Raw genomic sequence first — 144,179 nt, 5'->3', positions numbered from 1 at the left:
TGACATCATTATCATGTCATAAGTCCATTTTCCTTCATTTACTCTTCATTTCTTGTCTATTTAATTGCAATTAAATTTTTAACAACATTTATTCATATTTTATGTTATATAAATTATTTATTTAACTGCACAAGTTGGCAAAAAATCATTTCTGAAGACAAATTGACCAAAATGCCCTCCATTTGGCTTAACGGGCTAAAATTGTCAGTACCGATTGAAAAATTTTTCTAAGTATTTTCTTGGCATTTTAATGCCATAAGAACCTCAATGACCCTTCTATGGAGTTCCAAAAATTATTTTATAATTTTTCCCCCGGGTCTAGGGCTCCTAGTTGTGAGAACCGCAACTTCTCACTAGGTTACCCATTGTTAGGGCACCGGCTCATTTAACTTGGTTGTATTTTATTTCTAAAATTTTTTCAAAATTTTTCTTATTAATATTTGAGTTAATTTTGCTTCCTCACTTTAGTTTAAATATTTTTCCGGGCGTTCTAGCTGTCCGGACTGACATTGGTCACCAAAACAGTAGATTGTACGGACTAGCTAAAGTGAGGATGTTACAAAATATCAGTGAGAGTGTTGACTAGAATGGTTAAAGGACCAAATTATAGTAATATTGACATATAACGGATTTATTAGGGATGATAAGAGGTGTTAAATTTTGACTCAACAATCGAGTCAAGGAAAAAGATAAGAATGAATAATGAAATAATTAAAGTTAAGTTGTGGAATGGAAAAAGAAGTAAACAAAAAGTGAGTATGAGGATGGAAAAATGAATGATATTAAGGAAATAACATAGAGGAGTGAGTTTCGGAGTAAGTTTACATTGAACAGTGTTAAAAGCCCTGCCATGGAGCTTAAAAGCATAGGAAAAGGGTTAACCCTTGTTATCCCTATTTCATTTTAAAGATGTTAGCACATGAGACAAAACCAGTAAGAAATAAATGAATACCATTGGGTAAAGTATTATGGACCATTATTCAGACTATGAAGTTATATGAAAATATATAAGAAAAAACATGAGAAAACAACATGTATGACTATTTAAGGACGGATAGTGGGCACAATTTTAAGGACGAAATTTCTTTTAAGGAGGGGAGAATTGTAACGCTCTCACATTGGACACTCCTATACAGTCTACTATTTTGGTGCCTGATGTCTGCCCAGACAGTCAAGATGTCTGGAGCTATATCTGTAACATCTATAAAATAAAAAGTCATAAATGAAAATAAATAACAATTATAAGAAGATAAAATATAAATAAGAAAAATAGAGCATAAAAGGTTAAATGAGTTGGGGGTCACAGCGATGGGTGACTGCACCAGGAAGTGACTGTGAGATCAGTCAAAACCCTAATTTCATATGGGGCATTGTGACACCGCAGGTCTAAGAAAAATTGTGAAGCTAGGGGAAATGTGAAAATCACAGAAAAAGGTTGAGAACCAGATCAAATAATTAGGTCAGAGTTTCGGAAGAAATACAATATTATTGATAAATTGGATCAGACCAGCGAGGGACAAATTGGTCAATTCACCCCTAGAGGTGAATCATGACCTAACTGTCCAATAAAATATGAGAAATGAAAATTTTGAAATATAGATTTAAATTAAAGAAGTATGGAAAAAGAAAGGAAAAAGAAAAGAAAACAAAAATAGAATTATGACATCACACAAATGACATAAGCATGACTTAATAAATAAATTACCATTTAATTGTTTATTTGACCAAGTCAAATAAAAGATAAAAATAAAAAAAAATTAAAAGTGAAATTTGGTCGTCTCTCCTTCATTGTTGCCGTAGCCCCTCTCTCTCTTGGTTCTCTCTCAATTTCCACCATGGAAGCTTAAGTTTAAGCTTCCTAACCCCTATTTTCAACCCTGAATCCCCTACTTTCCTTAAAGAAAATTAGTAATTGAGCCTTGGTAAGAAGATTGGAGAAAGAAAAAGTCAAGAAAGAAGTTGAAAAATTGGATAAGGAAGAGATACACAAAGAGGTTAGTAAGAAATTCTCTAATATTCTCTTTATAAGCATGATTAGATAATTTAACTAAGTTAAATATTGTTGATAATTAAAACAAAATGATTGATCATGGGACATAGAGGGATTCGGTCGGCCATGGTTAGGGTAGGGTTTGATGATGTTTATTTTAATTGAACATAAAATTGAGACTATATGGAGTAGTAGACATGATTAATGTTGAGAAATTGCATGAATTGAGGAATTTAGACAACTAGGGTTCTTGACTCGTTTCATGGGAAAAATTTGAGAATTTGGTAAATTGATGTACTTTGACCTAAGTGAGGTTTAAAATGGTTAATTGGTGTAATTTAGAATGTGTTTGAATGGTTAAAATTGAAATGGGATATGTTCAATTATGGATAGCTTGACCCTTACCCATTCAAATAGTTATAACTAGAAATCGGTTGCTCCAATTGCTATGAGGCCAATTGGAGATGAAAATTAAGACATAATGCAACAATTTTAGTGAAGAAACCTTGCCCTAAAGCGGAACACAAAGTGGTGTAAAATTAGGTCAAATCCGGGTAAGACACACTGTCACTGTACAGAGATTGACCAAATGAACAGTGTTTGTTCATTTGGCCATAACTTGGTCTAGGCAGGTCTAAAATATAACACTCTGAATTTCCGGATTATGAATAGTACCATTTTTGGTCCATGACTAATACTATTCAAAGACACCTTGAGGACCAAAAATAAATAGAAAATTAATTGAGATAGACACAATAAAAATTCTAGTGAACAAAAAAAAGCTAAGGACTCATCGGGTATTATAAAAAGAAGGATTATGACCCAATGAGGGGCATTTTGGTCAATTCACCTCAAGAGTTGACTTTTGACCAAAATGTCAATTAAATTAAATGAAATTAATTAATTGAATTATGGGGTAAAAATTGAAGAAAAATTCAAGTAAAAATATGTAAGGGAAATTTTAAGAAATGAAAACTTAAACTTTCATTTCCATTATGACAAAATTAAAATGAAAGACTTATGGGCTTTTGATAGTTAAATTTAATCATTTAATTAAAAGGAAAAAATAAGTGTAAATGTAAAAAAAAAAAAAAGAATAAAAATTTAAGTTTAATTATCCTTATGGCACAATTAAAAATTATAATTTTAATAAGCTAATTTTGTAGATATATATATATATATATATATATATATATATATATATATATATATATATATATAAGAAGACAAATGTCTTCTTCATTTCTTTTTTTTTCATCAGATGCCACCACCCTCTCCTCTCTCTTCCTCTCTCTCTCTTTTTCTCTTCTTCTTCCACTTCTTCCCCTCATTGATTTCCCCTCCCAAGTTTTAATTCCCTTAAATTCCCTTCATAAATTCCATAGCCCACTAAAAGAAAACATCAAAGAGAACTTTGATTGAGAGATTAAAAGCAAGGAGAACAAGTGTAACACCCTCCCGGTAACTACTCCGTACATCCTACTGCTCCGGTGACCGGTGTCGGTCCGGACAGCTAGAATGTCCGAAAAAATATTTAAATTAAAGTCAGAAACCATAATTAACTCAAATATTAATAAGAAAAATTTAGTAAAAATTTTAGGAATAAAATACAACCGAGTAAAACGAGTCGGTGCCCAAGCGATGGGTAACCAGAGGGAAGTTGCGGTTCTCGCAACGAGGAGCCCTAAACCCGGGAGAAAAATTATAAAATAATTTTTGGGACTCCAGAGAAGGGTTATTGAGGTTCCCATGGCATTAGAATGCCAAGAAAATGCCTAGAAAAATTTTTCAATCGGTACAGACAATTTTGACCCGTTAAGCCAAACGGAGGGCATTTTGGTCATTTCGCTTTCCGAGGTGATTTTTGGCCGACTTGTCCAGTTGAGTAAATAATTAATATAACATAAAATATGAAGAAACATTACTAAAAATTTAAATTGAAATTGAGTAGTGAAGGAAGAAAAAGAAAATGAGAAAAATGCTTATTAATGACATCATGAAGATGTCATTTAAAAACTATAACCAATCCTATTTAAACAACTAATTAACCAAAAAATAAAAAGGACTAAATAAAGAACAAATTAACAAAAATGCAGCAGCCATCTCCCTTTCAAGAAAACCAGCCGAAACATACCTAGAACCACCTCCATTGATTTTCAATCCAAACCTTAAATTCCCTCTTCATTTCACCCTAAAACCCTAGAGATCTTTCACTAAAATTTGCCCTAGCACCTTGCTAAACCTTTTGGCAGCCAAGAAGGAGAAAGAAAGTGAAGTTTAGGGGCTTGGGAAATTCTGCCACTCAAGGTTAGTGCTACACTTTCATTTTCACTCTTTTAATCTTGGTTAGAACATCATTTTGAGCTAAGAGATTTTAAGAAATTGAAGTAAATTATATGTGTTAAGGGTACCTTCAATTTTCGGCAGCCCTATGGAAGGATGAGTTTGATTGTTTAATAAACTTAGAGTGGCTAGAAATGATGGTTAAGGTATTAATATGCATGGATATTAAACTAAGTATGTTAATTAAATTTTATGAGCAAATTGATTTGGACATTAGGGTTTGGAAAGGTGAAAATGTGACTTGGCTTAGGAAATTGTTAGAGAACTTTTTAATAGTCAATTAGTGACTATTTTAGGTAAGTTGACCATAGAATGGACTGAAAAATAGGATTGCAAAGTGAAGTTGTAGGCTACCCTAGGACATCAGCAGAGGGACTGAAAATTCAGTCCACTTGCACTGCCATAACTTGGGCTGTGTTGGTCCAATTGGTGTTTGGCCAATTGGAAATGAAACTAGGCTTATAATGGCACATTTTTGCTGAAGAAACCATGCCCAAAAGACCAAAGCAAGAGGACCAAAACTTGGCCCCAATCCGGATACCCTGCCACTGCTTCTGCAGAATTGACCAAATGAACAGTAACTGTTCATTTGGCCATAACTCACTGTAGATATGGTCAATTGACCTGAAATTTTTACAGTTAAGACATAGACAAACAACTTTCTTGAAGGAACCTACCCCAAATTATGGCCAGAACCTAACCTAAATGGCAGTGGAAGTCACTGTTCATGTTACTGTAGATATGGTAATTTCTACAGAATGGGAATCCGGCCAGCTATGGTTTTTGGACCATATCTGGAGCTACAAAACTCCAAATGGAGTGATTCAAAAAAAGAAATTCAACTAGACAAAATAAGGAACAACTTTCATGTTTTACATTTCTTCAAATTCCCACAGCAACAGTGTCCAATGGAACAGTGAAAATGACTCGCCAAAATTGAAAATTCTGCTTGTGTTGGTTTAAACTTGAAATGGTATTAACACTTAATGCCAACAAGTTTTAAACACAAAATGTGGTATGTTGGGAGTGCCAAAGTCAATGTACATATTTTCTATCCAAAAGTCAACATTTTTGTTGACCAATGAGGTGAATAGTAACACCAAAACATGAAATTCACAAATTGAAGAATTTAAAAGTTTCAAATGCCCTAGTATACCTAACAAGATTGGTTTGGATAGTTTGGCATGCCAATAGGGTTCGATTAGCGATCGCACATGGCAATATGCCATTCCGTGATTTCATGGCTTTTAGCCATTCGACTTTGTATTGAGACTTGGCCTTGTGCACGATATTATTCTGACTTGTTAGGCTCATTACATTTACTGCCGGAGATGCATATGTGACCGATGGTGTGGCGGCCCGAGTGCTAGGTACCCGGTGCGGTTACCCGTTATCGATCCGATGCGTCTAGTGTAGGTTACTTGGGGCAACCAAATGAATAAAAGTGAACAACGTTAACGAAATAATGGATATACCAATACCAAACAAAGAAAGCATACACATTCTATACACATTCATTTTCTTGCTATTTTCTTCTATTATATTATTGCACCACTAAGTATTATTGCTTAGCGCATTGCTTTTGCCACGCGTAGGTACTGGAGACCCCGATCGTGAGCCCAGTAGACCACAGACTGGGTGAGTCCATCCGCGATTCTTTCGATTATGTCATGTCACCTCAACCTGCTGTGCATTGGTAGGACACTAGGTGTCATTTTGACATTTTGTAACTTAATTTTGATTTTTCTTCATATGTAATTAAACTTGTGTAATGTATATTGATGTATATGTAAATTATGAAAATTGTATTTGTAAATGGAAAAGTAAATGTTTACTTGTGATTTATATGTGAACATCACATGTGAATGATCAATGAGAATAGAAATTGAAATGTTGAAATCTTGATATTAAGTTTTGTGTTGATATTGGAGTTGAGAATGAATGAATTTGTTTATTGGAAGTGTTTTTAACAGGTTCCGAAGAACTGTTTTCTCCATTTTTAGTCGGTATTCTGTCGGATTTTCTATAAAATTTTCGGAACCTCAAATAAATTATGAATTCAATAAATGACTTAAATGAGTTATATTTTACAAGTTATATTCAAAATTATGATGAAAATTAAATTAAGGTATATTAGAGTGTGCCGGTACACCGTGTGGCATTACTTACTCGGGTATACAGTACACGGGTAAGGGGTGTCACATTTAGTGGTATCAGAGCACGGTTTAGGCGTTTTTGGTCCTAGATTGAGTCCATACCATGCATTGCATTTGTAAGAGTCAAGGTGACACTAATGCAGATCTGTTTGTTTTTCTTATTTTGAATAGGATATGGACCCTTCATCTCAGAGGGTAGTTGAGGAGGAAGTGGAGAGTCATGCTCCACCGGTAGCAGCTGAGAATGGGGGTAGGGGAGAACCTACTCCGCCAGCTCAGGCAGAGCCTGCTCAGCCCCCATAGGCCATTTTCCAACAAATGGCCGACTTCTTTAGACAAATGGCCGGAGTAATGCCAGCACCACCACCACCACCAGCTCCACAGCAAAAATCACACATGGAAAGGCTAAGAAAGTTTGGGGCGGTGGATTTCTTCGGCAAGAGGGAAGATGACTCTGTTGCGTAGAAAATTGGTTGAATGAATGGCGAGTCTTAAAACAACTCCACTGCACCCCAGGCGAGAACTTAGAAGTCTTTGTATCCTTGTTACAAGACGATGCCTACGAATGGTGGGACACTGTGTCGATGAAGTGCAGCCGGAAGTCAGAACTTGGGACTTCTTCCTCTCGAATTCAAGAAGAAATATGTAGATACTGTATACGGAAGAGAAGAAGCGTTCATTAATCTGAGGCGAGGCGGTTGTCGATGGCGAGTATGAGAAGGAATTTGTTCGATTGAGCCGCTATAGAAGGGAGATAGTCCCTAATGAAGCTGAAAGGTGCAAGATATTTGAAGAGGGACTAAATGACAATATCAAGATCCAGCTCACTGCCTTGGGAATCACAGAATTTAGCAAGCTAGTGGAAGCTGCAATAAGAGTTGAAAAAGTGAGAATCAGTGAGCAGACCAGAAGGGAGAGACAGTAGAAGAGGACCCGGTCGGTCTAGCTCAGCCCTGCATTTGGAAAGAAGTTCAAGGGTCCACACACGAGTTCAGCTCGGCCACATGGTCGTGGTCGGTCTCGGGGCCTAGGCCACGATTCACCCCTAGGAGAGGTCGGTCCACACCATCGGTGGGCGCTCTCCGAGGATGGGGTTGAGGACCAGCCCCAACATCTTACGCATGTCCACACCGCCTTAAATGGCACAAGGGAGTGTTGGAGAGTATGGCGGTGCTGCTTGAGATGTGGGTCGACAGAGCATGAGCTGAAAAATTGTCCACGCAGAACCACTACAACTGCTCCAACACAAGCAGACAGACCTGCTCCTGCACCACAGAGAGGTAGAAAATCTGGCAAATCTGACGCGGTGGGACCATCACAGAGGCCTGCATCTGAGCGGCGAGAGGCGGATAACGGACCACCCGGAAATTATGCCACGAGCTCGGGAGGAGCAAGATGCCCGGGCGTCATCGAGTGCGTTCTCCCTCTACAATACTCCTGTGCATGCATTGGTGGATCCAGGATCCACTCATTCCTACATTTGCATCAACCTACCCGTAGAAAGGGGGATATTGGTAGGGGAGAGTGACCAAGACATTCTGGTCACTAATCCATTGGGCCACAGTGTGGTAGTGAACAAAGTATACAAGGGTTGCCCGTTGAGGATTCAGGGGTATGAATTTTTGGCAGACCTAATTGAGTTGCCTTTCCATGAGTTTGATGTGATATTGGGAATGGACTGGTTGTCACGTCATCAGGCAATAGTTGATTGCAAATTGAAGAGAATTTCTCTAAAAACTTCAGAGGGTAATGAGATCACAGTTGTGGGGGAAAGGACAGATTTCTTGTCCAATGTCATCTCAGCCACAGTTGCAAGAAGAATGATGAGAAAAGGCTGTGAAGCCTACCTAGCACATGTGGTGGATACTAGGCAGGCTAAGCCAAACCTGAGTGACATACCCACAGTGAGAGACTTCCCAGAGGTATTTCCTGAAGAGTTTCCTGGTTTGCCACCAGAAAGGGAAGTTGAATTTGCTATTGAGACACTGCCGGGTATAGCACCCATTTCCATTGCTCCTTATAGGATGGCACCCACTGAATTGAGGGAGTTGAAAACTCAATTGCAAGACTTCTTTGGATAAAGGGGTTCATACGCCCAGATGTATCACCATGGGGAGCTCGGTCTTGTTTGTGAAAAAGAAGGATGGGACTTTGAGGCTTTGCATTGATTCTGGCGATTGAATAAAGTGGTATGAAGAATAAATATCCGTTGCCTAGAATTGATGATCTGTTTGATCGGTTGAAGGGAAGCGAGTATTTTCTAAGATTGATCTCGGATCGAGTATCATCGATTGAGGGTGAAGGATGTAGATGTGCCCAAGGCGCATTCGGGACCCGATCTGAGCATTATGAGTTTCTGGTGATGCCCTTTGGCCTAACAAATGCACCAGCGGCATTTATGGACCTTATGAACCGTATCTTCCATCCATACCGAGATCGGTTCGTAGTGGTCTTTATTGATGATATTTTGGTGTATTCCAAGACCAATGAAGAACATGATGAGCATTTGAAGATTGTTTTGCAAACCCTGAAGGAAAAGAAGCTGTATGCTAAGTTGTCCAAGTGTGACTTTTGGCTGAATGAGATTGCATTCCTTGGACACATAGTGTCAGCTGATGGGATTAGGGTGGATCCCAAGAAAATAGAAGCAGTGATGGAATGGAAGCCTCCCAGGAATACAACTGAGGTCAGAAGCTTTTTGGGGCTAACTGGGTATTACAGGAGATTTGTGAAGGGATTTTCCCTAATAGCTGCTCCAATGACCAAGTTGTTACACAAGAATGTCAAATTTGACTGGAATGACAAGTGTCAGACCAGTTTTGAGAAGTTGAAGGCTATGTTAACAGAGGCACCCATATTAACACAACCAGTGCCAGGAAAGGACTTCGTGGTCTACAGTGATGCCTCTCATAATGGGTTAGGGTGTGTATTGATGCAAGAGGGGAAGGTGGTCGCCTATGCTTCCAGGCAGTTAAGGCCACATGAACAGAACTACCCTACCCATGATCTACAACTTGCAGCAATTATCTTCGCACTGAAGATATGGAGGCATTACTTGTATGGTGAAAAGTGCTACATTTACACAAACCACAAGAGTCTAAAATATTTGCCAACTCAGAGGGAGCTCAACCTTAGACAGAGGCGATGGATTGAGTTCCTGAAGGATTATGACTGTGTAATTGACTACCATCCTGGGAAGGCAAATGTAGTTGCTGATGCTTTGAGCAGAAAATCCATGACAGCCTTGAGATCATTGAATGCCCGTCTATCTTTGATTCGAGATGGAGCTATTTTGGCTGAGTTGCAAGTGAGGCCAAATGCACTCTGGCCAGATTTTAGATGGGCAAAAGCGGATGAAAACTTAATGGCCATTATGAGCAAGATCTCGGAGGAAAAATGGCGATTATGGGGTGAAAGCGGATGGGTGCTGTACTACAAAGGAAGGCGTGTGTACGGATGATGGGGAATTGAAGACCAGTATTCTAAAGAGGCACACACGGTGTATATGCTATGCACCCGGGAAGTACAAAGATGTATCATGATCTGAAGCTTGATATTGGTGGCACAGTATGAAGAGGATATAGTGACTATGTGACTAAATGCTTGACATGTCGGCCAAGTCAAGGCAGAACATCAAGTTCCATCGGGTTTGCTCTGACCTATCGCATACACGAATGGAAATGGGATCGGGTCACCATGGATTTTGTAAGTGGTCTACCTCTCACCCGGAAGAAACATGATGCAGCATGGGTGATAGTTGATAGATTGATAAAGTCAGCACACTTTCTGCCAGTTAGGACTGACTACTCACTGGAGAAGTTAGCAGAATTGTATATCAGTGAGATAGTTAGACTACATGGAATTCCACTTTCCATCATATCTGATGGAGACCTAAGGTTTACATCGAGATTTTGGAAGAAGTTGCATTAATCCTTGGGTACACAACTCCATTTCAGCACAGCTTTCCATCCTCAGATGGATGGGCAATCCGAAAGAGTAATCCAGATAAACAATTGAACCAATTGAATTAGTACAAATATTGAACTAAAAATGATAACAATAACATGAAATATATGTCAGGTCCTTGAGGATATGCTGAGGAGTTGTGTCATTGAGTTTGAGAGAAGTTGGGATAGATACCTCCCACTGGCAGAATTTGCATACAACAATAGCTACCAAGCTAGTATCCAAATGGCCCCATATGAAGCGCTGTATGGGAGAAAATGTAGAACTCGGTGTCTTTGGACTGAATTGGCGAAGACAAAGCGGTAGGGCCGGACACAGTGAAGCAGTGAGGAGAAGGTAAAATCAATCAAAGCCAACTTAAAGGTTGCCTCGATGACATGTAAATCTTATGCCGACCAAGAGGAAAGAAATAGAGTATGGGGTTGGCGACAAAGTGTTCCTCAAGGTGTCACCATGGAAAAAAGTATTGAGGTTTGGAAGGAAAGGTAAGTTGAGCCCTAGGTTCATTGGCCCATATGAAGTCATTGAACGTGTGGGTCCATGGCCTATAGGCTAGCTTTACCACAGTGGACAAGATCCACAATGTGTTCCACGTGTCTATGCTCGTAAGATACCGCTCGAGATCCTTCACATGTCATCTCCGGAGAAGAAATTGAAATACAGCCGGATTTGACATACGAAGAAGAACCTCTACGGATCTTGGCTCGGGAAGTGAAAGAGTTGAGAAACAAGCAAATTCCATTGGTGAAAGTGCTTTGGAGGCACCACAACACCGAGGAGGCAACTTGGGAAAGTGAAGAGACGATGAGGCAACAGTTCCCTCAGCTGTTTGCATCGGAGTAAATTTCGAGGACGAAATTTAAATTAGAGGAAGAGTTGTAACACCCTCCGGTAACTACTCAGTACATCCTCTTGTTTGGTGGCCAGGTGTCGGTTCGGACAACTAGAATGTCGGAAAAATATTTAAATTAAAGTCAGAACCAAAATTAACTCAAATATTAATAAGAAAAATTTAGTAAAAATTTTAGGAATAAAATACAACCAAAGTTAAGCAGTAGGTGCCCAAGCGATGGGTAACGGAGGGAAGTTGCGGTTCCATAGCGAGGAGCCCTAGACCCTGGAGAAAAATTATAAAATAATTTTTGGGACTCCAGAGAAGGGTTATTGAGGTTCCCATGGCATTAGAATGCCAAGAAAATACCTAGAAAAATTTTTCAATCGGTACAGGCAATTTTGACCCATTAAGCCAAACGGAGGGCATTTTGGTCATTTCGCTTTCCGAGGTGATTTTTGGCCGACTTGTCCAGTTGAGTAAATAATTAATATGACATAAAATATGAAGAAACATTACTAAAAATTTAAATTGAAATTGAGTAGTGAAGGAAGAAAAAGAAAATGAGAAAAATGCTTATTAATGACATCATGAAGATGTCATTTAAAAACTATAACCAATCCTATTTAAACAACTAATTAACCAACAAATAAAAAGGACTAAATAAAGACCATATTAACAAAAATGCAGCAGCCATCTCCCTTTCAAGAAAACCAGCCGAAACATACCTAGAACCACCTCCATTGATTTTCAATCCAAACCTTAAATTCCCTTTTCATTTCACCCTAAAACCCTAGAGATCTTTCACTAAAATTTTCCCTAGCACCTTGCTAAACCTTTTGGCAGCCAAGAAGGAGAAAGAAAGTGAAGTTTAGGGGCTTGGGAAATTCTGCCACTCAAGGTTAGTGCTACACTTTCATTTTCACTCTTTTAATCTTGGTTAGAACATCATTTTGAGCTAAGAGATTTTAAGAAATTGAAGTAAATTGTATGTGTTAAGGGTACCTTCAATTTTCGGCAGCGCTATGGAAGGATGAGTTTGATTGTTTAATAAACTTAGAGTGGCTAGAAATGATGGTTAATGTATTAATATGCATAGATATTGAACTAAGTATGTTAATTAAAGTTTATGAGCAAATTGATTTGGACATTAGGGTTTGGAAAGGTGAAAATGTGACTTGGCTTAGGAAATTGTTAGAGAACTTTTTAATGGTCAATTAGTGACTATTTTAGGTAAGTTGACCATAGAATGGACTGAAAAATAGGATTGCAAAGTGAAGTTGCAGGCTGCCCTAGGACAGCAGCAGAGGGACTATAATTCAGTCCACTTGCACTGCCATAACTTGGGCTGTGTTGGTCCAATTGGTGTTTGGCCAATTGGACATGAAACTAGGCTTATAATGGCACATTTTTGCTGAAGAAACCATGCCCAAAAGACCAAAGCAAGAGGACCAAAACTTGGCCCCAATTCGGATACCCTGCCACTGCTTCTGCAGAATTGACCAAATGAACAGTAACTGTTCATTTGGCCATAACTCACTATAGATATGGTCAATTGACGTGAAATTTTTATAAAAATAAGTTAAGACATAGACAAACAACTTTCATGAAGGAACCTACCCCAAAGTATGGCCAGAACCTAACCTAAATGGCAGTGGAATCACTGTTCATGTTACTGTAGATATGGTAATTTCTGCAGAATGGGAATCCGGCCAGCTGTGGTTTTTGGACCATATCTGGAGCTACAAAACTCCAAATGGAGTGATTCAAAAAAAGAAATTCAATTAGACAAAATAAGGAACAATTTTCATGTTTTACATTTCTTCAAATTCCCACAGCAACAGTGTCCAATGGAACAGTGAAGTTGACTTACCAAAACTAAAAATTCTGCTTGTGTTGGTTTAAACTTGAAATGGTATTAACACTTAATGCCAACAAGTTTTAAACACAAAATGTGGTATGTTGGGAGTGCCAAAGTCAATGTACATATTTTCTATCAAAAAGTCAACATTTTTGTTGACCAATGAGGTGAATAGTAACACCAAAACATGAAATTCACAAATTGAAGAATTTAAAAGTTTCAAATGCCCTAGTATACCTAACAAGATTGGTTTGGATAGTTTGGCATGCCAATAGGGTTCAGTTAGCAGTACTGCACATGCCAATATGCCATTCCGTGATTTCATGGCTTTTAGCCATTCTGACTTTGTATTGAGACTTGGCCTTGTGCCTGATATTATTTATAGCTTGTTAGCTGTTCTGTTGCACACCGGGAGATGCATATGTGACCGATGGTGTGACGACCCGAGGTGCTAGGTACCCAGTGCGATTTACCGTTATCGATCCGATCGTCTAGTGTAGGTTACTTGGGCAACCAAATGAATAAAAGTGAACAACGTTAACGAAATAATGGATATACCAATACCAAACAAAGAAAGCATACACATTCTATACACATTCATTTTCTTGCTATTTTCTTCTATTATATTATTGCACCACTAAGCATTATTGCTTAGCGCGTTGCTTTTACCACGCGTAGGTACTAGAGACCCCGATCGTGGGCCCAGTAGACCACAAACTGGGTGAGTCCATCCGGCAGTTCTGCTCAGTGTCCGTGTCACCTCAACTTCTGCTGTGCATTGGTAGGACACTAGGTGTCATTTTGACATTTTGTAACTTAATTTTGATTTTTCTTCATATGTAATTAAACTTGTGTAATGTATATTGATGTATATGTAAATTATGAAAATTGTATTTGTAAATGGAAAAGTAAATGTTTACTTGTGATTTATATGTGAACATCACATGTGAATGATCAATGAGAATAGAAATTGAAATGTTGAAATCTTGATATTGAGTTTTGTGTTGATATTGGAGTTGAGAATGAATGAATTTGTTTATTGGAAGTGTTTTTAACAGGTTCCGAAGAACTGTTTTCTCCATTTTTAGCCTGATTACGCGATTTTCTATAAAATTTTCGGAACCTCAAATAAATTATGAATTCAATAAATGACTTAAATGAGTTATATTTTACAAGTTATATTCAAAATTATGATGAAAATTAAATTAAGGTATATTAGAGTGTGCTGGTGCACCGTGTGGCATTACTTACTCGGGTATACAGTACACGGGTAAGGGGTGTCACAACAAGAATTGGAAGAAAAGTAAAGTTGGAAAGAAATCAACAAGAGATAAGTTTCTTTTCATGTTAGATTAGTTGTATAAGCTTGGAATGAAGTTAATTTATGATGAAATTTCATAAGAAAATGAAAGAAAACATGTATGGAACCTAAACTAGGGTTTTGGCCAAATGGGAGAAAAATTAGAGTTTGATGTATTTTTAGTTAAATTGATGATAAATCTAAGTTAAAGTGAAGTAGTATGCATGATTGGAAGTAGTAAGATTTCATGGGATTGCATAAATTTAATTATGGGAGATTAGGGTTCATGGGAAAATTGGGTTTTGGTGCTAGAGAGTAAAATTGGTGTGTGTAGTATTAAATTATGATCATTTGAGGTTTATTTAGTTTGAATTGACATTGTGCTGATGAATGGAAGTAACAAAATGGTAGGATTAGGGAAAATTATAAACTTTGGTGTTTGAAAATTGTGGGTTTTGTGCTAGGAAGTGCCATTGATGTGTCAATGCTAAATTATAGTTATTTTGGGTGAATTAAATGTGAATTGAGGTTGGTTAGAGGGAATAATTGAAGAAATGAAAATTTTAAACTTAGGGCAGAATTTCCACACTAAGTTCAGTGTGTTTGACAGCCCATAAATTGAGCTACACAACTCCAATTGGTGTGAAACCAATTGGAAATGAAACTTAAGACATAGGGCTAGAATTTTCATGACGTGACCCACCCCAGAAACTGCCCAGAAATTGCCTAAACCTTAGCTTGAACTTAGAGACACAATTTTAGAACCTGCAGAATTTAACTATAAGAATAGTAAATTTTGCATGGCCATAACTCTCTCTAGAAAACTCTGATTTAGGTGATTCTTAAACTGATGGAAACCTAAGACATATTAGAACATTTCATATGAAGAACTTGAGGCCAAATTATGGACTTAACCCAATCAAATTGCTGAGCAAAATTGAATCATTGAATTTGTAGAACTACAGATTTACCATATGAACAGTAAATTTTGCATAGCCATAACTCTCTCTAGAAAACTCCGATTTAGGCGATTCTTGAACCAATGGAAACCTAAGACATAGTAGAACATTTATTGTGAAGGACATTAGACCAAATTATGGACTTAACTTGATCAAATTGCTGAACAAAGTTGGATTGATAAATCTGCCAGAGCTGATTCTGTAGCATGAACAGTGACATGAACAGTAACCGTATTTTGGTCATAACTTGAGCTACACAGCTCCGAATTAGGCGATTCAAAAAGGAAAATAAATTTAAGACCTAAATGAACAATTTTCATGAAGAACACCTCACTAAATTATGATCGAAACTAGGTAAAAATTGGGTTCAAAGATTGGGGCAGCAAGCTGTCCCAAATTCAAAATATTCTAAAATTTTCAAAGCTAACTTGGGATGCATTAGATATGCATGTAATGAGTTCTTGGCAGGAATTGAGATTGGTATTGAGGTATTCTATTTGTGTATTTTCAATAGAAAAAGAAGTTTGAACGGACAAGGAGAAGTAGGTAACAAAAAAGGAGAGCATTGAAGGTTTGTGCACAATTAACATTTTCTTCGCTTTTAAACTTGTAAATTGCTTGGAATGTGTTAAATTGAATGAGTTTGCTTTGAACAAGTTTACTTTCACTGAAATATGGTTTTTCTCTTGCATTTAAGAAATTTAGGTGTTGCCACCTTTATTTGGATATTATGATGAATTTAAATGTGTTTATTGGTTTATAAATGTGATTGTTGAATTGAAAATTTTTGAAAACTATTTTGAAACCACAGTTAGCATGACAGTCTCTTTCGGAACTCCCCAGTAGTAATGGCTACTTGGGGTTGGTAATTGATATTGATTATGTCTCCCATTAATAACGGTTAGTAGGGTAAGACTAGATGAGTACTCATTAGCTAGCTAGCCCTTCCCTCATTAATAACAGTTAGTGAGGTTGAGATTGCTTTGTCATGGTGTACAACACGGCACTGATCGTGAAATTTTGTGTCATAGCCTGAACTGTGTGTTGATGTTGGCAACACTAATGCTTTGTGAATTGTGATTTATGAAGTATGATTTCTCATTTGAAATATTATTCCAATAAATGGCTCTTATGAACTTAGAACTATTATGAAGTTTTTATGTTTAAGAAAAATGTGATTTATTATGCTTTGACAAATTGTGTTTAACCTTAAGTTTTAAACTTATTAGTTGTGCACCACTGAGTGATATACTCAACGATAGCTTCTTTATGCTGTCGCAGGTAAGGGAAAGGAGAAGGCTGCCGAGTGAGAGACTTGAAAGCAGCATTTTGTTATTGATTGTGGGTATATATCGTAGGTATACCCCTGTAATTTTCTTTTGATGTATTTTGTACCTATATTTATAGATGTACGGACATTGAGCAGTTTGTATTTAAAAGCATTGCATTGCTATCATATTTTGAGTTTGTAACTATTTTATATTTTACTTTGAGACTTATGAAAATGTAACTTTTGTAATATTTAGTCTATCATTTTTTCCAATGAATGTTTACATGGAATTTTAACTATTCTCATGCAGTTTTCTGCAAAAGAATTGATAAGATAAAAAGCTATGGTTGTATTAAAATCCTTTGTAGCATAACTAATGGGTTATTGGTAGGTGGAGTTCGGTAATTCATTAGGTATACTATGGGAACATGTGTGCCTTACAAGGGATAAGGTGTGACATAAAATGACCTAATTTTTAAACCATTAGAAAGTTATGACATAGTACTATAACTTTCATGAAGAATACAAACCCAAATTCTACCCATAACCAAGTCAAATTATCAACCAAAGTTGGTTGCTCAAAACTGTCAGAACCAAATTTAGTACCCATAATCTATGTTTGGACCAATCCGGCCAGCTTTAAAAAAATGGCCATAACTTGAGCTGCAAAACTCCAAATGGAGTGATTCAAAAACGAAATTAAATCTAAGATAATAAGAAACAACTTTGATGGAGGACACTTAGCCTAAAATTCACTGTAGACATACCAATGGAACAGTAGAAACTTGTGACCCAAAACTGAAATTTTGAGATTTTACTTAGGTAGTTTAGAAATTTAATTGGCGATCAATGACAACAAATTTGACACCCAAAATGTGGTATGTGGGTGCAATTAGAGTTAATGAACCTATTTAGAAGGAAAAAGTCAACATTTTAACTTGAATAGTGCCACTATACACAAAAATGCAAAGGACCTGAATTTATAAACCATAATGAGTAGGATAAATTTGTAAAGAAATTATTAGAATTTAATTATTAAAAATGGATACTGAAGCACTTTAAATTTATGTGTTTCAATTGGAAAGGAATCTTCGAAGGAGAAACGAAAATTTGAGTAAATTGAGTCAACAAAAGAGGTTTGTGCACAACTAGTTTTAAATTGTTCATCTTTTACATATTTCATTTGATTAAATGATTTTAGTTTCGTTATGTATTATGTTTACCAATTATTGAATTTATTTCAATGATTATTGAAATGTGTTATGGTATGAATGATTTTAGTTTTGGAAAATGAATTTAATTAAGATTTTATTTTGTTATGAATTGAATGAAACTGGCTTCGGAAAAATTTTAATTGAAATACGCTTACATGTTTTACATGGAAATTTTGATTTGAAAAACGGTTTATACTTAATATGGGAAATGGATTAAATAAGTTTTGAATTATGATGGGCATAAAAAAATATTGGATATTGGAATTGACTTTGAATTGAATTATATTGTGATTTATGCTCACAAAAAGGACAAAGAGATTCATGATGTATTTTATATCTCACTATAGATGCTTGACTAGGTTATTACCCGTCCTCATTTGTTGAGGAGACACTGGAGTTAGCTTTGTTTTAATTACCATGGTACGTGCACATGCTTAGATTCTCCTCTTATTAGAGGTTAGATCTAAGTTTCTCATGGCCCTTTCGGAAGTTACATTGTTGTGGTGTTGTAATGTGTATGATGATTCGATCTCTCCGACCATAGGGAGTTAAAATCACGATTTGACCTTCCCGACCATAGGGAGTTAGAATCGCTTTGAAGATGGCCCTTACAGATTAGTCTGGCATTGTAACACCCCAAAGTTCGGTAGTGCGTTCTGCTGCTCCGGTGACCAGTGTTGTCCGGACAGCTAGGATGCCTAGAACCGTACTTCAATATGAGTGAGGAGACATAAAATAATGAAATACAAGAAAAGAAAATACAAGAAAAACAAAGGAAAAATAATAGCAAAGAAATGTGATCAAGTTAAGCGAGCCGGGAAACCTAGCGATGGGTGACCTTGGGAAGTCACGGCGTGGACCGTTGACTAGCTCGATCTGCGGAAACCACGGAAAATATTTTTAGGACTTAAATAGAACCTTATTGAAGTATAAATCTCATTAGAAAGATTAAAGAAAAATTAAATAATTAGTACAAAGAAAAGTGAGAAATCGAAAAACAGACAAAATACGGTTTTACCGAAAAATCGGGAACGTAACCCGAACAGGGGCATTATGGTCATTTGACATCCCGAAGTGTCTTTTGACCTAAATTTCCATTAAAAATAAATAATATTATACTTAGAAAATAAAATGAAAAATTAATTTGGTGGTACCTAAAGTAAATAGCTAAAATCAAGGGTTTAATGTGGGATTAAATGAAAGTTTAGCTTAAAATATGATTAAAATTGTGAGTGGACCACTAATGCATAAAATAAACATATAATAGGGCAGCTGTAACTCCACTAAATCAGCTGAACTTCATCTTCCTCAAAGTGATCTCAACATTGCCGTGAATGAAGGTGAGAGGAAAAACCATGGCCATTTTTCATGCAAGCTCTCTTAACTCTCCATTTTCAACTCCAATCTCTTAGGTTCCTTCATGAAACTTTGTCTACTCATCACAAGGAAGAGTTTGATACTAAATTTGAGAAGTTTAAGCAAGGTTTAACAAACTCCAAGCATAAGGTAAGTTCATAATTTTGAAGATAGCTTTGTTAAGTTTTGTGTGCATGTTATGGGTGTTGGTTTTGTGAAGGAAAATTTTGAGTTTGAAGGGTTATTGTTGTTTTCATTTTGGACAGCCATGAGTCACGTTTTTGATGAGATATTTGTGCATATAATTGATGAGAAATGGTGTTGATCATGATGAATTAGTAACCTAGTGAATTATTTCATGTTTATATGGTGATTTATGCACTTGGAGGGGAATTGGTAAATTGGATGGCACTTTAATGTTGAAGAATGGTTTGCGGCAGCTTGGGGACACTTGAGTAATGGTATATATTGAAGGAAGTGTGGGCAGAATATTGACCTAGAAGGTTGATGAGATGTATGTAGATTGATATTGTAAAGTGTATGTAAAATTTGTAATGGTTAGGTGTATTTGTAATGGTAATTAGAAATTGTAATTGTGAATGATATTTGGTGTGTTGAGGGTAATGGTAATCTGCCCAAAATAATGTTAATGTAAAGTAGATAATGCTTTTGGTAATGTACCAAAACAGATTGGTAGGGAAGTGAACCAAATTGCAAGGTATATGTGTGTTTGAAGTGGGGTGTGAAATGCATATTGAGGGCAGTGTACATTTTAGCCCATAACCTGAAATGTGTAACCTCAATTGGTATGAGACCAATTTGAGGTGAAACTAGGCACAAAATGTGCCAACTTTCATTGAGAAACCATACCAAAATTCTGCTTGCAAGGTGATGTAAAAAAATGACCAATTCGGATTAGGTACACTTGAGACCTAAAAACTGACCATTTGGGCAGCAGTGAGTATTTAGGCCATAACTCACTCAAACCAGGTCCAATTGACCTGAAATTTTAACCATGAATAGTTAAGACCCATACCTACAAGTCTTATGAAGACACCAAAGCCCAGAAATGACCATAAGCAAGTCAAACAACTTGCACAAGTTCGGGTCCAAAAACTGGCCGAACCAGAGTTGACCAAATTGACCTAAAATTGACCTAAATTGGTACCACTTGACCAGCAATAGTGTAATGACCATAACTTGGTCTACTTAACTCGGATTGACCTGAAATTTTGCACCGCGTGCAATAAGACCTAGATCTACAAGTTTGTAGTTTCGACCGAGACCCGAAAACCGAGGGAACTAGATCCTCCGGTTAGGTCAAACCAGTGTCCCGGAATCCAGCAATTTGCATTAAAGTGCACTAAGCAAGGAAATGACTTTGGTAAAACATACCAAACCTAAAACCCTATCGAATGTGACATATTAACGACACTAAAACCTAATTTACCTAAAACGCAATGAGGGTCGGTATATTAGGTGATTAAGTGAATAATTGAGTTCAGTGCATTATTTACCAAACACCATCGATAGAGACAGTTTAATTTAGTACTGAAACACTTCAAATTGTGTTTCTCAGTTACCAAAGACTCAGGAAAAGGGAAGGAAACACTGAGTCCAGATCAGGGAGACAGTCATCAGAGGTTTGTGCACAACTAGTTTTTAACTGATTTTGTTTTGAATATTTCATATGATTAAATGACATATTTTTCTTATGTATTATGTTTAATAAGCATTGGATTTAATTCAATGATTATTGAAATTTTTATAGTATATATGAATTTAGCTTTGTGAAATGGTATTTCCACAAGTATTAAGCATTGTTATGGATTGAATAAATTATGTTTTGGAAAATTGTGATAGAACATGTTTTGAATTGTGATGGTAATTTTCATGGAAAAATGCAAATTTATGATTTGAATTGTGTTGAGCATAAAAAATTATTGGATATTGGAATTGACTTTGAATTGAATTATATTGTGATTTATGCTCACTAAAAGGATTGTGATATTGTTTTATATCTCACTATAGATGCTTGACTAGGTTATTACCCGTCTCTCTCATTTGTTGAGAAGACAATGGAGTTAGTTGTGTTTTGATTACCATGGTACGTGCACAGGCTTAGATTTTCCTCTGATTTGAGGTTAGATCTAAGTTTATTTTATCGTTATGGCCCTTGCGGAAGATTCGTTATTGTGATGGTACTGTGCACGATGATTCGACCTCCCCGACCATAGGGAGTTAGAATCTGATTCGACCTCCCCGACCATAGGGAGTTAGAATCACATCGAATATGGCCCTTTCGGATTAGTCTTGCATAGTTAGTGAGATAAAGATTGATTTTGAGGTACAACATGGTTTTTGAGATGCATAATGACTTTTGAGATACAGTATGATTTTTGAGATACAAAATGATTTTGAGATACAGAATGGCTTTTGAATGGTAAGGAATGGTGATTTCAATTATGGTTTGTGTGTAATTGATTTTGTTGGAATTACTTAAATGGATAGTCAAGATTTGATAAATTGAATTTTGTGCTCCAAGTTATTTATACAAATGATTTACATTATTGGCAATGAATATTTTGAGTTGTGAAATTTGATCAGTATTCAGATTCTCAAATTATTTACTGTAAAATTTGTCAATGTATATTGTACTATGTTTTAAATTATAGTTGTGCACCACTGAGTTCACCACTCAGCGATAGCTTTGTATGCTGTCGCAGGTAAGAAGAGCATAGAGCAGTGATTAAGTTGCTTTGAGGATACATTCAGATCAGCTCCAGGTATATCATAGATATACCCATGTACATAGGTTTTGATGTAAGCATGTAATAATATGTATGTAAATTATTTGAGCAGTTGTATAGAAACTCTTGTAAAATATTTTGGTATGTAATTAGATGTAAATTATCGTGAATGTAAATCTGAGATTTCATTTACTTAAATAGTTTTGTATTATATTTCTTGTATCTCAGTCTTTGAAAAATCACTATGGATTTGAATTGAGAAATATGTTGTGTTGAGAAATATATTGGAGTTGAGATTTGCAAATACATATTGAAGTGCTTTTTACAGGTTTTCTGAAGAACTGTTTTATCCAAAATACAGATGGCACTCTGCCAAAATTTTTACAGAAACTCCAATTAAGTCAAATGTGTCAGTTTTATCACTTCAGTTCAAAAAGGTTTTTAACACCTGTAAATAGTGCTCACCACTGTAAAAGAAGTAAGAAAACTTTTGAAAATCCCTTGTAGTGTATTTAATGGGTTATCAGTAGACGGAGTTGGTAATTCATTAGGTATACTACGGGATCATGTTATGCCTTACAGAGGGGTAGGGTGTGACATGTTTTAGTGGTATCAGAGCAATGGTTTTAAAGTAAATTTCGAACTGTGAATTTGAAATCTTTTTGTCGGTAACTACAACTGCTCAAATGTTTGATACATATAGTACATTTACATCATAAATATGAACTAATGGAGAGGAATCTCCTTGTGTTGGTTGTACAGGAATAGAAAATTCTGTGAGAAAAATGGAAGAGAAGAATGAGACAATAGAACAGTCTGTGATGGCAGGAGAACAAGTTGAGGCCCCAGCTCCACAAAATGTCGAAGGCTGTACTGGGCTTTTCTGGTACAAATTATCGCACAAATGGCCCAACAAATGGCCACTTTCTTTCAACAAATGGTCGATAACTGTCACCCCAAGCCCAAGTCTGCACTCCAACCCCACAAGGGCAGTGTGAAATGGAAAAGAGGGAGAAACCTATGGGTCAGAGCTCGAACAGTAATTTGAGAAAGAGAAAAGAATTTGAGGAACCCCGAGCTCAGGGATACGATAGAGGTGGATCATTAAGACAGAGACCATCAAGGTCCAGTCGTCGAACAACTAGAAGTTCCTACCCTTCCCGCCAATGTGAAACTTGTAGAAGATATCATGGTGGGATATGCTATAAGGCGTCTGGAGCCTGCTACAATTGTGGAAAACTTGGACACTTTGCTAAAGATTGTACTAAACCACCTCGATCTGCTCTCCGGATTTCACAGCATCACAGTGAGTCAAGATAGAAATAGAGTTGGTACTCCTCACCACTATAACACAGTGAATCAACCTGAATATGGTAGCGCACCAGTCAGAGCGTCCACTATGCGCCAAGGAAAAAGAGCAGAAGCTTCGGATGTAGCTGCTGGTAAGTTTTTAATTTTTGAAAGAAACAATTAGTTATTATTTGATCCCAGCACTACTTAGTTGTGTGTTAGTGTCAGAACTATATGTTCTGTTGTTATTCCTTCACATGGAAATGAATTTTGATGTGTTAGTGACTAGTCTTTTAGGATTAAAACTACAATAACAAGTATGATTGACATTAATTTTGGAAGAATTGTTAGCTAAAAGTATTTTCTAACATACCATAAATTATAAAGCTAATTGGCGAGCCTACTTAATGTAAGGCAAGAGGACCTAAAAGTAAGTACAGTAATAGAATTGCTCTAGATGAGGGCAAAGATATTACTGTTAGTAATTATTAATGGATATTGTAATTAGAATCGGTTTGGGATATTTGTGGATTCGAGTAAGATAAGATGTTAGAAAACCTAGTCCATGAGGTTATAACACAGTGACTATATAATGTTCTCAATGTTTGTATTGTAAGCTACAGATTACAGTACCGATACGGGATTATTGTGTAGAGCTACGTACTTCCTCGTGATACAGTAAATTAAGAATATTTGTAAGTAATCTATAAATTGATACAGTTGCACCCGAATAGAGTACTAGTACTGGAAATAAATATGAAAATTTTAGTCAGAAATTTAAGACTTCAGAACTAGTCTATCAAACGACTACACTTGTAAGGTAGCTAGAGTCAGTGACTCAGTTACATTAATGTGAATTACCTGTACCCCAGTAATTGCTATAAGCTTAGAGATATCAGTACAACGTATCATCTTCAGACAGATGGACAATTGAAACAAGTGATTCAGGTAAATTTTAAAACTCATTGAGTTCCTGTAAATAATGAAATAAAATGATAATAATAACCTGTACTATGTGATAAGCCCTCAAGAATATATTGAGAACTTCTGTCCTTGAATCCGAGGGAGATGGGACAGATACATTCCACTAACATAATTTGTATATAATAATAAGTGTCGAGCTAGCATACAAATAGCACCCTATGAAACATTGTAAGGGAACAGATAACTATAGATTTTGTGATGAGATTTCCGAGGACACAGAATAGTCATGATGCAGTATAGGTTATAGTTGATAGACTAACCAAGTCTGCTCACTTTTTGCCAGTTCGGATGGACTATAGCCTGGAAAGATTGGCCAGATTGTACATATATGAAATTGTAAAATTACATGGAGTGCCAGTATCAATTGTGTCTGACAGAGATCCTAGGTTTACTTCTAGATTCTGGGGTAGTCTTCAGAGAGCCCTAGGAACTAGATTGAACTTCAGCACAGCATTCCATCCACAGACAGATGGCCAACCTCAAAGGGTTATTCAGATATTGGAGGATATGCTACGGGCTTGTGTGATTGAATTTGAAGGTAGTTGGGATACACACTTGCCTTTGATTGAGTTTACTTATAACAACAGCTACCAATCAAGCATTGGGATGCCTCCATATGAAGCTTTGTATGGTAGAAAGTGCAGAACTCCCCTATGTTGGGATGAAGTAGAGGAAAGAAAGGTGATTGGGCCAGAAATTGTTCAGCAGACATAGAAAAAGATCAAATTGATCAGAGATAGACTCAAGGCTGCGTCAGACCGTCAGAAGTCTTATGTTGATCTGAAGAGAAGAGATATTGGATATGCAGTGGGTGATAAAGTATTCCTCAAAGTTTTTCCTTGGAAGAGGAATGTAAGATTTGGCAAAAAGGGGAAACTGAGTCCTCGTTTCATCGGATCATATGAGGTTTTGGAAAGAGTGGGTCCTTTGGCATATCGGTTGGCATTACCTCCAGAGTTAGCAAGGATACACAATGTCTTCCATGTGTCCATGTTAAGGAGGTACAGATCAGACCCATCTCATGTACTATCAGTTGAAGAGATTGAAGTAAATCCAGACCTCTCATATGAGGAAGAACCCATAAAAATTCTGGCTTATGAAGTGAAGCAGCTGAGGAACAAACAGATACCCCTGGTTAAAGTGTTGTGGAACCATCATTCAGGCCAGGAAGCTACTTGGGAACGTGAAGAGGATATGAGGAGACAGCACCCACAGCTGTTCAGAGACTAATGCCAGGTAAAATTTCGAGACGAAATTTATTTAAGGGGGGGAGAATTGTAACACTCCAAAGTTCGGTAGTGCGTTCTGCTGCTCCGGTGACCAGTGTTGTCCGGACAGCTAGGATGCATAGAACCGTACTTCAATATGAGTGAGGAGACATAAAATAATGAAATACAAGAAAAGAAAATACAAGAAAAACAAAGGAAAAATAATAGCAAAGAAATGTGATCAAGTTAAGCGAGCCGGGAAACCTAGCGATGGTGATCAGGAAGTCACGGCGTGGACCGTTGACTAGCCCTGGACTGCGGGGAACCCTGGAAAATATTTTTAGGACTTAAATAGAACCTTATTGAAGTATAAATCTCATTAGAAAGATTAAAGAAAAATTAAATAATTAGTACAAAGAAAAGTGAGAAATCGAAAAACAGACAAAATACGGTTTTACCGAAAAATCGGGAACGTAACCCGAACAGGGGCATTATGGTCATTTGACATCCCGAAGTGTCTTTTGACCTAAATGTCCATTAAAAATAAATAATATTATACTTAGAAAATAAAATGAAAAATTAATTTGGTGGTACCTAAAGTAAATAGCTAAAATCAAGGGTTTAATGTGGGATTAAATGAAAGTTTAGCTTAAAATATGATTAAAATTGTGAGTGGACCACTAATGCATAAAATAAACATATAATAGGGCAGCTGTAACTCCACTAAATCAGCTGAACTTCATCTTCCTCAAAGTGATCTCAACATTGCCGTGAATGAAGGTGAGAGGAAAAACCATGGCCATTTTTCATGCAAGCTCTCTTAACTCTCCATTTTCAACTCCAATCTCTTAGGTTCCTTCATGAAACTTTGTCTACTCATCACAAGGAAGAGTTTGATACTAAATTTGAGAAGTTTAAGCAAGGTTTAACAAACTCCAAGCATAAGGTAAGTTCATAATTTTGAAGATAGCTTTGTTAAGTTTTGTGTGCATGTTATGGGTGTTGGTTTTGTGAAGGAAAATTTTGAGTTTGAAGGGTTATTGTTGTTTTCATTTTGGACAGCCATTAGTCACGTTTTTGATGAGATATTTGTGCATATAATTGATGAGAAATGGTGTTGATCATGATGAATTAGTAACCTAGTGAATTATTTCATGTTTATATGGTGATTTATGCACTTGGAGGGGAATTGGTAAATTGGATGGCACTTTAATGTTGAAGAATGGTTTATGCATCTTGGGGACACTTGAGTAATGGTATATATTGAAGGAAGTGTGGGCAGAATATTGACCTAGAAGGTTGATGAGATGTATGTAGATTGATATTGTAAAGTGTATGTAAAATTTGTAATGGTTAGGTGTATTTGTAATGGTAATTAGAAATTGTAATTGTGAATGATATTTGGTGTGTTGAGGGTAATGGTAATCTGCCCAAAATAATGTTAATGTAAAGTAGATAATGCTTTTGGTAATGTACCAAAACAGATTGGTAGGGAAGTGAACCAAATTGCAAGGTATATGTGTGTTTGAAGTGGGGTGTGAAATGCATATTGAGGGCAGTGTACATTTTAGCCCATAACCTGAAATGTGTAACCTCAATTGGTATGAGACCAATTTGAGGTGAAACTAGGCACAAAATGTGCCAACTTTCATTGAGAAACCATACCAAAATTCTGCTTGCAAGGTGATGTAAAAAAATGACCAATTCGGATTAGGTACACTTGAGACCTAAAAACTGACCATTTGGGCAGCAGTGAGTATTTAGGCCATAACTCACTCAAACCAGGTCCAATTGACCTGAAATTTTAACCATGAATAGTTAAGACCCATACCTACAAGTCTTATGAAGACACCAAAGCCCAGAAATGACCATAAGCAAGTCAAACAACTTGCACAAGTTCGGGTCCAAAAACTGGCCGAACCAGAGTTGACCAAATTGACCTAAAATTGACCTAAATTGGTACCACTTGACCAGCAATAGTGTAATGACCATAACTTGGTCTACTTAACTCGGATTGACCTGAAATTTTGCACCGCGTGCAATAAGACCTAGATCTACAAGTTTGTAGTTTCGACCGAGACCCGAAAACCGAGGGAACTAGATCCTCGGTTAGGTCAAACCAGTGTCCCTAATCCAAAGAATTTGCATTAAAATGCACTAAGCGAGGAAATGACTTTGGTAAAACATACCAAACCTAAAACCCTATCGAATGTGACATATTAACGACACTAAAACCTAATTTACCTAAAACGCAATGAGGGTCGGTTTATTAGGTGATTAAGTGAATAATTGAGTTCAATTGCATTATTTACCAAACACCATCGATAGAGACGATTTAATTTAATCTTGAAACACTTCAAATTGTGTTTCTCGCTACCAAAGACTCAGAAAGGGAAGGAAACACTGAGTCCGGATCGTGAGACAACATCGAGGTTTGTGCACAACTAGTTTTTAATCGATTTTGTTTTGAATATTTCATCTGATTAAATGACATAGTTTTCTTATGTATTATGTGTAATAAGCATTGGATTTAATTCAATGATTATTGAAATTGTTATCGTATATATGAATTTAGCTTTGTGAAATGGTATTTCCACAAGTATTAAGCATTGTTATGGATTGAATAAATTATGTTTTGGAAAATTGTGATAGAACATGTTTGGAATTGTGATGGTAATTTTCATGGAAAAATGCAAATTTATGATTTGAATTGTGTTGAGCATAAAAAATTATTGGATATTGGAATTGACTTTGAATTGAATTATATTGTGATTTATGATCACTAAAAGGATTGTGATATTGTTTTATATCTCACTATAGATGCTTGACTAGGTTATTACCCGTCTCTCATTTGTTGAGAAGACAATGGAGTTAGTTGTGTTTTGATTACCATGGTACGTGCACAGCTTAGATTTTCCTCGATTTGAGGTTAGATCTAAGTTTATTTTATCGTTATGGCCCTTGCGGAAGATTCGTTATTGTGATGGTATGCGTGCACGATGATTCGACCTCCCGACCATAGGGAGTTAGAATCGATTCGACCTCCCGACCAGAGGGAGTGAGAATCACATCGAATATGGCCCTTTCGGATTAGACTTGCATAGTTAGTGAGATAAAGATTGATTTTGAGGTACAACATGGTTTTTGAGATGCATAATGACTTTTGAGATACAGTATGATTTTTGAGATACAAAATGATTTTGAGATACAGAATGGCTTTTGAATGGTAAGGAATGGTGATTTCAATTATGGTTTGTGTGTAATTGATTTTGTTGGAATTACTTAAATGGATAGTCAAGATTTGATAAATTGAATTTTGTGCTCCAAGTTATTTATACAAATGATTTACATTATTGGCAATGAATATTTTGAGTTGTGAAATTTGATCAGTATTCAGATTCTCAAATTATTTACTGTAAAATTTGTTAATGTATATTGTACTATGTTTTAAATTATAGTTGTGCACCACTGAGTTCACCACTCAATGATAGCTTTGTATCTTGTCGCGCAGTAAGAAGAGCATAGAGCGTTGATTAAGTTGCTTTGAGGATACATTCAGATCACTCGGGTATATCATAGATATACCCATGTACATAGGTTTTGATGTAAGCATGTAATAATATGTATGTAAATTATTTGAGCAGTTGTATAGAAACTCTTGTAAAATATTTTGGTATGTAATTAGATGTAAATTATCGTGAATGTAAATCTGAGATTTCATTTACTTAAATAGTTTTGTATTATATTTCTTGTATCTCAGTCTTTGAAAAATCACTATGGATTTGAATTGAGAAATATGTTGTGTTGAGAAATATATTGGAGTTGAGATTTGCAAATACATATTGAAGTGCTTTTTACAGGTTTTCTGAAGAACTGTTTTATCCAAAATACAGATGGCACTCTGCCAAAATTTTTACAGAAACTCCAATTAAGTCAAATGTGTCAGTTTTATCACTTCAGTTCAAAAAGGTTTTTAACACCTGTAAATAGTGCTCACCACTGTAAAAGAAGTAAGAAAAGTTTTGAAAATCCCTTGTAGTGTATTTAATGGGTTATCAGTAGACGGAGTTGGTAATTCATTAGGTATACTACGGGATCATGTTATGCCTTACAGAGGGGTAGGGTGTGACAGGCATAGTTAATTAGTTAAAGAATGGTTTTAGAAAGTGAAAAATGGTGATTTTAAACTGTTATTTGAGTAAAATTGATTTGAAAGACACTATTTGTTTTGTAATAACTATTTTCATAGTTGATCAAATGACCAATTATGATTGGAAAAATTTTAATTATTGACTAAGGTCACTTAATTATTTGATTTGTACCATTAAACATATTGACATGATTTTATGACTTTTGAAGAAATTAACATTTCCAATTTTTATTCTGAATTGTCACCGTATATATATATATATATATATATATATATATATATATATATACTTTAAATTATAGTTGTGCACCACTGAGTTCACCACTCAGCGATAACTTTGTATGTTATCGCAGGTGAAAGGACTATAGAGCAGTTGAGTAAGATTCCTTGAAGACTCATTGGGATTAGCTCCGGGTATATCATAGGTATACCCTTGTACGTTAGATTTTGATGTATGCATGTAGTTATATGTATGTAATTTATTTGAGCAGTTGCACAAGAACTTTTGTAATATTATTTTGGGTATGTAATTAAAATGTAAATTATTGTAATATTAATTTGAGATTTTATTTACTTGTATATTATTGTAATATTAATTTTATTTCCCTAACGAGTATGATATTCAAATTTCTTCCTGAGTTTTGAAATCCATGTATGGTTTTCCTTATGAAAAGTATGGCTTGAAAATTGAATTGAGATTATTGTATTGAATTGGGAGATGAAATTGAGTTTATTGGAGTTGTGGTGGAGAAAACATATTGGAAGTATTTTTCTTTTCAGGTTTTGAAGAACTGCTTTCTCAAAATAAAGCCGGCACTCTACCGAAATTTTGAAAAAATTTTGCAACACAGATTTTAATCGAGGATTTAATCCATGACCAAAATTTCAATTAAAGACTTTTTAATAAATCCACTATAAAAATGATCAAAAATTGTTTTAAAATCCCTTGTAGCATATTTATTAGGTTACCGTAGGTGAAGTATGGTAATTCATTAGGTGTACTACAGGAGCATGTTATGCCTTACGGAGAGGTAAGGTATGACAAATGGCCTTACTATTAGTAGTATGCCCTAGAGCATATCATTTAGTATGTATCTTGTACATGTTTTATTAATAAAAGGCATTTTCACTTTTCCGTTTACATAATATATTTATGTGTAATAGAAAAGGTCCATTGATATTTTGTTAGAAATTTTATTCTTAAGCTGTTAAGAATATGAGTGACAGTATTTCTAGCACAAAGTATCATAAATTGGTTCACAATCGAGGATACTTCACAACAAGGACATGACTTATCCAGAAAGATTGTAATCATGTTTGTTCCAAAGTTATTTATATGAGATGTAAATAAGATGGAATGGTGAGTCTCATGCCATATAACAAATATGATAGGCACTTATACATGATAAGTAGGCCGACTCAGTGACATTTATGACAAGCACATGGAGTTTACTCTTGTCAATGTATTGTCATAAATCACATGTGTGCATATAATCTTTAGACCTGAGATAGCACAGTTATATTGTATATAGGTGATTTGAGTTTGATATTGCTTTCATACTTGTACTGTGTATGGGTATATGGGCATTTGTTGGCTTCTACTAGTTATATATGAAGGTAGGTGTTGATCAAGATGGAATCTGTTACCCTAAGTAAATAGGGATAAAATTCTATGTTCATTTAATTGTTCTTGATGTTTCAAGTTCCTAGCCATGATAGATAGATTTAATCAGAAAAGAGTTTCTGATGAGAAAAATCTTTTTATCAAGAACTGGAATTAAAAGAGAACATAATATTCATAGCAAATGGAGTTTGAAAAAAACTATAACTCCAGCTCGAATTGGGATTTTGTAATAGAGAGATTCTCATGCATGGTAACATATGATTATAGGTTCTTTTAAGGTAAACCTTATTACTAATTGGGTGGCTATGGCATGCTATGCTAGGTGTTAACCATAGTCTAGAAGCGACCTAAAATGATTTAGAGAAATCATTTATGGTAAGAAAGAGTTCTGATGATATTAAGAGTTGATATCATATCTCATTGCCAATTAGTGATGAGCCTAGTAAGTCACACACATACACAAGTAATCACCAAGTTAAATGTGATTTCATTAATTAATTAAATAGTTTAATTGATTAATTAAATAGGTTTGGTTTGCAATTAGATTGCAAAGTCCCTTGCATGGCTTGAAACCAAATATAGGTTATTGGAGGTATAGTATAAGTTAAATTTATATTTAAAGTATTTAAATATGAATTTAATTATAAGAAATTAATTAATTAATTTATATTTGATATAAATTGAATAGAAGAAGAGAAATAATTATTTTGGGTTAAGAACTCAAAATTAAGACACAAGGGTAATTTGGTCATTTCATAGGGTGACATGTGGCACTATGAGATGGTGACACATGGCAGTACACATAAGCTTGCCATTTTTCTTTTAATCATGTAAGATGATCAAAGTCAAGATTAAATCTAAGTTTGACACTTGGCACAATATGATTGAGTCAATTAAACTAAGAGCTAATTAGAAGGTGACATCTGGCAGGGGTTTTAAGTGGTGACCTAGCTATATAATGGAAAGGATGAAAGAAAAAATTAGCAATATGTTATTCTCTCTTTGGTGCCGCCACTTTGAGTCTCTCATCAATTCAAAGAGAATTGCTAACATTCTCTTGAATTAAAAATACTAGAAATCATTTCTAGTGTCCTGTATGCATTTATAACATCTCTAAAGGCATAACCTGATTTTCTAATTAATTGGAAAGGCTTGAGGAGCTGTTCAAGGGGTTGCCATTGGTGATCTTGGTGTGGACAAGCTAGAGGGATAACATCTAATGTCCTAAGCGCATCCCAAAGGTGCCAAATACAATTGCAGTGCATTAAAAGGTTAGTGCACATGTTCTTGATCTAATCTAGGGTTTTAATGAATTAATTTGTTAATTCTAAAATCTTAAATGGAAAATATAGATCAAAAAATATATTAAAAGTGTTTTAATATGCTATTTATCATTGAAATCAAATAGATAAAAATAAATCTTGCATGATGCATGAGACCTTAGAAGAAAAATTTTAAATTCAATGATCTAAACTTATGTTTTTAATGCTTCCGCTCCTTCAATTGGTATCAGAGCCACTAGATTTGTCATTTAGATTATTTAATATATGATTTAAATGTGTGATTTGATCATGAGATGATTATTCATTGCTGGTTGCAAAAGCAAAGGTGGCGGCATGAGGATGAACACCATGGTGCGCATGGTTTTGGCACCATTGTGGTGCGCAAGGTTTGATGGATTTTAAATGTGCAATTGTTATATGATCTAAGGTCTATTTTATGTCTAATTAAATTGTTTAATTAGAGTTTTAATTAAATTTTGATTCAAATCTGAATTTTTAAATTTGTTTGAATGTGATTCAAATATGAATTTTCAAATTTGTTTGAATGTGATTCAAATCTGAATTTTTAAATTTGTTTGAATTATATTCAAATCTGGATTTTTAAATTGAATATGAGATATTCAATTTAATTTAAGTATGTATGTTTTATTTAATTGTTAAATAGTTATATGTGTTAGTAGTATGCCCTAGAGCATATCATTTAGTATGTATCTTGTACATGTTTTTATTAATAAAAGGCACTACCACTCTTCCGTTTACATAATATATTTATGTGTAATAGAAAAGGTCCATTGATATTTTGTAAGAAATTCTATTCTTAAGTTATTAAGAATATGAGTGACAATATTTCTAGTACAAAGTATCATAAATAGGTTCACATTCGAGGATACTTCATAATAAGGACATAACTTATCCAGAAAGATTGTATTCATGTTTGTTCCCGAGTTATTTATATGAGATATAAATAAGATGGAATGGTGAGTCTCATGCCATATAACAAACATGATAGGCACTTATACATTTTAAGTAGGCCAAACCAGTGACACTTATGAGAAGCACATGGAGTTTACTCTTGTCAATGCATTGTCATAAATCATATCAGTGCATATAATCTTTAGACCTGAGATAGCACAGTTATCTTATATATAGGTGGTTTGAGTTTGATACTGCTTTCATACTTGTACTATGTATGGGTATATGGGCATGTGTTAGCTCCTACTAGTTATATATAGAGGTAGGTATTGATCAAGATGGAATCTGTTACTCTAAGTAAATAGAGATAAAATCTTATGTTCATTTAATTATTCTTGATATTTCAAGTTCTTGGCCAGGACAGATAGATTTATTCAGAAAGAGTTCTTGATGAGAAAATCTTTTTAATCAAGAACTGGAATTAAAAGAGAACATAATATTCATAGCAAATGGAGTTTGGCATAAACCATGACTCCAGCTTGAGTTGGAATTTTGTAACAGAGAGATTCTAGTGCATGGGAACATATGATTATAGGTTCATTTAAGTAAACCTTATTACTGATTGAGTGGCCATGGCATGCTATGCTAGGTATTAACCATGGTCTATGAGGTGCATAAAATGATTTAGAGAAATCATTTATGATAAGAAAGAGTTCTGATGATATTAAGAGTTGATATCATGTCTCATTGCCAATTAGTGATGAGCCTAGTAAGTCACACACATACACAAGTTATCATCTAATTAAATATGATTTAATTAATTAATTAAAGAGTTTAATTGATTAATTGAATAGGTTTAGCTTGCAATTAGATTGCAAAGTGTCTAGCATGACTTGAAACCAAATCTAGGTTATTAGATGTACAGTATAAGTTAAATTTATATTTAAAGTGTTTAAATATGAATTTAATTAATGAGAAATTAATTAATAAAGATTAATTAATTGATTTATATTTGATATAAATTGATTAGAAGAAGAGAAATAATTATTTTGGGTTGAGAACTCAAAATTAAGACATAGGGGCATTTTGGTCATTTCACAGGGTGACATGTGGCACCATGGGATGGTGACATGTGTCACCATGGGATGGTGACACATGGCACTATATATAAGCTTGCCAAATGTCTTTTAATTATGTAAGATGATTAAAATTAAGATTAAATATAGGTTTGACACTTGGCACAATGTGATTAGGTCAATTAAACCTAGAACCAATCAGAGGGTGACATGTGGCAAGGGTTTTATATGTTGACCTACCTATATAAGTGTTGTTATGAAAAGAAAACAATACAACCAGCAGCTGATATCCTTAGTGCCGCCACCTAAGAGGCTTTCCCTTCTCTTCATCTTCTTCTCTCATCTATTCCAAGAGATTAGCAAACAATCTCTTGAATTGAAAATACTAGAAATTTTTTCTAGTGTCCTGTTTACATTTTTAATCTCTTAAAAGGAAAAACTTGATTTTCTAATTAATAGAAAAAGCTTTAAAAGCTGTTCAAGGGCTACCATAGGTGAACTTGGTGTGGACAAGCTAGAGGGACAACATCTGGTGTCCTGAAGACGCATCCGAAAGGCACAAATACATTGCAGTGCATCAAAAGGTTAGTGTATTTGTTCTTGATCTAATATAGGGTTCTAAAATTAATCTGATTAATTTTTAAAATCTTAAATGGCAAATACAAATCCAAAAACATTTTAAAAGTGTTTTAATATGTTGTTTATCATTGAAATCAAATAGATAAAAATAAATCTTGTATGATGCATGTGACCCTAAGTGAAAATTTTTGAATTTAATGCTATAAACTTGTGTTTTTCATGCTTCCACTCCTTCAATATGCATGATGGATGATCATGGACAATAAACGACCAATGTGATTGGATTTATTTCTCTTATGTTTCTTTAGGTTGTAAATTGATTAATTTATTTTAATTTATTTTGGTGGCATGTATTATAAAGGTTGTAACATTTTTTGGGTTGTAATTTCATTTATTTTGTCCTTGTAAATTCGCCTTGGTATGCCAAGGATTACTATGAAAATGGATTGCAAGAAGATCAAGGAGGTCAAGAGCATTGGTGGGACCAGTGGGAGGAATTCAAGATCAAGTGTTGATTATGTACTCCTTCAACAACTCTTGTAATATGAATGAATGAAATGCACCTAGGAATGCCCTGATTCAATTCTTGGTAGCTCAGAATTGAATCTCTTAGAAAGTCCATGATCATACCATATTTATTGTTTATCCATGAATGCATGAGATGTATGGGAATGTATGCAAGTATATGATATATGCATGCTAAAAGGATAATATGCAAAGTGAGACCTTAATAGTAATTAGGACGACCACAAAATCTTCCAAACAAATGATTAAGTTAGATATGGTATAATTAAAATAATTATAATATGGGCCCTCCATTTAGGCAATTATTTTAAGAAATTTTAAATACTTGCATATAATGTAAGTAATTTAAGAGATTTTCTTAAGAATAATTATTAAGCATGAGATGTTGTAAATATGTAAATGGTTTGGTGGCTAATATTGGATGTACCTAAGGACATTAAAATTATTTGCATGTTTACTGGCTCAATGGGATCAACTTAACTAATGCAAGATAAGTCAATAATGGATGTACCTGAGATTTTGAGCTTTAGGGGCTAGGTAAAGGATTGAACCTCACATGAGATGTGATGGGCAAGGAGTTACTCACTTATAGTTTATTGTAATTCCAATAATGGATGTACCTGAGGATGATCAATAGGACTATAAGAATTCAATCACCCACTAGAAATCTATCCAACTAGGATTTCTGTTTTCTACTTTAGAAGTTTAGGATTCGCTAAGTTAGTGGGAGGACCAATTTGATTAAAAGACCATAATCATTTTGGTTAATGTTTCTACAGTTAATTTTCTGACAATAATGAGCATACCACAACCACCACCATCCAATATCCTTGCAAGCATACTTGATCGCAATAGGTGACAAGACCTAATTTATCTAATTGGCTAAGAAATTTGAAACTTATCCCGAACCTTGAACATATAAGATATGTTTTAGACTCAAATGTTCTTGGTTCCTTACCTCCAAAGGCCACTCAAGAGGAACATGAAACTTTGGACAAGTGGAAAGAGCATGATATGAGAGCAAAGCATTACATGTTTGCTTCTATGAGTAATGAGTTATAGAAGCAGCATGAGAACATGCAGAGTGCGAGTGAGATCCTCCTTCACCTATAAGAGTTGTATGGTGAGCACAGCAGGAATGCTAGGTATGAGATATCTAAACAATTATTCCGCATGAGGATGTCAGAGGGACGGAATGTTAGGGATCATGTCCACAAGATGATTCGACTAATTGAGTAGCTAGAACTTCTTGACATTAACATGGATTTCCAACTGCAAATGGATTCGATCCTTCAATCCCTTCCTTAGTCTTTTGGGAATTTTGTGACAAATTTCCATATGACTAAACATGAATGCACCTTGGCTAGTTCACTCAACATGCTGGTTATTGCCCAGAAGAATATGTCAGGCAATAAAGGAAAAGAGGTAGCTTTGATTGCATCTTCTTCTGCTGGAAAGTCCAACAAGAAGAAGGGCAATAAGAAAAAGAAAGCTTAGATTCCTGGTCCTTCTAAGAAAATAGCTAAACAGAAAGGGAAGACTAAAGCTGATGGAGGCAAAGGAAAGTGTTTCTACTACCAGTAGGATGGGCACTGGAAAAGGAACTGCCCAGAGTATCTTGCTTTTCTGAAGGACAAGAAGGATATGCCTTCGGATGGTATGTCCATATCTTGTTATTTAGATTCTGATGATACTCATAGTTCGTCTACAGCTTGGGTTTTAGATACTGGTGCTAGTTCTCACATTTCTTATGATATGCAGGACCTAGCAAATAGTAGCAGCTTGCGTTCTCGAGATGTTAGACTCTGGATTGGTGATGGCTCAACTGTTGAAGCTTTAGCCATAGGATCTAAATCTTTTTACATGTCTGGACATGTTTTGTGTTTGAATAATATCTTATATGTACCTGATGCTTTTAAGAACATCATTTCGATATCTAGTTTGACTAGAGATGGTTATGAATTTCAGTTCACAGATGATGTTTGCAATATTTATTTTAGAAATAAATATGTTGGTTCAGGTTATATGACTGATGGTCTTTATTATTTGGATAATAATGATAAACACAAATTGAATGCAAGTGATCTAAATGAATGTAATGCCATGGTGAAAATCAAATCAAGTTTAAAATATATTTGGCACTTAAGGTTAGGTCATGTTACAGAAGATAGGATTGCAAAACTGGAGAAAATGAGGATTTTATCCTTATTGGGTTCTGAACCTACTCCAATTTGTGAATCATGCCTTCAAGATAAAATGACTGGGTCACCCTTTGTTGGACTAGGGTTAAGAGCTGAAAATATTTTCGAGCTAATACATAGTGATGTATGTGGTCCATTTAAAGAAATGGCTAGAGGTAGTTTTCATTATTTTATTACCTTCACTGATGATAAATCAAGGTTTAGGTATTTGTATTTGATGAAATAAAAACATGAATCCTTTGAAAAGTTCAAAGAATTTAAATCTAAAGTATAAAATTAAATAGGAAAAAGTATTAAAGCGCTTAGATCGAATCGTGGAGGTGAATACTTGAGTACTGAATTTGATGAATACTCGAGAGAGCATGGAATTGTTTCCCAGCTGACTCCTCCAGGAATACCATAGCTGAATGGTGTATCTGAAAGGAGAAATTGTACTCTATTGGATATGGTACGTAGTATGATGAGTTATACTGATATGCCAATCTCCTTTTGGGGATTTGCATTAGAATCAGCTTTATATATTCTGAATAGGATTCCATCAAAATCAGTATCTTCTACACCTTATGAGATATGGCATGGAAGAAAACCAAGTCTTAAGCATGTTAAGATTTGGGGTTGTCCAGCTTATATCAAAAAGCTAAACACTGATAAATTGGAAACCAGATCAGAAAAGGGTCAATTTGTTGGATATCCAAAAGATAGTTTTGGATATTATTTTTATTTGCCTACATCACAAAAGGTTGTGGTAAGTAGAGATGCCACATTTCTTGAACAACAGTTTGTTCAAGAAGGAGGCAAAGGAAAGCAAATAGAGTTAGAATTGGAGAATTCCGACCAACCAACAAATCAGATGGATATAGATCCATCTAGTCAACTTACACCTATTGATGAAACATCTACAGCTATTCCTCGCAGAACAACAAGGGTATCTCACCCACCAGTGAGATATGGTTTCCTTCATGGAGAAGAATAAGAGTTGTCTACTCATGAAGAAGTAGATCATGGAGATGATCCACTTACCTATGAAGAAGCTATATCAGATATAGACTCTTTAAAATGGATTCATGCTATGAAATCCGAGATTGATTCTATGTATAAGAATCAAGTTTGGGATCTTGTTGACCCACCTGAAGGTATTGTACCTATGGGAAAAATATGGGTTTTCAAGAAGAAAATTGGTTCTGATAGAAAAGTAGAGACTTATAAGGCAAGGCTAGTAGCGAAAGGGTTTCGCCAAAGGCAAGGAATCGACTATGAGTAGACTTTCTCGCCTGTTGCCATGCTTAAATCAATTAGGATTCTATTAGCAATAGCTGCATACTATGATGATGAGATTTGGCTGATGGATGTCAAAACAACTTTTCTCAATGAATACATTGAAGAAAACATTTTCATGGAACAACCTAGAGGTTTTGAATCCCAAGATGGTTCCAAAGTTTGCAAGCTAAAGCGATCCATTTATGGGTTGAAACAAGCTTCGAGGAGTTAGAACATCCGTTTTGATGAAGCCATTAAGTCATTTAGTTATATCAAAAATGAGGATGAGCCATGTGTATATAAGAAGGTTAGTGATAGTGCTGTCACTTTCCTTATCTTATATGTGGATGACATTCTGTTGATGGGTAACAACACAGGTATGTTGACAACTGTAAAGTTATGGTTGTCAAATACATTCTCCATGAAAGACTTAGGGGAGGCAACCTATATTTTTGGGATTCGCATCTATAGAGATAGACCAAAAAGAATAATTGGTTTATCCCAAAGTTTATACTTGAAAAAGGTGTTAAAGAGGTTTAACATGCTTGATTCTAAGAGAGGATTGTTACCAGCGAGAATATCCTTAAGTACTTGAAAAGAACTAAGGATTTATTCTTGATATATGGAGGTGGTGACTTGCAATTGGATGGTTATACTGATTCTGATTTCCAATCAGATATCGATGATAGAAAGTCTACCTATGGGTATGTGTTCATTTGTAATAGAGGTGCATTCAGTTGGAAGAGTTCCAAACAGAGAACGACTACAGATTCCACTACAGAGGCCGAGTATATTACTGCATCAGATGCTGCAAAAGAAGCTGTTTAGAAATCCAAACACATAGAAAGGCACTACCACATTATCAGAGAAATAGTTTGGTGAGGTGATGTAACCATGCAAAAAATAGCATCAGCTGAAAATCTAGCTGATCCATTCACTAAGCCTATGTCACAAACTCAGTTAGACCGACATCTTGAGAAGATGGGTCTAAGATATTGTAATGAATGGCTCTAGTGCTAGTGGGAGATTATTAGTTGTATGGCCGAGAGCATATCATTTAGTATGTATCTTGTACATGTTTTATTAATAAAAGGCATTTTCACTTTTCCGTTTACATAATATATTTATGTGTAATAGAAAAGGTCCATTGATATTTTATTAGAAATTCTATTCTTAAGTTGTTAAGAATATGAGTGACAGTATTTCCAGCACAAAGTATCATAAATGGTTCACAATCGAGGATACTTCACAATAAGGACATGACTTATCCAGAAAGATTGTAATCATGTTCGTTCCCAAGTTATTTATATGAGATATAAATAAGATGGAATGGTGAGTCTCATGCCATAAAACAAACATGATAAGCACTTATACATGATAAGTAGGCCGAACCAGTGACATTTATGATAAGCACATGGAGTTTACTCTTATCAATGTATTGTCATAAATCATATCAGTGCATATAATCTTTTGACCTGAGATAGCACAGTTATCTTGTACATAGGTGGTTTGAGTTTGATACTACTTTCATATTTGTACTGTGTATGGGAATATGGGCATGTGTTGGCTTCTACTAGTTATATATGGAGGTAGGTGTTGATCAAGATGGAATCTGTTACCCTAAGTAAATAGGGATAAAATTCTATATTCTTTTAATTATTCTTGATGTTTCAAGTTCCTGGCCAAGATAGATAGATTTAATCAGAAAAGTGTTTCTGATGAGAAAAATCTTTTTATCAAGAACTGGAATTAAAAGAGAACATAATAGTCTTGGCCAATGGAGTTTGTCATAAACCATGACTCCAGCTCGAATTGTGATTTTGTAATAGAGAGATTCTGGTGCATGGTAACATATGATTATAGGTTCATTTAAGGTAAACCTTATTACTAGTTGAGTGGCTATGGCATACTATGCTAGGTGTTAACCATAGTCTATGAGTTGCCTAAAATGATTTAGATAAATCATTTATGGTAAGAAACTTCTGATGATATTAAGAGTTGATATCATATCTCATTGCCAATTAGTGATGAGCCTAGTGAGTCACACACATACACAAGTAATCACCAAGTTAAATGTGATTTAATTAATTAATTAAAGAGTTCAATTGATGAATCAAATAGGTTTGGTTTGCAATTAGATTGTAAAGTCCCTAGCATGGCTTAAAACCAAATCTAGCTTATTATATGTATAATATAAGTTAAATTTATATTTAAAGTGTTTAAATATGAATTTAATTATGAGAAATTCATTAATGAATTTATATTTGATATAAATTGATTAGAAGAAGAGAAATAATTATTTTGGGTTATGAACTCAAAATTAAGACACAAGGGTAATTTAGTCATTTCACAGGGTGACATGTGGCACCATGAGATGGTGACACATGGCACTGCACATAAGCTTCCCATTTGTCTTTTAATCATGTAAGATGATCAAACTCAAGATTAAATCTAAGTTTGACACTTGGCACAATGTAATTGGGTCAATTAAACTAAGAGCCAATCAGAAGGTGGCATGTGGCAAGGGTTTTAAGTGGTGACCTAGTTATATAAGGAAATGGATGAAATAACAAATTAGCAATCTGCTATTCTCTCTTTAGTGCTGCCACTTTGAGTCTCTCATCCTCTCATCTTTTTCATCTCTCATTAATTCAAAGAGAATTGCCAACATTCTCTTGAATTAAAAATACTTGAAATCGTTTCTAGTGTCCTGCATACATCTATAACATCTCTAAAGGCATAACCTGATTTTCTAATTAATTGGAAGGGCTTGAGAAGCTGTTCAAGGGGCTGCCATTGGTGATCTTGGTGTGAACAAGCTAGAGGGATAACATCTAATGTCCTAGGTGCATCCCAAAGGTGCCAAACACAACTGCAGTGCATCAAAAGGTTAGTGCACATGTTCTTGATCTAATTTAGGGTTCTAATGAATTAATCTATTAATTCTAAAATCTTAAATAGCAAATGTAGATCCAAAAATATATTAAAAGTGTTTTAATATGCTATTTATCATTGAAATCAAATAGATAAAAATAAATCTTGCATGATGCATGAGACCCTAGAAGATAAATTTTTGAATTCAATGATCTAAACTTATGTTTTTCATGCTTCTGCTCCTTCACTTATAAGTGGTATGATTAGTTGAAACTTCATGAGGGGAATGAAATTCTAACAGGCAATTGTTAATGTCCCTATGCCTTGAATGTAGGGACATTGGTATGAAGGCTAAGTGGAGTTCAATTATATGCAAGTTAAGTTTTTAGTTATATTTCCAAGAAAAATAAAGTACCCTAATGAGTTTTCAAAGTTTTGTTTTGCTTAGGGATAAGAAAAAGTTTGAGTTTAGGGGTATTTGATATACTTGTATCATATAGATATTTTAAGGCACTATTGCATTACATTCCATAGCATTTAGATAGTCAATTGCATGTATTTTACTTAGTTTAATTAGTTTTTGTTAATTTGATTAATTTCTACTTAATTTCACATTTTTTGTATCTTTTTAGGTATTTTAAGGAAAATCCAAGGCATGGGAGTTGATTAGATAGGTTTGGAAAGCAGGAAAAGCAAGAGAAGTAGCTGCACAACATTACACAGGCCATGTAAGGGTAGAGCATGACTTGTGTAACCCTGACCAAGAAGTACTTAAGAAGACATGGAGAAGCCATAGTACACGGGTCATGTGATAGACCCCGTGTACCTCACATTCAGGTCGTGTAACAGACCCCGTGTACCTCACATGCCCCCATGTGACCTTCTGGAAGCGAAAACCTAGAAAGCAAAGTAGAGACGACTATACATGGGCCGTGTACTATGCCCCATGTAAATCTAAACACCCCCATATAACTTGCTATTTCCCTTATGAACAAAGCCCAAAATTGTTCAGAAACTTACATGGAATAGGCCATGTAATGCCACATGGGCCGTGTACTTTGTAGTAGATAGACTTTTGATATGATTCCAACTCCCTTCCATACGTTTTGAACAGACTTCTAAGGCTCTTGGGACTTTAAAACATAGCTCAGAAACACCTGATATAAATACCAGAAAACCAAGACATGCAGAGGAGCTTTTTAGTTCAAGATAGAATTAGTTTTAGTTTACAAAACCTAGTTTTGTAAGCAACTTAAAGCGAATCTGCATCAGCATTAAGGAAAAGGCCTCTCAGCTGAAGTTCTAAAAATTCAAGGTTGCAGAATCTTTATTCCAGGTTCTTTTACTATATTTCTTCAAATTGTCTTATGTTCTTTTATTTTAAATTCAATATGTTTATTATACTCACCATGAGTGAGTAGTTTGTTTAATTCCAAAATTAGGAGAGTAGCAATCTTAATTTCTATTATGGATACATACTGAGTTTATTTAATGGATTTGAGTTTTATTCTTTGATTCAATATTCTATGTTCTTAATGTATGCTATGTGTTGGTACCCACCTAGTTATGATATGAGATACTAGTTGAAGAATTGAAAGGTGAAGATTAGTATTGGAAATCAGAATTTTGGACCTAGGAAATTTAATCTAGAGATACGCTGACATCTTTTGTGAAATTTCATAATTAATCAAAGAGCTTAGAGGATTTTAATTAAGATTGATCACCATAAAAATAGGGTTTGGATTAATTAAAATATACCTTAGGTACCTTGAGAAAGGACTTAAGATATCTTAGGATTAATTAAAATACCTTGTGTACTAGGCCGGATATCGCATATGCTGTTAGTTTGACTAGCAGGTTTCAATCCAATCCAGGTTTGGAACACCGGATAGCTGTCAAGAATATCCTTAAGTACTTGAGAAGAACTAAGGATTTATTCTTGATTTATGGAGGTGGTGGCTTGCAATTGGATGGTTATACTGATTCTGATTTCTAATCAGATATTGATGATAGAAAGTCTACCTTTGGGTATGTGTTCATTTGTAATGGAGGTGTAGTCAGTTGGAAGAGTTCCAAATAGAGCACGACTGCATATTCCACTACAGAGGCTAAGTATATTGCTACATCAGATGCTGCAAAGGAAGCTGTTTGGATAAAGAAGTTCGTGGCAAAACTTGCAGTAGTTTCTTCCATTGAGTCAGCAGTTCCACTCCACTGTGACAACAATGGAACATTCATATAGGCTAAGGAACCCCGGTCTCACCAGAAATCCAAACATATAGAAAGGAGCTACCACATTATCAGAGAGACAGTTGGGTGAGGCAATGTAGCCATACAGAAAATAGCATCAGCTGAAAATCCAGCTGATCCATTCACTAAGCCTATGTCACAAGCTCAGCTAGACCGACATCCTGAGCAGATGGGTCTAAGATATTGTAATGAATGGCTCTAGTGCTAGTGGGAGATTGTTAGTAGTATGCCCTAGAGCATATCATTTAGTATTTATCTTGTGCATGTTTTATTAATAAAAAGGCATTTTCACTTTTTCGTTTACATAATATATTTATATGTAATAGAAAAGGTCCATTGATATTTTGTTAGAAATTCAATTCTTAAGTTGTTAAGAATATGAGTGATAGTATTTCTAGCATAAAGTATCATAAATTAGTTCACAATCGAGGATACTTCGCAATAAGGACATGATTTATCTAGAAAGATTGTAATCATGTTTGTTCCCAAGTTATTTATATGAGATGTAAATAAGATGGAATGGTGAGTCTCATGCCATATAACAAACATGATAGGCACTTATGCATGACAAGTAAGCTGAACCAGTGACACTTATGACAATCACGTGGAAGTTTACTCTTGTCAATGTATTGTCATACATCATATCAGTGCATATAATCTTTAGACCTGAGATAACATAGCTATTTTATATATAGGTGGTTTGAGTTTGATTTCACTTTCATATTTGTACTGTGTATGGGTATATGGGCATGTGTTGGCTCTCAGTTATATATGGAGATAGGTATTGATCAAGATAGAATCTGTTGAAGGAACGGAAGCGTGAAAAACACAAGATTATACCATTGAATTCAAAAATTTTCACCTAGGGTCACATGCACCATGCAAGATTTATTTTTATCTATTTGATTTCAATAATAAACAACATATTAAAACTCTTTTAATATGTTTTTGGATCTGTATTTGCCATTTAAGATTTTAAAATTAATCAGATTAATTTTAGAACCCTAGATTAAATCAAGAACGATTACACTAACCTCTTGATGTGCCGCGTGTTCTGCGCTTTGAGATTCGTCTTCAGGACACCAGATGTTGTCCCTCTAGCTTGTCCACACCAAGAACACCTATGGCAGCCCTTGAACAGCTTCTAAAGCCTTTTCTATTAATTAGAAATTCAAGTTCTGCCTTTTAAGAGATTAGAGATGTAAACAGGACACTAGAAACAATTTCTAGTGTTCTTAATTCAAGAGATTGATGGCTAATCTCTTTGAATTGATGAGAGATGAAGAAGAATGGCTGGAGAGGCTCAAAGTGGCGTGACATATGAGAGGAGAGGCTGCTGGTTGTGTTTTCTTTTCATAACCCCACTTAAATAGCTAGGTTAACACATTAAACCCTAGCCACATGTCACCTTTTGATTAGCTCTAGGTTTAAGTGACCCAATCACATTGTGCCAAGTGTCAAACCTATATTTAATCTTGATTTTAATCATCTTACATGATTAAAAATATTTGGCAAGCTTATGTGTTATGCCATGTGTCACCATCTCATGGTGCCACGTGTCACAATCGTGAAATGACCAAAATGCACCTGTGTCTTAATTTTGAGTTCTTAACCCAAAATAATTATTTTCTTCTTCTAATTAATTTATATCAAATATAAATTAATTAATTAATCTATATTAATTAATTTCTCATCAATTAAATTCATATTTAAACACTTTAAATATAAATTTAATTTATACTACACATCCAATAATCTAGATTTGGTTTCAAGTCATGCTAGGGACTTTGCAATTTAATTGCAAACCAAATCTATTTAATTAATCAATTAAACTCTTTAATTAATTAATTAAATCATATTTAAATAGGTGATAACTTGTGTATGTGTGTGACTTACTAGGCTCATCACTAATTGGCAATGAGACATGATATCAACTCTTAATATCATCAGAACTCTTTCTTACCATAAATGATTTCTCTAAATCATTTTATGAACCTCATAGACCATGGTTAACACCTAGCATAGCATGCCATGGCCACCCAATTAGTAATAAGGTTTACCTTAAATGAACCTATAATCATATGTTACCATGCACTAGAATCTCTCTGTTACAAAATCCCAACTCAAGCTGGAGTCATGGTTTATGTCAAACTCCATTTGCTATGAATATTATGTTCTCTTTTAATTCCAGTTCTTGATTAAAAGATTTTTCTCATCGTAAACTCTTTTCTGAATAAATCTATCTGTCCTGGCCAGGAACTTGAAACATCAAGAACAATTAAATGAACATAGGATTTTATCTCTATTTACTTAGAGGAACAGATTCCATCTTGATCAACACCTACCTCCATATATATAACTAGCAGGAGCCAACACATGCCCATATACCCATACATAGTACAAGTATGAAAGCAGTATCAAACTCAAACTACCTATATACAAGATAACTGTGCTATCTCAGGTCTAAAGATTATATGCACTGATATGATTTATGACAAAACATTGACAAGAGTAAACTCCATGTGCTTGTCATAAGTGTCACTGGTTCGGCCTACTTATCATGTATAAGTGCCTATCATGTTTGTTATATGGCATGAGACTCACCATTCCATCTTATTTATATCTCATATAAATAACTTGGGAACAAACATGAATACAATCTTTCTGGATAAGTCATGTCCTTATTATGAAGTATCCTCGATTGTGAACCTATTTATGATACTTTGTGCTAGAAATATTGTCACTCATATTCTTAACAACTTAAGAATAATATTTCTAACAAAATGTCAATGGACCTTTTCTATTACACATAAATATATTATGTAAACGGAAAAGTGGAAATGCCTTTTATTAATAAAATTATGTACAAGATACATACTAAATGATATGCTCTAGGGCATACTACTAACAATCTCCCACTAGCACTAGAGCCATTCATTACAATACCTTAGACCCATTCTTGAACAAACTGTTGTTCAAGAAATGGGGCATCTCTACTTATCACAACCTTTTTGTGAAGTAGGCAAATAAAAATAATATCCAAAACTATCTTTTGGATATCCAACAAATTGACCTCTTTCTGATCTGGTCTCCAATTTATCAGTGTTCAGCTTTTTGATATAAGATGGACAACCCCAAATCTTAACATGCTTAAGACTTGGTTTTCTTCCATGCCATATCTCATAAGGTGTGGAAGAAACTGATTTTTATGGAATCCTATTCAGAATATATAAAGCTGATTCTAATGCAAATCCCCAAAAAGGAGATTGGCATATCAGTATAGCTCATCATACTACGTACCATATCCAATAAGGTACGATTTCTCCTTCGGATACACCATTCATTTGTGGCGTTCTGGAGAGTCGGTGAGAAACAATGCCATGCTCTCTCAAGTATTCATCAAATTCAGTACTCAAATATTCACCTCCACGATCTGATCGAAGAGCTTTAATATTTTTTCCTTTTTGATTTTCTACTTCAGATTTAAATTCTTTAAACTTTTCAGAGGATTCATGTTTGTATTTGATCAAATACAAATACCCAAACCTTGATTTATCATCAGTAAAGGTAATAAAATAATGAAAACCCCTTCTAGCCATTTCTTTAAACGGACCACATACATCACTATGTATTAGTTCCAAAATATTTTTAGCTCTTAGCCCTTGTCCAACAAAGGGTAATCTAGTCATTTTTGCCTTGAAGGCAAGATTCACAAGTTGGAGTAGGCTCAGAGCCCAATGAGGATAAAATCCCCATTTTCTCCAATTTTGTAATCCTATCTTCTGCAACATGACATAACCTTAAGTGCCAAATATATTTTGAACTTGAGTTGGTTTTCACCATGGCATTGCATTCATTTAGATTGCTTTACTCTGGCCAGTGGAAACACTTTCTTACTGACAATGGAAACACTTTTCTGTTGGCAATGGAAACACTTTCCTGTTGGCAATGGAAACACTTTCCTGTTGGCAGTGGAAACACTTTCCTTTGCCTTCATCAGCTTTAGTCTTCCTTTTCTGTTTAGCTATTTTCTTGGAAGGACCAGAATCGAGGTTTCTTTTTCTTATTGCCTTTCTTCTTGTTGGACTTTCCAGTGAAGAAGATGCAACAAAGCTACCTCTTTTTCTTTATTGCACGGCATATTCTTTTGGGCAATAACCAGCATGTTGAGTAATTCACTAAGGTGCATTCTGTTTAGTCATATGGAAATTTGTCACAAAATTCCCAAAAGACTCGTGAAGGATCAAGGATCAAATCCGTTTGTAGTTGGAAATCCATGTTGAAGTCAAGATGTTCCAAGCTGCTCAATCACCGAATCATCTTGTGGACATGATCCCCAACATTACATCCCTCGGACATCCTCATACGGAATAAGCTGTTTAGATATCTCATACCTAGCATTCTGCTGTGCTCACCATACAACTCATGTAGGTGAAGGAGGATCTCACTAGCACTCTGCATGTTCTCATGTTGCTTCTGTAACTCATTACTCATGGAAGCAAGCATGTAACACTTAGCTCTCATATCATGCTCCTTCCACTTGTCCAAAGTATCATGTTCCTCTTGTGTGGCCTCTGGAGGTAAGGGACCAGGAACATTTGAATATAGAACATATCCTATATGTTCAAGGTTCAAGACAAGTTTCAAATTTCTTAGCCAATCGCATGATTAGGTCTGTCAACCTATTGCGATCAAGTATGCTTGCAAGGATATTGGATGGTGGTGGTTGTTACGTGCTCATTATTATCAGAAAATTAATTGCAGAAATAACCAGATTAATTAGTAAATGTATCATGTAATTAACCAAATATGATTATGGTCTTTTAATCAAATTGGTCCTCCCACTAACTTAGCGAATCTTACACTTCCAAAGTAGGAAACGGAAATCCTAGTTGGATGGATTTCTAGTGGGTGATTGAATTCTTATAATTCTATTGATCATCCTCAGGTACATCCATTATTGGAATTACAATAAACTATAAGTGAGCAACTCCTTGCCCATCACATCTCATGTGAGGTTCAATCCTTTGCTAGCCCCTAATGCTCAAAATCTCGTGTACATCCAATATTGACTTATCTTGCATTAGTTAAGTTGATCCCATTGAGCGATAATTATGCAAATAATTTTAATGTCCTCAGGTACATCCAATATTGGCCACCAAACCATTTACATATTTACAACATCTCATGCTTAACAATTATTCTTAAGAAAATCTCTTAAATTAATTGCATCTTATGCAACTATTTAAAATTTCTTAAAATAATTGCCCCAATGGAGGGCTTATGTTATAATTACTTTAATTATACCATTTCCAACTTAATCATTTGTTTGGAAGATTTTATAGCCATCCTAATTACTATTAAGGTCTCACTTTGCACATTATCCATTTAGCATGCATATATCATATAATTGCATACATTCCCATACATCTCATGCATTCATGGATAAGCAGTAATTATGGTATGATCATGGACTTTCTAAGGGATTCAATTAGAGCCACCAAGAATTGAATCGGGCATTCTAGGTGCATTTCATTCATTCATTTTACAAAGAGTTCTGAAGGAGTACATAATCAACACTTGATATTGAATTCCTCCCCTTTGGTCCCACCAATGCTCTTGACCTCCTTGAACTTCTTGCAATCCAATATTACATAGTAATCCTTGGCATACCAAGGCGAATTTACAAGAACTTAAATAAATGAAATTACAACCCAAAAATATTACAAACTTAATAATACATGCCCAAAATAAATTAAAATAAATTAATTAATTTACAATCCCAAAGAAACATAAAAGAAATAAATCCAATCACATTGGTCTTTTATAGTCCATGATCATCCATCATGCATATCACTATTTAACAATTAAATAAAACATACATACTTATATTAAATTGAATATCTCATATTCAACTTAAAAATCAGATTTGAATATGATTCAAATAAATTTAAAAATTCAGATTTGAATCTCATTCAAACAAATTTAAAAATTCAGATTTGAATCACATTCAAACAACTTCAAAAATTCAGATTTGAATCACATTCAAATATTTTTTAAAAAATCAGATCTGAATTTTATTGAATCAATTTTAAAAAATCAGATTTAAATATGATTCAAACAACTTTAAAAATTCAGATTTGAATCACATTCAAACAACTTTTAAAATTCAGATTTGAATCACATTCAAACATTTTTTAAAAAATCAGATTTGAATCATAATTTAATTGTGTGATTAAAACAACTAATTAAACACTTTAATTAGTCAAAGAATAGGCCTTAGATCATACAACAATTGCAGAATTAAAAGCCAAACCTTGAATCACCCATGGAACCATTGTTGCCAACATTGGTGGCTTCACCATGTGTGACGCCACATCTCATGATCCAACCAGCAATGAATCTCTTGATCTCATGATCAAACACACAATTAAATTATATAATCAACAATCTAAATGGCAAATATAGTGGCTCTGATACCAATTGAAGGAACGGAAGCGTGAAAAACACAAGATTATACCATTGAATTCAAAAATTTTCACCTAGGGTCACATGCACCATGCAAGATTTATTTTTATCTATTTGATTTCAATAATAAACAACATATTAAAACTCTTTTAATATGTTTTTGGATCTGTATTTGCCATTTAAGATTTTAAAATTAATCAGATTAATTTTAGAACCCTAGATTAAATCAAGAACGATTACACTAACCTCTTGATGTGCTGCAGCGTGTCTGCGCCTTTGAGATTCGTCTTCAGGACACCAGATGTTGTCCCTCTAGCTTGTTCACACCAAGAACACCTATGGCAGCCCTTGAACAGCTTCTAAAGCCTTTTCTATTAATTAGAAATTCAAGTTCTGCCTTTTAAGAGATTAGAGATGTAAACAGGACACTAGAAACAATTTCTAGTGTTCTTAATTCAAGAGATTGATGGCTAATCTCTTTGAATTGATGAGAGATGAAGAAGAATGGCTAGAGAGGCTCAAAGTGGCGTGACATATGAGAGGAGAGGCTGCTGGTTGTGTTTTCTTTTCATAACCCCACTTAAATAGCTAGGTTAACACATTAAACCCTAGCCACATGTCACCTTTTGATTAGCTCTAGGTTTAAGTGACCCAATCACATTGTGCCAAGTGTCAAACCTATATTTAATCTTGATTTTAATCATCTTACATGATTAAAAATATTTGCAAGCTTATGTGTTATGCCATGTGTCACCATCTCATGGTGCCACGTGTCACAATCGTGAAATGACCAAAATGCCCTCGTGTCTTAATTTTGAGTTCTTAACCCAAAATAATTATTTTCTTCTTCTAATTAATTTATATCAAATATAAATTAATTAATTAATCTCTATTAATTAATTTCTCATCAATTAAATTCATATTTAAACACTTTAAATATAAATTTAATTTATACTACACATCCAATAATCTAGATTTGGTTTCAAGTCATGCTAGGGACTTTGCAATTTAATTGCAAACCAAATCTATTTAATTAATCAATTAAACTCTTTAATTAATTAATTAAATCATATTTAAATAGGTGATAACTTGTGTATGTGTGTGACTTACTAGGCTCATCACTAATTGGCAATGAGACATGATATCAACTCTTAATATCATCGAACTCTTTCTTACCATAAATGATTTCTCTAAATCATTTTATGAACCTCATAGACCATGGTTAACACCTAGCATAGCATGCCATGGCCACCCAATTAGTAATAAGGTTTACCTTAAATGAACCTATAATCATATGTTACCATGCACTAGAATCTCTGTTACAAAATCCCAACTCAAATTTGGAGTCATGGTTTATGTCAAACTCCATTTGCTATGAATATTATGTTCTCTTTTAATTCCAGTTCTTGATTAAAAGATTTTCTCATCGAAACTCTTTTACGAATAAATCTATCTGTCTGGCAGGAACTTGAAACATCAAGAACAATTAAATGAACATAGGATTTTATCTCTATTTACTTAGAGGAACAGATTCCATCTTGATCAACACCTACCTCCATATATATAACTAGCGAGAGCCAACACATGCCCATATACCCATACATAGTACAAGTATGAAAGCGAGATCAAACTCAAACTACCTATATACAAGATAACTGTGCTATCTCGTGTCTAAAGATTATATGCACTGATATGATTTATGACAAAACATTGACAAGAGTAAACTCCATGTGCTTGTCATAAGTGTCACTGGTTCGGCCTACTTATCATGTATAAGTGCCTATCATGTTTGTTATATGGCATGAGACTCACCATTCCATCTTATTTATATCTCATATAAATAACTTGGGAACAAACATGAATACAATCTTTCTGGATAAGTCATGTCCTTATTATGAAGTATCCTCGATTGTGAACCTATTTATGATACTTTGTGCTAGAAATATTGTCACTCATATTCTTAACAACTTAAGAATAATATTTCTAACAAAATATCAATGGACCTTTTCTATTACACATAAATATATTATGTAAACGGAAAAGTGGAAATGCCTTTTATTAATAAAATTATGTACAAGATACATACTAAATGATATGCTCTAGGGCATACTACTAACATCTGTTACCCTAAGTAAATAGGGATAAAATCCTATGTTCAATTAGTTGTTCTTGATGTTTCAAGTTCCTGGCCAAGACAGATAGATTTAATCAGAAAATGGTTTCTGATAAGAAAATCTTTTTAATCAAGAACTGGAATTAAAAGAGAACATAATATTCATAGCAAATGTAGTTTGACACAAACCATGACTCCAGCTCGAATTGGGATTTTGTAACAGAGGGATTCTAGTGCATGGTAACATATGATTATAAGTTCATTTAAGGTATTCCTTATTGCTGATTGGGTGGCCATGGCATGCTATGCTAGGTGTTAACCATGGTCTATGAGGTGCCTAAAATGATTTAGAGAAATCATTTACGGTAATAAAAAGTTCTGATGATATTAAGAGTTGATGTCATATCTCATTGCCAATTACTGATGAGCCTAGTGAGTCACACACAGACACAAGTAACCACTAAGTTAAATGTGAATTAATTGATTAATTAAAGAGTTTAATTGATTAATTAAATAGGTTTAGTTTACAATAAGATTGCAAAGTCCCTAGCATGACTTGAAACCATATTTAGGCTTTTGGATGTATAATATAAGTTAAATTTATATTTAAAATGTTTAAATATCAATTTAATTATGAGAAATTAATTAATGGAGATTAATTAATTAATTTATATTTGATATAAATTGATTAGAAGAGGAGAAATAATTATTTTGGGTTGAGAACTCAAAATTACAACACAAGGGTAATTTAGTCATTTCACAGGGTGACATGTGGCACCATGAAATGGTGACACATGGCATTATAGTTTGTCATTTGTCTTCCTATCATGCAAGATGATCAAAGTCAAGATTAAGTCTAATTTTGAAACTTGGCTTAATGTGATTAGGTCAATTAAAATTAAGATGCAATCAGGTGATGACATGTGGCAAAGGTTCTAAGTGATGACCTAATTATATAAAGTGATGTTATGAGAAAATAAAAAATCAGCCACTCTTCTTATTTTCTCTCAAGTGTGCCACCACCCAAAAGGCTCTCCTCTCCTCTTATTCTTCTTCTTTCATCAATCCAAAGAGAATGATCTAAGTTTCTTTGAATTAAAATCACTAGAAATTGTTTCTAGTGTCCTGTATACATCTACAACCACTCTAAAGGCAAATCCCTAATTTCTAATTAGTTGGCAAGGCTTGAGAAGCTGGTTTAGGGGCTGCCCATTGGTGATCTTGGTGTGGACAAGCTAGAGGGACAATATTTGGAGTCCTAGGTGCCTCACAAAGGTACCAATCTCATCTACAGTGCATCAAAATGTTAGTGCACATATTCTTGTATCAATTTAGGGTTCTAATGAATTAATTTGTTAATTCTAAAATCTTAAATGAAAAATGTAAATCCTAATACATATTAAAAAGGTTTTAATATGCAATTGAATATTGAAATCAATTAGATATATAATGAATCTTACATGATGCATGAGACCCTAGAAGAAAAATTTTAAATTTAATGTTCTAATCTAATAATTTTCAAGCTTCTGCTCTTTTAAATTTTTATGAGTTTTTCATAATTTTTTTAGAATTTTTTAGCCTTGTTTTTGGTCCTAAGGTAGAGTAAAAATTCAATCTTTGGTATCCTAAATTGAACAGGCTGAATTGAACTAGACTGGGTTAGACCAATCAAATTAGACTGGCCCTTTCCTTTTTCTCTCTCCTTTCCCGCGTCATGCTGCACCCTCTCTTTCCCTCTCCATTTTCTCTCTCCTCTCTCCTCCCCACTACCAGCCACCACCTCCCCTCCCTTTGCCGAACTCCAGTGCACCACCTGGGACCCTCCTCACCATCGGCTGCCACTTTGATCATCGAAAAGTGCACCCCTTTTCACCTTCTCGCGCGCCGCTTGACTCTTCACTTAACCTGCCAAAATTTGGCCAATCCGGCCACTAATTGTATTGGATCTTATTTCAAGCACGTTTTACTCCTCGAGAGCTTTCCATAGAGACTAAGATCACAAATTTTTCATTAAGTGGTTTGTCCAATTTTAGCCTGGGAAGTTACAGCCCATTTTAATTTTTTGACTAAATTTCTCTCAAACTGGGAACCCCATGGAGATTTCGAGAGTACCGGCATGCTCCACACAACGAAAGCTTCGAGGCAATATAAATTTTAAAATTTTTTGACACTGAAAATTTGATGGTCCCACAGACTTCGCAGTGTTTTCTCAAGCTTCATATGAGCTTATTTAATTTTATAACAATTTTATTCTAACTCCTGGTGTTGTAGGCTTCTCGTATGTATCCTCATTTCGTGAAAATTTGACCGTCGCCCAGATCTATAATTTTGGGCTAGACAGATAGACTGCAGGAGTTGTTTCAGAATTGGATTGCAATTATGGTCCTCCCCACCATTTGCAGATGCCCAGGACATGTTCCAAGCATCAGAATTAGCATAGGTAAACCCGAATTCCAAGTTTCTTTAATTTCATATTGGCAGGCTTAAAATAAAAATCCATAAAATATTTGCGGGTAGCTAGAAAATTATAATCCCTTTTGCATTAGCTTTATAATATTGTTAAGGACCACGGGGCAAAATTTTAGAATTTTTAGAGCTTGTTTCAATGATTGTTATGAAATGTTAGTTTTAGAGACAAAAATGTAAAGTTTGTGAGTATTGACTATTTTGGATGGCCCAGGAGGAGCCATATGATGTTAATGAGATGTGGATGTGAGAGATGTGTTTTAGAAGTATTATTTGGATCATTTTACAGGTCGGGTAGGTCCTAGGTATTGGGGAAACTCTGCCAAATTTTCGATAAAACTTAGGATGTCCTTTGATTCTTCAAAGTTTTGTTTGAGTAATTATTGATCAGTTTGTAATGTAATTATTTAGGTAAGCCAGGTCAGCCTTCCTTTTATGCCGAGCCACTGTAGAAACTTTCGGTTAATTTGTGAGTAATTATTGATTTTATTTACAATTTCAATATTATTATTATATGTTCATAGCATGCCCATGCATTACTTATAGTTATATCTATTAGCTATTATAGGCACGCTTTGTGTTGCTGTATTACTTAATGATTTAATGTGGGTGTTGCCTTAGGGTAATTTAGAGCTGTGTGCATGTGTCGGTGTGTGTGCGGTGTATTGGTAATGGATATGGGTGGGACGGGTAAATTAGCTTGAGCTAGTCTCGCTTAGGGCCGAGTCCTTTTTATGATAAGTCAGGGTGAGTACGGCTTGAGTTGACCTCACTGACCCCTACATTTGAATTATAAGAGAAAGTCCAGCTCAAGTTGATCTAGCTGGCAGGCTTTGGATTAAGAGAGTTGTATACAGGATCAGCTCCCATATTGTATTTATATTAATGTTACGCACGAGTGTGTGAGTGCTTTAAATTATTCTTTATGCGAGTATTGTTTGAAATTATTCGAAATTGCTAATCTATGCTGAATTTCATCCTTAGAGATGCATTAGTACTAGATAGTTATAGAAATTATATGTAAAATCAATATCTTACTCTATGAGTTGAATGCTCACTCCTGTTTACCTTATTTTTTCCAAGTTACAAGAGAGCTTTTCTTGTGATTGACCTATTTCCTTCCTCACAGGTCCATTAAGGCTTTACCCATATAATTTATGATGTCAGATGAAATCTAGAACTCTGCATGTGTTAGAAAAATATTACATTTGATTTGGGATTGTAATAGAATATATATTTTGAATTTGTAAACTCACTGATCATGCATGTGTGGATTTATGGATTAAATTGGTTATGTGGAGAGGGAGCTGAGCTCCCACTAATCATATTGATTTGTTGATGATTGTGAGGGTGAGCTGAGCTTCCCATATGTATATATATATTGTGATCACAAATCGGGTGAGCTAAAAACTCTTCATTGGATAGTTCAGTTTATGGCTGGACTCTGTCCGGTTGGTTTCTTAAAAATGAGCTCAAAATATGGGCTTAAAAGTTAGGCTAGGGAATTGTTAGGCTTACTATGGGCTTTGAGGGCCTCATGATAACCCAAGTCCTAGTGCCGGTCCGGCCCATAGTTTGGGTCATGAAAAAGTTGGTATCAGAGCTTAGGCTTTAGATTCATGGGAAATACATGTCTAAAGTCTTAAGAAGAGTCTAGTTAGGAGTCATATGAGGAGTATAGGATCCATATTCTTCCTTACACTGTCATCCTTACATCTAATTTCTACTTCATGTACCTATGTGTGATTATGAGATTGTAAAGATGCTTAGCATGCTATTTTGGATTTTTATGGTCTAATAATACTAAATTTCAGGAAAGAGCATAAAAGTAGAAGAGTTGCCACAGCTCTAGAATGAGAAATGCTAGATGAAGTATCAGCATAAGATGAGGTGCCTACCCCAAGGATATGAGGCAGGAGACCTAGAACTGCTCAAGTAGAAGAGCAGCAGCTACGAATTCAGGAATAGTCTTTCATAGCCCAAGGTCCTATGAATCCAATGGCAGCTACTTTAGCTGGTCTATAGAGGACCATTGATATGATAGCGCAATACATGGTCCATCCTCCACAATCGTAGCAGCCCATAGTGCAAAGAGTGGAATCGTATAAGCAGATTATAAATTTTAAGAAATTAATGCGAGATACTTATGACACTACGAATGATGCCTACCAATTTCTATACTCCTGTAAACAAGTAGGGATGGAGCTGCAGTTAACTGATAGGAGATTAATAGAATGTGTGTAGCATGTAATGGGGCCCGTGCCTAGATAGTGGATGCCAGATTATGCACTTTCTTGCATTGAGGGATTAACATGGACATAGTTTATGGAATTATTTATCAATAAATTCACACCAAAAAGTTTCAGAGACCAAAAGTAGTGGGCCTTTGAGGCCTTAAGACAGAATGGTATATTTATAGATGAGTATGCTTTAGAATTCTTAGAGCTGAGCAGGTATGCCCCTACAGCCATTGCTATAGAAAGCATGAAAGTAAAGAGATTCCTAAAAAGGCTAGATAGGAAGCATGCAAACTTGGCTATGTTGTTAGATCAACCCTTTGATGTAGTGGTGGATAGAGCCAAACAGATTGAAATTAGCTATATGGGAGATGAGGGAAGCAGAGTAAAGAAATTTTCACCCCTTGCAGCCAATTTGAGCCTACATCTATTCCCTGAAATGATTTCTTTGATAACCTACAAAATTGCCCAGCCTAAACACTTGTCCTAACCCTATGAGGAAGCCAATGTGCATAGGTGAAAGGTGCGCTAGGTGTATAAAATAAGAAGAAGATGCAAAGAGGATGCAAACTCAAAAGAAGTGTTAGTATGTAGTCAAAAACATCAAAGAGTTACCCTTCTAGCCCATAAAAAACAATGAGTTTAGGGATAAGTATTAAGGGGACACAAATACCAAATAAAGAAAATAATTAAAGAAGTCTTAAATTGAGCATCAAGCAAGCGTACTTGGCACTAAAACCAAGCCATTAAGAAAATGCTCATCTTTCCCATGCAAAAAAAAAAAGAAAAAGAAGAAAAATAGACCTAGTCTATCTAAAACTTTTGCATGATAGCAATCTTTATACTTGTATTCCCTAAAACCTTTTCATTGGCAGCTAAGCCATTACCCTCTAGCACCATTACAACCCTACTAAAGACATTTTGATCTTTTGAAAAGTATATGCTACATTAGTGGAGATAAGAAATTGAGGTATGCCTATGAGGTTGAAGATATATCACCTGACTTTATCACAATTATCCATAATAGAGATAATTTTAGGTAAGTATTTCCTAAATCTATCCAAGTAAAATAGATTATTTGTGACCTATTAATGGCTTCGCAAGTAGAGTGATTAATTGAAACTCCATGAGGGGAGTGGATTTCTAATAGGCAAACATTGATGTAGGGAAATTGGTACGAGGGTATAGAGAGTTCAATTATATGCAAGTTAAGTCTTTGGTTGTGTTTCTAAGAAAAAATCAAGTACCCTAATGAGTTTTCAAAGTTTTATTTTGCTTAAGGATAAGTAAAAGTTCGAGTTTGGGGATATTTGATATACTTATATCATATAGGTATTTTAAGGCACCTTTGCATTGCATTTCATAGCATTTAGGTAGTTAATTATATGAATTTTATTGAAGTTCATTAGTTTTTGTTAAGTTTAATAATCTCTGCTTAATTTTATGTTTTCTATATCTTTTTAGGTGTTTTGATAGAGATTCATGGCATAGAAGTCGATTGAACAGGTTTAGAAGTTAGAAAAGTCAAGAAGGCATGCTGCACAACAGTACACAGGTCATGTAAGTTAAAGGCATAACCCTCTTACATAACCCGTGTAACGTCTTGGTCAAGAATAAGAGCATAAAAGGACTCCAGTACACAGGTTGTGTGTCAGACCCTATGTAACATCCATGACCTCGTGTAACTTGCTATCCTCCCCAAAATATGAAGCACAAAGTTGTCTATAAATTTACATGGGTCAAGGTCATGTAGTGCCACACGAGCCATGTACCTTACACTAGATAGACTTCTACTTCAACTTGGATTTTGCTGCACTCACTTTGAATAGGCTTCTAATGCTTTTTGGACTTTGAAATATGACTTTTAAGCACCTGATATAAATACTAGAAGACTGAAATGAGTAGAGGAGAGTTTGTTTTACTTTTAAACCCTAGTTTTCTAAGCAATTTGGAGAGAATTTACTTCGAAGAACAAGGAGAAGAACTCTTAGTTGAAGTTCTAAAAGTTCCAGGCTACAGATATTTATTCTGGGTTCTTTTGTTTTATTTCTTCATATTGTCTTATGTTCTTTTGTTTTAGTTTTATTATGTTTGTTAAACTCACAATGAGTGAGTTGTTTATTTAATTCTAGGATTAGGGGAGTAGCTCTTTCAATTTCTATTATGGATCTATACTAAAGTTATTTAATGAATTTGAGTTTTGTTATTTGATTTAATATTCTATGCTCTCAATGCATGCTATATGTTGGTACCCACTTAATTATGATATAAGATACTAATTGAAGAACTGAAAGATGAAGATTAGTATCAGAAATTAGGATTTTGAACTTAAAAAATCTGACCTAGAGATAGGTTGAAATCCTTTATGGAGTTTCATAATCAATCAAAGAGTTTGAAGGGTTTTAATTAAGATTGATCGCCATGAAAGTAAGGTTCTGGTTAATTAAAATACACCTTAGTTCCTTAAAAGAGGACTTATGATATATTAGGATTAATTTCCATTAAAGTAACAATTCTCAATTTGTTGAATAGGTACAATTAAGTTCATAATAAGGATGAAGTATGAAATCCTAATTCTGGAATTGCTTTAGTGAATTTTTTTCTAAATTCAAGTTTACTATTTTGTCTTCTTTTATTTTCAATGTCTTTAATTAGTTTAAATTAAATATCTCATCATAATCAGTAGTCTAAAAGTCAAAGTTGCTATCTAGCTTGGTACTTACAAATTCCTCGTGGGAATGATACTCTACTTATTACTATATTACTTATTAATGATCCGTACACTTGCGGGGTTGTAAACTAGCAAACAGTGTACTTCCTGTATTCTCCATTATGTGTGAGACCACTTACACAGCCTATGTAACCATTACATGGGCCTTGTAAATGTTACATGGCCCGTGTGGTGTTGCATGGCCATGGGCCGCATAACTCTTTGTTTCTCCTTTTTTTATTCATTTTGGAATTGCATTGCTTGTGCATCTTTTACACTACCCGCGTAATTGCCTAAAGTGTCATTACACAGCTTATATAACATTTACATAGCTTATATAATGATAAAGTCCCAAATTACACATGTTTAACTGGGCTATGCATTTGGGAAAATAGAGAAAACATGATTTCAACTCATAAACCTAGAATTCTTCAATTCTCAACCCACAAACATCATGAACCAAAGCTCCTAATAATGAAATAGAGTGGCTCTAACATCAATAGAAAGAGCAAAAGTTGTGGGATTAGGTAATTAGGTAATTTTTAAAATAATTAACCTGAATTTTGTACATCACATGCAACCAAAATTTATTTTTATATTAACAAGTAACACTTGTAACACCAATTGGCCTCGTAGGCACCACATTTTGGGCCGATCTCAAGTCACAACTCACATTTCATCCAATGTCCCTCGTAGGCATTTTCTCGATCTCTACCATTTACTTAACCTCAAGTCATTTTCTCCGAATCCATAATAACTTGTTTCCAGATGAATAGTAAATCCAAAGTCTATCTGATCTCATGAACAAATTAAGTATTTTTCGATCCCTATGTTTATTCGACCTATTGTCAAACTATTGGAATTTGCATTGTATTTTCCCATCCCCTAACCTCCAAACTTCAGGTAGTTCCAGGTAGTTTCAGGATCAGGTCTCGCTCGTAAATTAATATCTTATCTAATTTGTTAGTGATCTTGAACCTAGCAAAACTAGACCGAGACCTAATCTCAAATCATTTATTTTTATAGGTTTTCTAATCTCATCTCCGCGCTTAATGTTTACCAAGCTCTTTAAGCAATCATGCTTGATAACTGATCTTAAACTTTGTGTTTGGACTTATCCAATTAATTGGAGATTGAGTTAACACTCATTCGTTCTTAGTTTGGTATTTTTTCGATCTCATTTGGAACTAATCACTAAAGAAATTAAAATTCATTCCAAAGAAAAATTATACAAAAGTTATTCGGTAGGAGGGTCTTCCCTAACCTGCTCTTCAATTACAATTTCACTCTCAACATTCTCTCTCTCCTCTCTCTCAGGCTCTTCCTTACTCTCATCTTTAGCTTTCGGGACGAGCTTCTCCATCCAGGAGAAGACTTCTTCAGTATAGTGCTTCATGAGTTTGACCAAAAGATTGCCATGGGCATTTACATAGGCACCAGCCTCTCTCACCAGGGCCTCTTCCTTCTTTGCTTTGATCTCTTCAGTAAATCAAGCGAGATTGGCAGATCAGCAGGCCTAAGCATCTTTAAGTTCCCACTCTAGTTCAGCTATCCTTTCTTCATAAGACTTTGCCCGATCTTCTATCTTAGTAATGTGATCATTGGCAGTTGAGAGTTGGGCTTTGGCGACTGCTACATCCTGAACCGCTTTCATAATCTCCCGTCTTAAGAGATGAGCCTTTTCTCTGATCATATGTTGGTTCACAATAGTCTCCAAACCCAAGTTCATCGTCTGAGTCAAGAGATCATCAATGCTATCCTGGGCCATCCTATTCTGATCTTCTTGAAAATATATGGCAGCGCCGAGGACCTTAGCCAAATCAGGATTGCCCCAAACTGAGCGATTCCTTTCCAGAGACTGAAGGAGGACCTGAGCATCTCTGGAGAGCATCCTAACAGCTGGTCCGAAAGGCCCCCCTTATGCACTTGAAGAGACCGGGGGAGGTGGAGGTTCAACCTATTGAGGTGGAGAAGGAATGACCTCTACTTTTGAGGTTGGTTGCTCTGGAGGTCGAAACGGAGAGCTCGGTACTTCTACCAAGTCCCGCCTCAGCATCTGGGTAGCAGTAGCAGCTTTTTTCATCTCTCATACTTTCTGGGTTAGCTCCCTCTTTCGCTTATGGCTTTCCTTTACAGTCTTGCCTCTCTCCATACATGCACAAAGAATAAGTTAGTGAGATCACTAAGGTTAAGAGACTAAGGATATAAATTATACTGATCTCGGGGCTGAGGTCAGAGAGTTGCAGCTCATAGTCGTCACGGGCGATCATTCGCATCATTCACCATTTTAGTTCAGCCATAACCACATCGAAACATGAATACTTATGAGTGGTTGCCTGATCCTTCGACTCCTTTACTACAGTGTCCTCGTCTTTATTTAGGGCAATCTTCTTCGATACTTTAGGAACTAAATACTGCCAGCTACGTGGAATACCTTCAAAGCCATTTGGATCCTTGCTCCTCAGTATAAAAAATCAATTTTTCCAGTTCTTCAACGAGGAAGGTGAAGGAACGGAAGCGTGAAAAACACAAGATTATACCATTGAATTCAAAAATTTTCACCTAGGGTCACAAGCACCATGCAAGATTTATTTTTATCTATTTGATTTCAATGATAAACAACATATTAAAACTCTTTTAATATGTTTTTGGATCTGTATTTGCCATTTAAGATTTTAAAATTAATCAGATTAATTTTAGAACCCTAGATTAAATCAAGAACGATTACACTAACCTCTTGATGTCTTTAGCGTGTCTGCGCTTTGAGATTCATCTTCAGGACACCAGATGTTGTCCCTCTAGCTTGTCCACACCAAGAACACCTATGGCAGCCCTTGAACAGCTTCTAAAGCCTTTTCTATTAATTAGAAATTCAAGTTCTGCCTTTTAAGAAATTAGAGATGCAAACAGGACACTAGAAACAATTTCTAGTGTTCTTAATTCAAGAGATTGATGGCTAATCTCTTTGAATTGATGAGAGATGAAGAGAAATAGCTGGAGAGGCTCAAAGTGGCGTGACATATGAGAGGAGAGGCTGCTGGTTATGTTTTCTTTTCATAACCACACTTAAATAGCTAGGTTAACACATTAAACCCTAGCCACATGTCACCTTTTGATTAGCTCTAGGTTTAAGTGACCCAATCACATTGTGCCAAGTGTCAAACCTATATTTAATCTTGATTTTAATCATCTTACATGATTAAAAAAAAACATTTGGCAAGCTTATGTGTAATCCCATGTGTCACCATCTCATGGTGCCACGTGTCACACTGCAAAATGACCAAAATGCCCCTGTGTCTTAATTTTGAGTTCTTAACCCAAAATAATTATTTTCTTCTTCTAATTAATTTATATCAAATATAAATTAATTAATTAATCTCTATTAATTAATTTCTCATCAATTAAATTCATATTTAAACACTTTAAATATAAATTTAATTTATACTACACATCCAATAATCTAGATTTGGTTTCAAGTCATGCTAGGGACTTTGCAATTTAATTGCAAACCAAATCTATTTAATTAATCAATTAAACTCTTTAATTAATTAATTAAATCATATTTAAATAGGTGATAACTTGTGTATGTGTGTGACTTACTAGGCTCATCACTAATTGGCAATGAGACATGATATCAACTCTTAATATCATCAGAACTCTTTCTTACCACAAATGATTTCTCTAAATCATTTTATGAACCTCATAGACCATGGTTAACACCTAGCATAGCATGCCATGGCCACCCAATTAGTAATAAGATTTACCTTAAATGAACCTATAATCATATGTTACCATGCACTAGAATCTCTCATTACAAAATCCCAACTCAAGCCGAGTCATGGTTTATGTCAAACTCCATTTGCTATGAATATTATGTTCTCTTTTAATTCCAGTTCTTGATTAAAAGATTTTTCTCATCGTAAACTCTTTTACGAATAAATCTATCTGTCTCTGCCAGAACTTGAAACATCAAGAACAATTAAATGAACATAGGATTTTATCTCTATTTACTTAGAGGAACAGATTCCATCTTGATCAACACCTACCTCCATATATAACTAGTAGGAGCCAACACATGCCCATATACCCATACATAGTACAAGTATGAAAGCAGTATCAAACTCAAACTACCTATATACAAGATAATCATGCTATCTCGTGTCTAAAGATTATATGCAATCGATATGATTTATGACAAAACATTGACAAGAGTAAACTCCATGTGCTTGTCTTAAGTGTCACCGGTTCGCCTACTTATCATTTATAAGTGCCTATCATGTTTGTTATATGGCATGAGACTCACCATTCCATCTTATTTATATCTCATATAAATAACTTGGGAACAAACATGAATACAATCTTTCTGGATAAGTCATGTCCTTATTATGAAGTATCCTCGATTGTGAACCTATTTATGATACTTTGTGCTAGAAATATTGTCACTCATATTCTTAACAACTTAAGAATAATATTTCTAACAAAATATCAATGGACCTTTTCTATTACACATAAATATATTATGTAAACGGAAAAGTGGAAATGCCTTTTATTATTAAAAATATGTACAAGATACATACTAAATGATATGCTCTAGGGCATACTACTAACAATCTCCCACTAGCACTAGAGCCATTCATTACAATATCTTAGACCTATCTTCTCAAGATGTCGGTCTAACTGAGCTTGTGACAAATGCTTAGTGAATGGATCAGCGGGTTTTTCAGCTGATGTTATTTTTCTGCATGGCTATATCGCCTTTGCCCAACTATATGTCTGATAATGTGGTAGTGCCTTTCTATGTGTTTGGATTTCTGGTGAGACCTTGGTTCCTTAGCTCAGAGGATCGCTCCATTGTTGTCACAAAGGTAATGGAACTACGACTCAATGGAAGGAACTACCGTAAGTTCATCACGAACTTCTTTATCCAAACAGACTTCCTTTGCAGATCTCGATGCAGAATATACTCGACCTCGATGAGTGGAATCTGCAATGCTCTCTGCTTGGAACTCTTCCAACCGATCGCACTCCATTACAAATGAACACATATCCGAGGTAGACTTTCTATCATCGATATCCGATTGGAAATCGTAATCGATAACCATCCAATTGCAAGTCTCCACCTCCATAAATCAAGAATAAATCCTTAGTTCTTCTTAAGTACTTAAGAATATTCTTGACACTATCCAAATGTTCCAAACTGGATTGGATTGATACCGCTAGTCAAACTAAAGATATGCGATATCCGCCTAGTACACAACATTGCATACATTAAACTTCCAATAGCCAAGCATATGGAATCCGCCATCTTATCTCTTTCTTCAGGTGTCTTTGGAGACATCTCTTTAGAAAGGTGGATACCATGTCTCACTGGTAACAATCCTCTCTTGGAATCAAGCATGTTAAACCTCTTTAACACCTTTTCCAAGTATAGACTTTGGGATAAACCAATTATTCTTTTCGCTCTATCTCTATAGATGCGAATCCCAAGAATATAGGTTGCCTCCCCTAAGTCTTTCATGGAGAATGTATTTGACAACCATACCTTTATAGTCGTCAACATACCAGATCATTACCCATCAACGTATGTCATCCACATATAAGACAAGGAAAATGATAGCATCACTAACCTTCTTATATACACATGGCTCATCCTCATTTTTGATAAAACCAAAAGATTTAATGGCTTCATCAAAACGGATGTTCCAACTCCTCGAAGCTTGTTTCAACCCATAAATGGATTGCTTTAGCTTGCATACCTTGGAACCATCTTGGGATTCAAATCCCTTAGGTTGTTCCATGAAAATGTTTTCTTCAATGTATCCATTAAGAAAAGTTGTTTTGACATCCATCTGCCAAATCTCATAATCATAGTATGCACTATTGCTAATAAAATCCTAATTGATTTAAGCATGGCAACAAAGTAGAAAGTCTCCTCATAGTCTATTCCTTGCCTTTGGCGAAACCCTTTCGCTACTAGCCTTGCCTTATAGGTCTCTACCTTTCCATCGTAACCAATTTTCTTCTTGAAAACCCATTTGTTCCCTATAGGTACAATACCTTCAGGTGGGTCAACAAGATCCCAAACTTGATTCTTATACATGGAATCAATCTCGGATTTCATAGCATCAATCCATTTTGAAGAGTCTATATCTGATATAGCTTCTTCATAGGTAAGTGGATCATCTCCATGATCTACTTCTTCATGAGTAGACAACTCTTGTTCTTTTCATGAAGAAAACCATATCTCACCGTGGGTGAGATACCTGGTTGTTCTACGAGGAACACTTTAGATGTTTCATCAATGGGTATAGGTTGACTAGATGGATCTATATCCATCTGATGCTGGTTGGTCGATTCTCCAATTCTAACTCTATTTGCCTTCCTTTGCCTCCTTCTTGAACAAACCGTTGTTCAAGAAATGTGGCATCTCTACTTATCACAACCTTTGTGAAGTAGGCAATAAAAATAATATCCAAAACTATCTTTGGATATCCAACAAATTGACCTCTTTCTGGTCTCCAATTTATCAGTGTTCAGCTTTTTGATATAAGCTGGACAACCCCAAATCTTAACATGCTTAAGACTTGATTTTCTTCCATGCCATATCTCATAAGGTGTGGAAGAAACTGATTTTGATGGAATCCTATTCGAATATATAAAGCTGATTCTAATGCAAATCCCCAAAAAGGAGATTGGCATATCAGTATAGCTCATCATACTACGTACCATATCCAATAAGGTACGATTTCTCCTTTCAGATACACCATTCACCGTATGCGTTCTGGAGGAGTCACCGAGAAACAATGCCATGCTCTCTCAAGTATTCATCAAATTCAGTACTCAAATATTCACCTCCACGATCTGATCGAAGAGCTTTAATATTTTTTCCTTTTTGATTTTCTACTTCAGATTTAAATTCTTTAAACTTTTCAAAGGATTCATGTTTGTATTTGATCAAATACAAATACCCAAACCTTGATTTATCATCAGTAAAGGTAATAAAATAATGAAAACCCCTTCTAGCCATTTCTTTAAACGGACCACATACATCACTATGTATTAGTTCCAAAATATTTTTAGCTCTTAGCCCTTGTCCAACAAAGGGTAATCTAGTCATTTTGCCTTGAAGGCAAGATTCACAAGTTGGAGTAGGCTCAGAGCCCAATGAGGATAGAATCCCCATTTTCTCCAATTTTGTAATCCTATCTTCTGCAACATGACATAACCTTAAGTGCCAAATATATTTTGAACTTGAGTTGGTTTTTCACCACGGCATTGCTTTCATTTAGATTGCTATACTCTGGCCAGTGGAAACACTTTCTTACTGGCAATGGAAACACTTTCCTATTGGCAGTGGAAACACTTTCCTTTGCCTTCATCAGCTTTAGTCTTCCTTTTCTGTTTAGCTATTTTCTTAGAAGGACCAGGAATCTGAGATTTCTTTTTCTTATTGCCCTTCTTCTTGTTGGACTTTCCAGCAGAAGAAGATGCAACCAAAGCTACCTCTTTTCCTCTATTGCTTGGCATATTCTTTTGGGCAATAACCAGCATGTTGAGTAAACCAGCTAAGGTGCATTCCTGTTGAGTCATATGGAAATTTATCACAAAATTCCCAAAAGACTCAGGAAGCGACTGAAGGATCAAATCCGTCTGTAGTTGGAAATCCATGTTGAAGTCAAGATATTCCAACTGCTCAATCAGCCGAATCATCTTGTGGACATGATCCCCAACATTCTGTCCCTCAGACATCCTCATACGGAATAGCTGTCTAGATATCTCATACCTAGCATTCCTGCTGTGCTCACCATACAACTCTTGTAGGTGAAGGAGGATCTCACTCGCACTGCATGTTCTCATGTTGCTTCAGAACTCATTACTCATAGAAGCAAGCATGTAACACTTAGCTCTCATATCATGCTCCTTCCACTTGTCCAAAGTATCATGTTCCTCTTGTGTGGCCTCTGGAGGTAAGGGACCAGGAACATTTGAATATAGAACATATCCTATATGTTCAAGGTTCAAGACAAGTTTCAAATTTCTTAGCCAATCGCATGATTAGGTCCTGTCAACCTATTGCGATCAAGTATGCTTGCAAGGATATTGGATGGTGGTGGTTGTTACGTGCTCATTATTATCGTAAAATTAATTGCGTAAATAACCAGATTAATTAGTAAATGTATCATGTAATTAACCAAATATGATTATGGTCTTTTAATCAAATTGGTCCTCCCACTAACTTAGCGAATCCTACACTTCCAAAGTAGAAAACTAAATCCTAGTTGGATGGATTTCTAGTGGGTGATTGAATTCTTATAATTCTATTGATCATCCTCAGTACATCCATTATTGGAATTACAATAAACTATAAGTGAGCAACTCCTTGCCCATCACATCTCATGTGAGGTTCAATCCTTTTACTAGCCCCTAATGCTCAAAATCTCGGTACATCCAATATTGACTTATCTTGCATTAGTTAAGTTGATCCCATTGAGCAGTAATTATGCAAATAATTTTAATGTCCTCAGTACATCCAATATTGGCCACCAAACCATTTACATATTTACAACATCTCATGCTTAACAATTATTCTTAAGAAAATCTCTTAAATTAATTGCATCTCATGCAACTATTTAAAATTTCTTAAAATAATTGCCCCAATGGAGGGCTTATGTTATAATTACTTTAATTATAGCATTTCCAACTTAATCATTTGTTTGGAAGATTTTATAGCCATCCTAATTACTATTAAGGTCTCACTTTGCACATTATCCATTTAGCATGCATATATCATATAATTGCATACATTCCCATACATCTCATGCATTCATGGATAAGCGATAAATATGGTATGATCATGGACTTTCTAAGGGATTCAATTGAGCCACCAAGAATTGAATCGGGGCATTCCTAGGTGCATTTCATTCATTCATTTTACAAGAGTTGCTGAAGGAGTACATAATCAACACTTGATATTGAATTCCTCCCACTGGTCCCACCAATGCTCTTGACCTCCTTGAACTTCTTGCAATCCAATATTACATAGTAATCCTTGGCATACCAAGGCGAATTTACAAGAACTTAAATAAATGAAATTACAACCCAAAAATATTACAAACTTAATAATACATGCCCAAAATAAATTAAAATAAATTAATTAATTTACAATCCCAAAGAAACATAAAAGAAATAAATCCAATCACATTGGTCTTTTATAGTCCATGATCATCCATCATGCATATCACTATTTAACAATTAAATAAAACATACATACTTAAATTAAATTGAATATCTCATATTCAACTTAAAATTTCAGATTTGAATATGATTCAAATAAATTTAAAAATTCAGATTTGAATCTCATTCAAACAAATTTAAAAATTCAGATTTGAATCACATTCAAACAACTTCAAAAATTCAGATTTGAATCACATTCAAACATATTTTAAAAAATCAGATTTGAATCACATTCAATTATATTTTAATAAATCAGATCTAATTTTATTGAATCAATTTTAAAATCAGATTTAAATATGATTCAAACAACTTTAAAAATTCAGATTTGAATCTCATTCAAACAACTTTTAAAATTCAGATTTGAATCACATTCAAACATTTGTTAAAATTCTGATTTGAATCATAATTTAATTGTGTGATTAAAACAACTAATTAAACACTTTAATTAGTCAAAGAATAGGCCTTAGATCATACAACAATTGCAGAATTAAAAGCCAAACCTTGAATCACCCATGGAACCATTGTTGCCGCCACCATTGGTGGCTTCACCATGTGTGATGCCACACCTCTTAATCAAACCAGCAATGAATCAATCATCTTATGATCAAATCACACAATTAAATCATATAATCAACAATCTAAATGGCAAATATAGTGGCTCTGATACCAATTGAAGGAACAGGCGTGAAAAACACAAGATTATACCATTGAATTCAAAAATTTTCACCTAGGGTCACAAGCACCATGCAAGATTTATTTTTATCTATTTGATTTCAATGATAAACAACATATTAAAACTCTTTTAATATGTTTTTGGATCTGTATTTGCCATTTAAGATTTTAAAATTAATCAGATTAATTTTAGAACCCTAGATTAAATCAAGAACGATTACAGTAACCTCTTGATGTCTTTGCAGCGTCTGCGCCTTTGAGATTCATCTTCAGGACACCAGATGTTGTTCCTCTAGCTTGTCCACACCAAGAAAACCTATGGCAGCCCTTGAACAGCTTCTAAAGCCTTTTCTATTAATTAGAAATTCAAGTTCTGCCTTTTAAGAAATTAGAGATGTAAACAGACACTAGAAACAATTTCTAGTGTTCTTAATTCAAGAGATTGATGGCTAATCTCTTTGAATTGATGAGAGATGAAGAGAAATAGCTGGAGGCTCAAAGTGGCGTGACATATGAGAGGAGAGGCTGCTGGTTATGTTTTCTTTTCATAACCACACTTAAATAGCTAGGTTAACACATTAAACCCTAGCCACATGTCACCTTTTGATTAGCTCTAGGTTTAAGTGACCCAATCACATTGTGCCAAGTGTCAAACCTATATTTAATCTTGATTTTAATCATCTTACATGATTAAAAAAACATTTGGCAAGCTTATGTGTAATCCCATGTGTCACCATCTCATGGTGCCACGTGTCACACTGCAAAATGACCAAAATGCCCCTGTGTCTTAATTTTGAGTTCTTAACCCAAAATAATTATTTTCTTCTTCTAATTAATTTATATCAAATATAAATTAATTAATTAATCTCTATTAATTAATTTCTCATCAATTAAATTCATATTTAAACACTTTAAATATAAATTTAATTTATACTACACATCCAATAATCTAGATTTGGTTTCAAGTCATGCTAGGGACTTTGCAATTTAATTGCAAACCAAATCTATTTAATTAATCAATTAAACTCTTTAATTAATTAATTAAATCATATTTAAATAGGTGATAACTTGTGTATGTGTGTGACTTACTAGGCTCATCACTAATTGGCAATGAGACATGATATCAACTCTTAATATCATCAGAACTCTTTCTTACCACAAATGATTTCTCTAAATCATTTTATGAACCTCATAGACCATGGTTAACACCTAGCATAGCATGCCATGGCCACCCAATTAGTAATAAGATTTACCTTAAATGAACCTATAATCATATGTTACCATGCACTAGAATCTCTCTGTACAAAATCCCAACTCAAGCCGAGTCATGGTTTATGTCAAACTCCATTTGCTATGAATATTATGTTCTCTTTTAATTCCAGTTCTTGATTAAAAGATTTTTCTCATCGAAACTCTTTTACAATAAATCTATCTGTCTGGCAGAACTTGAAACATCAAGAACAATTAAATGAACATAGGATTTTATCTCTATTTACTTAGAGAACAGATTCCATCTTGATCAACACCTACCTCCATATATAACTAGTAGGAGCCAACACATGCCCATATACCCATACATAGTACAAGTATGAAAGCGATCAAACTCAAACTACCTATATACAAGATAATCATGCTATCTCAGTCTAAAGATTATATGCACTGATATGATTTATGACAAAACATTGACAAGAGTAAACTCCATGTGCTTGTCATAAGTGTCACTGGTTCGGCCTACTTATCATTTATAAGTGCCTATCATGTTTGTTATATGGCATGAGACTCACCATTCCATCTTATTTATATCTCATATAAATAACTTGGGAACAAACATGAATACAATCTTTCTGGATAAGTCATGTCCTTATTATGAAGTATCCTCGATTGTGAACCTATTTATGATACTTTGTGCTAGAAATATTGTCACTCATATTCTTAACAACTTAAGAATAATATTTCTAACAAAATATCAATGGACCTTTTCTATTACACATAAATATATTATGTAAACGGAAAAGTGGAAATGCCTTTTATTATTAAAAATATGTACAAGATACATACTAAATGATATGCTCTAGGGCATACTACTAACAGAAGGGAGATTCGTGAAGAGCCCGCAGTTAAGCTTGGCTTGAAAAAACCAATATTTGTCATCTTTTCGTCGAATGAGCCTATGCAATTTAGCAAAAACCTTCACCATGGGCTCAAGCTTTTTGGCCCGATATAGACCTCGAAAGGCCACTCTGGTTCGCTAGAAATTTGGATGCACCTGGGCTACACAGACATGGTGAAACTTCAGAATGACTTTATAGAATTCATCTAGGGAAATCGAAGCCCGGTATTTAATTGCTGTTTATACACCATGATCAGGTCAGTTTCGTCAAAGAAATTGTAACATCCTCACTTTAGCTAGTCCGTACAGTCTACTGTTCTGGCAACCAATGTCGGTCTGGGCAGCTAGAATGTTTGAAATTATAAATAGACTAGAGTGAGGAGTTATAAATAAACCAAATAATGCTCATAAAAATCAAGGAAAATTTATAAGAATGAAATACACTAAGGTTAAACGAGCCGAAACCCCAGGGATAAGTAACTCGAAAGGAAAGTGACGGTGAAGGCCGTTAGCAACCCTAAACCTGGGGAAAATTTATAAAATAATTTTTGCGACTGCAGAGAAGGGTCATTGAGGTTCTTATGGCATTAAAATGCTAAGAAAATGCTTAGAAAAAAAATTTTTAATCGGTACACACAATTTTGGCTTGTTAAGCCAAACAGAGGGCATTTTGGTCATTTCGTCTTCAGAGATGATTTTTGACCAACTTGTCCATTTATGTAAGTGAATTACATGGCATAAAATATGAACAAATATTGATGAAAAATTATTTAAAAATGAATAGGAAAAGAAAGAAAAGAAAAGAAAATGGAAGTAAATTAGCTTTATTACATAAGCATTATGTAAGCATAAGATAATAACTATGCTTTGGCCAATCAAAAATCACTAAATACATTAAAAATACATTAAAAAGAGAAAGAAGAAGTCAAAATTTCAAAAAGCTATCTGCCCTTATCTCCTTCTCCAAGTCGAACCACTCCTCTCCCATTGTCCACCATAGCTAAGCTTTACCAAGCTTGATTTTCTTGGTTTTCACCCAACTAAAGTCTAAGTTCCCAACACAAATTCTTGTTCTTTCATCTTGGTAAAGCTTTTGGGAGCAAAAAGAAATCAAAAGGAAGAGTTCTTGCAAGCTTTAGATTAACTCCGTTAGAGGTTAGTGACTAAACTTGATTTTTATCTTTCAATTCATGTTGAAGGAGTGGTAATTGATGCAAATTTACAAAAAAAATTTAGTAAACATCATGTGTATGTCTTCCTTAAAATTCTAGCAGCCTTGAACTTGTTTGAGCTTTGAAGATTTCTTAGAATTAAAATGATATTGTGGCTGCCCTTAACACTAATATATTGATTAGGAAGGTGAAGTGCAAGTAATGCAACAATCTAGAATGGTGGAGCTAGGGTTTTAACCCAAATTGAGACTTTATTCATGTATTTAGTGAAAAAGAGTTTTAATGGTCAATCACTGACCATTGGGCTGTGTGTGAATAAGAAATGAAGCAGTTTGTTTAGTGGGAATTGAAGTTAGTGCAGCTTCCCTTGGTGACCTGCAGGACTGGGCATGAGTCCAGCGGGTTTGAGCAGCAATAACTAGAGTTGTAGAGGTTCAATTGGTGCAAGGGCAATTGGACATGAAACTAGACACATAATGGCACAACTTTTGTGAAGAAACCATGCCCAGAAAACCAAATTAAGTTGACCTAAAGATTGCCCTAATCCACGTGACCTACAATCTGCCTGGGTAAAATGACCAAATGAACAGTGTTTGGATAGAACAATCAGAGTACTGAAACAGCTTCATTGCACCCCCGAGCAGAATTTGGAGGGTGCTGTGTCCCTACTTTAAGATGATGCATAACAGTGGTGGAACACAGTAACCAGTGAGGTGCAACTAGATCAAATTACCTGGGATTACTTCCTAACAGAGTTCGATAAGGTGTATTTAGAAGAGAGAAGAAGAGAATTTATCAGTCTGAGATAGAGGCAACTATCAGTGGTAGAGTATGAGCGAGAATTCGTCAGACTGAGCCGGTATGGGTGGGAGATAGTCCCTACAGAGGTAGAGAGGTGCAGAAAGTTTGAAGAAGGGCTCAATGACAATATCAAAGTCATGATAACAGCATTGGAGATCATATATTTTGCCAAATTAGTAGATGCTGCATCAAAAGTAGAAAGGGTCCGAATAAATGAGCAAACTAGAAGGGAAAGACAGCAGATGAGGGGTCCAGGTCAATCCAGTTCATTCTCCAGTCCTAGTAAGAAGAGTAAAGGTCCTCCTGCTCAGGGTTCAGGACAACCACTGTGTCGTGGTCGGTCCAGGCCTGCACCATAGTTCACACCTAGGAGAGGCCAGTCCACACCATTAGTGGGTAGCTCTCCAGGGACAGTGTTTAGGGGACCGGTTCCAGCATCTTCTGCCTGTCCATACTGCCAGAAGTGGCACAAGGGCGACTATTGGCGAGTGACTGGTGCATGCTTACGGTGTGGATCTACAGAACATCAGATAAAGAATTGTCCGAAGAGGACTACTACAGCTGCTTCAACACAAGCAGACAAACCTGCTCCTGCACCACAAAGGTGTAAGAAGTCCGGTAAATATGAGATAGCTGGTACATCATTGAGGCCTGCATCTGAGTTAGCTGAGAGGCCAGAGGCTAAAGTACTAGCCAAAGCCTATGCCATTAGAGCTTAGGAGGAGCAAGATGCTCCGGATGTCATTAAGGGTACGTTCTCCCTCTACAATGCATCTGTGCATGCATTAGTTGATCCAGGATCCACTCATTCATACATCTATATCAAACTACCCGTAGAGAGGGGAGTTTCAATAGAGGAGAGTGATCAAGACATTCTGGTCATAAATCCACTAGGCCACAGTGTGGTAGTGAATAAAGTGTATAAAGGTTGCCCGTTGAGGATTCAGGGGCATGAATTCTCAGCAGACCTAATTGAATTGCCCTTCCACGAGTTTGACGTGATTTTGGGAATGGACTAGTTATCACGTCATCAGGTAATAGTCGATTGCAAATTGAAGAGGATTTCTCTGAAAACTTCTGAGGGTAATCAGATTACTATTGTGGGTGAAAGGACAGATTTCTTGTCCAATGTTATCTCAGCCACAGTTGTAAGAAGATTGATGAGAAAAGGCTGTGAAGCTTACCTAGCACACGTGGTTGATGCTAGGCAGGCTAAGCCAAATCTATGTGATATACCCACAGTAAGAGACTTCCCAGATGTGTTTCCTGAAGAATTTCCTGGTTTACCATCAGAAAGGAAAGTCGAGTTTGCTATTGAGGTAATGCCGGGTACAGCACCAATTTCTATTACCCCTTATAGGATGGCACCCACTGAATTGAGAGAGTTGAAAATTCAGTTGTAGGAGCTACTTGATAAGGGGTTGATATGCCCTAGTGTGTCACCATGGGGAGCTCCGGTGCTGTTTCTGAAGAAGAAGGATGGAACCATGAGATTGTGTATTGATTACCGATAGTTGAACAAAGTAACTGTGAAGAATAAATATCCATTGCCCAGAATTGATGATTTGTTTGATCAGTTGAAGGGAGCCAATGTATTTTTAAAAATTGATCTCAGATCAGGGTATCATCAGTTGAGGGTAAAGGATGCAGATGTGTCAAAAATTACATTCAGAATCCAGTATGGGCATTATGAATTTCTAGTAATGCCGTTTGGGTTAACAAATGCACCAGTAGCATTTATGGACCTTATGAACCGTATCTTCCATCTATACTTAGATCGGTTTGTAATGGTCTTTATTGATGATATTCTGATGTATTCCAAGACCAGGGAAGAACATGATGAACATTTGAGAATTGTTCTGCAAACCGTGCTAGAAAAGAAGCTGTATGTTAAGCTGTCTAAGTGTGACTTCTGGATGAGTGAAATCTCTTTCCTTGGACACATAGTATCAGCTGAGGGGATTAGAGTGGATCCCAAAAAGATAGAAGCAGTGATGGAATGGAAGCCTCCCAGAAATACAACTGAGGTCAAAAGTTTCTTGGGGCTAGCTGGGTAGTACAAAAGATTTGTGAAGGGGTTCTCTCTTATAGCTGCTCCAATGACCAAGTTGTTACACAAGAATGTGAAATTTGGCTAGAACGATAAGTGCCAAGCCAATTTTGAGAGGCTGAAGGCTATGTTGATAGAAGCACCAGTGTTAACACAGCCAGTGTTAGGAAAAGACTTTGTGGTCTACAGTGATGCCTCGCATAATGGGTTAGGGTGTCTATTGATGCAAGAGGAAAAAGTGGTCGCCTATGCTTCCATGCAGTTAAGGCCATATGAACAGAACTACCCTACTCATGAATTGGAGTTAGCAGCAATTATCATTGCACTGAAGATATGGAGGCATTATTTATATGGTGAAAAATGCTACATCTATACAGACCACATGAGTCTAAAATATTTGCCAACCCAAAAGGAGCTCAATTTTAGACAGAGGCGATAGATTGAGTTCCTAAAGGACTATGATTGTGTGATAGATTATCATCCTGGGAAGGCAAATGTAGTTGCTGATGCTTTGAGTAGGAAGTCCATCACAGCTTTAAGATCACTAAATGCCCGTCTGTCCTTAGCTCAAGATGGAGCTATTTTGGCTGAGTTACAAGTGAGGCCATATCTGCTATAGCAGATACAAGATGGGTAGAAGGCAGATGAAAAATTAATGGCTATTGTGGGTAAAATTCCAGATGGAAAAGAAACTGATTATGAGGTGAAAGCAGATGAGTGTCTGTACTACAGAGGAAGAGTGTGTGTACCAGATAATGGGGAACTAAAGACTAGTATCCTGAAATAAGCACACACTAGTGTTTATGCTATGCACCCGGGAAGCACAAAAATGTATAATGATTTGAAGCCTCATTATTGGTGGCCTGGTATGAAAAGGGATATAGCTGACTATGTGACTAAGTGTTTGACATGTCAGCAAGTTAAAGCAGAGCATCAAGTTCCATTAGGATTGCTACAGCTTATAAGCATACCTGAATGGAAGTGGGACCGGATCACTATAGATTTTGTTAGTGGTCTACCTCTCATCCAGAAAAAGCATGATGCAGTATGGATAATAGTGGATAGATTGATGAAGTCAGTAAATTTTCTGCCAATTAGGACTGACTACTCACTGGAGAAGCTAGCAGAGTTGTATATCAGTGAGATAGTTAGACTATATGGAATCTCACTTTTCATCATATCTGATCGAGACCTAAGGTTTACATCGAGATTCTGGAAAAAGTTGCAAGAAGCCTTGGGCACACAACTCCGCTTTAGCACAGCTTTTCATCCTCAGATGGATGGACAGTCGGAACGAGTAATCCAGTTAAACCTAATAACTAATTGAATTTTCACAATTAATAAATTAAAATGATAGTAACAATGTGAATTATGTGATAGATCTTGGAGGATATGCTGAGGAGTTGTGTCATTGAGTTTGAGGGGAGTTGGGATAGATATCTCCCACTGGCAGAATTTGCATATAATAATAACTACCAAGCTAGTATTCAAATGGCCCTGTATGAAGCACTGTATGGGAGGAAGTGTATAACCCTAGTATGTTAGACTGAATTGGGTGAAGATAAGCTGGTCGGACCAGACCTGGTAAAAAAGATTAAGGAGAAAGTGAAGGTAATTAAAGCTAACTTAATGGTTGCCTCAGATAGACAGAAATCTTATGCCAACTTGAAGAGAAAAGAGATAGAGTATGCAGTTGGCGACAAAGTATTTCTCAAAGTCTCACAGTGGAAGAAAGTACTGCAGTTTGGAAGAAAGGGTAAGTTAAACCCTAGGTTCATTGGCCCATATGAAGTCATTGAATGTGCGGGACCAGTGGCCTATCGGCTAGCTTTACCACCAGAACTGGATAAAATCCATAATGTATTCCATGTTTTTATGCTAAGAAGATATCGCTCAGACCCTTCACATGTCATCTCCATGGAACAGATTGAAATCCAACCGGACTTGACATATATAGAAGAGCCTATACGGATCCTAGCTCGAGAAGTGAAGGAACTGAGAAATAAACAAATTCCACTGGTGAAAGTTCTTTGGAGGCACCACAACACCGAAGAGGCAACTTGAGAAAGTGAAGAGACGATGAGGCAATAGTTCCCTCAACTGTTTGCATTAGGTAAATTTCGAGGATAAAATTTTTATTAGAGGGGAAGAGTTGTAACATCCTCACTTTAGCTAGTCCGTACAGTGTCAGTCCCTACCCCTCTGTAAGGCATAATATGATCCCGTAGTATACCTAATGAATTACCAACTCCGTCGACTGATAATCCATTAAATACACTACAAGGGATTTTAAAAACTTTTCTTACTTCTTTTACAGTGGTGAGCACTATTTACAGGTGTTAAAAACCTTTTTGAACTGAAGTGATAGAACTAACACATTTGAATTATTTGGAGTTTCTGTAAAAATTTTGGTAGAGTGCCACTTGTATTTTGGATAAAACAGTTCTTCAGAAAACCTGTAAAAAGCACTTCAATAGATTTCCAAATCTCAACTCCAACATATTTCTCAACTCAAATTCACAGTGATTTTTCAAAGACTGAGATAAAAGGAATATAATACAATTTTACAAGCCAAAATAACTCATAATTATTTTACAACTTCAATGTACAATTTTTATTTACAATTGCTCAAAACCAACAACAATATGTACATACAGTGAACACATATTACATTACAAAATACAAAATATTGGTATACTCATTATACCCGGTAGTCTCTCACTGGAGATACTAGCAGCCTAGTCTGCTGTCCTGTCTGTCTGTCTACCTGCGACAGCAATAAAAAGCTATCGCTGAGATAATGTCTCAGTGGTGCACAACATTAACCAAATACAACTTTAAATCATAATTCATAAATCATTCAAATAGTGGATACTTAAAACCATAGTTAAATTCAAGACAATGAATGTCATAAGGAATTTAACACAATATCACAATAAATCTCAGTAATCAAAACATAGTTAAATTCAGAAGACAGTGAATGTCAATAAGAATTTAAACTCCATTTCACAAATTATCAAATCGCATAACAACACAATTTAGTCAAATAATTTAAGAACACAGTGTTGCTAATTCATACACAACTTAGGCCATGACACAATTTTCCGATCAATGCTAGCATTTAAGGGTACTTACCAAAGCACCTGTAGGCGTTACGTATTGCCATTCCTGCAAGCCCTTGGGTGGTACCTATCAGAGCACTTGCAAGCGTTATGTATCGCCATCCCTGCAAGCTCCTGAGTTCACTCGTGAGAGTTCCCAAGAATCGTAGGCGTTACGTATCGCCGTCCCTACTTTGCTCTGATAACACTAAACACCTTTTATCTCAAAATTTCCAAAGTCATAATTTCATTCACAAGATGGCAACATAATTCATAATTAACTTCAACTTTCACAAATCACACTAAATCAATTTTTTCACAGTTTCAAACCATTTACAATGCTTTTCAAGCAATAAGTATCCTTCAATATCATTCAAACAATTTCTCACAATTTCAAACCATTTACAGTGTTGTTCAAGCGATAAATATTCATTCAAACACATTTCCACAATTTAAAACAATAATATACAAATAGTCATAATTCATTTCAATTGAAAAATTCAAAAGAAATAGTTGTTGTGCACAAACACAATTTAAAACAATAACATACAATTAATCATATGAAATATTATTCAGAGCAAAATCAGTTGAAAACTAGTTGTGCACAAACCTCTGATGACTGTCTCCTGGTCTGGACTCAGTGTTTCCTTCCCTTTTCCTGAGTCTTTACTAACTGAGAAATACAATTTGAAGTGTTTCAGTACTAAATTAAATTGTCTCCATCGATAATGCTTGATAAGTCATTCACTGAATTCAATTATTCACTGAATACCTTTATTTGCTTAATCACCTAATATATCGACCCTCGATATGTTCTAGGTAAATTAGGTTTTGACGTTATTAATATATCATTTTCGATAGTATTTTAGGGTTGGTACGTGTTACCAAACTCATTTCCTTGTTTAGTGCATTTTAATGCAACTTGCTGGATTCCGGGATACTAGTTTGACCTAGCCGGACGACCTAGTTCCCTCAGTTTTCGGGTTTCGGCCAAAACTACAAACTTGTAGATCTATGTCTTACGGAACGCGGGGCAAAATTTTAGGTAATTCTGAGTTAAGTAGACCAAGTTATGGTCATTATACTATTGCTGGTCAAATGGCATCAAATTAGGTCAATTTTAGGTCAATTTGGTCAACTTTGGTTCGGCCAGTTTTTGGACCCGAACTTGTGCAAGCTGTTTGACTTGCTTATCGTCATTTCTGGGCTTTGGTGTCTTCATAAGACTTGTAGGTATGGGTCTTAACTATTCATGGTTAAAATTTCAGGTCAATTGGACCTGTTTTGAGTGAGTTATGGCCTAAACACTAACTGCTGCCCAAATGGTCAGTTTTCAGGCCTCACTTGCACTTAATCCGAATTGGTTATTTTTCATGTCACCTTGCAAGCAGAATTTTGGTATGCTTTCTCAATGAAAGTTGGCACATTTTGTGCCTAGTTTCACCTCCAATTGGTCTCATACCAATTGAGGTTACACATTTAAAGTTATAGGCTAAAATGCATACTGCCCTTAATTACCTTGCTTAAACATACATCAACGACACATTTACCTTACTATATGTTCACTTCCCTTACCAATTCTGTTTTGGTACATTACCAAAACCATATACCACTTCACTTTAAAGTCACTTTGGGCAGATTACAATTATCCTCAATACACCAATTAAAACTCAAATTTACAAAGCCTAAGTACAATCACATATACACCTAAACATTACTCATTCTTACATACACTTTACACAACCAATCTATATACATATCCATCAATCCTCAATGTCAATATTCTGCCAATACCTTCATGAACTCATACACTTATCAAAGTGTCCCAAGGCTGCCGAAATATTCTACAATACCAAAGTGTCCCACAATTCGTCAATCTCCAATTCAAGTACACAATCACCACATTTTCATGGAAATAACTTACTAGGATATTAAATCCCTCTACTCAACATGAATTTACATCAAATATATGTAATAATAAATCATTAAATACATAACTCCATGGCTGTCCAAAATGGACATATCAATAACTCCTCAAACTTGAAAATTTTCTTCACAAATCCAACACCCATAACATGTACAAAAAGTTTAACAAAACAATATTCAAAAATGTAAACTTACCTATGGTTGGAACTTGCTAAACCTTGATTAAACTTCTTGATTTTGGTATCAAGCTCTTCCTTATGATGTGTAGACAATCTTTAATGAAGAAACCTAAATGATTGGAATTGAAATGAGGAGGTTAGGTGAGCTTGAAAAAAAACGGCAATGGAGGTTTCATTTCCTTCAATTCGGCAAGGTTAAGGGAAATGGAGAAGATGAACATTTCAGCTTGTATAATGGAATTACAGCTGCCCCATTATGTTTTTATTTTATTCATTAGTGGCCCACTCACACCAATTAATCATATTATAAGTTTAATTTCCCTTTATCCCACATTAAACCCTTAATTCTTGTTATTTACTTTAGGTACCACCAAATTAATTTTTTATTTTATTTTCTAAGTGTAATATTATTTATTTTTAATGGAATTTTAGGTCAAAAGATGATTCGGGATGTCAAATGACCATAATGCCCCTGTTCGGGTTGCATTCCCGATTTTTCGGTAACACCGGGTTTTGTCTATTTTTCGATTTCTCACTTTTCCTTGTACTAATAATTTAATTTTTCTTTGTTATTTCTAATGATATTCCTATTTCAATTGATGTCTCTTTAATTCCTAAAAATATTTTCCAGGGTTCCCCGCGGTCCAGGGCCAGTCAACGGTCCACGCCGTGACTTCCCGGTGCGGTCACCCATCTCTAGGGTTCTTGGCTCGCTTAACTTGGTTACCTTTGTTTGCTATTATTTTTCCTTTGTTTTTCTTGTATTTTCTTTTCTTGTATTTCATTATTTTATGTCTCCTCCCTCATGTCAAAGTGTAGTTCTAGGCATCCTAGCTGTCCGGACAACACTGGTCACCAGAACAGTAGAACGCACTGCTGAACTTAGGAGTGTTACAATTCTCCCCCCCTTAAATAAATTTCGTCTCGAAATTTTACCTGGCATTAGTCTCTGAAGAGCTGTGGGTGCTGTCTCCTCATATCCTCTTCACGTTCCCAAGTAGCTTTCTGGCCTGAATGATGGTTCCACAGCACTTTAACCAGGTGTATCTGTTTGTTCCTCAGCTGCTTCACCTCCTAAGCCAGAATTTTTATGGGTTCTTCCTCATATGAGAGGTCTGGTTTTACCTCAATCTCTTCGACTGATAGTACATGAGATGGGTCAGATCTGTACTTCCTTAACATGGACACATGGAAGACACTGTGTATCCTTGCTAGCTCTGGAGGTAATGCCAACCGATATGCCAAAGGACCCACTCTTTCCAGAACCTCATTTGGTCCGATGAAACGAGGACTCAGTTTCCCCTTTCTGCCAAATCTCATAATCCTCTTCCAAGGAGAAACTTTGAGGAATACCTTATCACCCACTGCATATTCAATATCTCTTCTTTTCAAATCAACATAGGACTTCTGACGGTCTGATGCAGCCTTGAGTCTATCTCTAATCAATCTGATCTTTTCCTCTGTCTGCTGAACAATTTCTGGCCCAATCATCTTCCTTTCACCTACTTCATCCTAACATAAGGGAGTTCTGCACTTTCTACCATACAAAGCTTCATATGGAGGCATCCCAATGCTTGATCGGTAGCTATTGTTATAAGCAAACTCAATCAAAGGCAAGTGTTTATCCCAACTACCTTCAAATTCAATCACACAAGCCCGTAGCATATCCTCCAATATCTGGATAACCCTCTCAGACTGGCCATGCATGCGTGGGTGGAATCTTTGTCTTTGAAGTTCAATCTAGTTCCTAGGGCTCTCTGAAGACTACCCCAGAATCTAGAAGTGAACCTAGGATTTCTGTCAGACACAATTGATACTGGCACTCCATGCAATTTTACAATCTCATATATGTACAATCTGGCCAATCTTTCCAGGCTATAGTCCATCCGAACTGGCAAAAAGTGAGCAGACTTGGTCAATCTGTCAACTATAACCCATACTGCATCATGACTACTCTGTGTCCTTGGAAGTCCTGTAATAAAATCCATAGTAATTCATTCCCATTTCCACTCTGGTACTGACAAAGGATGTAACAAACTAGCTGGAACTTGATGTTCTGCCTTTACCTGCTGACAAGTTAGGCATCTGGAAACAAATTCAGCTATATCTCTTTTCATACCCATCCACCAGTAATGCTCTTTCAGCCCTCTGTACATTTTAGTTCCACCAGGGTGCATAGCAAATGGAGACTCATGTGCTTCCTTCATAATGATCTGTCTCAATTCAGCATCATTAGGAACGCACGTTCTGCCCTGATGTAGCAATAAACCATCATTTCTCACAGAGAATTCAGGTTTCTTGCCCTGCTGGACTTCTCTCAGTAGCTTCTGATATTTTTCATCACTCTGAGCAGCCATTCTGATCTGATCAATCAACACTGGCTGTACATGCCATGCAACTACTGTCTGTCCCTCATCATCAATCTCTAAACTGGCATGCTGTGCTTTCAATTCATATACCATGGACAAAGGCAAAACTCTGAGACTTGCCATAGTCTTGCGACTTAAGGCGTCAGCCACTACATTTGCTTTCCCTGGCTGATAGTCTATTAAGCAATCATAATCTTTGATGAGTTCTAACCATCTCCTCTGCCTCAAATTCAATTCCTTCTGGGTGCCTAAGTACTTCAAGCTCTTGTGATCTGTGTAAATTAGCATTTCTCTCCATACAATAGTGTCTCCAGATCTTCAGAGCAAAAACAATAGCTACTAGCTCCAGATCATGTGTTGGGTAGTTCCTCTCATGCGGTTTCAGCTGGCGTGATGCATAAGCAATGATATTCCGATCTTGCATCAGTACACAGCCTAACCCATTGTGAGAAGCATCACTATAAACTGTGTATTCTTTACCCGGAGTAGGTAAAATGAGGACTGGAGCTTCAGTCAAACACCTCTTCAACTCATCAAAACTTTTCTGGCATTTATCTGTCCACTGAAATTTTACATCTTTCCGAAGCAGCTTGGTCAGTGGAGACGATAACATAGAAAACCCCTTCACAAACCGACGGTAATATCCAGCTAGACCCAGAAAACTGCGAATTTCTGTGATGTTCCTGGGCGGCTTCCAATTAAGGATAGCTTCTACCTTGCTAGAATCTACCTTGATCCCTTCAGCTGACACAACATGTCCCAAAAAGGAGATTTCTTTTAGCCAAAATTCACATTTCGACAATTTGGCGTATAGCTGTTTCTCCCTTAAAGTCTGCAGTACAATCCGCAGATGTCTGTCATGCTCCTCTGCATTCCTTGAATATATCAAAATGTCATCAATAAACACCACCACAAATTGATCAAGATATGGTCTGAAGATAGTGTTCATCAGATCCATAAAAGCAGCTGGAGCATTTGTTAACCCGAATGGCATTACTAGAAACTCATAGTGGCCATACCGAGTTCTGAAAGCAGTTTTTGGAATACTCTGCTCTTGCACCTTCAACTGATAATAACCAGATCGCAAATCAATTTTGGAGAATACAGCTGCACCCTTCAACTGATCAAACAGATCATCAATGTGAGGCAATGGATATCTGTTCTTTATTGTCACCTTATTCAACTGCCGGTAGTCAATGCATAAGCGGAGAGTACCATCCTTCTTCTTAACAAACAACACTGGTGCTCCCCAAGGTGACACACTAGGGCGGATGAAGCCCTTTTCAAGTAGTTCTTGCAATTGTATCTTCAACTTCTTCAACTCTGCTGGTGCCATTCTGTATGGCGTTATGGAGATTGGATCCACACCAGGCATAACATTAATTTCAAACTGCACTTCTCTTTCCGGAGGTAATCCTGGCAATTCATCAGGAAACACATCTAGAAAGTCATATATTGTAGGGATGTCCTTCAATGCTGGACTCCCCACTTGGGTGTCTACCACATGTGCCAAGTAGGCTTCACACCCCTTTCTGATCATTTTTCTCAAGCAAATTAAATGATGTTTGATGGCAATAACTGCCTCTCCCCATGTATTACCACATCACTATACTCAGGAAGGCCAAAAGTGACTGTCTTCAGCCTACAATCAATCATGGCATGATGCCTAGCTAACCAATCCATGCCCAAGATGATATCATAGTCTCTGAAGGGCATTTCAATGAAATCAGATAGGAAAGTGTGTCCTTGGATCACCAAAGGACAATCTCTATACATTCTATTAACCTTGACCTCCTGTCCTAGTGGACTTGTTACTAGCACCTCAAAGTCCATTTTTGTACATGGAACAGCAATGCAATCAATGATGCTAGCACTCACATAAGAATGGGTAGAACCCGAGTCAAATAACACAAGGAAATTTCCTCCCGTTAGTGCATATTTATAATGTAATGTACTGTATGTATCAAACAATGATGTTGAGCAGTTGTACTATGAAGAAAGAATATTCAAATAACATGTGAAAATAGAATTTAAAAACTTTGCTCTGATACCACTAAAACATGTCACACCCTACCCCTCTGTAAGGCATAACATGATCCCGTAGTATACCTAATGTATTACCAACTCCGTCTACTGATAATCCATTAAATACACTATAAGGGATTTTAAAAACTTTTCTTACTTCTTTTACAGTGGTGAGCACTATTTACAGGTGTTAAAAACCTTTTTGAACTGAAGTGATAGAACTAACACATTTGAATTATTTGGAGTTTCTGTAAAAATTTTGGCAGAGTGCCATCTGTATTTTAGATAAAACAGTTCTTCAGAAAACCTGTAAAAAGCACTTCAATAGATTTCCAAATCTCAACTCCAACATATTTCTCAACTCAAATTCACAGTGATTTTTCAAAGACTGAGATAAAAGGAATATAATACAATTTTACAAGCCAAAATAACTCATAATTATTTTACAACTTCAATGTATAATTTTTATTTACAACTGCTCAAAACCACCAACAATATGTACATACAGTGAACATACATTACATTACAAAATACAAAATATTGGTATACTCATTATACCCGGTAGTCTCTCACTGGAGATACTAGCAGCCTAGTCTGCTGCCCTGTCTGTCTGTCTACCTGCGACAGTATTAAAAAGCTATCGCTGAGACAATGTCTCAGTGGTGCATAACATTAATCAAATACAACTTTGAACCATAATTCATAAATCATTCAAATAGTGGATACTTAAAACCATAGTTAAATTCAAGACAATGAATGTCATAAGGAATTTAACACAATATCACAATAAATCTCAGTAATCAAAACATAGTTAAATTCAGAAGACAGTGAATGTCAATAAGAATTTAAACTCCATTTCACAAATTATCAAATCGCATAACAACACAATTTAGTCAAATAATTTAAGAACACAGTGTTGCTAATTCATACACAACTTAGGCCATGACACAATTTTCCGATCAATGCTAGCATTTAAGGGTACTTACCAAAGCACCTGCAGGCGTTACGTATTGCCGTCCCTGCAAGCCCTTGGGTGGTACCTATCAGAGCACTTGCAAGCGTTACGTATCGCCATCCCTGCAAGCTCCTGAGTTCACTCGTGAGAGTTCCCAAGAATCGTAGGCGTTACGTATCGCCGTCCCTACTTTGCTCTAATAACACTAAACACCTTTTATCTCAAAATTTCCAAGGTCATAATTTCATTCACAAGATGGCAACATAATTCATAATTAACTTCAACTTTCACAAATCACACTAAATCAATTTTTTCACAGTTTTAAACCATTTACAATGCTTTTCAAGCAATAAGTATCCATCAATATCATTCAAACAATTTCTCACAATTTCAAACATTTACAGTGCTGTTCAAGCGATAAATATTCATTCAAACACATTTTCACAATTTAAAACAATAATACACAAATAGTCATAATTCATTTCAATTGAAAAATTCAAAAGAAATAGTTGTTGTGCACAAACACAATTTAAAACAATAACATACAATTAATCATATGAAATATTATTCAGAGCAAAATCAGTTGAAAACTAGTTGTGCACAAACCTCTGATGACTGTCTCCTGGTCTGGACTCAGTGTTTCCTTCCCTTTTCCTGAGTCTTTACTAACTGAGAAATACAATTTGAAGTGTTTCAATACTAAATTAAATTGTCTCTATCGATAATGCTTGATAAGTAATTCACTAAATTTAATTATTCACTGAATACCTTTATTTGCTTAATCACCTAATATATCGACCCTCGATGTGTTCTAGGTAAATTAGGTTTTGACGTTATTAATATATCATTTTTGATAGAATTTTAGGGTTGGTACGTGTTACCAAACTCATTTCCTTGTTTAGTGCATTTTAATGCAACTTGCTGGATTCCGGGATACTAGTTTGACCTAGCCGGACGACCTAGTTCCCTCAGTTTTCGGGTTTCGGCCAAAAATACAAACTTGTATATCTATGTCTTACGGAACGCGGGACAAAATTTTAGGTCATTCTGAGTTAAGTAGACCAAGTTATGGTCATTATACTATTGCTGGTCAAATGGCATCAAATTAGGTCAATTTTAGGTCAATTTGGTCAACTTTGGTTCAGCCAGTTTTTGGACCCATACTTGTGCAAGCTGTTTGACTTGCTTATGGTCATTTATGGGCTTTGGTGTCTTCATAAGACTTGTAGATATGGGTCTTAACTATTCTTGGTTAAAATTTCAGGTCAATTGGACCTGTTTTGAGTGAGTTATGGCCTAAACACTAACTGCTGCCCAAATGGTCAGTTTTCAGGCCTCACTTGCACTTAATCCGAATTGGTTATTTTTCATGTCACCTTGCAAGCAGAATTTTGGTATGCTTTCTCAATGAAAGTTGGCACATTTTGTGCCTAGTTTCACCTCCAATTGGTCTCATACCAATTGAGGTTACACATTTAAAGTTATAGGCTAAAATGCATACTGCCCTTAATTACCTTGCTTAAACATACATCAACGACACATTTACCTTACTATATGTTCACTTCCCTTACCAATTCTGTTTTGGTACATTACCAAAACCATATACCACTTCACTTTAAAGTCACTTTGGGCAGATTACAATTATCCTCAATACACCAATTAAAACTCAAATTTACAAAGCCTAAGTACAATCACATATACACCTAAACATTACTCATTCTTACATACACTTTACACAACCAATCTATATACATATCCATCAATCCTCAATGTCAATATTCTGCCAATACCTTCATGAACTCATACACTTATCAAAGTGTCCCAAGGCTGCCGAAATATTCTACAATACCAAAGTGTCCCACAATTCGTCAATCTCCAATTCAAGTGCACAATCACCACATTTTCATGGAAATAACTTACTAAGATATTAAATCCCTCTACTCAACATGAATTTACATCAAATATATGTAATAATAAATCATTAAATACATAACTCCATGGCTGTCCAAAATGGACATATCAATAACTCCTCAAACTTGAAAATTTTCTTCACAAATCCAACACCCATAACATGTACAAAAAGTTTAACAAAACAATATTCAAAAATGTAAACTTACCTATGGTTGGAACTTGCTAAACCTTTATTAAACTTCTTGATTTTGGTATCAAGCTCTTCCTTATGATGTGTAGACAATCTTTAATGAAGAAACCTAAATGATTGGAAGTGAAATGAGGAGGTTAGGTGAGCTTGAAAGAAAACGGCAATGGAGGTTTCATTTCCTTCAATTCGGCAAGGTTAAGGGAAATGGAGAAGATGAACATTTCAGCTTGTATAATGGAATTACAGCTGCCCCATTATGTTTTTATTTTATTCATTAGTGGCCCACTCACACCAATTAATCATATTATAAGTTTAATTTCCCTTTATCCCACATTAAACCCTTAATTCTTGTTATTTACTTTAGGTACCACTAAATTAATTTTTCATTTTATTTTCTAAGTGTAATATTATTTATTTTTAATGGACTTTTAGGTCAAAATATGATTCGGGATGTCAAATGACCATAATGTCCCTGCTCGGGTTGCATTCCCGATTTTTCGGTAACACCGGGTTTTGTCTGTTTTTCGATTTCTCACTTTTCCTTGTACTAATAATTTAATTTTTATTTGTTATTTCTAATGATATTCCTATTTCAATTGATGTCTCTTTAATTCCTAAAAATATTTTCCAGGGTTCCCCGCGGTCCAGGGCCAGTCAACGGTCCACGCCGTGACTTCCCGGTGCGGTTACCCATCTCTAGGGTTCTCGGCTCGCTTAACTTGGTTACCTTTCTTTGCTATTATTTTTCCTTTGTTTTTCTTGTATTTTCTTTTCTTGCATTTCATTATTTTATGTCTCCTCCCTCATGTCAAAGTGTAGTTCTAGGCATCCTAGCTGTCCGGACAACGCTGGTCACCGGAACAGTAGAACGCACTACCGAACTTAGGGGTGTTACATACAGTCTACTGTTTCGATGACCAATGTCAATCTGGGCAGCTAGAATGTTTCAAATTATAAATAGACTATAGTGAGAAGTTATAAAAAACCAAATAATGCTCATAAAAATCAAGGAAAATTTATAAGAATGAAATACACTAAGGTTAAACGAGCCGAAACCCCAGGGATGAGTAACTCGAAAGGGAAGTAACAGTGAAGGCTGTTAGCAACCCTAGACCGGGACAAAATTTATAAAATAATTTTTGGGACTCTAGAGAAGGGTCATTGAGTTTCTTATGGCATTAGAATGCTAAGAAAATGCTTAGAAAAAAAATTTTTCAATCGGTACACACAATTTTGGCTCGTTAAGCCAAACGGAGGGCATTTTAGTCATTTCGTCTTCAGAGATGATTTTTGACCAACTTGTCCATTTATGTAAGTGAATTATATAACATAAAATATGAACAAATATTGATGAAAATTTATTTAAAAATGAATAGGAAAAGAAAGAAAAGAAAATGGAAGTAAATTAGCTTTATTACACAAGCATTATGTAAGCATAAGATAATAAATATGCTTTGGCCAATAAAAAATCACTAAATACATTAAAAATACATTAAAAAGAGAAAGAAGAAGTCAAAATTTCAAAAAGCTATCTGCCCTTATCTCCTTCTCCAAGTCAAACCACTCCTCTCCCATTCTCCACCATAGCTAAGCTTTACCAAGCTTGATTTTCTTGGTTTTCACCCAACTAAAGTCTAAGTTCCCAACACAAATTCTTGTTCTTTCATCTTAGTAAAGCTTTTGGGAGCAAAAAGAAATTAAAAGGAAGAGTTCTTGCAAGCTTTGGATTAGTTTCATTAGAGGTTAGTTACTAAACTTGATTTTTTTTTCTTTTAATTCATGTTGAAGGAGTGGTAATTGATGCAAATTTACAAAAAAAATTTAGTATACATCATGTGTATGTCTTGCTTAAAAGTCCAGCAGCCTTGAACTTGGTTGAGTTTTGAAGATTTCTTAGAATTAAAATGATATTGTGGCTACCCTTAACACTAATATATTGATTAGGAAGGTGAAGTGCAAGTAATGCAACAATCTAGATTGGTGGAGCTAGGGTTTGAACCCAAATTTAGACTTTATTCATGTATTTGGTGAAAGAGAGTTTTAATGGTCAATTACTGACCATTGGGCTGTGTGTGAATAAGAAATGAAGTGGTTTGTTTAGTGGGAATTTAAGTTAGTGTGGCTGCCCTTGGTGACCTGCAGGACTGGGCATGAGTCCAGCAGGTTTGAGCAGCAATAACTAGAGTTGTAGAGGTTCAATTAGTGCAAGGCCAATTGGACATGAAACTAGACACATAATAGCACAACTTTGGTGAAGAAACCATGCCCAGAAAATGAAACCAAGTTGACCTAAAGATTGCCCTAATCCGGGTGACCTGCAATCTGCCTAGGTAAAATGGCCAAATGAACAGTGTTTAGTCATTTGGTCATAACTCAGTGTAGAAAAGTCCAATTGACCTAAAATTTTACCAGAAATAAGCTGAGATATAGGCCTACAACTTTCATGAAGAAAACTAACCCAAATTATGATCATAACATATTTAAAAAGTGACATGCAGTCACTACTCAAAATACTGTAGATTTGGTCAGTCCAAAAAATTTGGAAAATTTGTAATCTGGCCAGTTGTGGTTTTTGGGCCATAACTTGAGCTACAAAACTCCAAATGGAGTGATTCAAAAAAAGAAATGTAGCTAGAGAAAATAAGGAACAACTTTCATGATGACCACTTTGCCAAATTTGTAACAACCCTATGTTCGGTAGTGCATTCTACTGTTCCGATGACAGTGTCTGTTCGGATAGCTAGAATGCCTAGAGCTACATTTAAATGTTAGTGCGGAGACATAAAATAATGAAATACAAGAAAATAAAATATAAGAAAAACCAAGAAAAATAATAACAATGAAATGTAACCAAGTTAAATGAACTGAGAACCATAGCAATGGGTGACAGCACCAGGAAGTCGTGGCGTGGACTGTTGACTAGCCCTGGATGTAACACCCCTATGTTCGGTAGTGCGTTATACTGTTCCAGTGACCAGTGTTATCCGGACAGCTAAAATGCCTAGAACTACACTTCAATATGAGTGAGGAGACATAAAATAATGAAATACAAGAAAAGAAAACACAAGAAAAACAAAGGAAAAATAATAGTAAAGAAATGCAACCAAGTTAAGCGAGCCGAGAATCCTAATGATGGGTGACTGCACCGGGAAGTCACAGCGTGGACCGTTGACTAGCCCTGAACCACGGGGAACCCTGGAAATTATTTTTAAGACTTAAATAGACACCTATTGAAGTATAAATACCATTAGAAATATCAAAGAAAAATTAATTAATTAGTACAAAGAAAAGTGAGAAATCGAAAAACGGACAAAACCCGGTGTTACCGAAAAATCGGGAATGCAACCCGAACAGGGGCATTGTGGTCATTTGACACCCCGAGTTGTCTTTTGACCTAAATGTCCATTAAAAATAAATAATATTACACTTTAAAAATTGAATGAAAAATGAGATTAAAGATAAAATATGATTAAGAGAAATTAAGTGGAAAAATATGGGAATAATTAAAAGTTTAATTATATTATTATTTATTTAAGGATAGTGGAGCACTAAGTGGACTATATAAGCCACATGAGGACCAGAAAATCTGCATTCAACTTCATCTTCTTCCCATTTTAAAACCTTGCCGAATCCATTCCTTCCCTAAAAACCACCATGGCCACACCTTGCATGCAAGCTCCACTCCTAATGATCAAGCCACAATTTCTCCAATTGTTCTTCATTAAAAGTGTTCTACACATCATGGGCAGCATGTAGGAAGCAAGAAAGAGGAGTTTTGGTGAAGTTCAATTAAGCCCAAGTTGAGTTTAGTGCTTAATCTTTCCATTTTCCTTCATTAATCATTGTGTTGAGCTTTGGGTAAGTTGAATTGCTAAGATAATTTGAGGAAATGATTGAGTATTGGTGAACCTTTTTTTTGGCAGCCATGGAAACTCCTTGAAGATAGTTTTATTTTTACTTGTAAATGGTAGATTAAAGGATTGATTAAATGTATATTGTGTAGGAAATTATTTGGGTGATGTATACTTAGTATATGTGGATGTGTATTTGAAATTTGAAGCTTGGGAATTAATGGAATGTAATGCATGAATTGGTAGCCTGGTTGGGTGAACCATAAGGATGTTATTTCATGTTTGGATGATGGAATACTAATGTTGAATTGTATTAGTTGTGATGGCAGTTTGGGTATATGGGTGATGGTGTGAAGTTGGACATGTAAATGAGCATGAATAGGTAGTTAAATTGTTGTAATTGAATTTGACAAATTCTGCACTTAATGGTGTATGTTGAATGTGATTTTAAGCTGCCAAAATGATCAATAAAATGTTGTGAAATATGTTTAGGTTAGGGTACAAACCAGAAATGGCATAAAGATGAAGTTTGGTAAGGGTTAAAGGTGATCTTTGATGAGTATGAATAAAATGTAATAGGGTAGTTTGTGTTTTGGGCCTAGAACCTTAAGTGTGTAGCTCCAATTGGTATGAGACCAATTGGAGGTGAAACTAGGCACAAAATGTGCCAACTTTCATGAAGGAAGCTTGCCAAAATTCTGCTTGCAAGGTAGCTTGAAAAATGACCAAATCCGGATTAAGTGCAAATAAGGCCTGAAAATTGACCATTTGGGCAGCAGTTAGTTTTTAGGCCATAACTCACTCAAAACAGGTCCATTTGACCTGAAATTTTGACCATGAATAGCTAAGACCCATATCTACAAGTCTTATGAAGACACCAAAGCCCAGAAATGACCATAAGCAAGTCAAACAGCTTGCACAAGTTCGGGTCCAAAAACTGGCCGAACCAAAATTGACCTAAAGTGACCAATTTTGATGCATTTTGACCAGCAATAGTAAAATGACCATAACTTGGTCTACATAACTCAGAATGATCTAAAAGTTTTCCCCGCGTGCAATAAGACATAGGTCTACAAGTTTGTAGTTTTGATCGAAACCAGAAAGCCGAGGGAACTAGGTCGTCCGGCTAGGTGAAACTAGTATCCCGAAATCCAGCAAATTGCAAGAAAATGCAAGATACATGGAAATGAATTTGGTAACATGTACCAACGCTAAAAGACTATGGAATGTGACATGTTAGTAACATTAAAACCTAATTTACCTAGAATGCATTTAGGGTCAACATATTAGGTTGACTAAGCAAATAATAGAATTCAGTGAATTAATTATCGAGCATTATCGTTAGAGACAATTTAAATGAATACTGAAACACTTCAAATTGTGTTTCTCAGTTAGCAAAGACTCAGGGAAAGGGAAGGAAACACTGAGTCAAGGCCAGGAGACAATTATCAGAGGTTTGTGCATAACGGTTATTTCTTTTGAATTTTTCAATTCAAATGAATTATGACTATTGTACATTATTATTTTAAATTATGTTTGTGCACAATAGCTATTCCTTTTGAAATTTTCAATTGAAATAAATTATGATTATTTGTGTTATTATTTTAAATTGTGTTTGTGCACAATAAGTATTTCTTTTGAATTTTTCAATTGAAATAAATTACGATTATTTATATGTTATTGTTTTAAATTGTGTTTGTGCACAATAATTTTGATATTTACTGCTTTTACTAGCAAATTTATTTGGAGAAATGAGTTACTAATAATTTTTGATTGCTTTGGTTTGGGGAATATTATTTGGAACTTATTGTGTTGCCAACTTTGCAAATGGAAATTTTGAGATAAAATGTGATTTATGATTTGTATGAAATATTATGATTTGAAATTGTTTTGATTCGCACTTGGCATGACACTGTTACTATGTTCCTCCTCTATTTATGGGGTGAGTGTGATATATTCCTCCCTCTTTACTTATCAATCTGGGGTGACTGTGATTATGTTCCTGTAACACCCTCTCGGTAACTACTCCGTACATCCTACTGTTCCGGTGACCGGTGTCGGTCCGGACAGATAGAACGTCCGGAAAAATATTTAAACTAAAGTCAGGAACCAAAATTTACTCAAATATTAATAAGAAAAATTTAGTAAAAATTTTAGAAATAAAATACAACCGAGTTAAACGAGCCGGTGCCCTAGTGATGGGTAACCAGAGGGAAATTGCGGTTCTCGCAACGAGGAGCCCTAGACCCGAGGGAAAAAATTATAAAATAATTTTTGGGACTCATGTCCAGTTGAGTAAATAATTAATATGATATAAAATATGAATAAACATTACTAGAAATTAAATTAAAAATGAGTAGTGAAGAAAAGAAAAGAAAATGAGGAAAAGGCTTATTTATGACATCATGGTGATGTCATTAAGAAAATTATAACCAATCACAATTAAGTAACCATTTGACTAACTAATAAAAGAGATAATTGAGACCAAGAAATAAAGAAAAAAACCAGCAGCCATCTCTTTCCCATTCCGGCCGAAACCCTTGCTCATAGCCAACCACCATTGACAACTTCAATCAAAGCTTACTTTCTCCCTTCTTTTCACCATAAACCCTAAACCCCTTTCATTAAAAGTTGTCCACTCATCTTGGGAGAGTGTTTGGCAGCCTAGGAAGTGAAGGAAAGTGAAGTTTTGGGTTGGGAAAAATCTGCCTACAAGAGGTTAGTGCACCTATCTACTTAAAACTTTTATTTTCTATGTTAGGGACTTGAAACCAACAAGTATTTGTGAATAAAATGAACCAAACTCATGTGTATGTCCATTATAGAATTCAGCAGCCCTATTGAAGGTATAGGAATAAGTGTTTTGTTGGTCTTAGAGTGGACTAAAAATGATGTTTAGGATATATATATGTGTGGATGATGAATTGGTATGCTAACTAAGGCATCTTGTAGAAATTATAATGTGAAGGTAGGGTTTTGGGGAGTGAAAATTGGCTTGGCTTATGAAATTGTTAAAGAACATCCTAATGGTCAATTAGTGACCATTTGAAGGAATTTGACCTTAATTGGGACTGAAATAAAGCATGGCAAAGGGAAGGAGTGTGCTGCCTAGAGGGTGCAGAATGATGACTAAAATTTCAGTCCACTTAGACAGCCATAACTTTGGCTGTGTAGGTCCAATTGGTGTTTGGAAAATTGGACATGAAACTAGGCTTATAATGGCACATTTTTGCTGAAGAAACCATGCCCAAAAGACCAAAGCAAGAGGACCAAAAGTTGGCCCTAATCCGGACACCCTGCAATTGATTCTGCAGAATAACCAAATGAACAGTGGCCATAACTCACTGTAGATTTGGTCAATTGACCTGAATTTTTTACAGCAACAAGTTAAGACATATACAAACAACTTTCATGAAGAAACCTACCCCAAATTATGGCCAGAACCAATTCAAAAATGCAGTCATAGTCACTGTTCATGTTACTGTAGATATGGTAATTTCTGCAGAATGGAAATCCGGCCAACTGTGGTTTTTGGACCATATCTGGAGCTACAAAACTCCAAATGGAGTGATTCAAAAAAAGAAATTCAACTAGACAAAATAAGGAACAACTTTTATGTTTACCAATTCCTCAAATTTCCACTGTAACAGTTCCTAATGGAACAGTAAAGTTATGGTACAAAATCTGAAAAATCTGCTCCTTTGGTTTAATGCTTAGAAATGGTATTAATGCTTAATGCCAACAAGTTTTAAATATAAAATGTGGTATGTTGGGAGTGCCAAAGTCAATGTACATATTTTCTATTCAAAAGTCAACATTTTTGTTGACCAATGAGGTGAATAGTAACACCAAAACATGAAATTCACAAATTGAAGAATTTAAAAGTTTCAAATGCCCTAGTATATCTAACAAGATTGGTTTGGATAGTTTGGCATGCTAATAGGGTTCGATTAGCGATCGCACATGGCAATATGCCATTCTGTGATTTTATGGCTTTTAGCCATTCGACCTTGCATTGAGACTTGGCCTTGTGCTCGATATTATTCTGACTTGTTAGTCGCTCATTGCACTGGGAGATGCATATGTGATGATGGTGTGTGGCGAGGTACTCGATACCCGATGCCGGTTACCGTTTATCCATCCGATTGTCTAGTGTAGGTTACTTGGGCAACCAAATGAATAAAAGTGGGCAAAGTTAATGAAATAATAGATATACCAATACCAAATAAAGAAATCATACACATTCTATACATACTTACTTTCTGCTATTTTCTTTTATTATATTATTGCACCACTAAGCATTATTGCTTAGCGCGTTGCTTTTGCCACGCGTAGGTACTGGAGATACAGATCGTGCGCCCGATGAACCCATGGTAGGTGAGTTCATCCTGCAGCTCTGCACAGTGTCCGTGTCACCTCACTACCTGCAGTGCATTGGTAGGGCACTAGGTGTCATTTTGTCATTTTGTAACTAAATTTTTATTTTCTCATATGTATTTGGATTTATGTAATGTATTTTGAGGTTCATGTAAATAATGAAAGTTATGGTCATGAATTCAAAATTTGAGCATTTATTTATTGTTGTATATGAGCATTATGAGAAATGAAAAGGTTGTTGAGAACCGAAATTGAAAATTGTTGAGATTTTGGGATATTGGAGTTTGAGATGATTGAATACAAATATTAGAAGTGTTTTTTACAGGTTCCGAAGAACTGTTTTCTCCATTTTTAGCCGGTACTCTGCCGGATTTTCTTTAAAATTTTAGGAACCTCAAATAAATGATAATTTCGATAAATGGCTTAAATAAATTATATTTCACAAATTATATTCAAAAGCATGATAAAAATTAAATAAGGCATATTAGAGTGTGCTGGTACACCGTGTGACATTGCTTACTCGGGTATACTGTACACGGGTAAGGGGTGTCACATTTAGTGGTATCAGAGCTTGGTTTAGGTGTTTTTGGGCCTAGATTGAGTCCATACCATGCATTGCATTTGTAAGAGTCGAGGTGACACTAATGCAGATCTGTTTGTCTTTGTTAAATAGGATATGGACCCTTCATCTCAAAGAGCGGTCGAGGAGGAAGTGGAGAGTCATGCTCCACCTGCAGCAGCGGAGACTGGGGGCATGGGAGAACCTGCTCTGCCAGCTCAAGCCGAGCCTGCTCAGCCTCCATAGGCCATGTTCCAGCAAATGGTCGACTTCTTTAGACAAATGGCTGGAGTAATGCCAGCACCACCACCACCACCAGCTCCACAGCAGAAATCACACCTGGAAAGGCTAAGAAAGTTTGGAGTAGTGGACTTTTTCGGTAAGAGAGAAGATGATTCTGTTACAGCCGAGAATTGGTTGAACAGAACAGGCAGAGTTCTAAAACAACTCCACTGCACCCCGGAGCAAAACCTAGAGGCTGCCATATCCCTATTGCAAGATGATGCCTACGAATGGTGGGATATTGTGTCTAGTGAAGTGCAGCCAGAAGCTGTAACTTGGGACTTCTTTCTCTCCGAATTCAAGAAGAAATATGTGGGTACTGTATACCTGGAAAAGAGAAGAAGAGAGTTCATTAACCTGAGGCAGAGACAGCTATCAGTGGCCGAGTATGAGAAGGAATTTGTCCAATTAAGCCGCTACGGAAGGGAGATAGTCCCTAATGAAGCTGAAAGGTGTAAGAGATTGAAGAGGGACTAAATGATAACATCAAGATTCAGCTCACTGCCTTGGGAATCACAGAATTTAGCAAGTTAGTGGAAGCTGCAATAAGGGTTGAAAAAGTGAGAATCAGTGAGCAGACCAGAAGGGATAGACAGCAGAAGAGGGTCCCGGGTCAGTCTAGCTCATCTCCTGCACCTGGGAAGAAGTTCAGAGGTCCATCTGCACAGAGTTCGGGTCAGCCACAAGGTCAGGGTCAGTCTCAGGGGCCCAGGCCACAGTTCACCCCTAGGAGAGGACAGTCCACACCATCAGTGGGCAGCTCTCTAGGGATGGGGTTCAGGGGACCAGCCCCCACATCTTCTGCATGTCCACACTGCCTGAAATGGCATAAGGGGGAGTGTTGGAGAGTAACTGGTGCTTGCTTAAGATGTGGGTCGACAGAGCATCAGTGAGAGCGCCCATGCAGAACTACTACTGTTGCTCCAACACAAGCGACAGACCTATACGCACCACGGAGGGTAGAAAATTTAGCAAATCTGGTGTGGGACCATCACGAGGCTGCATCCGAGCCAGCAGAGGCGGATAACGGACCACTGCCGAGAAATTATGCCCGAGAGCTCGGGAGGAGCAAGATGCCGGGCGTCATCGAGTGCGTTCTCCCTCTACAATACACCTGTGCATGCATTGGTGGATCCAGGATCCACTCATTCATATATCTGCATCAACCTACCCGTAGAAAGGGGGATACTAGTAGGGGATAGTGACTAAGACATTCTGGTCACTAATCCATTGGGCCACAGTGTGGTAGTGAACAAAGTGTACAAGGGTTGCCTGTTAAGGATTCAGGGGTATGATTTCTTGGCAGACCAAATTGAATTGCCCTTCCACGAGTTTGACGTGATTTTGGGAATGGACTGGTTGTCACGTCATCAGGCAATAGTTGATTGCAAATTGAAGAGAATTTCTCTAAAAACTTCAGAGGGTAATGAGATCACAGTTGTGGGGGAAAGGACAGATTTCTTGTCCAATGTCATCTCAGCCACCGTTGTAAGAAGAATGATGAGAAAAGGCTGTGAAGCCTACCTAGCACATGTGGTGGACACTAGGCAGGCTAAGCCAAACATGGGTGACATACCCACAGTAAGAGACTTCCCAGAAGTATTCCCTGAAGAATTGCCTGGTTTGCCACCAGAAAGGGAAGTCGAGTTTGCTATTGAGACACTCTAAGATCAAACACCCATTTCCATTGCTCCTTATAGGATGGCACCCATCGAATTGAGGAGTTGAAAACTCGGTTGCAAGATTCTTTGGATAAGGGGTTTATACGCCCGATGTGTCACCATGGGGAGCTCCAAGGTCTTGTTTGTAAAGAAGAAGGATGGGACTTTGAGGCTTTGCATTGATTACTGCGATTGAATAAAGTGGTGTGAAGAACAAATATCCGTTGCCTAGAATTGATGATCTGTTTGATCGGTTGAAGGAAGCAGAGTATTTTCTAAGATTGATCTCGAATCGAGGTATCATCAGTTGAGGGTTAAGGATGCAGATGTGCCAAAGACTGCATTCAGGACCCGGTATGGGCATTATGAGTTTCTGGTGATGCCCTTTGGCCTAACAAATGCACCAGCAGCATTTATGGACCTTATGAACCGTATTTTCCATCCATACGTAGATCGGTTCGTAGTGGTCTTTATTGACGATATTTTGGTGTATTCCAAGACCAGTGAAGAACATGATGAGCATTTGAGGATTGTTCTGCAAACCCTGAAGGAAAAGAAGCTGTATGCTAAGTTGTCCAAGTGTGACTTTTGGCTGAATGAGATTGCATTCCTTGAACACATAGTGTCAGCTGATGGGATTAGGGTGGATCCCAAGAAAATAGAAGCAGTGATGGAATGGAAGCCTCCCACGAATACAACTGAGGTCAGAAGCTTCTTGGGGCTAGCTAGGTATTACAGGAGATTTGTGAAGGGATTTTCTTTAATAGCTGCTCCAATGACCAAGTTGTTACACAAGAATGTTAGATTTGACTGGAATGACAAGTGTCAGACCAGTTTTGAGAAGTTGAAGGCTATGTTGACAGAGGCACTAGTGTTAACACAGCCAGTGTCAGGAAAACACTTTGTGGTCTACAGTGATGCCTCACATAATGGGCTAGGGTGTGTATTGATGCAAGAGGGAAAGGTGGTCGCTTATGCTTCCAGGCAGCTAAGGCCACATGAACAGAATTACCCTACCCATGATCTAGAGCTTGCAGCAATTATCTTCGCACTGACGATATGGAGGCATTACTTGTATGGTGAAAAGTGCTACATTTACAGACTACAAAAGCTTGAAATATTTGCCAACTCGGAGGAGCTCAACCTTGAAGCGAGGCGATGGATTGAGTTCTGAAGGATTATGATTGTGTGATTGACTACCATCACAGGAAGGCAAATGTAGTTCTTGATGCTTTGAGCAGAAAGTCCATCACAGCTTTGAGATTATTTAATGCCCGACGATCTTTTGTTCGAGTTGGAGCTATTTTGGTGAGTTGCAAGTGAGGCCAAACACCTCTGATAGATTTTAGATGGGCAAAAAGTAGATGAAAAGTTACTGGCTATTATGAGCAAAATCCCAGAGGGAAAAGCAGCTGACTATGAGGTGAAAGCAGATGGGTGTCTGCACTACAAAGGAAGACTGTGTGTACGGATAATAGGGAATTGAAAGCGGTATTCTAAAAGAGGCACACACCGGTGTATATGCTATGCACCTGTGAAGTATAAAGATGTATCATGATCCAAGCTCCGGTATTGGTGGCTGGTATGAAGAAGGACATAGCGACTATGTGACTAAATGCTTGACATGTCGGCAAGTCAAGCGAACATCAAGTTCCATCGGGTTTGCTCTGACCTATCGCATACCTGAATGGAAATGGGATCGGGTCACCATGGATTTTGTAAGTGGTCTACCTCTCACTCGGAAGAAACATGATGCAGCATGGGTGATAGTTGATAGATTGACGAAGTCAGCACACTTTCTGCCAGTTAGGACTGACTACTCACTAGAGAAGTTAGCAGAACTGTATATCAGTGAGATAGTTAGGCGCATGGAATTCCACTAACCATCATATCTGATCGAGACCCAAGGTTCACATCGAGATTTTGGAAGAAGTTGCATGAGTCCTTGGGTACACAACTCCACTTCAGCACAGCTTTCCATCCTCAGACGGATGGGCAATCAGAAAGAGTAATCCAGGTAAACAATTGAACCAATTGAATTAATACAAATATTGAACTGAAATGATAACAATAACATGAAATATATGTCAGGTCCTTGAGGATATGCTGAGGAGTTGTGTCGTTGAATTTGAGGGAAGTTGGGATAGATACCTCCCACTGGCAGAATTTGCATACAACAATAGCTACCAAGCTAGTATCCAAATGGCCCCATATGAAGCACTGTATGGGAGGAAATATAGAACTCAGGTGTCTTTGGACTGAATTGGGCGAACAAGCGGTAGGGCGGACACAGTGAAACAGACTGAGGAGAAAGTGAAACTAATCAAAGCCAATCTGAAGGTTGCCTCAGATAGACAGAAATCTTATGCCGACCTGAAGAGAAAAGAAATAGAATATGCGGTTGGCGACAAAGTGTTCCTCAAGGTGTCACCGTGGAAGAAGGTATTGAGGTTTGGAAGGAAAGGTAAGTTGAGCCCTAGGTTCATTGGCCCATATGAAGTCATTGAACGTGTGGGTCCAGTGGCCTATAGGCTAACTTTACCTCCAGAGCTGGACAAGATCCACAATGTGTTTCACGTATCCATGCTCAGAAGATACCGCTCAGATCCTTCACATGTCATCTCCAGGGAAGAAATTGAAATACAATCGGATTTGACGTATGAAGAAGAACCTCTACGGATCCTGGCTCGGGAAGTGAAAGAGTTGAGGAACAAGCAGATTCCACTGGTGAAAGTGCTATGGAGGCACCACAACACCGAAGAGGTAACTTGGGAAAGTGAAGAGACAATGAGGCAACAGTTCCCTCAACTGTTTGCATCAGGTAAATTTCGAGGACAAAATTTAAATTAGAGGGGAAGAGTTGTAACACCCTCCCGGTAACTACTCCGTACATCCTACTGTTCCGGTGATCGGTGTCGGTCCGGACAGCTAGAACGTCCAGAAAAATATTTAAACTAAAGTCAGGAACCAAAATTTACTCAAATATTGATAAGAAAAATTTAGTAAAAATTTTAGAAATAAAATACAACCGAGTTAAACGAGCCAGTGCCCTAGCGATGGGTAACCAGAGGGAAGTTGCGGTTCTCGCAACGAGAAGCCCTAGACCGGGGGAAAAAATTATAAAATAATTTTTGGGACTCCAGAGAAGGGTTATTGAGGTTCCCATGGCATTAGAATGCCAAGAAAATACCTAGAAAAATTTTTCAATCGGTACAGACAATTTTGACCCGTTAAGCCAAACGGAGGGCATTTTGGTCATTTCGCCTTCAGAGGTGATTTTTGGCCGACTTGTCCAGTTGAGTAAATAATTAATATGACATAAAATATGAATAAACATTACTAGAAATTAAATTGAAAATGAGTAGTGAAGAAAAGAAAAGAAAATGAGGAAAAGGCTTATTTATGACATCATGGTGATGTCATTAAGAAAATTATAACCAATCACAATTAAGTAACCATTTGACTAACTAATAAAAGAGATAATTGAGACCAAGAAATAAAGAAAAAAAAACAGTAGCCATCTCTTTCCCATTCCAGCCGAAACCCTTGCTCATAGCCAACCACCATTGACAACTTCAATCAAAGCTTACTTTCTCCCTTCTTTTCACCATAAACCCTAAACCTCTTTCATTAAAAGTTGTCCACTCATCTTGGGAGAGTGTTTGGCAGCCTAGGAAGTGAAGGAAAGTGAAGTTTTGGTTTGGGAAAAATCTGCCTACAAGAGGTTAGTGCACCTATCTACTTAAAACTTTTATTTTCTATGTTAAGGACTTGAAACCAACAAGTATTTGTGAATGAAATGAATCAAACTCATGTGTATGTCCATTATAGAATTCGGCAGCCCTATTGAAGGTATAGGAATAAGTGTTTTGTTGGTCTTAGAGTGGACTAAAAATGATGTTTAGGATATATATATGTGTGGATGATGAATTGGTATGCTAACTAAGGCATCTTATAGAAATTATAATGTGAAGGTAGGGTTTTGGGGAGTGAAAATTGGCTTGGCTTATGAAATTGTTAAAAAACATCCTAATGGTCAATTAGTGACCATTTGAAGGAATTTGACCTTAATTGGGACTGAAATAAAGCATGGCAAAGGGAAGGAGTGTGCTGCCTAGAGGGTGCAGAATGATGACTGAAATTTCAGTCCACTTAGACAGCCATAACTTTGGCTGTGTAGGTCCAATTGGTGTTTGGCCAATTGGACATGAAACTAGGCTTATAATGGCACATTTTTGCTGAAGAAACCATGCCCAAAAGACCAAAGCAAGAGGACCAAATGTTGGCCCCAATCCGGACACCCTGCAACTGATTCTGCAGAATGACCAAATGAACAGTGGCCATAACTCACTGTAGATTTGGTCAATTGACCTGAAATTTTTACAGCAACAATTTAAGACATAGACAAACAACTTTCATGAAGAAACCTACCCCAAATTATGGCCAGAACCAATTCAAAAATGCAGTCACAGTCACTATTCATGTTACTGTAAATATGGTAATTTCTGCAGAATGGAAATCCGGCCAACTGTGGTTTTTGGACCATATCTGGAGCTACAAAACTCCAAATAGAGTGATTCAAAAAAAGAAATTCAACTAGACAAAATAAGGAACAACTTTTATGTTTACCAATTCCTCAAATTTCCACTGTAACAGTTCCTAATGGAACAGTAAAGTTATGGTACAAAATCTGCTCCTTTGGTTTAATACTTAGAAATGGTATTAACGCTTAATGCCAATAAGTTTTAAATACAAAATGTGGTATGTTGGGAGTGCCAAAGTCAATGTACATATTTTCTATTCAAAAGTCAACATTTTTGTTGACCAATGAGGTGAATAGTAACACCAAAACATGAAATTCACAAATTGAAGAATTTAAAAGTTTCAAATGCCCTAGTATACCTAACAAGATTGGTTTGGATAGTTTGGCATGCCAATAGGGTTCAGTTAGCAGTACTGCACATGGCAATATGCCATTCTATGATTTTATGGCTTTTAGCCATTCTGACCTTGCATTGAGACTTGGCCTTGTGCCTGATATTATTCTGACTTGTTATTACATTCTGCACACCGAGAGATGCATATGTGATCGATGGTGTGGCGAGGTACTCGATACCAGTGCCGGTTACCCGTTTATCCATCCGATCGTCTAGTGTAGGTTACTTGGGCAACCAAATGAATAAAAGTGGGCAAAGTTAATGAAATAATAGATATACCAATACCAAATAAAGAAATCATACACATTCTATACATACTTACTTTCTGCTATTTTCTTTTCTTATATTATTGCACCACTAAGCATTTTTGCTTAGCGCGTTGCTTTTGCCATGCGTAGGTACTGGAGATACAGATCATGAGCCCAGTAGACCGCAGACTGGGTGAGTTCATCCTGCAGCTCTGCACAGTGTCCGTGTCACCTCACTACCTGCAGTGCATTGGTAGGGCACTAGGTGTCATTTTGTCATTTTGTAACTAAATTTTTATTTTCTCATATGTATTTGGATTTATGTAATGTATTTTGAGGTTCATGTAAATAATGAAAGTTATGGTTATGAATGCAAAATTTGAGCATTTATTTATTGTTGTATATGAGCATTATGAGAAATGAAAAGGTTGTTGAGAACCGAAATTGAAAATTGTTGAGATTTTGGGATATTGGAGTTTGAGATGATTGAACACAAATATTGGAAGTGTTTTTAACTGGTTCCGAAGAACTGTTTTCTCCATTTTTAGCCGGTACTCTGCCGGATTTTCTTTAAAATTTTCGGAACCTCAAATAAATGACAATTTCGATAAATGGCTTAAATAAATTATATTTCACAAATTATATTCAAAAGCATGATAAAAATTAAATAAGGCATATTAGAGTGTGCCGGTACACCGTTTGACATTGCTTACTCGGGTATACTATACACGGGTAAGGGGTGTCACAGTTCCTCCCTCTTTGACTTGCCAGTCTGAGGTGAGTGTGGATGAGTACTCATTATTCAGCTAGCTTCCTCCCTCATTGATTTCGATTATTGGGGTGAATGTGTCTTGTTGTGGTGTACAACACGGCATGTGCAAAAAAAATTGTGTCATGGACTAAATTGTGATATTGATTGGCAACACTGTATTCTTCAGTTATTTGATCAAATGGTGTTATTGATTGGCAAAATCGTGTTATTCAGTTATTTGATCAAATTGTGTTGGCAAAACTGTGTTACTCAATTATTTGATCAAATTTATATTTTATGAACTTTGTAAATTGTGAAATGGAATTGTCAACTATTTGATTTGTGAATTGTCAATAAAAGACTTATATATCGCATTTCAAATTGTTGTTGTGCACCACTGAGTAAATTTTACTCAGCGATAGCTTTTCATTGTTGTCGCAGGTAGAAATGGTGAGCGTGAGACTAGGCTGCTAGTACTACATTGAGAGATCATCGGGTATATTGAGTATACCACATTTTGCATTTTGTATTGTAATGTATGTTCACTGTATGTATATATTATTCTTGGTTTTGAGCAGTTGTAAATTAAAATTGTACATTGAAGTTGTAAAATAAATTATGAGTTCTTTTGGCTTGTAAAATTTGTACTGTATTTCTTTTATCTCAGTCTTTGAAAAACTATTGTGGATTTGAGTTGAAAAATGTATTGTATTGAATTATGTTGGAGTTTGAGATTGAGAAAAATATTGAAGTGCTTTTTACAGGTTTTTGAAGAACTATTTTGTTCAAAATACAAATGGCACTCTGCCAAAATTTTTACAGAAATTATTAATAATTCAAATGTGTTAGCTCTTTCACTTAAGTTCAAAAAAATTTTAACACCTGTAAATAGTGCTCACCACTGTAAAAAGAAGTAAGAAAAGTTTTAAAATCCCTTATAGTGTATTTAATGGGTTATCAGTAGACGAAGTTGGTAATTCAGTAGGTATACTACGGGATCATGTTATGCCTTACAGAGGGGTAGGGTGTGACACTGGATCACGGGGAACCTTGAAAAATATTTTTAAGACTTAAATGAACATCTATTGAAGTATAAATTTCATTAGAAATATCAAAGAAAAATTAATTAATTAGTACAAAGAAAAATGAGAAATCGAGAAAACGACAAAACTCGGTATTACCGAAAAATCGGGAATGCAACCCGAATAGGGGCATTGTGGTCATTTCACGTCCCGAGTTGCCTTTTGATCTAAATGTCCATTAAAAATAAATGATATTACACTTTGAAAATGTCATGAAAAATTAAAAGGAGATACATTATGTAAATAGTGAAGGTGTGGTGGCCAAATTGCAAAAATTAGAAACTTTAAATAAATAACCATAACATTATTCCTAATTGCTCCACTAACTCTCATCTTGAGCCACCTATATAAGTAATTGGGATAGATTGTTCCACTAAACCATCTTATTTTCTTCAAGCTTTCATCCATGGCCGAAATGAAATCCTCCCAAATTCACCATGGCCGTTTCATGCATGAGCTCAAGTTCTCCATAATCAAGCCATTATTTCTTCGAGCTTCCTTCATGAAAAATGATCCTTACACCATGGGCAACCTATAGGCAGCAAAAAGGAGAGGAAATTTCAAGGATTTGTCAGGCTCAAGTTGAGGTTAGTGCTTAATCTTTTCATTTTCCTTCAATAATCATTGTGTTGAGCTTTGGGTAAGTTGAATTGCTAAGAAAAATTGAGGAAATGATGAGTATTGGTGAACCTTAATTTTGGAAGCTATGGAAATGTAGGTTTAGTGACTTATTCTTATATGTATTGGATGGGAATTAAGGTTGATTAACTCAAATAAAACTTGTAGTAGGTTAATATCCAAGTATGTGCATGTTACTGCTTGAATTAAGGGTTTGAAATGGGACCTTGATGCTTTGGCAAACTGCCATGTTTGGCAGCCTATAATATCATGAATTTGTGTGTGAATATGAAGTTTATTAATGAAATATGATAGTGTTAAATTGTGGGCAGCATGTGTAAGTGATATTGAAGTATGAGTATATTGAAGTGTATGTGTAATTTTGATATTGAGATATGTTGAATTTTGGTGAAAGTGAATATTGAGCTTGAATGGTGAATTGTGTGCATTGAGCACTTGAGTTTTCTACCCAATATGCTTACTGGAATTGTGTACAATATATATATGGAAGTGCCATTGATTGAATATTGAAGTAATGAGGAGAAGAAGGAATATCAAATTAGAAGTGTAAGTGTTTTATGCAGATTTTGTATTGATGGCAGTACCTAAATTAGGTCATAAGTGCCAAACTGTGAACCCAATTGGTATGAGGACAATGGAGGGTGAAACTAGACACCAAATAGGCCAACTTTCATGTAGAAATGTTATCTAAATTCTACCTAGAAGGTGACTTAAAAAATAACCAAATCCGGATTAGTGACTTGAAAGCCTGAAATTGACCATTTGAGCAGCAGTTAGTGTTTTGACCATAACTTACTCAAAACAGGTCTAAATGACCTAAAATTTTTAGCATTAATAGTTTAGACATAGATCTACAATTCTTATGAGACACCAAAGCCCAGAAATGGCCAAAACCAAGCCAAACAGCTTGAACAAATTTAGGTACCAAAACTGACTGAACCAAAAGTGACCTAAAAATGACCTAAGCCTACCATTTTAGTGCATTCTGTCCAGCTTTGGTAAATTGATCATATCCTGGTCTACACAACTCAAAATGACCTAAAGTTATGCGCCGCATGCAATAAGACATAGACCTACGAGTTTGTAGTTTGGACCGAAACCCAAAAACTAAGGAAACTAGGTCGTCCGATTAGGTCAAAATAGTACACCGAAATCCGGTAAATTGTAATAAAATGCAATACACTTGGAAATGAAATTGGTAACATATACCAACACCAAAAGGCTATAAAATGTGACATATTGGTAAAATTAGAATTGACTCACTTGGAGTGCATTAAGGGTCAAGATTATAGGTTGACTAATGAAATGAACTGAATGGAATAGTACCAAGAAAATTTAAATTTTGGATTTTATTGTTAGAAACGAATTCATTGAGTACTGAAACACTTTAAATTGTGTGTTTCAGTTGAAAAGGATATTGGGAAGCATAATGAACACTGAGTCAGGGCCAAGAGGCATTTATCAGAGGTTTCTGCACAATAATTTTGATTTCTCATTTTCTACTTAAAAATTTAATTGAACATTATTGTTTTAAATTGTGTCTGTGCACAATATTTTTATATTCACTGCTTTTATCAGAATATTTATTTGGAGAAATGAGTTATGAATAATTTTTTATTGTTTTGACTTGGGAAATTTATTTGGAAATTATTGTGTTGCCTACTTTGCAAATGGAAATTTTGAGATAAAATATGATTTGTGGTTTGTATGAAATATTGTGATTTGGAATTGTTTTGATTCACACTTGGCATGGCAATATTACTATGTTCCTCTTCCATTTATGGGGTAAGTGTGATTATATTCCTCCGTCTTTGACTGGCTCGTCTGAGGTGAGTGTGGATGAGTACTCATTATCTAGCTAGCTTCTTCCCTCATTGATTGTCACACCTTACCCCTCTGTAAGGCATAACATGATCCCGTAGAATACCTAATGAACTACAGAATTTCACCTACCGATAACTCATTAAGTACCCTACAAGGGATTTTAAAATAATTTTCTTATTTTTGATAAGTGGTGAGCATTTTCTAATAGGTATTTAAAACATTTAATTAAAATTAAAACTAGTTAATATTTTTGGCCCATTTTATTTTTCTGCAAACTTTATAAAAATTTTGACAGAGTTCCATTTGTATTTTGAGAAAATAGTTCTTCAAATAACTGAAAAAAAGCACTTCCAATAATTTTCCTCAACAACTTCTTCAATTTCACAATTAATCTCAATAACTCCACAATCAATCTCAACTAATTTCTCATATCTCAAAATTCAATAGTCAACATTTCTCAATTTCCAAAATTCAACAATCATTAAAATAATATCTATTAATTTCATTCAAATTAAAATAAAACATTTCCATTCATTATTGCATTAAAGACAAACAATCTATATATACAACATACTAAAATCTACATTAGGAAATTCAGACTAAATTTTATTACAACTTAATACAAACTTCGTACAGACTGCTCAAGACCAATTACATGTCCATATAATTATGTGCAATACATACAGCAAAATAAATATTTACATTCAGGGTATAAATTATACCCGATATAACTTCAAGCAAGTAGGTCCTCAATCCTCAGCAACTCAATCTGCTGCTCCTCTAGTCTCTAAATCTGTGACAGCAATGACAGCCATCGCTGAGTACTAGGACTCAGCAGTGCACAACATACTAAAATAATCTTTATGCAGAATTTAAATCACATTTATTTAAAAATTGAACTGAACATGAGAATTAAGTATAAAACATGAATTATGAGATTTTGATCTAAACAATTTCATTTCAAAGTATCAAAACCAATTTCATAAAACCCACAGTTATATCATGCCATTCGAAACAAATATAATCTCAATAGCCAGAGGCTAAGGAGAAATCACATCACAAGGCTAGCTAGCTCAAATATATGGATATCCATTCAAATTCCTCTTCTACTGGCACACCTCAACATTTCATCCAGAGAAGGAATCAAAATTCAAAACTGATTACCCCCACTAGTTATGCTAGTGAGGTGTTCAAATATATGGTCATGACACTGTGGTTTCAAAACTTTTCTTAACAATTTACTAAACATTGCCATTTCAAATATACAAATAACTTTCAACAATTTAAATCAAAACATCACAAATAATTTCACAAATAAACTTTCAACAATTCCAAAGTAAAAGTAAAATACATATTTCATTCACTTTATCAATGAATTTTAAAGCATGGAGATGTTGTGCACAAACTTCAAGCGAGTCGCCTCTTGGCCTTGACTCGGTTCCTTGGGTTCTTTCCCGGTATTCTTTTCAACTGAAACACACAATTTTACAGTGTTTCAGTGCCATAACTTAACATAAATCCAAAAAAAAAATTTAACTTCACTTTTACCTAGCTCTAATGTGCTAAACTCGACGTTCTTTAAATTTTGTTTTTTCGGGTTACTATTCACTACACTATTCAAGTCAAATTGTTGACTTTCTAAGGCTTAATAGGTATGGAAATTCCAACTTCACCAACAAACCACATTTTGGTCACTAAATTTGTTGGTTTTAGTTGCTTACTCAAATTCTAAGTCTTTTAGGCAAATTTGATAAATTTTCAATTTTGGTGTCTAAGGTTGCACTATTTCATTGGTCATTTTACTGTTGGAATTTGGCAAAACTTTCTTCATAGAAAATGTTCCCTATTGTCTTAAGTTTATTCTCCTTTTTGAATCACTCCAATTGGAGTTTTTTAGCTCAAGTTATATCCATTTGAACTATGGCTACCGGATTGGACTCAACCCAGTTTTCTGGGCAATTTTTGGTTTTGGCAGTTTTAGGTCACCAACTTTGGGTGGCCAAATGACTTGGTTACTGGCATAATTTGGGTTTGTGTTCTTCATGAAAGTTTTAGGTCTATATCTAAACTATCCACTGGTAAAATTTCAGATCATTTTGACTTGCCTAGCTCAAGTTATGACCAAGTGAACAAATACTGTTCATTTGGTTAGTTTGTACAGGGCAAACTGAGATTTTCCATGTTTGGTCAATTTGTTCACTAGGTTTTGGTCACTTTTTGGGCATGCTTCCTGAATGAAAATTGTGCCATTTAGTGTCTATTTTCATTTCAAATTGGTCTCATACCAATTGGACTTGTAAATTTTCATTTTTGGTCCCTCAAAGGGACCTTGGTCATGCAGCCAGCAGCATGACCACATTGAATCCGAATTTCGGTTCAACTCCAACACTTTCAACACACTTCATTTGGTCACCATTGACCATTTCCCACTTCAAACTAAGTCCAAGACTTCTTTTACCAATTTTTCACTTTTTTGTCTCTAACCTTAAGTGTCCCAAAACCCTAACTTATTAAATTGTTGCATTTAACCACATCTAAGCATACCAATCTCATTAGCACATCCATAAAAGCTTGCCTACCATATTAAATTCAATCAAAACTCAAACATATGCATAGTAACCCTAGCTGGCCGAAATTCAGCTTGGTCCCTCAACAATGTTTTTATTTCATTTTAGGCATATTTCTAAGTTAACTAAGCCATAAACACAACTAATTCAACTAAAAAATCAAATTTAATTTACTAACCTTAGTGCATAATTTCTTTCCTTCAAACTTCTTCCTTTCTTCTTTCAATTTTCTTCTTATGTTGAGATAACAAGCTCTAATGAGGTTTTTATGGAAGCTATTAAGGTTGAGTAAAGAAATTTAAGCTTGAGTGCAAGCTTTAATGGAGGACATTCATGGAGAGGTGAGGGAGGGTTTCAGTCGGCTTGGTTGGGAGAGAAGATGAGAGTAGCTTTTTTTTCTTTCTTTTTTTTATTTTTGTCTTACTTAATAGATATTTAACTTAGTCAAATTTGATAGGAAATTAAAAATCAATTTTGACATCATTTTGATGTCATAAAGTGATGTAATTAGCTTTTTCTTTACTTTTCTTTTCTTTTTCTTTTTTTTCATTTATTTGTTAGTTCTTTAATTTAATTCCCAACTCCAAAATTTTCTTTTCTCCAATTTTATTTGATAGTTAGGTCAGGAGTCAGCTTTCGAGGTCAATTAACCAAATTGCCCCTTGCCGGTTCAACTCGGTTTGCAAATAATTCAATATTTTTCCCGGCATCCTGACCTAATAATTTGACTGGCTTATTCATGATTTTCTCTTTTCCACTGTGTTTGTAATGGTCTTAAGGACCGCAGCGTCACATTTTACGGTTCAAAATTTGAGTTTAAAACGACTTCACAGTTCTTCCCAAGAAGGTCACCCATCACTGTAACTCTCGGCTCGTTTAACTTCTTATGTTCCGTTTTTCTTATTTATACTTAACTAACTGACAATTATTAATTATTTGTGTTTATAGGTTATATAGTTGTCTTAAATGTGGTTCTAATCCCCTTAATTATTCGGACCGACACCGGTCACCGGAACAGTGAAATATACCAGGCTATACAAACGGGGGTGTTACAATTCTCCCCCCCTTAAATATATTTCGTCTCAAAATTTTACCTGGTTTCAATCTCTGAACAGCTGTGGGTGCTGCCTCCTCATGTCCTCCTCTCGTTTCCAAGTAGCCTCCTGGCCCGAATGATGGTTCCACAGCACTTTTACCAACGGTATCTATTTGTTCTGTAGCTACTTCACCTCATAAGCCGGAATCTCTATGGGTTCTTCTTCATATGTGAGGTCTGGATTCACTTCAATTTCCTCTACTGGTAGTACATGAGATGGGTTTAATCGATACCTCCTCAACATAGACACATGGAAGACATTATGTATCTTCTCTAACTCTGGAGGTAGTGCCAAACGATATGCCAAAGGACCCACTCTTTCCAGAACCTCATATGGCGTGATAAAACGAGGTCTCAGTTTCCCCTCTCTGTCGAATCTCATAATTCTCTTCCAAGGAGAAACCTTGAGGAAAACTTTCTCACCTACTACATACTCAATATGCCATCTCTTCAGATCAATGTAGGACTTCTGACGGTCTGATACAGTTTTAAGTCGATCTCTGATCACCCTGATCTTCTCTTCAGTTTGCTGAACAATTTCGGGTCCAATCATCTTTCTTTCACCCACGTCAACCCAACACAACTGGGTTCTACATTTTCTGCCATACAAAGCTTCATATGGAGGCATCCCAATGCTTGATTGGTAGCTGATGTTATAAGCAAACTCAATCAAAGGCAAGTGTGTATCCCAACTGCCCTCAGATTCAATCACACAAGCCCGTAGCATGTCCTCCAAGATCTGAATTATCCTCTCAGACTAGCCATCTATCTGTGGGTGGAATGCAGTACTGAAGTTCAATATAGTTCTTAGGGCTCTCTGAAGACTACCCCAGAATTTAGAAGTGAACTTAGGATCTCTGTCTGATATGATGGATACTGGTACTCCATGCAATCTCACAATCTCATCAATGTACAACTTGGCCAATCTTTATAAATTATAGTCCATCCGAACTGGTAGAAAATGAGCAGACTTAGTCAGTTTGTCAATAATGACCCATACTGCATTATGACTCTTCTGTGACCTCGAAAGTCCCATCACAAAATCCATTGTTATTCTTTCCCATTTCCATTCTGGTACTGGTAGTGGATGCAACAACCCAGCGGGTACTTGATGCTCTGCCTTCATTTGCGGACAAGTCAGGCATTTGGAAACAAACTCTGCCACATCTCTCTTCATACCCATCCACCAGTAATGCTCCTTTAGCCCTCTATACATTTTTGTGCCACCAGGGTGCATGGCAAAAGGAGACTCATGTGCTTCCTTTAAAATGATCTGCCTCAAATCAACATCATTAGGAACACACATTCTGCCCTGGTGTAATAGTAGACCATCATCTCTTGCTGAGAATTCTGGTTTCTTGCCTTGCCGGACTTCTTCCAATAGCTTCTAATACTTCTGGTCCTTCTGAGCAGCCATTCTGATCTGATCACTCAATACTGGCTGTACATGCCATGCAACTGTTGTCTGCCCCTCATCATTAACCTCTAAGCTTGCATGTAATGATCTTAACTCATGTACCAAAGACAAAGGAGTAACCAGTAGACTTGCCATAGTTTTACGACTTAAGGCGTCAGCCACAACATTAGCTTTCCCTGGCTGATAGTCTATCAGACAATCGTAGTCTTTTATCAACTCTAACCATCTCCTCTGTCTCAAATTCAGCTCTTTCTGGGTGCCCAAATACTTCAAACTCTTATGATCTATGTAGATGTAACACTTTTCCCCATGCAAATAGTGCCTCCAGATCTTAAGAGCAAACATTATAGCTGCAAGCTCCAAATCATGTGGTGGATAGTTCTTCTCATGCGGTTTTCAGCTGGCGTGATGCATAGGCAATGACATTTCAATCTTGCATCAATACACAGCCTAGCCCATTGTGAGAAGCATCACTATAAACTATGTATTCTTTACCCGGAGTAGGTAAAGTAAGGACTGGAGCTTCAGTCAAACATTTCTTTAATTCATCAAAACTCTGTTGGCATTTATCCGTCCACTGAAATTTCACATCTTTTCTAAGTAGCTTGGTCAATGGAGATGCTAACATTGAAAATCCCATAGTATCCAGCTAAACCCAGAAAACTGCGAATCTTTATGATATTTCTGGGTGGCCTCCAATTAAGGACAGCTTCAATCTTACTTAGATCTACCTTGATGCCCTCTTCTGATACTACATGCCCCAAGAAGGATATCTCCTTCAACCAAAATTCACATTTCGACAATTTGGCATATAGCTGTTTCTCCCTCAAAGTCTGCAGTACAATCTGCAGATGTCTATCATGCTCTTCTGCATTCCTCGAATAGACCAATATATCATCAATGAATACCACAACAAACTGGTCGAGGTATGGTCTAAAGATAGTGTTAATCAGATCCATAAAAGCAGTCGAAGCATTAGTTAACCAGAATGGCATGACCAAGAACTCATAATGGCCATAGCGGGTTCTGAAGGTAGTTTTAGAAATACTCTGCTGTTGTACTTTCAGCTGATAATAACCTAATCTCAGGTCAATTTTGGAGGACACAGCTGCACCCCTCAACAGATCAAACAAGTCATCAATGCGGGCAATGGATATCTATTCTTTATTATCACCTTATTCAACTGCCGATAATCAATACACAAACGGAGAGTGCCATCCTTCTTCTTAACAAACAACACTGGCGCTTCCTAAGGCGACACACTAGGGTGGATAAAGCCCTTGTTAAAGAGCTCTTGCAACTGTACTTTCAACTCTTTAAATTCTGCTGGTGCCATTCTATATGGTGTTATGGAGATTGGGTCCACACCAAGCATAACATCAATTTCAAACTGTACCTCTCTTTCTAGAGGTAATCCTGGTAATTCATCAGGAAACACATCCGAAAAGTTACATACAGTAGGGATGTCCCTCAGTGCTGGACTCCCCGCTTGGTTGTCTATCACATGTGCCACGTTTGCTTCACACCTCTTTCTAATCATTCTTCTGGCAAGTAAAGCCGAAATGATGTTTGATGGCAGTAAATGCCTCTCCCCATGTATTACCACATCACTGTACAAAGGGAGACCAAAAGTGACTGTCTTCAGTCTACAGTCAATCATGGCGTGACGCTTGGCTAACCAATCCATACCCAAGATAATATCATATTCTCTGAAGGGCATTTCAATCAAATCTGATAGGAAAACATGTCCTAGGATCACCAAAGGACAGTCTCTATAAATTCTGTTGACCCGGACCTCTTGTCCTAACGGAGTAGTTACTAGCACTTCAAAACCCATTTGAACACATGGAACAGCAAGTGAACTGACTATGCTAGCACTAACATATGAATGGGTTGAACCTGGATCAAACAACACAAATACTTGATGATCAGAGATAGAGAATGTACCAGCTACAACATCAGAAGTCTCAGCCTCTTCTCGCTGTCTCATCGTGTAGACTCTGGCTGACGCACTTCCTTGTGCTGACTGACCAACTATGCCCTGACTGCCAGAAGCAGTGCCTCTACCTTTGCCTCTTCCTCTGCCAACTAACTGTGAACCTCTGGGAGCAGGACTCTGAATAGATCCTTCGGCAGTAGTAGGAGCTGAACCATACTTAGGAGCACTAGTACAGTCTTTAGCTAAATGACCCTTGCCTCCACAGTTAAAACAGGCTCCAGTGCCCCAATAGCATTCCCCCCCATGCATCTTGCCACAAGTATCACAGGGGTGGGCAGAATATGAACCCTTGCTCGACTGCTGACCAGACCTAGGGGGTCTCTGTCCAGAAAATCTGCCCCTACGAAATCTTCCACCTCGACCCCTGCTGGGTCCACTAAATTTCTTCTTCTTCCCAGAAGTACCACCAGAACTTTATTCAACTGATTTTTCCCCCTTGTCTTTCTCTGATTTTTCAACTTTTTCTGATTTTTCTTTTAATGGGGTTGTTCTGATTCTATTCTTTCTAACTCGAGTGCTTGAGACATAAGCTCTGAGAAGTTGCTGTGTCGGAATCCCACAACTTGCATCCTTATACTGGGCTTCAAACCAGTCTCAAACCTTTTGCACCTTGCCTTACTAGTGGAAGGGAGACTCCCAGCAAAGTGGCTTAAATGGGAGAATTCCCTCTCATACTCTGCCACTGATCGGTTCCCTTGTTTCAAACTCAAAAATTCTTGCAATTTCTGATCAACATATGCATCTGGGATGTACTTTTGCCTGAATTCTCTAATAAAGTCATCCTAGGTCAGTACTGGTGGTTCAGCCAAGCTGTGGGGGATGGTCTTCCACCAATCATACGCATCCCCTTGCAGTAGTGATATAGAGTATTAAAACTTCAATTCATCTTGGCAGTGCAGCTTCTTGAACACTCTATCCATTCTTTCAAGCCAATGCTCTGTCTCAAGCGGGTCTACTGTACCCTTAAATTATGTAGCCCCATACTTCAATAACTTATTATACTGTCTGGCTGGAGGTAATGGTTGTGCCACAGGTGTCTAGGGTGGAGCTTGAGCAGGCATACCCCTAGCCATTTGTTGAAACATCGCAACCATCTGATGTGCGAACTGTGCAGGAAACTGCGGCATTGGTGGGGCTGGTGCTGCTGATCCACTGACATTTTGCAAAGCTAGGGCTTCCCCTTGTGCCTCAGCTTCAACAAATTGCTCAACTGAGCAATCCCCTTCTTCCATTTCAGTCTGAAGTTAGGGTATCTCTTGAACAAGTAACACATGGAGATTCCCTCCGTTAGTTCATATTTATGATGTAATGCATTGTATGTAACAAATATGGACATTGACCAGTTGTACTTAACAAGCAAAAGAAACAAATTCTCAAGTTAAAATATACTTCAAAAATTTTGCTCTGATACCACTAAAACATGTCACACCTTACCCCTATGTAAGGTATAACATGATCCCGTAGAATACCTAATGAACTACTGAACTTCACCTACCGATAACTCATTAAGTATCCTACAAGGGATTTTAAAACAATTTTCTTATTTTTGATAAGTGGTGAGCATTTTCTAATAGGTATTTAAAACATTTAATTAAAATTAAAACTAGTTAATATTTTTGGCCCATTTTATTTTTCCGCAAATTTTATAAAAATTTTGACAGAGTTCCATCTGTATTTTGAGAAAACAGTTCTTCAAATAACTGAAAAAAAGCACTTCCAATAATTTTTCTCAACAACTTCTTCTATTTCCCAATCAATCTCAATAACTCCACAATCAATCTCAACCAATTTCTCAAATCTCAAAATTCAACAGTCAACATTTCTCAATTTCCAAAATTCAATAATCATTAAAATAACATCAATCAATTTCATTCAAATTAAAATAAAACATTTCCATTCATTATTTCATTAAAGACAAACAATCTATATATACAACATACTAAAATCTACATTAGGAAATTCAAACTAAATTTTATTACAACTTAATACAAACTTTGTACAAACTGCTCAAGACTAATTATATGTCCATACAATTATGTGCAATACATACAACAAAATAAATATTTACATTCAGGGTATAAATTATACCCGATATAACTTCAAGCAAGTAGGTCCTCAATCCTCAGCAGCTCACTCTGCTGCTCTTCTAGACTCTAAATCTGTGACAGCAATGACAGGCATCGCTGAGTATTAGGACTCAGTAGTGCACAACATACTAAAATAATCTTTATGCAGAATTTAAATCACATTTATTTAAAAATTGAACTGAACATGAGAATTAAGTATAAAACATGAATTATGAGATTTTGATCTAAACAATTTCATTTCAAAGTATCAAAACCAATTTCATAAAACCCACAGTTATATCATGCCATTCGAAACAAATATAATCTCAATAGCCAGAGGCTAAGGAGAAATCACATCACAAGGCTAGCTAGCTCAAATATATGGATATCCATTCAAATTCCTCTTCTACTGGCACACCTCAACATTTCATCCAGAGAAGGAATCAAAATTCAAAACTGATTACCCCCACTAGTTATGCTAGTGAGGTGTTCAAATATATGGTCATGACACTGTGGTTTCAAAACTTTTCTTAACAATTTACTAAACATTGCCATTTCAAATATACAAATAACTTTCAACAATTTAAATCAAAACATCACAAATAATTTCACAAATAAACTTTCAACAATTCCAAAGTAAAAGTAAAATACATATTTCATTCACTTTATCAATGAATTTTAAAGCATGGATATGTTGTGCACAAACCTCAAGTGAGTCGCCTTTTGGCCTTGACTCGGTTCCTCGGGTTCTTTCCCGGTATTCTTTTAAACTGAAACACACAATTTTATAGTGTTTCAGTACTATAACTTACCATAAATCTAAAAATAAATTTAACTTCACTTTTACCTAGCTCTATAATGTGCTAAACTCGACGTTCTTTAAATTTTGTTTTTTCGGGTTACTATTCACTATACTATTCAAGTCAAATTGTTGACTTTCTAATGCTTAATAGGTATGGGAATTCCAACTTCACCCACGAACCACATTTTGGTCACTGAATTTGTTGGTTTTTGTTGCTTACTCTAATTCTAAGTCTTTTAGGCAAATTTTATAAATTTTTAGTTTTGGTGTTTAAGGTTGCACTGTTCTATTGGTCATTTTACTGTTGGAATTTGGCAAAACTTTCTTCATAGAAAATGTTCCCTATTGTCTTAAGTTTATTCTCCTTTTTGAATCACTCTAATTGGAGTTTTGTGGCTCTAGTTATAGCCATTTGAACCATGGCTGCCGGATTGGACTCAACCCAGTTTTCTGGGCAATTTTTTGTTCTAGCTGTTTTAGGTCACCAAATTTGGGTGGCCAAATGACTTGGTTAATGGCATAATTTAGGTTTGTGTTATTCATGAAAGTTTTAGGTCTATATCTAAGCTGTCCACTGGTAAATTTCAGTTCATTTTGACCTGCCTAGCTCAAGTTATGACCAAATGAACAAACACTGTTCATTTGGTCAGATTGTATGGGGCAGACTGAGATTTTCCAAGTTTGGTCAATTTGTTCACTAGGTTTTGGTTAGTTTTTGGGCATGCTTCCTAAATGAAAATTGTGTCATTTAGTGTCTATTTTCATTCCCAATTCGTCTCATACCAATTGGACTTGTAAATTTTAATTTTTGGTCCCTCAAAGGGACCTTGGCAGCATGACCACATTGAATCCAAATTTGGGTTCAACTCTAACACTTTCAACACACTTCATTTGGTCACCATTGACCATTTCCCACTTCAAACTTGGTCAAAGACATCTTTTACTAGTTTTTCACATTTTTTTCTCTAACCCTAAGTGTCCCAAAACCCTAACTTATTAAATTGTTGCATTTAACCACATCTAAGCATACCAATCTCATTAGCACATCCATACAAGCTTGCCTATCATATTAAATTCAATCAAAACTCAAACATGTGCATAGTAACCCTAGCTGGCCGAAATTTAGCTTGGTCCCTCAACAATGTTTTTATTTCATTTTAGGCATATTTCTAAGTTAACTAAGCTATAAACACAACTAATTCAAGTAAAAAATCAAATTTAATTTACTAACCTTAGTGCAGAATTTCTTTCCTTAAAACTTCTTCCTCTCTTCTTTCAATTTTCTTCTTAGGTTGAGATAACATGCTCTAATGAGGTTTTTATGGAAGCTATTATGGTTGAGTGAAGAAATTTAAGCTTGAGTGCAAGCTTTAATGGAGGACATTCATGGAGAGGTGAGGGAAGGTTTCGGCCGGCTTGGTTGGGAGAGAAGATGAGTGTAGCCTTTTTTTTTTTTCTTTTTTTTTGTCTTACTTAATAAATATTTAACTTAGTCAAATTTGATAGGAAATTAAAATTCAATTTTGACATAATTTGGATGTCATAAAGTGATGTAATTAGCTTTTTCTTTTCTTTTTTTTTTCATTTATCTATTCGTTCTTTAATTTAATTCCCGACTCCAAAATTTTTTTATCTCCGATTTTATTTGACAGTTAGGTCAGGAGTCAGCTCTCGAGGTCAATTGACCAAATTGCCCTTCGCCGGTTCAACCCGGTTTGCAAATAATTCAATATTTCTTTTGGCTCTTTGACCTAATTATTCGACTGGCTTAGCAGTTCTTTTTTATGATTTTCTCTTTTCCACTGTGTTTGTAATGGTCTTAAGGACAGTAGCGTCACATTTTACAGTTCGAAATTTGAGTTTAAAATGACTTCACAGTCTTTCCCGATAAGGTCACCCATCGCTGTGACTCTCGGCTCGTTTAACTTCTTATGTTCTGTTTTTCTTATTTATACTTAACTAGTTGGCAATTACTAATTATTTGTGTTTATAGGTTATCTAGTGGTCTTAAATGTGGTTCTAATGTAACACGCCTAAGTTCGGTAGTGCGTTATCATTCGGTGACCGGTCTTTGTCAGGGACTAGGATGCCTAGAACCACACTTCAATGAGAGTGAGGAGACATAAAATAATGAAATACAAGAAAAGAAAATACAAGAAAAACAAAGGAAAAAATGATAGCAAAGAAATGTGATCAAGTTAAACGAGCCGGGAAACCTAACGATGGGTGACCGCACTGGGAAGTCACGGCGTGGACCGTTGGTATTACTGGTGCGAGGAACCCTGGAAAACATTTTTGGGACATAAATAGACCCTTGTTGAAGAATAAATATCATTAGAAATATCAAAGAAAAATTAAATAAATAGTACAAAGAAAAGTGAGAAATCGAAAAACAGACAAAATACGGTGTTACCGAAAAATCGGGAACGTAACCCGAACAGGGGCATTATGGTCATTTGACATCCCGAAGTTTCTTTTGACCTAAATTTCCATTAAAAATAAATAGTATTACACTTAGAAAATAAAATGAAAAATTAAATTGGTGGTACCTAAAATAAATAGTGGAAATTATGGGTTAAATGTGGAATAAATGAATAATTACTTTATTATATGATTAAGTGACTAAGTGGACCACTAAGGGGATTAATTAAATACATAGTGGGACATGTGTACACTTAAAATGCAGCTGAATAAGTCATCTTCCTCATTTGCATTCAAATTGCCGAATTGAAGAGTGAAGGAAACTCCATAGCCATTTTTCATGCAAGCTTTCTTAACTCTCCATTTTCAACTCCAACCTCTTAGTGTTCTTCATTAAACTTTGTCTACACATCACAAGGAAGATATTGATACTAATTTTGAGAAGTTTGATGAAGGTTTAGCAAGTTACAATTAAAGGTAAGTTTGCATTTTTGAGAATTTCTTTGTTAAAGTTTATGTTCATGTTATGGGTGTTAGTTTGGTGAAAGAAAATTTTGAGTTTGAAGGGTTATTGTTGTTTTCATTTTGGACAGCCATGAGTCACGTTTTTGATGAGATATTTGTGCATATAATTGATGAGAAATGGTGTTGATCATGATGAATTAGTAACCTAGTGAATTATTTCATGTTTATGTGGTGATTTATGCACTTGGATGGGAAATTGTAAAATGGACGGCACTTTGATGTTGAAGAATGGTTTGTGGCAGCTTGGGGACACTTGAGTAATGGTATATATTGAAGGAAATGTATGCAGAATATTAACCTAGAAGGATTGATGATATGTATGTAGATTGATCTTGTAAAGTGTGTGTAAAATTTGTAATGGTTAGGTGTGTTTGTAATAGTACTTAGAAATTGTAATTGTGAATGATATTGGTGTGTTGAGGCTGATTGGAATCTGCCCAAAATAATGTTAATGTAAAGTAGAAAGTGCTTTTGGTAATGTACCAAAACTGATTTGGTAGGGTATGGAAGTAAACTTTGCAAGGTAAATATGTGTTTTGAATGGGGTGTGAAAAGCATATTGAGGGCAGTACACATTTTAGCCTATAACCTTAAATGTGTAACCTCAATTGGTATGAGACCAATTTGAGGTGAAACTAGGCATAAAATGTGCCAACTTTCATTGAGAAACCATGCCAAAATTCTGCTTGCAAGGTGACCTAAAAAAATGACCAATTCGGATTAGGTGCAATTAGGACCTGAAAAATGACCAATTGGGCAGCAGTGAGTATTTAGGCCATAACTCACTCAAAACAGGTCCAATTGACCTGAAATTTTAACCATGAATAGTTAAGACCCATACCTACAAGTCTTATGAAGACACCAAAGCCCAGAAATGACCATAAGCAAGTCAAAAAGCTTGCACAAGTTCGGGTCCAAAAACTGGCCGAACCAGAGTTGACCAAATTGACCAAAAATTGACCTAAATTGATACCATTTGACCAGCAATAGTGTAATGACCATAACTTGGTCTGCTTAACTCGGATTGACCTAAAATTTTGCCCCGCGTGCAATAAGACATAGATCTACAAGTTTGTAGTTTTGACCAAAGCCCGAAAACCGAGGGAACTAGGCCGTCCGGCTAGGTCAAACCAGTATCCCGGAATCCAGCAAGTTGCATTAAAATGCACCAAACAAGGAAACGAGTTTGGCAAAACGTACCAAACCTAAAACCCTATCGAATGTGACATATTAACGACACTAAAACCTAATTTACCTAAAACGCAACGAGGGTCGGTATATTAGGTGATTAAGTGAATAATTGAGTTCAGTGCATTATTTACCAAAACCATCGATAGAGACAATTTAATTTGGTACTGAAACACTTCGAATTGTGTTTCTCAGTTAACAAGGACTCAGCAAAAGGGAAAGAAATACTGAGTCAGGACCAGGAGACAAATATCAGAGGTTTGTGCACAATAACTGTTTCTTTTGAATTATTTTCAATTGAAATAAATATTGACTATTTGTATATTATTGTTTTAAATTGTGGAAATGTGTTTGATGGACACTTATTGATTGAAAAACATTGTGAATGGTTTGAAACTGTGAAAAATTGTTTGAATGATATTGATGGATACTTATTGATTGAAAAGCACTGTAAATAGTTTTTGTGGAAATTGAAGTGAATTACGAATTGTGTTGCCATTTTGTGAATGAAATTATAACTTTGGAAATTTATTGGATTCTTACGGATCATTTGAATAAAATGTTTGGAATTGTTTTGACTCACAATTGGCATGACACTGATAATATGTTCCTCCCCCATTAATGGGGTGAGTGTGATTATTCCTCCCTCTTTGACTTATCAGTCTGGGGTGAGTATGATTATGTTCCTCCCTCTTTGACTTCCCAGTCTGAGGTGAGTATGGATGAGTTCTCATTATATAGCTAGCTTCCTCCCTCATTGATTTCGATTATTGGGGTGAGCATGTCTTGTCGTGGTGTACAACACGGCATATATGGAAAAATTTGTGTCATGACCTAAATTGTGTTATAGATTGGCAACACTGTATTCTTCAGTTATTTGATCGAATTGTGTTATTATGTATTGTGAGATTGTGAAATTGATTTAAACTCTTATTGACATATACTGTCTATTGAATTCAACCATGATCTGACTTATTGAAAATTATTGTGATATTAACAAATGGAGTTTAAATTCTTGTTGACATTTATTGTCTTGAATTTAACTATGGTTTTAAGTATCCACTATTGATATGATTTATGAATTGTGATTTAAAATTTGTATTTGGTTAATGTTGTGCACCACTGAGACATTGTCTCAAATGATAGCTTTATTCTTTGTCGCAGTAGAGAGAGACAGAGGCAAAGACTAGGTCGCTAGTACCGAGAGATTTTTGGGTATAGTGAGTATACCATATGTGGCATTTTGTACTGTAATGTATATTCACTGTATGTATATTTTGTTCTTGGTTTTGAGCAATTTGTAAATTTAAGTTGTCTGAGAAAGTTGTAAAATAATTATGAGTTATTTGGCTTGTAAAAATTGTGTTATATCTTTGTATCTTAGTCTTTGAAAATCACGTGGATTTGACTTGAGAAATGTGTTGTGTTGATAAAAATGTTGGAGTTGAGATTTGAAAATATATTGAAGTGCTTTTCTGAGTTTTCTCAAGAACTGCTTTGTCCAAAATACAAATGGCACCTTGCCAAAATTTTCTGATATTCCAAATAAATCAAATGAGTTAGTTGTTTCACTTGATTCACCAAAGTCTTTCACACCTGTAAATAGTGCTCACCACTGTAAAAGAAGTAAGAAAAGTTTTTAAAAATCCCTTGTAGTGTATTTAATGGATTATCAGTAGACGGAGTTGGTAATTCATTAGGTATACTACGGGATCATGTTATGCCTTCTGAGAGGGTAGGGTGTGACATGTTTTAGTGGTATCGAGCAAAGTTTTTAAATTGCTTTCACTGTCATTTGAATATTCTTTCTTCACGTACAAACTGCTTAATATCATTGTTTGATACATACAGTACATTACATTATAAATATGTACTAACGGGAGGAAATCTCCTTGTGTTATTGGTTCAGGAGATCTAAAATCCTCGCATTGACTATGGAAGAGGGTGATCGTTCATTCGATCAATCTATTGAGGCTAAGGTGCAAGGGGATGCCCCAGCCCTATATAATGTCAGTGGTTCAAGAGCACCACCTGCGATCTGCGATTCTCTACTCGATTAAGCTCGAGACGCATGCAATGTTCCAACAAATGGATGGTAATGTGCCTACTCAAGTCCCAATACGGACACCGGTGGTACAACCACGATCTTACGCTAGACAATATGACAAATTGATGAAGTATGGGGCTACAGAGTTCAAGGGGACAGATCCTCTAGAGGCGTAACAATGGTTAGAGAGGATGGATAGGGTATTCAAGAAACTGCATTGCAGAGGAGCTTAGATTTGAGTACTCGGTATCTTTGCTACAGGGGATGCTTATGGTAGTGGAAAACCATCCCCACGATCGATAGAACCTGCGGTGCTAACATGGAATGACTTCCTCGAGAATTCGGGCAAAAATATGTCCCGATGCTTATGTAGACCGGAAGTCGCAAGAATTCCTAAGTCCAAACAGGCGGATCGGTGGTGAGTATGAAAGGGAATTCTCCCGCCTAAGCCATTATGCAGTAAGTCTACTTTCTACCAGCAGGGAGAGATGTAAGAGGTTTGAAACCGGCTTGAAGCCTAGTATCAGATTACAAGTGGTCGGATTCAAACATAACAACTTCTCTGAACTTATTTCTCAAGCACTAGAATTAGAAAGAATTGAATCTAAAGCGGCTCTTGAGAAAAGAAATCGGAGAAAGCGAGAAAAAGAGGAAAGTCAGTGACGAGTTCTAGTGGTCCTCTTGGAAAGAGGAAAAACTTTGGGGATCTGACGGAGATAGTAAGAAGTCCGGTAGAGATAGATCTTTTGGACAGAAACCACCTCGATCCGATCAGCCAACTCAACAGAAACCCAGAAATGCGCTGTCAGATCGACTTTGTGAAACTTGTGGTAAACCACATAGTGGGCTATGTTATAAAGCTGTAGGAGCATGCTTTAACTGTGGAGAGATTGGTCATTTTGCTAGGGATTGTGTAAATCCAGGTCGTTCTGGATCATTTACTACACCAAAGGGATCAACCCAAGTTTCTACCCCAAATAATTCACCATCAGTTAGTAGAGGCAAAGGTAGAGGTAGGGGTAGTACACCTAGAAGTCAGACTATCAGTAAAAACAGGGTGATGCTTCAACTAGAGTATACGCTATAGACAGAAAAGAGACTGAGACTTTTGACATCATTGCTGGTACTTTCTCAATTAGCAACTGAGATATATATATGTATTGTTTGACCTGGAATTTGCATATTTTTACATTAGTGTTAGAACTATATGTTCTGTTATTATTCCTTTACAGAGGAATAAATTTTGACGCATTAGTGATTAGCCCTTAAGATAAGGATTGTGATAATAAGTGAAATTAGTTTTGAAAGAGTTTATCGGCGAAAAGTATTTTCTAACACACCATAAATTATAAAGCTAATTGGCGAGCCTACTTAATGTAAGGCAAGAGGACGTAAAAGTAAGATGCAGTAATGGAATTGCTCTAGATGAGGGCAAGGAGGTTACTGTTAGAAATTGCTAATGGATATTGTAATCAGAATAAGATTCGAATATCAGTGAATTCAAAAAGAATAAAAGATAACAAAGTTTGATCTATTGGGATGTATCGTAGTAACTATGCAATGTTCTTGATGTTTATCTTTGTAAGTCGCAGATTCTGATCGACTTGAGATTATTGTGTAGAGCTTCGTACTACCCTATAGTATACCTATATCAGAATAGTTACCAACAGCATATGTTTTGGTATATTTATGCCATGACAGAATTTAATTGTTAGAAATAAGTTTGAAAATCCTACTTAGGGATCTAAAACTCAAAAGTTTAAATATAGAAAGTTTATAGTTCAAGATAAAAGGAAGTAAGTTATAGAACATTGTGAGATAAAAAGAGTTATGGAAGTAGAGACTTGAGCAGTTGATTCATATGTAACAAAGAAATATTCGAATGTGAGGAAGACTATGGACTAGAATGGTCGGAGGACCAATGCACGATGAATGATTCTTATATGACCTCATGGGTCATTCACGAAGGAACGTGAGCTGTAATATTAGACAACATAATAGTAAGAGGAGATTGGTGTTATCCAAACAAAGTAAACATTGTATTAGATTGTTAAAAGTCTTACGATCATATAGAAAGGAGAAAATAAACGTATGACTATTGTAAGATGGCTACTGGGTAAAAATTTTGTGGACAAAATTTATTTAAGGGAGAATTGTAACACCCTAAGTTCGGTAGTGCGTTCATTCGGTGACCGGTCTTTGTCAGGACAGCTAGGATGCCTAGAACCACACTTCAATGAGAGTGAGGAGACATAAAATAATGAAATACAAGAAAAGAAAGTACAAAAAAAACAAAGGAAAAAATGATAGCAAAGAAATGTGATCAAGTTAAACGAGCCGGGAAACCTAACGATGGGTGACCGATCTTGGAAGTCACGGAGTGGACCGTTGGTCGCCTCGATCATGGGAACCCGGAAAACATTTTTGGGACATAAATAGACCCTTGTTGAAGAATAAATATCATTAGAAATATCAAAGAAAAATTAAATAAATAGTACAAAGAAAAGTGAGAAATCGAAAAAGCAGAGACAAAATACGATTATTCAGAAAAATCGAGAACGTAACTTGACAGGGCATTATGGTCATTTGACATCCCGAAGTTTCTTTTGACCTAAATGTCCATTAAAAATAAATAGTATTACACTTAGAAAATAAAATGAAAAATTAAATTGGTGGTACCTAAAATAAATAGTGGAAATTATGGGTTAAATGTGGAATAAATGAATAATTACTTTATTATATGATTAAGTGACTAAGTGGACCACTAAGGATTAATTAAATACATAGTGGGACATGTGTACACTTAAAATGCAGCTGAATAAGTCATCTTCCTCATTTGCATTCAAATTGTCGAATTGAAGAGTGAAGGAAACTCCATAGCCATTTTTCATGCAAGCTTTCTTAACTCTCCATTTTCAACTCTAACCTCTTAGTGTTCTTCATTAAACTTTGTCTACACATCACAAGGAAGATATTGATACTAATTTTGAGAAGTTTGATGAAGGTTTAGCAAGTTACAATTAAAGGTAAGTTTGCATTTTTGAGAATTTCTTTGTTAAAGTTTATGTTCATGTTATGGGTGTTAGTTTGGTGAAAGAAAATTTTGAGTTTGAAGGGTTATTGTTGTTTTCATTTTGGACAGCCATGAGTCACGTTTTTTATGAGATATTTGTGCATATAATTGATGAGAAATGGTGTTGATCATGATGAATTAGTAACCTAGTGAATTATTTCATGTTTATGTGGTGATTTATGCACTTGGATGGGAAATTGTAAAATGGACGACACTTTGATGTTGAAGAATGGTTTGTGGCAGCTTGGGGACACTTGAGTAATGGTATATATTGAAGGAAATGTATGCAGAATATTAACCTAGAAGGATTGATGATATGTATGTAGATTGATCTTGTAAAGTGTGTGTAAAATTTGTAATGGTTAGGTGTGTTTGTAATAGTACTTAGAAATTGTAATTGTGAATGATATTGGTGTGTTGAGGCTGATTGGAATCTGCCCAAAATAATGTTAATGTAAAGTAGAAAGTGCTTTTGGTAATGTACCAAAACTGATTTGGTAGGGTATGGAAGTAAACTTTGCAAGGTAAATATGTGTTTTGAATGGGGTGTGAAAAGCATATTGAGGGCAGTACACATTTTAGCCTATAACCTTAAATGTGTAACCTCAATTGGTATGAGACCAATTTGAGGTGAAACTAGGCATAAAATGTGCCAACTTTCATTGAGAAACCATGCCAAAATTCTGCTTGCAAGGTGACCTAAAAAAATGACCAATTCGGATTAGGTGCAATTAGGACCTGAAAAATGACCAATTGGGCAGCAGTGAGTGTTTAGGTCATAACTCACTCAAAACAGGTCCAATTGACCTAGAATTTTAACCATGAATAGTTAAGACCCATACCTACAAGTCTTATGAAGACACCAAAGCCCAGAAATGACCATAAGCAAGTCAAAAAGCTTGCACAAGTTCGGGTCCAAAAACTGGCCGAACCAGAGTTGACCAAATTGACCAAAAATTGACCTAAATTGATACCATTTGACCAGCAATAGTGTAATGACCATAACTTGGTCTGCTTAACTCGGATTGACCTAAAATTTTGCCCCGCGTGCAATAAGACATAGATCTACAAGTTTGTAGTTTTGACCAAAGCCCGAAAACCGAGGGAACTAGGCCGTCCGGCTAGGTCAAACCAGTATCCCGGAATCCAGCAAGTTGCATTAAAATGCACCAAACAAGGAAACGAGTTTGGCAAAACGTACCAAACCTAAAACCCTATCGAATGTGACATATTAACGACACTAAAACCTAATTTACCTAAAGCATAGCGAGGGTCGGTATATTAGGTGATTAAGTGAATAATTGAGTTCAGTGCATTATTTACCAAAACCATCGATAGAGACAATTTAATTTGAGTCAAACACTTGAATTGTGTTTCTCGATTAACAAGGACTCAAAAAAGGGAAAGAAATACTGAGTCAGGACCAGGAGACAAATATCAGAGGTTTGTGCACAATAACTGTTTCTTTTGAATTATTTTCAATTGAAATAAATATTGACTATTTGTATATTATTGTTTTAAATTGTGGAAATGTGTTTGATGGACACTTATTGATTGAAAAACATTGTGAATGGTTTGAAATCGTGAAAAATTGTTTGAATGATATTGATGGATACTTATTGATTGAAAAGCACGTAAATGGTTTTGTGGAAATTGAAGTGAATTACGAATTGTGTTGCCATTTTGTGAATGAAATTATAACTTTGGAAATTTATTGGATTCTTACGGATCATTTGAATAAAATGTTTGGAATTGTTTTGACTCACAATTGGCATGACACTGATAATATGTTCCTCCCCCATTAATGGGGTGAGTGTGATTATTCCTCCCTCTTTGACTTATTAGTCCAGGGTGAGTATGATTATGTTCCTCCTCTTTGACTTCCCATCGAGGTGAGTATGGATGAGTTCTCATTATATAGCTAGCGTCCTCCCTCATTGATTTCGATTATTGGGGTGAGCATGTCTTGTCGTGGTGTACAACACGGCATATATGGAAAAAAATTGTGTCATGACCTAAATTGTGTTATTGATTGGCAACACTGTATTCTTGATTATTTGATCGAATTGTGTTATTATGTATTGTGAGATTGTGAAATTGATTTAAACTCTTATTGACATATCTGTCTATTGAATTCAACCATGATCGACTTATTGAAAATTATTGTGATATTAACAAATGGAGTTTAAATTCTTGTTGACATTTATTGTCTTGAATTTAACTATGGTTTTAAGTATCCACTATTGATATGATTTATGAATTGTGATTTAAAATTTGTATTTGGTTAATGTTGTGCACCATCGAGACATTGTCTCAAATGATAGCTTTATTGCTTTGTCAGTAGAGAGCAGAGCAGACAGAGACTAGGTCGCTAGTACCACTTGAGAGATTTTTGGGTATAGTGAGTATACCATATGTGGCATTTTGTACTGTAATGTATATTCACTGTATGTATATTTTGTTCTTGGTTTTGAGCAGTTGTAAATTTAAGTTGTACAGTAAAGTTGTAAAATAATTATGAGTTATTTGGCTTGTAAAAATTGTGTTATATCTTTGTATCTTAGTCTTTGAAAATCACTGTGGATTTGACTTGAGAAATGTGTTGTGTTGATAAAAATGTTGGAGTTGAGATTTGAAAATATATTGAAGTGCTTTTCTGAGTTTTACAAGAACTGCTTTGTCCAAAATACAAATGGCACCTTGCCAAAATTTTTACAGATATTCCAAATAAATCAAATGAGTTAGTTGTTTCACTTCAGTTCACCAAAGTCTTTCACACCTGTAAATAGTGCTCACCACTGTAAAAGAAGTAAGAAAAGTTTTTAAAAATCCCTTGTAGTGTATTTAATGGATTATCAGTAGACGGAGTTGGTAATTCATTAGGTATACTACGGGATCATGTTATGCCTTACAGAGGGATAGGGTGTGACATCTAATCCTCTTAATTGTCCAGACCGACACTTATCACCGAAACAGTGAAATATACCAGGCTATGCAAACGGGGGTGTTACAATTTTCTCCCCCTTAAATAAATTTCGTCTCGAAATTTTACCTGGTATCAATCTCTGAACAACTGTGGGTGCTGTCTCCTCATGTGCTCCTCTCGTTCCCAAGTAGCCTCCTGGCCCGAATGATGGTTCCAAAACACTTTTACCAATGGTATCTATTTGTTCCGTAGCTGCTTCACCTCATAAGCCAGAATCTCGATGGGTTCTTCTTCATATGTGAGGTCTGGATTCACTTCAATTTCCTCTACTGGTAATACATGAGATGGGTCTAATCGATACCTCCTCAACATAGACACATGGAAGACATTATATATCTTCTCCAACTCTGGAGGTAGTGCCAAACTATATGCCAAAGGATCCACTCTTTCCAGAACCTCATATGGCCAGATAAAACGAGGACTCAGTTTCCCGTCTCTGCCGAATCTCATAATTCTCTTCCAAAGAGAAACCTTGAGGAAAACTTTCTCACCCACAGCATACTCAATAGCCCTTCTCTTCAGATCAATGTAGGACTTATGATGGTCTGATGCAGTCTTAAGTCGATCTCTGATCACCCTGATCTTCTCTTCAGTTTGTTGAACAATTTTGGGTCCAATCATCTTTCTTTCACCCACGTCATCCCAATAAAATGAGGTTCTACATTTTCTACCATACAAAGCTTCATATAGAGGCATCCCAATGCTTGATTGGTAACTGTTGTTGCAAGCAAACTCAATCAAAGGCAAGTGTGTATCCCAACCGCCCTCAAATTCAATCACACAAGCCCGTAGGATGTCCTCCAAGATCTGAATTATCCTCTCAGACTGGCCATCTATCTGTGGGTGGAATATAGTACTAAAGTTCAATCTAGTTCCTAGGGCACTCTAAAGACTACCCCAAAATCTAGAAGTGAACCTAGGATCTCTGTCTGATACGATGGATATTGGTACTCCATGCAGTCTCACAATCTCATCAATGTACAACTTGGCCAATCTTTCTAAACTATAGTCCATCCAAACTCGCAGAAAATGAGTAGACTTAGTCAGTCTGTCAACAATGACCCATACTGCATCATGACTCTTCTGTGTCCTCGGAAGTCCCATCACAAAATCCATTGTTATTCTTTCCCATTTCCATTCTGGTACTGGTAGTGGATGTAATAACCCAGCGGGTACTTGATGCTCTTCCTTCACTTGCTGACAAGTTAGGCATTTGGAAACAAACTCTGCCACATCTCTCTTGATACCCATCCACCAATAATGCTCCTTTAGCCCTCTATACATTTTTGTGCCACCTGGGTGCATGGCAAAAGGAAACTCATGTGCTTCCTTCAAAATGATCTGCCTCAAATGAACATCATTAGTGTCGACACCATATTTTGGCCAATCCCCAGAATCAATAAACTTCGAAACCGATCCCTAGCACTAAATCACAATTCCGATCTCTCTTCACAGAGAGTTGAGTCAATGCTAAGCTCTCATATCCGTTAAAGCCTTGCCGGTCTCTCAAATCATCCACCAATCTCTCAAGCCAATTGTCGAATATCCTGACTAGTTAACTGTATTCCCGATCTCTCTTGTCAGACAAGATTGGATTAACACCAGAAACTTGCTGCCAATATTTATAATCGACCTCTCTTTTAAAAGTTTAGAAATAACCAAGCCAAGGTTCTAATCCGATTTAATGAAGATCCCGATCTTAGATGTTCAAGCCAAAATTTTCAATTAAGTTCCGTTTAGCAATCTCATGCATGTTGTATTTTCCGATCTCTCACACTTAGGATAATAATAGTTTTCAGTTGTTTCAATATACTCAGGCAATCAAGTGTTTAGAAATTTTCCGATCACAACCATTCACCAAACAAAAGGCATTCTTTTCATTTCATTGTAAAATTTGTACAAGTTATTCGACTGGGGGATCACCCCCAGCCTGATCTACATTTTGCTCATCCTCTCCTTCCTCTTCACTATCCTCACCCTCGCCCCCGGGAGCCAGGTCGGCCATCCAAGAGAAGTCCTCTTCTGGGTAACGCTTCTGGAGTTCGGCCAAGAGGTCCTTGTGAGCATTCACATAGGCACCAGCTATCCCTGTCACCATTTCTTCGTCTTTCGCCTTAAGCTCCTCAATAAGTTGGGCGACCTGAGAAGCTTCGTTGGCCTGGAGCACCTCGACTTCCCGGAGAGCACGATCCCTTTCAGCCAGAACATGATTCTGTTCGGCCACTCTGTCTTCATAGAACTTCGCCCGCCCCTCAACTTGAGATATGTAATCCTGAGCGGATGCGAGTTGGGATCGGAGGGAAGCCATTTCCTGATTATTCTTCTCGATCTCCTTGCCCAGGCGATGAGCCTTTTCCCGAACTATGGTCTGGTTCACCAGGCACTCCACGTTCAGGCTCATGGAGCGAGTCAAGATATCGTCAAGGCTGTTCGGGGATAGCCTGTCCCGATTCTCCCAAAGGCAGATGGAAAACCCCAACACTTTGGCAAAATCAAGGTTCTCCCGAACAGTCCGGTTATTCTTCAAGGACTCCATCAACGTTTGAGCGCCACGAGAAGAGGATTTCACAGAAGATTGAGAAGGACCCCTTTTTGTGCTTGGAGCAACTGGAAGGGGTGGAGCCGGCTCTTCCTGTTGAGGAGGAGATCGGACAGCTTCAGTGATCGATGGACTCGAAGGTCGGGACGGGCCTCCTTGCGTCTCCCCTGGTTCACGGCCGGGAGTTCGAAGCTTTTCCGAATGCTTCATCTCCATTACTTTCCGGGAGATCTCTTTTTCTTTCTTCCGCTTCCTAGAACCCTCATCACCCGCCATACCTGCACAAAGAAGAGGTCAGTGAGATCGCTAAGGTCTTGAGATCTGAGATATAGAAAATACCAGTGCTGAGGTCAGAGAGCGGAAGTTCACGATCTTGGCCGGTGAGCAGCTGTATGTTCTAATGGTGCAGCTCGGCGATCACCGCATCTAAACAGGAATACTTTTGAGTGGCAGCCTGATTCTTCAGATCAATCACTATTAAGCTTTCCTCCTGGTTCAGGTTAATGCGCTTCGGAAGCAGGGGCCCTTGGTGCCACCAGCTATGGGGGAAGTCCTCAAAGCAGGTAGGATTTTTGCTCCTCAGAATGAAGAAGCGGTTCTTCCAATTTTTAAGAGAGGAGGGCAGATCGGTGAAGAGCCCGCAATGAGGCTTCGCCTGAAAGAACCAGTGCTCGTCGTCCTTTTGGCGAGTTAGCCTGTGTAGTTCGGCGAACACCTTAGCCGTAGGTCTGATTCCCTTAGCTCAGCATAGACCTCGGAAGGCTACTAAGATCTGCTAGGAGTTAGGGTGAACTTGAGCAATGCACACCCGGTGAAGTTTTAGGACCTCCTTGAAGAAGTCATCCAGAGGGAACCGAAGACCGGCCTTTAACTGTTCCTCGTATACCATAACCAGGTCATTCTCTTCAAAGAAGTGATCGGCTCGGTGATCGCCGTGGCACCGGATAAGTTCGTACGAATCAGGGCGAATATTGTACTCCTGGCTAAACGATTGTAGATCGGACTCTTGTAAGATCGATGGCAGCTCGTCCATAGGGAGATTCTCCCTCCCTGAAGAAGGTACGTGCCTTGATGGTCCGATCCGCCCCCGAGCTGAAACAGAGGCCCTAGGAAGTTCTGTTTGCGCGCTTGGCCCGACCACTTCTTCTTCATCAGACAACCACGAGAACTGAATGGAAGGAGAACTCGCTGCTCTTTGACCTTCGGCACCGCTCATTTTCAAAAGAAATAAAGAACTTAAACTAAAAAGAAGATCAAAGCCCTTACCGGAGTCTGATCGGCGTCGGAAGAACTTGAGAAAACGAGAGAACTTCGAAGTTGTGAGCAGGGACTAAAATGGAATGAGAGAACAACCGCTAACCCCACCCCTATTTATACTAGTCCGAGCATTTAATGCTCACGAGGTTCTAGGCAACGCATCGATTGGTGGGACTCGCCAGCTGTTCTGACACTTCTCTCAAATATTCGAACATTCCAAGGAGATCGGTTAAATGGAGATCAGCATAATAAGTTGAATATTTTGAATGAAGGATTAGTTAAGAGTCGTTTTGTTAGGAACCAGATCGGACAAATATATCAGAGATCGGAAAATAATCAATAAGATAATAATTGGAGAAACAAGATTTTTATTTTCAAAAGATCGGATTACATCATTCGGGCGATCTCTAGGGATCGGATTACAATAAAGGTCTAACTACATCATTTGGGCGATCTCTAGAGATCTGATTACATTGAAGGATTACATCATTTGGGCGATCTCTAGAGACCGGTGGGACATCCTATCTAAAGAGTCCCAGGTTTATAACTGATCCCAAGGGTGTCGCCGATCGGAGCTTAATCCGCTGTCGGAACACCCAATGTGGGAGGAAACCGCTGTTGGAACACTCAATGTGGAGAGAAGCCGAATGAACTTGAGGAAGCAACCGCCAAGGGTCAGCGGAGCATCAGACAAGGTTATGCGATCACGGGGGTCATAAATTTTCAGTCGAGGAATAACGAAGTCCATCGGAGAGGGATCAAAAACCACAATCATGGTCGGAACGACACCGAGCAATAGAATCGAGAAGAAAGAAGGAAGAGAAAAATCGATGAAGGAAATGTCTCTGCTGCCGTGGGTATATATAAGGAAAAGGGCATTTATTGGCGAAAGCGAAACGGCAACGCCTCAGGAATCGAGGGGAAATTAATGCTTTGACCAGACCGGACCAGAGAAAGGGAAAGATCGGAATAATAGATCGGAAGATGGGAGACCAGCATGAAAGATCGGAAAAGAGCATGTAAAGGAGATCAGAAAGAGGGAAGATCGGAAGGCAAAAAGAATAAGACAAATCCCAAATAACCGTCGTCAGAATCAGAGCCGAGGTAGTTAAAGCGTGGCAGACGAGATCTCCACCGCACGCCTAAGAATCGCGCATAATCTTGACAGTGCGTGGTATGTCATGACAGTCCTGTACATCCCAATTTCCACCGTTGATTTCACTTGTAAGGACGAACCCGGAGCCTTTGGATCAAGAGAGGAGACGACAAGACCAGCGTCTTTCGCTCTTAGCCCTCAGATCGTTCTGGACGAGAAGATTTGGGATCGTCAGATTGAAAGAAGAAAAGGACAAATATTCTGAAAAGTGATCTCAGCCATTCATTTTGATTTTCTTTAATTCCTGAACATCCGATCATGTCCTTCGAAATCTTGACCCTCCATCTCCCTCAAAATAAATCCTGACCCTTCATGGGGAGCACCCGATTCCTATAAATACCTGCATGAAAAACTGTTCAAGGGACGGGCAAAAAAGAGAGGTAGTTATTATAGCGGAAGAACTCTGAAACTTGATTCAGTTTGTTACTCTGCTACTTTGAAGTTTTGATTAGAAAGACTTTTGAAACTAGTTTTCTGAAGTGTTTTCTTGAAAAGGATTCTGAATACTGGAACTCTACATTTTCAGTTTGTTCATTATCTGGTCACACTCTCACTTTCAGCCTTTTATCATCTCTGTCTTCATTCCCATTATTCAAGCTCAATTTCATTTCACTCGGTTTTTATCTTAATCTTATTGCATTTTAGCTAAGCACCCTTCAGTTCACAAAGAACATCAGCCCTCAAGCTAATCAGTCTGCTGTCTTATTACTATTTGTCACCCCGTAGTCATTTCAATAGATTTGGCTCCTTACAGGTAAGAGCTCATATTGCCGTTTTATTAAGTGTTTACGTTTACTTTCCGCATTCTCTTTGTCCTTTTTATGCATGTGATTTTCTCCAAGTTCATTTAGTGCCAAAGAACCTTAAAGAATGTTACTCTCGAGTTTATTTCTTTAGTGATCAGTCTATCGTTTTATTAATCTTCGTCATTTCTGAATGCAAATTTTCTAGTTCCTAGTAACGTGTAAGTGGTTGGGTAAAATATAGATAACTGCAACTTACGAGTCTCTTTTAAGAGAGAGAGCCTGAATAATACGTCAGGAAAATAGCCACAATATTAGGCTGACGTAAACGGCAATTCGGCAAGATGCCATAAAGTGGGATAAAATCAAAGTAAACGAAACAGAATAGATCAGACATTCATAGGTACTGGTAAAGTGACCTTAGGGGAGGTCAGCAAAATTTATTCCAGCTTTTCTTATTTAGTCACAAAATATCAATTAGTTAAAAGAAGCCTTATCCCCAGCACCTTAGAACGCCAGAATCTTTAGCTTTAGGACCTTATGACATGTAGCTGAAATTAAAATTTGGGAGATCGGAAAGATCCCATTAAAGTTCCTGTTAATTTAAAAAGAGATCGGAAGAGGGTTCTTATCCGATTCTCAACTCAAAACTTTAATTAAATAGGGATCGGAGGAGAGTTCTTATCCGGTCTAAAATCAAAATTTAAATAAATACTTAATAGAGATCGGAAGAGAGTTCTTATCCGGTCTCAACTCAAAATTTTAATAAATATTAAATAAAGATCGGAGGAGAGTTCTTACCCGGTCTCAAATCAAAATTTTAATAAACATTAAATAGAGATCGGAGGAGAGTTCTTATCCGGTCTCAACTCAAAATTTTAATAAAACATTAAATAGAGATCGGAGGAGAGTTCTTATCCGGTCTCAACTCAAAATTTTAATAAAACATTAAATAGAGATCGAAGGAAAATTCTTATCCGATCCATAAGCTAAAATTTTTATGAATACTTAAAAGAGATCGGAGGAGAGTTCTTATCCGATTCTCAATCCTAAATTTTAAATACCCCAAGAGAGATCGGAGGAGAGTTCTTATCCGATTCTCACACCAAATCTTAACCTGTACGCAAGATAATCCCAAAACCAAAAATGATTCATGACGTCAAGTCACTAAGGTTGTCTCATTTACTTATGTATCTGGGTGATCCAAATTTAGTGAAAAATCAAAGTGTTCCTTTAGTCAAAAGGATCAACATGTCCATTCAAGCCTTTCTAACTAATGCAAAGTTAAATCTACTTACCCTTATTAAGGGACGAGGTGGGGTGCCTAACACCTTCCCCACCCGTTTACGGACCCCGAACCTAGAATCTCTGTTTTGAAGTGGTTTTATTTCAATTTATCTTCACAAATGGTTTTCTTTAGTTACCCTCAAAACTAAGGTGGCGACTCCTCACTCTTTCCCACTTCGGTGAGGGTTCGTCCAGGCGACCGCAAAATCCCTTGCGACAGCTTGGCGACTCCACTGGGGACATTAGCAAAGACTGACTTAACCCCGGTCTAGTGGTCCAAAGGTAGATTTAATTTTGTCCGATCAAATTATAGTTAGATGGGCTCATTCGGCGATGTTTTATACGTTAATTATTGTTATTACGGCTAACTATTTTGCTTGTTTTACAGTTTTGTTTCCTACAGTGCTCTTCGTTTCAAAAAAAAAAAGAAAAAAGAAAAATGGAAAAATAAAATCCCCCTGAATTGGGAAGAGGTAAAGGTGTCCCTTCACGCACTGAACACTCACACGATGTCCTCACACACTTTGGCCCTATACCCGGGCTTTCTCACCCTTTTAGGAAAATAAGAGGGGCTCATGTAGCGGTACCCGTGGGTTTTACCCCGTTAGTATCCGTGAAGGCTTCTGCTCAGATTGAAACTCGTTTTATTCACTATGATACCCGTGGAATTTTCCCGATAATATCATGGGGGTAGAATGGGGCTCTCTGCTTTCTGATGAGGGGCAATTTGGGAACCTGTGGCTTTTAGAAAATTAGACCCTGAGCTAAACTATCACGATAGCTGAAAGCCGTAGTAAGCTACCTTGTAAGATAGAACTACCCAAATAGGTAGCGCTCGTCCAATATCAGGAGTCTCCCTATTATAGGACAAAAGGGGCATACTTACTCTCATCCTTTTCTGCTTTAATTTCCTTTTGTTCATTTTTGTGAGGGTAATTTTGAATTTTACTGAAACACCTACGCATTTTCCTACTTTGATAAATGTGTACAGTATGATTCAAAATTACCCTAATTTATCTTTTTAACGAAGTTTTCCATGAGCATTACCAAACCAAGAGTCCAGTAAAGGATAGGCATCATATTTATCATGGCATCCTCGAGTCAGTCGGCAGAAGAAGTTCAGAATGCTAAACTTTGGTCCAAATCGATTCATACTCTAGTACCCCCACAAAATGATGTTTCCAAGGCACATGCTAGCTTACTACCTTCATTAGATCTGAATGGAATTGAAGTCAGAATGAACGGCCTCGAGAGTCTGTCTAATGGATGGAGGTCACTTCCCGATCAGGTCAAGGCACGATTTGAAGAGAAGTATGGGAGGATTACAACCTTAATGCGAGTCAAGGTCCAAATCCCGGCATTAAAGGCCATGTTGTCGGTTTGGAACCCTAAGTACGGGGTATTCTCTTTCAATGATATTGATACAGTTCCCACTATGGAAGAATATCAAGCACTACTAGGGATTCCTTATTCATCACAGAATCAGATCTACCTACACCTTGAGCATAGGCAGACCTGGAAACGATTAACACATTTGTTGGGTATTCCTTCGGAGGAGGCAAAGTCAAAAGAAACAGTCAAAGGAAACACACATGGTTGGTATTGGACATATCTCCAGAAGTGGTTAGATCAGTACCTCCAAGAGAAAAAAATGGAATCAAGCTTCAGTGGCACTCGCCTTGGGGATCTATGGTCTGATTTTGTTCCCGGGACCATTGGGAATCGTAACTTGCAGCGCGGTGGAAGCATTCTGGACGGTAGAAAGGCAGGAGATCAATCCGATACCGGCAATTCTTGCGGAAACCTTGTTAACCCTAACCTACTGCAGACAACAGGGGAAAGGGTCCATTAAGTGTTGTTCTCAGTTGCTATACCTCTGGATTATCAGTCACATGTGTCCTGCGGAGACAAAGGGATTAACTTAGTACCTTGACCAGCCTCCCATCGAGAAGATGACCCGGTTAGTAATCAGTCCGAAGAATGAACAGCAGTGGTGGGAACGGATTTTGAGTTTCAATAGCCATGATTACTGTTGGAGGAAGCTATCAACCTCAGGCCAACCCGTTTTGATTGTTACGGGAGGTAATTAGTCGGTACCCCTAATCGGAGTAACCGGATATACAAGTTACACTCCGGCATTGGTAATGAGGCAGTTTGGCTCAACGCAGTCCATGATCAACATTGAAGAATACCACCAAGGTCACTTCTACCATGAGCTCAAGGAAGAGGAAGGATTGAAACTGGCTCGCAAGTCTTGGGAAAACATTACTCTGATGGAGAGATCGCCTAAAGGCCCAAGTGCCTCGGGCGATTATCTTAAATGGAGAGCTGACAGGGACCGAGAACACTCAACTACAGAGTTCGAGGACAGCAACCCTCGCCAAAACATCCTATTAGCAGAAGCTGATAATCGTCTGCTTGACTCACTACAAAAAGTAAACCCGAGAACTCACAACTGCAAGAACAAATAAAACAGTTGGAGGACCAACAGCAGAAACTTAAAAGAAAAGTGAGAAGGCTCAAGGAAGAGGCAAGGGCCGAAAGGATGGGGTTCGAAGGGCAAGAGGAACAGTGGGAAAAGGAAAAAGACTCTCTCCAAGCTGAGGTAAAAGAAGTGAAAGTGCAGAATAGTAAGCTTCAGGAAAAGATGAAATACCAAGAGGTGCTCGTTAAAGAGTATAAACAGGAAAACAAAAAGAAAAAGCTCGAATTAAAAGAACAGGCACTACTCATCAACGATATCTTGAAAGAGTGTGCTAAGGAAAGGAAAGAGAAAGAAAAACAAGCTGCTCTCTATCAAGGACTGAAAGAGAATGTTGACCAGCTGGAAAGAACGATAGCACAGGGAAAACAAGAATTATTACCTGAATCCGAGTACGCTCTGAAAGCATTCGACCCTGCCAAACAAAAATAAAGGTTATATGAGTATCTCAGAAAATGTCATCTCATTATAAAAAACCTTCCAGAGCCTAGGCCAATGTAGAGGATACGATGTACAAATTATTCAGTTAATGAAATGATTTCTGGACCATTGTTTAGTAAATTTGTGAATGAATAATATGACTCCCGTAGGAACTCCCTCGCTAGGGTTATGTGAAAAATTGAATGCGCTATATGGACAGGTATCATAAATGCGCATTCAATCCAGTCATTCACAGTCAGACTATCGAACGATGCCATGATAAAATTGATGCGATTATCCTTTTACAGATTTCAACCTGGCTCTCAAATGCCACTGTATCCTTCGTCCAGACCAGGACTTTTAATTCCTTTGCAAAATTCAAAGTTCATTTAAAATTTTCTTTTTTTTTTTTTACTCCTTACAGGAAATCAATATTGCTTCAAACAAGGCAAGTCTGACCAAGCACACGGTTCAGCCCAAGCGAGTGTACTTAATAAGATCTCGGACAAAGAAGATTATGGAGGATCAGGAACAAGTACAAAACCTACAGGGGCAAGTTTCCGAATTGAAAGATCAGGTCTCAGAACTTATGAGACTAATGAGGGAAATGTCCCAGAATAAACCTACAGCAGAGCCTAGCTTACCGTTACCTCCTCCACCACCTCCAACAAATGATCCTCACCAAGCTTCAACTTCTTTTACCTTTCAATCACCTATCCCGGACCCGACAGTCACTGTCAATCCGGTCGTCATGACTAATGACCTGCCTTTCTCCTATTACCCGGCTGTCTCAAATGCCGAGCCTCACCCTTCAATCCTAATCCCTCCAGTTTACTCCACCCCTCAGCTCCTGGCCGGGGGAGCATATCATGCAGTGGGAGGGGAAAATAAGACGAAAGAAAGTGAGAAACTATCTGCTCTAGAGGAGAGATTGAGAGCAATTGAAGGGCTGAATATGTATGGTTCAGTCGACGTGGCATCGCTTAGACTGGTTCCCGATGTGGTGGTGCCTCCCAAGTTCAAGGTCCCTGACTTCGACAAGTACACAGGGAATTCAGATCCTCGCATTCACTTGGCCACCTATATCGCCAAGATGTCTGCTCTGACAGAGGATGATAGACTGTTGGTCCACTTCTTTCATGAGAGCCTCTCAGGGGCAGCTTTGAGGTGGTGCATTCAGTTGGACAGGAGCAAACTGCGCTCCTGGAAGGATTTAGCTGATGCCTTCTTAAAGCAGTACAAATTTAATTATGATGTGGCCCCCACGAGAAGGGACCTCCAGAACCTGGTGCAGAGAGACAGGGAAAGCTTCAAGGAGTATGCCCAGAGGTGGAGAGAAAAGGCGGCGGAAGTCCATTCTTCGGTGACTGACAACGAGCTGTGCTCTATGTTCATTGAGACTTTGAAAGCCCCCTATTTCAACTTGATGATTGGGAACACCTCAAACAGCTTCTCTAACATCATACAGGCCGGTGAAAGGATAGAGGCCAACCTAAGAATGGGACGATTGCAGGAGTTGGTTGAGAACCCTGCAAAGAAAACTGCCAACTTTGGCAAGAAAAAGGAGGGTGATGTCCATTCAATCACCCGGCAAAATAATTACTCTCCCCTACCTCAAAACAATTATCGGCCATATCCTCCCCCTCATGGCCAGACAGTCGCAAATATTCCACCTCCTTTCCCTAATTATCCACACCCACACCCACAATACCCTCCACCTACAAATTACCAACCAAGACCATCTCTTCCTCCCGCTCAATCAAGACCCCCACTAAACAACCCAAGACCCCCAAGAAACCCTGATCCACCTCTTCCCCTCCCACTCAGTGAAATATACCGATACCTTGTCGGTATAAACCAAATTGTACCAGTTCCCCTAGACCCGATCCAGCCACCATACCCCAGGTGGTATGATGCTACTGCCCGTTGTGAGTACCATGGAGGGGCATAAGGGCACTCAACCGATAACTGCGGGGCACTCAGGGGAAGAGTGCACGCTTTAATCAGAAACGGGTGGTTGAAGATTGAGGGAAATGGTTCCCTCCCCAATGTTACCTCAAACCCACTGCCTAACCATAATGCAGGCAGTGGTGTAAATATGATAGAGCCTAATGAAGAAGGATCAACGCTGGAAGTAGACAAGCTGGCTCCTTACTTCAAGGAAATTTTTGCTCTAGCAATAAGGGAAGGCTACCTCTGCCCTCAGGTAGCGGGATTGGAAGAGAGTACGGGGTGTCCTTATCATGGAGGGGCAGCTGATCACGAGCTGCAGGGCTGTGAGGGATTCAGGCAAGAGGTTCGGAACCTATTGTCTCTCAAGTTTCTGAGATGCTAGACAAGGTCGAAGGTGGAAGAGGGAGTGAACACCACTAGATACGGCCAGAATGCTTCTACCTCTAAACCCAGAATCACCTTCTCACCTCCGGTAGCCTCACCACCAGTAACGGTTATCCGAGCCCCATCTCAGCTCCCTGTTACCAACACCCATGCCATACCTTGGAACTATAATTTCCAAGTCTTCACTCAAGGAGCGTCAAGCAGTACACCGGCTCCTAGCCTTGCTTCACCTCCGGCACCTCCTAAGCCATGTTTCACTCCTCATGCACACTTTCAGATGACTTATGCTGGACCCACCACCAGTGCTACTCCCCAGATCGGTCCCCAACCCGTCACTGCCACAAAGCCCTCCTCCCTTGAGCAAGAGGTCGAGTTCATAACTCGAAGTGGGAGGTGTTACAGTAACGAAGAAAAAGAAAAGAGAAAAGGGAAAGTAAAGGTGGGAGAGTCATGGAAGAATGCAGACGAGGATGTAGAGAAGACAGAGGAAGCAGAGCCTGCTGAGCATAAAGCAGAGGAGGAGTTGTTACTCCAAATAATGAAACAAAGTGAGTATGATGTGGTGGAACAGTTGAGGAAGACGCCTGCACGGATTTCACTGCTGTCACTGATCTTGAGCTCAGAGGTGCACCGTCAAGCCTTGCAGAAAATTCTGGATCAG

The sequence above is a fragment of the Hevea brasiliensis genome, chromosome 2, assembly GCF_030052815.1.
Source record: "Hevea brasiliensis isolate MT/VB/25A 57/8 chromosome 2, ASM3005281v1, whole genome shotgun sequence".
In the NCBI taxonomy this organism is placed as follows: Eukaryota; Viridiplantae; Streptophyta; class Magnoliopsida; order Malpighiales; family Euphorbiaceae; genus Hevea; species Hevea brasiliensis.
This window is presented reverse-complemented; position numbering follows the sequence as displayed.